The 121,896-nt window shown below is 41.7% G+C and overlaps 9 protein-coding genes across 9 annotated transcripts in view; 6 read left to right on the top strand and 3 right to left on the bottom strand.

Moving 5' to 3' along the window:
* The first annotated feature begins 7,337 nt into the window (after positions 1-7,337).
* LOC309506728 (uncharacterized protein) lies at positions 7,338-9,932 on the top strand. The gene is made up of 4 exons (XM_082180666.1): positions 7,338-7,576; positions 7,951-8,108; positions 8,194-8,241; positions 8,337-9,932. Exons 1-4 carry the CDS (start codon positions 7,427-7,429, stop codon positions 9,397-9,399), a joined length of 1,419 nt encoding a protein of 472 aa, XP_082036792.1. The 5' UTR covers positions 7,338-7,426; the 3' UTR covers positions 9,400-9,932.
* Positions 9,933-10,288: 356 nt separating this feature from the next.
* On the bottom strand, positions 10,289-16,249 carry LOC309506742 (uncharacterized protein). The gene is made up of 2 exons (XM_082180687.1): positions 16,038-16,249; positions 10,289-11,680 (listed from the first exon to the last, which is right to left on the bottom strand). Exon 2 carries the CDS (start codon positions 11,561-11,563, stop codon positions 10,436-10,438), a length of 1,128 nt encoding a protein of 375 aa, XP_082036813.1. The 5' UTR covers positions 11,564-11,680; positions 16,038-16,249; the 3' UTR covers positions 10,289-10,435.
* Positions 13,099-15,329, bottom strand: LOC309506569 (uncharacterized protein; the record flags this gene model as incomplete). Its single annotated transcript, XM_082180412.1, has 3 exons — positions 13,099-14,345; positions 14,489-14,771; positions 14,893-15,329. The coding sequence occupies 3 exons, from the start codon at positions 15,327-15,329 to the stop codon at positions 13,686-13,688; spliced, it is 1,380 nt and encodes a 459-aa protein (XP_082036538.1). The 3' UTR covers positions 13,099-13,685.
* Positions 16,250-21,014: 4,765 nt separating the features above from the next.
* Positions 21,015-22,785, bottom strand: LOC309506568 (uncharacterized protein; the record flags this gene model as incomplete). The annotated part of the gene is made up of 3 exons (XM_082180411.1): positions 22,350-22,785; positions 21,700-22,013; positions 21,015-21,131 (listed from the first exon to the last, which is right to left on the bottom strand). The coding sequence occupies exons 1-3, from the start codon at positions 22,675-22,677 to the stop codon at positions 21,015-21,017; spliced, it is 759 nt and encodes a 252-aa protein (XP_082036537.1). The 5' UTR covers positions 22,678-22,785.
* Positions 22,786-28,013: 5,228 nt separating this feature from the next.
* LOC309506567 (P2Y purinoceptor 14-like) lies at positions 28,014-62,746 on the top strand (the record flags this gene model as incomplete). Its single annotated transcript, XM_082180410.1, has 3 exons — positions 28,014-28,075; positions 28,583-28,624; positions 62,146-62,746. The coding sequence occupies 3 exons, from the start codon at positions 28,014-28,016 to the stop codon at positions 62,744-62,746; spliced, it is 705 nt and encodes a 234-aa protein (XP_082036536.1).
* Positions 62,747-76,866: 14,120 nt separating this feature from the next.
* LOC309506749 (P2Y purinoceptor 14-like) lies at positions 76,867-83,951 on the top strand. The gene is made up of 3 exons (XM_082180706.1): positions 76,867-77,009; positions 80,530-80,924; positions 82,981-83,951. Exons 2-3 carry the CDS (start codon positions 80,530-80,532, stop codon positions 83,579-83,581), a joined length of 996 nt encoding a protein of 331 aa, XP_082036832.1. The 5' UTR covers positions 76,867-77,009; the 3' UTR covers positions 83,582-83,951.
* A 7,914-nt stretch (positions 83,952-91,865) lies between these two features.
* On the top strand, positions 91,866-102,360 carry gpr206 (P2Y purinoceptor 14). The gene is made up of 3 exons (XM_082180680.1): positions 91,866-92,009; positions 99,413-99,843; positions 100,890-102,360. The coding sequence occupies exons 1-3, from the start codon at positions 91,947-91,949 to the stop codon at positions 101,584-101,586; spliced, it is 1,191 nt and encodes a 396-aa protein (XP_082036806.1). The 5' UTR covers positions 91,866-91,946; the 3' UTR covers positions 101,587-102,360.
* An 8,809-nt stretch (positions 102,361-111,169) lies between these two features.
* Positions 111,170-118,877, top strand: gpr171 (G protein-coupled receptor 171). Its single transcript, XM_082181080.1, has 2 exons — positions 111,170-111,368; positions 116,457-118,877. Exon 2 carries the CDS (start codon positions 116,753-116,755, stop codon positions 117,701-117,703), a length of 951 nt encoding a protein of 316 aa, XP_082037206.1. The 5' UTR covers positions 111,170-111,368; positions 116,457-116,752; the 3' UTR covers positions 117,704-118,877.
* A 912-nt stretch (positions 118,878-119,789) lies between these two features.
* clrn1 (clarin 1) overlaps positions 119,790-121,896 on the top strand; it is a 12,520-nt gene continuing 10,413 nt past the window's right edge. Inside the window, exon 1 of the mRNA XM_082180735.1 lies at positions 119,790-121,896. This exon is cut by the window's right edge and continues 817 nt beyond it. The gene's annotated coding sequence lies outside the window, so the exon portion shown is untranslated.

Below are 121,896 nucleotides of genomic sequence, written 5' to 3'. Positions count from 1 at the left end.
GTAAATGCAGGATGAGCGTGCAGCAATCTGTTAAAGTTGCTGGTACAATATTCAGAACATGCACTTTAAGGCAAACAGCAGCCCAGGCAAAACAGCAGCCAGTGGGTGAGCGCTATGCGACTGAAGACGATCTCCAGCTGAATCAGCCCGGTTCCTGTTTATAGAAAATTGCAGTTAACCCCAAATAATACAAAAATAAATCCTACACCATTTAGCCTACAAGCAGTCAAGCAGTGTTTGTGTCAACCCGAAGGAGGCAGCTCAAAGCGTGCAAACAGCACAGGTAACTATCGGTAAGATCCGCTTTTGAATGCGTCTACGAGCGTAGATCTACGAGCGTTCAATACATAGTAAACATAACGGCACCTGATAACAGTGGAATAAGTGCAGAGACAGTAAAGCCGCTACCTTACCTGTAGCACAGCAGAGCAACACACGGAGTGAGCGACCCGGAAGTATGGCGCACTTCCGTCACTGAGCAAGAGGGCAGTCAGAAGGACTACTACCAATATTTATAGGGGGGCCCTCAGCTGTGCCAGGCCAATGCGCCCCTCCTTTCCTGTCTGCCTGTACTGTCGCTTCAGGGTCTTCAACTCCTGTCTGATGTTATGGATTCTTACCTCACGTTGGTTCTTTGAGTGAGATTCTTTGGAGCCTCCTTCATTCATCTCTTCACCGAACCGTTCAGATGCGATGCTGATGATGATCGTTGTCATGGCATGCAGTTTCCTGTCGACATCTCCCCTGCTGGTGGTCTCCAGAATCTGGTTAACATCGATGTCAAACTGGTTCCACAGTGAGGTCATGTTAGCTACTGACATTGACATTTGACATTTATTCATTTAGCTGACGCTTTTATTCAAAGCGACTTACAATTGCTATATATGTCAGAGGTCGCACGCCTCTGGAGCAACTAGGGGTTAAGTGTCTTGCTCAGGGACACATTGGTGTCTCACAGTGGATTCGAACCCGGGTCTCTCACACCAAAGGCATGTGTCTTATCCATTGCGCCACTACCACCCCTAAGCTACTGGCCACTTGATCCACCTCCTCTCAGACTTAATGCTAGAGGGAGTCATTTGCAACACTTGGAGGTTCCGGGCACTGTGGGGTGACTCCGGGCCTGGCTCCTCCTGCGTCTCGCCAGATTGCACACCTGTGCGTTGTGTTGGTCCTGTCCCCACCAGACACTTCATCCTCCTTTGGTGGATCTTTAGGCCTCGCTTGTTCTTACAGATTTTGACACATGTACTGCTTGCTCGTAGTCGTTTGTCCTTTGCCTTGTTCTGATGCCGTAATATCCGTCCATTTGGGGTGCTCATCTTTCCCCCTTCTCGGGCACCCCTGGGGGTATTTTTCCATTAGGTTTATCGTAGCTTGTTGTGGGAGTCCCCCTCACAGAAGACAAAGATTGGGTTGCCAGCCCATTCTGCCCCGGGTGCCGTCTCTCCGAGCTGTCACCGACTCTCCCATAGTCACCATGCTTTTCGTGGTTGTCAATCAGTCTTTCCTGGTCGTCAATGATTAAATCAGGTTAAAGGCTGTCCAAATACATCTACTGATGCTACTGGACACATCTTCAGTGATGGAAACTCTTAAGGGCACAATGAGAGTCACAATAACAAAAACCAACACAATCTCTTGGCAATATGGAATTGGAATTCATACAAATCTCATTCATATGTATTTGTATGATCTGCTTACACCCCTGTGATGTCTTTTTTTTTTTTTTTTTTTTTTTGATTGCATACAAATTTTCATACATTTCACACCATACAAATTCGTATGAAACCGAATAAAAAAAGTTCCGTATTCCCTTGAGATCGGGTTGATATACAGCAAGTGCACATAGAACCACCAAAATGCAAATTATATTTTGAGTTAACAGAGAGAACAGGAGTTTCAGTGATCTGTGTACACTGAGAGAAAAATAAAAAAAGGTTGGTCACGCTAAATACAAAAATAGATTACCACATTTAAAAACAACCACAACGAAACCAAAACTGCATGATAAGACGGTCAAATGAATAAGTCAACATGCAGTACAGTTCATGTGAAACATAAGGGGACACAGTAGTACTCATGCACTAACTTATTTCCATACTGATTTTCATGAAACAAAAAATCAAACAAGGCTGTCAAACTTGTATACAAGCACTAACAAATACATTTAAATAGGATGTGAAATTGGTAGCAGGCAGTTTTATTGTAATTTTTATGGTCATATTGTCACGGAAATAACAAAAGGATCCAGAAGCAAATGCAATCAATGAGAGTTTATTAAAAGTACAAATATGAAGTCAGGAACATAGTTAGAGACGGTCAGATGTCTCAGGCTGCAGGTGGTAGCAGACAGGCTTTGGCAGGAAGAAACAGACTGCAGTGGGCTGGAGCAGTGCAGATATTAGAGATGGAACGGTTAATACCGGGGCTCCTTGATATTGGTGCTTCGTGACCCTTCAGCTGCAGCTCTGACATGTTGAACTGCACACTTATCAGAGTGCTGCACTCCCCCAACTTATCAGAGTGCTGCACTCCCCCAACGCTTGCTCTCTCGCTGGGTCGCTGTATGTTTCCTTCAGGTGGTGATCAATATCCTCCTGAGAGCAGACCAGCTGGCCGCAGTGGGCTGGAGCAGTGCAGACAGTGGCGGTTCTACATTGAATTACACCCTGGGCGAGACCCCCTTAGAGCGCCCCCCAACATAAGAGTTATACGCACCAATTAATATTGCCCCTTCATTCATGACATGGATACCGTAATCATACAGAGAAAACATAGTTGCATACCTTTATCTTTCGCTCGTTTCTAAATTGGGCACCTGATGGCGTTGACCTTTCTTGTCCATCTCTTATTTGGCACTCAACATCGACAATCAACAGATTTCCCCTGATCCCCCCCATACCAACTGTCACTCACGACGAGTCACGACCAGAAGTCAAGACTAAACCAATTCACCTTGGTGGTGGTGACCAAGTAATCGTTTTGTATTACCTATTTTTATTAGCCATGCAGACAATTCAGAAAAACAATTGAGAGATTATTCGCGGCGCAGATTTATTTATTTTATATTTTATTTTCTGCTCGTGCCGGCGGCGCCGCCCCCCCTAGAAATGCCGCCCCGGGCGATAGCCCGGTTCGCCCGTGCCAAAAACCGCTACTGAGTGCAGATATTAGAGATGGGACGGTTAATACCGTGGCTCCTTGATATTGGTGCTTCGTGACCCCACCTGATGCATAAAAGGGAAATGATTATCCCATCACTTCGAGGGCTATATGTAGGATTCTGTACAATAGTTTTGAGCCAGCTGTAATCTCAACGCCAGACAGGAACTGAACGCACATCACTTCTCTATTGCATTTAATCATGTGGGTTAAACAGCTCACTCAAAATATTTTTCTCAACTATACTTAAGTCAATTATTAATTATGATCACATACGTGTATATTTTATATTATTGATCAATATGTGAATCCGTTGATCAGGCTACACATGACATGAGTTGTGGTCTCATTGGCACAAATGAATTTAGATAAGATTAGATAAGATTAAATAGAACTGTATTGATCCCAGATTGATTCCACTCTTATGTCACAGACTTCTGAAGCTTTGTTTGGTCATGTGCCTTTTCAAACAGTATATCCTCTGCTCCGCGATGATTTGTTAGATACAGTGGAGAAAACAAGTGTGACCAACAGATGTTACTATTGGAGATGTTACAAGGAGCCATTGTGTTAAAAGCTTCAAGTTATGTGCGTACTCAACCCATGAAAGTTACTGGCTCCAGGAGGATGGATTCTGAGAGACTGGTTCTGATTGGGAAAGACCAACAAATTGGGGTCCCCTGTAAGAGACCATGTCCCAACCTCTGACACATCAACCTCCACCACAAACTGACAGGAGGGATCAGGGGCAACAAGAAATGGGTGCTGAAATGAAGCGGCTCTTGAGGTTGGACAATGCATTGGAAGACCACCTGAACACCGTTTTGGTTAGTGGTCGACCGATATATCTGCAAGGCCGATATTTAGCATTTTAAAAATATAGGTATCGGCCAATACGTTTTTGTTTTTTGGAACGGATTTCACCTCATTACACAGTGCCCGTTTCCCTTCGCCCTCAGGTTAAAGGCTATGCAAACACATCTACTGATGCTACTGGACAAATCTTCAGTGATGGAAACTCTTAAGGGCACAATAACAATCACAATAACAAATACCAACACAATCTCTTGGCAATATGGAATTAGAATTCATACAAATCTCATTCATACGTATTTGTATGATCTGCCTACACCCCATTGACAGTTATATTTAGGAGTGGACCTCCATGTTTTTTTTGTTTTTGTTTTTTGCATACAAATTTTCATACATTTCACACCATACATATTCGCACGAAACCGAATAAAAAAAGTTACGTTTTCCCAATTTCCCATGAGATCGGGTTGATATACATACAGCAAATGCAGTGCACATAGAACCACCCAAATGCAAATTATATTTTGAGTTAACAGAGAGAACAGGAGTTTCAGTGATCTGTGTACACTGAGAGAAGAAGAAAAAAAGGTTGGTAATGTTAAATACAAAAATAGATTACCACATTTAAAACCACCTGCAACAAAACCAAAACTGCATGAGAAGACGGTCAAATGAATAAGTCAACATGCAGAACAGTTCATGTGAAACATAAGGGGACACAGTAGTACTCATGCACCAACTTATTTCCATGCTGATTTTCATAAAACAAAAAGTCTAATAAGGCTGTCAAACTTGTATACAAGCACTAACAAATACATTTAAATAGGATGTGAAATTGGTAGCACGCAGTTTTATGGTAATTTTTATGGTCATATTGTCACGGAAATAACAACAGGATCCAGAAGCAAATGCAATCAATGAGAGTTTTATTAAAAGTACAAATATAAAGTCAGGAACATAGTTAGTGTCACATTCACCGTCTTCTTCCTCATCTGTGTGTGCACTACACTTCCCATCATCCTCCTTGGCACACCTGCACCTGCACTCTATCAGCCATCATCACCTGCACTCCCTCGTTAACAAGCCCTATATATTCAGCACTCTCCCTTCACTCCTGGTCTGGTCTCGTCGATACACATCTCTATCATTGACACACAGACTCACCTCTCGTCATCCGGATACTTACCTGCTTTCCCGATCTTCTTCAACCTGGTTCATCTGTCATCTGTCATCATCACCTGCAATAGAGACATTATTATCATTGAGTTAAGTTACCATTGTTTATCTGTTATCAGCATACTCACCATTCTCCACTGGATCCGTTCCATTCTGCAATAAAGCACTTAAAACGTACCTTCTTGTCTGCTTCCTGTACGAAACCTGACAGTTAGAGACGGTCAGATGTCTCAGGCTGCAGGTGGTAGCAGACAGGCTTTGGCAGGAAGAAACAGACTGCAGTGGGCTGGAGCAGTGCAGATATTAGAGATGGGATGGTTAATACTGGGGCTCCTTGATATTGGTGCTTCGTGACCCCACCTGCTGCATAAAAGGGAAATGATTATCCCATCACTTCGAGGGCTATATGTAGGATTCTGTACAATAGTTTTGAGTCAGCTGTAACCTCAACGCCAGACAGGAACTGAATGCACGTCACTTCTCTATTGCATTTAATCATGTGGGTTAAACAGCTCACTCAAAATATTTTTCTCAACTATACTTACGTCAATTATTAATTATGATCACATACGTGTATATTTTATTTTATTGATCAATATGTGAATCCGTTGATCAGGCTACACATGACATGAGTTGTGGTCTCATTGGCACAAATTAATTTAGATAAGATTGGATAAGATTAGATAGAACCGTATTGATCCCAGATTGATTCCACTCTTATGTCACAGACTTCTGAAGCTTTGTTTGGTCATGTGCCTTTTCAAACAGTAGATCCTCTGCTCCGCGATGATTTGTTAGATACAGTGGAGAAAACAAGTGTGACCAACAGATGTTACTAATGCGCATTGTGTTAAAAGCTTCAAGTTATGTGTGTACTCAACCCATGAAAGTTGCTGGCTCCAGGAGGACGGATTCTGAGAGACTGGTTCTGATTGGGAAAGACTAACAGTCGTCCCCAGTAACCGACAAAATTCCTTCCAAAATTTGGAAACAAATTGGGGTCCCCTGTAAGAGACTATGTCCCAACCTCTGACACATCAACCTCCACCACAAACTGACAGGAGGGATCAGGGGCAACAAGAATGGGAGCTGAAATGAAGCGGCTCTTGAGGTTGGACAATGCATTGGAAGACCACCTGAACACCGTTTTGGTTAGTGGTCGACCGATATATCGGCACGGCCGATATTTGGCATTTTAAAAAATATCGGTATCGGCCAATACGTTTTTCTTTTTTGAAACGGACTCCACCTCATTACACGGTGCCCGTTTCCCTTTGGCGCCCTCTAGGGGGAGACCCTCCGAGGAGGGCCGCAGTGCTGCCAGTTTGGTTGTTCCCTGCCGGTTCGCCGCTTCAGGGTGCCAAGGTGTCTGCATTCCCCAACGATCCTCAGAGGAGAGTCGTAGAACAGTCAGTTTGGTTGTTCCCTGCCGGTTCACTGTCTCAGGGCGCCGACGTTGCTGTTCGACCAATACCAGAGGCCAGTCTCGAGAGACTGGTCCCCTTAGCAGATTTTCTGGCAGCGTGGAAACTACTGCAAAATATATCTTGTTGGGTCCTGCTCACAATAGAAGAGGGTTACAGAATTCAGTTCGGTTCTCGTCCGCCTAGATTTCTAGGGGTCCTCCCTACGGTGGTGGACCCTGAGCAGGCTCTGGTTATGGAGCAAGAAGTACAGACTCTTCTGCGAAAGGAGGCTATAGAAAGGGTTCCTTCTCCCAGCAGGGAGTCAGGGGTTTACGTTGACTCCTACGGCGTCATGGCCGTTTTATGGTTCTGCGTCGGGTTGCGTTGCATCGCGGTGCATTTCACCGCCAGAACGCTAGGGGGGTGTGTGGTTTGCGAATCTCTTTGTTAGTTTGTTTTGGTTCTGTGCGCCGGTTCCGCTTTTTCATTTCCGACAATGGCGAGCGAAAGAGAGAGAGTGTTGTTGCAGCTGGAGCTAATTGACGTTGAACAACAAATTATTTTATTGCAAATGTTTAATCGCAGAAGAAAAAGAAGACGTCAGCGAAGCTGGTCTGTACGACCAGTGCACGAAGACAGGGAAAGGATTGGCGAATTTGTTACGGCTGTTCGACCGCTGAGGGACTTGGACGAAGAAATGTCGAAAGGTCGATTTGACGATCTTGCTCATCGTTTAAACCCGTTAATACAGCATCAGAGTACACACGGTATGCCTATTCGCCTTATTCACCTCGAACGTTCCATCGAGCCTGAGGGGTACACTTACCACTTCCGGTAGTTCTCACAACGCGATTTCTCTCAGTGCAATGGCGCCTCACTGCTGTGTTCCCCAATGCACTTCATCACATAGGAAAAAATCGAACAGAGGACAAACGTTTCACCGTTTCCCCAAAGATCAGGGACTACGTCGACAATGGATAATAAACATCAGAAGGGATCCTGGTCGTAATTTTAAGGTAAGTTTTATTATATGTCTGTCTGGTGCTGTGAGGCTGAGCCGTCTCCGTAACTAGCTTGTATCGCTAGCAGCTAGAACTATCACGTTTTAGAAGATAGATTAAATCAGAGAGCCAGGTTGTTGAAATATACAGCCTAGTCCAAAATTAGTAGTATGTTATTAAAATCTAACGTTACCACCACAGATTTACTAGTATAAGCATATTCTGAGTGACCTTGTTTGTATTAGCTTCTAGTCACAAGCTAACCTAGGGAACACATCACATCAGTTTTCCTAGCTAGGAGGAGGATGTACAGGAGTCAGATTGAGTCTGATCAATAAAATTATACATGTAAAAATGTTTATATGATTGCATTTTATTTGCTGATGCAGATGAACACATACACAAAAGTGTGCTCGGAGCATTTCCTCACAGACTGCCTTGTGAAAAGCAAGACTGGCATCACCAAGTTGAAACAGGGAGCTGTTCCAACTGTGTTTGCATGGAGTTCTGTCAGACCAGAGAGGAGGAGTGTTGTTAGAACTGCAAGGTAGTATTTAGATGAATTAAGTTACTAGTTTGTAATGCATTTATTAACTGTGTAGTGACAGTATTTCTCTGTTGATGATTTCCAGTAATGTTTCCACGGATCTCGACGATCGACATGGTGTGAATGTGTTGAGGTACGTAAAATATGTAATTGGTTACATGAATTGAGCATGAGTATCATTGTAAAACACCTAATGTGTCCATCAATATGTTTCTCTTATACTTCCAGTGAAGAGACACCCCCTCCGCACCCAGACCATGAATATGCTGCACTGCCTCCCTCACTTCAAGATCAACTTGAGGAAGCCCGCAAGACCATCGGTGATCAAGAACTTTTAATTTTAGAGCTTCAACAAAAACAGTTTTTGATTTCAAATTTTCAAGGTGACGATAAACAGATTTCATTTTATACAGGGTTCCCAGATTACGATACATTTAAAGCTGTGTTTATGGCCCTGCAACCTACTGCAGAAAATATGGTGGGATGGAGTCAGGCTCAGCGACTTAAACATACAAGTGGGGAGGTACTTCGTCAAGGCTTTAGCGCCTCTAAATTGTCCACTATGGACCAGTTTTTTCTTTTTCTTTGTAGGTTGAGGCAGGGACTTCCTGAGCAGGATCTTGCAACCCGTTTCCATGTATCACAGTCAACAGTAAGCAGGATCTGTGTGACCTGGGTCAATTTTTTGTATTTTATGTTGGGATCACTTCCAGTGTGGCCTTCAAGGAAAACTGTGGATGAACTTATGCCAGATTGTTTTAAATGCACGTTCCCGGCTACTAGAGTTATATTGGATTGCACAGAAATTCATGTACAAAAACCCAGCTCCAAGGTCCTTAACTCAGCGATTTATTCACACTACAAAGGAAACACCACATTTAAGGGCCTAATAGGCATTGCCCCCTCAGGTGAAGTGACTTTTGTCAGTGATTTATATACAGGTTCAATATCTGACAAAGAAATTACCAAAAAATCAGGTATCCTTTCTCTTCTCGAAGAAGGAGATATGGTAATGGCCGATAAAGGCTTTCTCATCAAGGACCTTCTCTCTGAAAGACAGGTCGCCCTTGTAATCCCTCCTTTTTTAGGTCCAAGTGGACACTTCACTGCAGACGAAGTACGAAAGACACAAGCGATAGCAAGACTACGAATTCATGTAGAGCGCGCTATTAGGCGGATTAAAGAGTACCATATTTTTGATAAAGTCTTACCCATGACACTGGTGGGCTCCGTTAACCAACTGTGGGCCGTCTGTGCTCTTTTAACTAATTTTCAAGGTCCTCTCTTTTAAAATTGTAATGTTAATGTAAATATCTACCAATGTTATGTAAATCTCTACAACTGAAATCTTAATATCCACAAATGTATTCAAACCTTGAATAGAAAGTGTTCATCTTTACGAATCTGTACAAAGCCTTAACCATCATTACTGTTCTTATTTATGAATCTATACAAATCCTTAACCATCATTACTGTTCTTATTTATGAATCTATACAAATCCTTAACCATCATTACTGTTCTTATTTATGAATCTATACAAATCCTTAACCATCATTACTGTTCTTATTTATGAATCTATACAAATCCTTAACCATCAGTACTGTTCTTATTTATGAATCTATACAAATCCTTAACCATCATTATTGTTGTTCTTTATGAATCTATACAAATCCTTAACCATCATTATTGTTGTTCTTTATGAATCTATACAAATCCTTAACCATCATTATTGTTGTTCTTTATGAATCTATACTTTGGGGATATTTAATTTAATTTTATCAATCAATAAATTCCTCTTGAAACAAACTTTGTTGTATTATTTTAAATTTAATACTGTGAAGCTGCTTTGATACAATCTGTATTGTGAAAAGCGCTATACAAATATACTTGACTTGACTATACAAATATGTGAACTTGTATTGTTACCATAGCACCTTATCATGGTCAGTGTATCACAGGATCAGTCCCTGTCAGACCTTATAATCACTTCTCATGCTCTTTACTTTTACATACCTGTGAGTGATTTGATTGTTTTACGTGTATGTGTATGTATCTAAAGAATAAAGTACAATTGTATTACACATGGATGATGTCCTTCATAACTTTATAATTTAATATACCGGAACCAGAACAGGTCGGAACATCAGAAAACATTAAAAAAACATTGATAAGCACAATGGTCTAGGTTTGTAAAGGTAACCATGTACATAGAAGTATGGAAAAGGAACCAGAACAGGTCAGAACATTAGAAATTACATTAGGAACAAACCATTTAAAAACATTAACAAAAGAGAACTATATACATAAACAGATTATAGGTGATGTATTACATGATTTTGTTACACAAAGAAGGCAGAAAGTGAGAGAAAAAGAATGTGTCCAATTTACATTTCATGTTCTCCCACTCCTTTGGTTGGAAGTGCACTCGCTCCAAGTGATGGTCATCACTGCACTTCACAAAAAAGTCACACCACTTCAACCCAGTGATGCCCATCTGCCCCATCACTTGAAAATAGTATTCGTGTGTGGTCTTCAGGCTAAGGCTACCATCAGCCTTGCAACGCAAGTACTTGCAATCCCTCACGCTCCCTTTGTTGGGGCACTTGATCTCCAGGAGGCCGTGCGTTGGTGAGGCACTGGGGTCAATCACTTTTCGGTCAGGTGAGGCACCTAGGTGTGGGGCGTGGTGGTTGATGACGAACCCACAGGGGAAGATCTCATAGCCAGTGAGCTCTTGATATTCGGCCGTAGCAACAGGCTCCAGTTCCAAACCTCTCTTCATCACCTTAGTCTGCACTATTTTCTTTTTCAAATTGGCAGCTAATATGTTGTAGTCTGCCACCCTTGAACAAATCCTCTTGAAGGAAGAGGAGGTAAGACGGTTGGCTCGAACTTTATGCCAGGTCTTGCTATGGCTCTGTTCCCTTGTCTCTATCTCCAGCTGTATTGCAACAGCCTGAGTGACCACCAGGCCACCATAGTAGCACGACTCAGTGTCATCCAGGACAGTGTAAAATGAGCATGGCTGTGATGGTAAGGGAAACAGGGGATCATCATTAGCCCTGGAAGACTGTGTTGCGTGGTAAGTAAGCACAGATCCCTTTGGAAGGTCTCCAAAGTCGGTAGAGACAAGAGCAGCAGGCTGTTTTCTGTTCTCCTCCAGCAGCTTGAACATCTGACTCTTGCTTTCTATTTGACTCAGGTTTCGGTGTAGGTTCTCGGCAAAGGCATTTGATGGAAGCGGGAGTGGCACAGGACAGTACAGGTTTGACATCACCCCTTCAGACGAGCGCTGCCTCTTTGGCGGAGGTGCATTGGTCACCGGTGGTTTTAGCTTTGAGACACTCACAGAGCTCACCGTTCTTGGACTGACACCCAGGGCTCTCGATGGAACGTGCCAGGCTTGAGGCAGTGACGTCTTGCTCGTTGTTGGGGGGACAGATGTGTAGCCCATCTTGGCAAAGTGAGCGAGAGTGTAGAGCAGCCCGATGAGATGGTTGCACTGTCCCAAGCCAGCTTTGCAGTTGCACTGCGTCTCCCTTATAAATGGCTGCTCAAGTGACAGCTCCACCTGAAAAGATAATCAAACTTTAGACACTTGACACATCAGAGTTGCTATTAACAAATTATATATATATATATATATATATATATATATATATGTATGTATGTATGTATGTATATATATATATATATATATATATATATATATGTATATATATATATATATATATATATACACACATACACACATATACATACACACACACACACTACCACTCACTCACTCACTCACTCACTCACACACTCACACACTACCACTCACTCACACACACACACAACCACTCTCTCTCACACACACACACACACACACACTACCACTCACACACACTACCACACACACACACACACACACACACACACACACACACACACACACTACCACTCTCTCTCTCACACACACACACACACACACACACACACACACACACACACACACACACACACACACACTACCACTCTCTCTCTCACACACACACACACACACACACACACACACACACAACCACTCTCTCTCTCTCTCACACACACACACACACACACACACACACACTCACACATACACTGAGTGTGCAGTGAATTAGGTACATCTGGCATTTAAATGATCTGCCTTGAAAATATTATAGCTACATGCTGGTAGTGGTAAGTTGTTTACAGCTGTGATACTTGCGAACACAACTTGAAAGATACCTAATATCTTGGACACTCATTGTACAAAAAAGTCAGGGTTGTGGAAAAGCTCATATGAACAGTGAACATTGAACAGTATGGATTCCATATTATGTCCATTTTAAACAGACAAGTGATTTGTAAGCTAATTACATTTTGAAGAACCTTCCTCAACCCTGGATACACTGCTCCAAGAACTGAGCAACTCTTATCTTAACATAAATGTTAATACTTACCTTACCTTATCACTTACCTGATAGTTATAACGTTACTGTCATTACACTATCATTGTAAACAAGCAATAGCAACATGCACCTAGCCCTGTCTGGCTTTGCTAATTTGAAACAAGATAATATTTGAGTAGATATCAATGAGGATTATGTGATATTACATCAACTACAGATAACATGTTAATGAGATAAAATCAACATGTTATTTTCAGTCAGACAGGGAAAGGTACATTGTTGATATAAACTCATAATGAACATTTGTGAACATAATGAACATTTGTGAACATAATGAACATTTGTGAACATAATGAACATTTAGCAAGCTGATTTAACTGTGGCACTGCTCTGCGAACTGAGCAGTTTGTCCACTTAGCACTAGCACCTGTATGTTGTAAGGTGCCTCATTTTTCCGCACCGAGGGAAAAGACCTAGCCCTCACAAATATATGTGATGGGCTCCTATTACAGTTTTTTACAATCGCTATGACAGATTTTTCAATACATTTAACAAGTTTCCTAAACTCTTAACGCACCAACACACCTAAAACACACAATTGGCAAAACGGTTAATTTCATGCTCAAAATCACACATTGTAAACTAAACTCCAAATCTAATTTTCAAAATACAATAATACACTAACACAATATACTATGTCTACCAAAACACTGCAAACATGTTTCAAAATCAAATAATTATTCAAAACACTAACACATGTTCTCTTCCAACAGGAACATTTAGTCAATCATAACACAATGACAAAAAGAACACTATCATCAGCTGAAATTACAGAAACTGCATTATTTTATGTGACAGGTCTGCCCTTATACAATGGACAGTACAGTTTATTGTATTGATCAGAGATTGTGTTTTGCACTGTAGTTTCTTTTGAAGCCTCTCTACATTTTTGTTTTGTTGGGTTTAGTAAATGCATGCATTTTGTCACAAAAAATGAATGACCATCTCAGAGTAGCTTTATAGAATGTACAGTTACAGTTCTAAAAAAAAGACAGAGACAGAATTGCTGCAGTAAAGACTTTATTTGCAAAAGGACATTACTGCAAGATATACAAACAGAAAAAGCACCGGAATAATAATAAAAAAAAACAAAGTAAACTTCTAATCTGCCCGGTCTTCTGCATTTGGCCACATGTTCTCATCCACATCACACCTGATATCTTCTCTGGCAAGGCATCGTGGGAAGAATCTTTTTGCATGCCTTATCCACCCCTGGCAGTGTTCAGCTGTGATGTCTTGGCATGCAGCATCCATTGCATCCAGGAGGGACATTTGGTCATGTGGGCGATGGTCAAAAACCTTCCATCTCCAGGATGAGAAAAACTCCTCAATGGGGTTGAGGAAAGGGGAGTAAGGAGCAAGGAAAAGGGACACCATCCTAGGATGGGCGTCAAACCATGCTGTGACTGCACGGGAATGGTGGAATGCCACATTGTCCCATGTGATCACGTATATTGGCAAGTGGTCTCCCACCTGTCCCCTTTCTACCTCTGGCACCAATCTTTCGTGCAGGTCTTCTAAAAATAGGAGAAGGCGGTCGGTGTTGTAGGGGCCAATCTCACATTTATGCAGGAGTGCACCATTGTTGGAGATTGCGGCACACATGGTGATGTTGGCTCCTCTCTGGCCCGGCACGGTAACTGTGGCCCTTTTGCCAATTATGTTTCTCCCACGGCGACGCCTTTTCGCCAAGTTGAAGCCAGCCTCGTCAACATAGATAATTTCATGTGGGACTTGATTGGCCTCCAACTCCATGACTCTCTGAAAGTAATTAGACACAGTGTATGTACATGCTGTGCTGTACTGTATATCTACTGTATGTCCTAATGTACTCCAGGTTTATAGAGTAGTTTACTGCAAAACACACTGTATAGTACAGTAATGACTGTATTGCATAACCTTACCTGGACGTATTGGTGACGGAGTTCTTTGATGCGCTCACTGTTCCTTTCAAAAGGAACTTTGTATAGTTGTTTCATTCGGACTCTGTGTTTAGCTAGAGTCCGAGAAATGGATGTTATGCTGATTGCTGCAATGTTCCCAAAGACAAGGTTGTCCTCTACAACTCTGGACTGAATGTCCTTCAGTTTTATTTCATTGTCAGCAATCACCATGTTGACAATAGCAAGTTCCTGTTCTTCATTCAGGAGCTTTCCTCTGCCCCCTGAGGGAGGTAGACGTTGAATCCTTAGAGGAACAAAATACAGTTACATATTAGAGACCGGAGGCATACAGTCACTCTAATACTGTAAATGGTAATATTACAGTATTTACAGTACACTTTGCTGTAGGAGAAGCAATATCCTACCTGTTGGTTTCTCTGAAAATACGGACAATGGATGCCACTGTGTCCCGGCTGAGATTTGGTTGTACTCGTTCACCAGCCTCTCTATATGATAGCCCATGGTTTATGACATGGTCAATGATAGTTGCTCTTATTTGATCAGTTACCCTAGCTCTGGTCCTTCTTTGAGCGCCACCACGTATTCTAACTCCTCTCCCTCTCCCTCGCCCCACTCCTCTGTCTCGTCCTTGTCCTCGCCCCACTCCTCTCCCTTGTCCTTGCCCCACTCCTCTCCCTGGTCCTTGTCCTTGCCCTTGCCCCACTCCTCTCCCTTGCCCTTGTCCTTGCCCCACTCCTCTCCCTTGCCCTTGTCCTTGCCCCACTCCTCTCCCTTGCCCTTGTCCTTGCCCCACTCCTCTCCCTTGTCCTGGTACTCGTCTTCCTCTCCCTCTTGCAGGCATTCTTTCTTTCTTTCTTTCTTTCTTTCTTTCTTTCTTTCTTTGTGTTGCTCTATATTGTTTCTTTTCCACACAAGATCAGCCCAAAGAGTCCTCTTTTAGAACATATGATCATGTGATTGAAAGAACCTCAACACCTGAGTGTGCTTCCTAGATGGGAATCAGCTGTGATTTATATATTTGCATAACTTCAATAAGCTGTTTCTCATTAGCAATGGAATAAAATACAGGGAATATATTTGTGTTTCAATTCACAATATGAACAGCTGTTTACCTTGACTTTAGCCTGTAAGGTTAGGTTTAGAACATGGTGTTATCTGTTCTGACATAGAGTGTTAAATCATTGGTAAATTTGGCAGTAAAAATCCATTGTTTTGGTCTTGTTTGAGCTTGTGTGTAAAAGAAGTTCAAGCATTTTAAATTTGTGTTAATTGTATGCATTTTGTGTTAAAGCAACAAGAAATGTGTTAATAGTATAGCTTACACAGGCGGATGTAGTGCTAACTGTGTTAAGAGTTTTGGAAAATTGTTAAAAGTATTGAAAAATCTGTCATAGCAATCGTAAAAAACTGTAACTGTCGATTAAAGACATGTTAAGTGTTAAATAAAATCTAACATAGTTCACAGAGTCAACAACTCCATATCACGGCTAAGCTAGCAGAAACTGAGGTAAATTAGTTTTAGTTAAGTTTTAGTTAAATTAGTACATACCTTCAATGTCGTGGATAAAACCTTCGATCCAGTTACTGTATCCCTTAATTAATACAGCCCGGGGGATGTTGCAGTCGGTATTGGCCCACTGCTCCACATTTTGTATAGTTAATTCGGGCAGACAGGAAAGATTGGTGGTCCACACTGGAGTTTCCATTGCTGGTGCGTATGCGTCGGAGTCAAACTTCCGGGTTTGTGTACCCCTCAACAGCGTTCGAGTTTTCAAAATGGCCGCCAAGTGAATAAGGCGAATTGACCTCGCTCAGAGACTGGCAGTGACTTTGAAGATTTTATCTTCAGGTGCAAACTAACAGATCACCGGGTTGGGCTACAAAATGGGTGCGACCACGGTGTCCCGCATAGTATCGAGGTCTGCAAAGTGCTGTGGACTGCGCTGCAGCCCGAATTTTTGCCCTGCCCTTCAACCAGCCAGTGGGAAGCTATTGCTTCAGATTTTTGGCGACTTTAGAACTTCCCAAACTGCGTTGGAAGCCTCGACGGGAAACATGTTAACGTCAAGGCACCACCAAACGCAGGGAGTGACTATTTTAATTACAAGGGGAATCACTCCATTGTTCTCATGGCAACCTGTGATGCCAGGTATCGGTTCACGATGGTGGACGTGGGAGGATATGGACGGGAAAGCGATGGTGGCGTTTTCAAAGCGAGTCGATTTGGGTCGATGCTGCTGGACCACCAGTTGAATCTGCCCCAACCAGCTGAACTGCCTGGGACCAGAGTCCAAATCCCCCACGTTATCGTTGCTGATGCTGCCTTCCCCCTACACTGCAATCTCATGTGTCCCTTTCCAGGTATGTAAATGAAATTAATTAAAATATAGTAGGCCTACATTGTGTCTTCATAACGTGTTTGTTATGCCTATGATTGTGGTACAGTGATTAATACTCTGTGTTTTCTGAAACAGGGCGGAACATGACCAGGGACAAGGAAATATACAATTACCGCCACTCCAGAGCAAGGCGGGTGATTGAAAATGCCTTTGGCATCATGGCTGCACGGTGGAAAATTCTGGGAAGACCAATTGAGTTCCATCCAGACAAAGCTGTGAGTGTCGTTAAAGCGTGTGTTGTCCTGCACAACTACCTCACCTACACAGACGAAGTGAACACCCCAGAGAGCCGATATGTACCACCACATTTTCCAGACTGTGACTCTGAAGGGACTGTGCAGCCTGGAGAGTGGCGAAGAATGGTGGCATACGACACAAACTTTGTCCCCATAGAACCAACACGGATGTCCAGGGCCCGTTCCACCCGAGCTGCCATAGCTGTTCGGAATGACTTGAAGGCTTTTTTTCAGTCTCCACATGGAACTGTGCCATGGCAGGATAATGTAGTGTCCTGTGGCAGACTTGGTTAATTACTGTACGTATATCCATGATGTAACCGTGAAAATTGTATTGTAAATAAACAACAAACTTTTTTTCAAAACAAACATTGATTTATTGATTGATTGATTGATTTGATTGAAGTTTATTTTGAGCAAAAAACCAAAAAGAAAAGAATATATAAATATATACATATATATTAACACAATAAAAAAACCAAAAAAAAACCAACAACACAGTATATCACCCATATACATACATATGCATATGCATATATTTGTGTGGGCTTTATACAATAATTGAGCAGTATAAAAATCAACTAGATCAAAAAGTTTTAAAATTTTAGATTGCAGAAATAATATGTTTGTGTGATCAAAATATCCCACCTTGTGTATAATTCTAACTGCTCGTTTCTGGAGTAAGAAGTTAACTTTTGTAGTGAACTTCTATAATTATTGCCCCAAATTTCTATACAATAAGTTAAATAGGGCAAAACCAGTGAACAATACAATATATATAGTGCATTATATTCCAAGACATTTAACTTTATTAATTATAGAAATACTTTTAGATACTTTACCTTGTATGTATCTGATGTGTGGTTTCCAGCTTAATTTACTATCAATAGTTATTCCCAAGAATTTAATTTCTGACACTATTTCTATTCTAATGCAACACCATCAATACTTAAAGCTGCCGTCGGCAACATTTTTTTGATCATATTCAGTGTAATCAACACTATAATCCGACAGAACAACATAAATAAGGTGGTTTTAGAAAAAAAACCCGAGCTTCTAACTCCACCTGGAGCGTGTTATTTGTTTAGCAAAAATCCAGCGCTCCCGCTTCATCAGGTCCAATCAGCGCAGGGGGGTGTGAGATCTGACTGTCAATCACAGGTCGTGCACACGCCACAGATCCCCCCTCACTCGCGCACGTTAATATCACATGCACACGCCACGCCTGAAGTTCGCCTGGAGATTGCATGAAGCGTGATGGCGGAGAGAAAATCTACTAACAAGCTTCCAATTCCTCGATTATTGCTATCTATGGATAGATTAGCCAGGGCAGCCTACCTCCGAGTCCATGGTGTTGATAGATGCTGAAGAAACGGACGCGTTCACAGAAAATCAGGTACACACGCACAGTGACGCACTGACGAGCATGACCTCGATGGGAGGGTGCTCGCTGGTAGTGGGGAGGGGCATGAGAGTTGTAAACATTCAAAATTTTGGCTAATCGACCCAATCTGCCAGACTTGCCGACGGCAGCTTTAATAATATTTCTGCGTTTTCTTTATAATTACCAAACATCATTACCTTCGTTTTATTTAAATTCAAAGATAATTTATTAATATCCATCCATATTTTTAGTTTTACTAATTCTTTATTTACTATCTTTATAAGTGTATTATAATTATCAGTACGAGGGTGCAAATGTTCAGTCTCATACAACATCTTGTGAACACTTGAAGGCTTTGAAGGTAACCGTGAACATTGTATTGTAAATAAACAACAAACTTTTTTTCAAAACAAACGTTGATTTATTAATGTGCAATGAGTAAAAAAGTGCCAAGAACAAAGGGCAAAGGTTTAAGTTCAATAAAAAATATAAGAGTAATAGGTACAAGAAACACACAATATAAAACACAATATAAGTTAACCGTAATATAAAACATTATATAAGAAAATTACCTATTTACAAATATTTACATATGACTAATTTTATTTCACGGTAACGATATATTTCACGATATAGTTATATATTTATATAGTTATTCTCGAAAAATCGACAAAAAGGGCTTTGTATAATAAATAAACCCAAATACTTTAGAAATGAAAAGTACTTCACTTTGTTTGAATTTTATTTTTATTTTCTTTGGTAAACTGTTTTTAATAGCTAAATATAGTAAACAAAACACTCATCAACTTTTAGATTAACTGCCCGAACTGATTGATATTAAATACAACTCAAACTTTAAATAAAGTGTTGCTGAATAATTTTTCAATCTCATGTTATTGCTTTAATTCATCAATCAGTTTATAATATCTGAATATTTTTTATTGAACTATTCTATTCATAATAAATTAGTTACTTCCTTTTAATTTGTTAGTATATTAGTAAATACTAGTTATGTTTAAATGTTTTCCCGGTACATTATTTGCAATGTCTGCTTATACTGCGTTTTAAAGGGCTTGTTTTGCTCTTTTTGTGATATCTGCCAACCTGTCACCTAAAGCTTTAATCAAGAGAGTTTTATAAGTGTTAAGTTCATCAAGTTCATAAGTGACTAGGAGAACAGCAGTATGAAAACCGAACAGCAGCTACTGTTAGTGTTGACTAAGTAGAGTAAATTATACACACCTTGTAACTGCGTCATTATTTTACCATAGCCCGGTGAACACCGACACACCGCGCTCCCTCACGCGCGCGTCTTTTGCATCAGTAAAATGCGATCGGTTTATTTGAGTCACTATCACGCATTGAATCAAAGGAAGATTTAATCAGCTGGTTCAGTGGCCAATTGTTTGGAGTTAGAAACATATAACTCGCGCTGCATATTTAGTAATTTTGCCTCAGATACAAGATTATACATTCGCTTTAACAAGCAGGTTGTTCATTACCACGGCAACCGCTCGCATGTCATGCTGAATGCGATTTTCGTGTTTAAAAAGTAACTATACATAAGAAACACTTAAGGCCAATTTATACTTCTGCGTCGGGTGCGCGTAGAAGGTACGGCGTAGCATACGCATTGACGTGTACCATACGTCGTACCCTTCGCCGTACCCTGACGCGCACCTCCTCAAAAATGTAACTACTCGTCGCGGCGACGCGGACCGCAAGATCTGTGATTGGTCGGCTGGATAGCATCGCGTTTCCTCCTACGCATTTCCGGAATGATCTTCTGCACTCTGCACCGCCCGCCCGCCATTTTTAAATTCCGAAGATCAGTGAAGAGCCATGGAAATAGACCAAGTGACAGAGAGATTGCTTGAAGAAGTGCGGAAATACAGCCATCTGTATGACTCCTTCAGTCACCATTGCTCGTAGAAACCTAAACTCAAAATAGCCGCGAGGAATGTAAACACAGTGGAACTGGAACATTAAAACCCACCCGCGCCAACTAGCGTTTCGGCGGTGTAACTGCAGAGCAACACAGACATTCGCAGAAGTATAAATGCTCACGACGGCGTCGCCTACGTGCGTAGCCTACGACGTACACTACGGCGTACACTCGACGCAGAAGTATAAATTGGCCTTTAGATTGATATATGAACTGTTGTTGTTAAGTAAGCTTCATGCTTTCCCTGTTGCGATCGTGCACTCCTCTGAACTGTAGCCTACGGGTGCCGCACTGCTCTAGTTGACTGCTGCGCCTTCCCGAAAATATCACGTTAACAACAACCCTTTAGAAAACGTAATTCCTTTGTAAATCTTGATCTGCTTTCTCCATGTTTCTTTGACAAATCTCAGTGTCTCCGTCGCACGCTGCACATGAGTTAACCACGCACACTTATTTACATGTCGCGGTATCACGTAATAAAAAAATCTGTTACGGTTGACATTTTCTACCGCGGTAACGATACCGTCATACCGCCCAGCCCTAAGTACGAGGATGCAAATGTTCAGTCTTGCTCTCTGCTCTCATACAACATCTTGTGAACATTAAACATAACATCATCCCTGCGGCCCTCTGGCACTCTTCGCAGCAGATCAGCCACTGTCTGGCCAAATCGGCTACACTAGAGTTCTCAACGGGCCTGAAAATTACAACCCGACCCAACCCGTCCCGTGGCTTTTAAAGCCTGGACCCGATGTAACCCGACACATCAACATGAATTATCTGGCCGAACTCGGCCCGCGGCCCGACGCCGCGTCGGAATTTTTTTTTTCTCATACACGTATTATCATGACCAGCAGACGCGAATTCAAATCAACCTTTAATGTTCACGCCTTTTAACAATACAAACAACTGAAACAATAAACTTTAAATATATAAATAGGCTGTAGTAGCGACGGTGAATTCACCTGCGGCAAGTTTACTTTTCACCAACTCCATCTTCTTCTCCAGGCTAAAGGCGTGCACGCAGCGGCGTCAGGTCTGCCCCCGCCCCTCTCCATGATGCACGTTGCACGCAGCAGCCGGACTTTCTTTACGGTGAACAGCAGCGATGATTAATAAATGTTTTTTTTTTTTTACCGAGCGGAAAAGATTAAGCTCGAGGTCCGACCCGACCCGAGTCATTTGCTTATATTTTCGACCCGAACCCGGCCCGAACCCGCGGGTCCCGTCGGGTTTGTCGGGCCGACCCGACCCATTGAGAACTCTAGGCTACACTCGTCGCTGGTGTCCTGCACCAGCTTTTCTTGAAGGTCCATGCGGCGTTCGTCCAGCTGCGTCATCTGCTTTATCAGCCAGTCATCCTGGTTCCTCTTCCGTTTAGACCCCACTCTGGACACAGGTGACTCGGCAAGGATTGAAGATGGTGGGCTACACATAGCAGGCACAGGTGGTGGTTGAGTAGACAAAGAGAATGGCCGTACAGGTGAGGTTGGTGGCTGGGGGGACACAGAGGATGACTCAGAAGATGAAGTGGATGGCATGAAGATGGTGAGGTCTGTTCCTGTTAAAGACAGAGCAGATTAGATTAGATTAGATTCAACTTTGTCATTGTGCAGAGTACAGGTACAAAGACAACGATGATTGGTTGGTTGGTCTTTGTCTGTGCAGGTAATTACAGTGTGGTCTATGCAGTCTGATTTACGACCAGAGGTCTGGTATAAGATATGGAATTAGCAGCGCCATGAAACCAGCCAAGCAAAACAACATTTTCAGCATGTTATGTTAAATTTTGTTTGCACAGATGTTACAGACTATTCATGACGACATGCATTCGGACAACCTGATAGCATTGTTAGCTAGCTAGCTTAGTAGCACACACAAAAAGTGGTACAACAACGAACTTTTACCTTAGGTTTGAAATTCGACTCGGTTTCCCGGTGCTTGACATGGGGTGCCAGCCAGGACAGAAAATGGTAAAATGCAGGCACCTTTTTGCTGCCTGGATCACCGCTTCTTGGCTGGCGCTTTTTGCGGAGACAAACAAATTTTTCCTGCAGGTTTTTCCACCGCTTCATGCAGTCGGTGACGTCCAAGCCAACATTTTGGGCAATCTCTTTCCATGAGTTGTTTGCCATCTGGCAGTCTTTGTAGTGCGCTGAAGAGGAATTGTACAGATGGTCGTACTTTCGTACTTCCTCGATCAAACGTTCCTCAACTTGATCCATCGTTGAAACAAACAGTGCAGTGGTCACTTTAAAAATGGCGGTATAGCGGGAGGGGGAAACCGGAAAAGCTACACTCCGGAAATGATGTATAATCTGACCAATCACAGCCCTTGCTCTACGTTGACTTTACTAGCTCCAGCTTCACCGTCACCACCTTTTTTAAAATAATTGTTTAGAAAATCTCCCAGGCCTCTATTTTCTTCTTCTCTTCTTCTCTTTTCCTTCCTTTTCTGAGCACCGGACTTGTGCTGACCGGATATTTTGAGCGTCCTGAACTTCAAATCAAATGACAACATCAAATTTTGATCAGTGGCCAAACCATTTTTGTGTTGGGGGTGGGGGGGTTCTTGGCCACTATTTCAAGGACACTTAGGAAGAATACAAATAAAAAGCTTTTATGTAACTCAAATATTACATATTTTTTCCACAAATAGGCCTATTTTTTATTTATTTTTATCCATAATTTAATGAGGGCCCAGTTCTGTACTTGGTAGCTGTGGATGCACATTCTAAGTGGCCTGAGGTGCATATCATGGACAGCACCACTGCAAGCATGACCATTCAAGTGCTCAGGGGCCTTTTTAGTCGCTATGGCATTCCACACATCCTTTTGAGTGACAACGGACCTCAATTCTGTGCTGAAGAATTCAGTGCATTCCTGAAGTCCAATTGAGTCACATCCGCTCAGCGCCATACCATCCTGCCACCAATGGCTTGGCCGAACGGTTTGTGCAGACGTTCAAACATGCCTTAAAACGGTCCAAAGGCACAGCACGTGTGCGTCAGAGACTTGATACGTTTCTACTGACATACCGAAACACCCCTCATGCAACAATGAAAGAAACGCCGGCTATGTTGTTCCTCGGACGCAGGCTGCGCTCTCGACTGGATTGCCTGAAACCCAGTGTTGCTGGAGCAGTACACAGGTCACAGGATGCCCAACAACAACGGCACCAACGTCACTCTATGGCCAGACAGTTTGATGTTGGGGAGCCAGTCCTTGTGTGTGATTATAGGAAAGGGGAGGAAAAGTGGGCACAAGGTGTTGTTATGGAAAAGACAGGACCGGTGTCATACAAGGTAAATGTGGGATCACCAGGGTGTGGGAAATGTGGGATCACCAAATGTGGGAAATGCCATGTGGACCAGATGCTGACACGCGCGGATCCAGAGCCTCAGCAGACTGCAGTGAACCTTCCTGTAAGCCCACAGGTGTTCTCAGAGTGATAGTTGCACCACACTGCACCTTAATACACCTCCACAAGAAAAGAATGATGATCAAGTTCCTGAGATCACCGAACCATCAAAAACACACCAGTCCACTGAACCACCATCTATGGGACATACTCAGGCAACAGAGACTGTGAAACGCTATCCTGTGAGGATCACAAAACCACCAGTACGTTACCGTGATGAGTGAACAGTGATTAGTTAACAGAAGGTTGTAGTACAGTTTGAGTTGTGGGACATATTGGACAGAAAGTAAGATAACTCCTCATTTTTATTTTGATGTAAAAAATAAAATAAAATAAAAACTGTACAAATGTATCTCTTATGTTGTGCACGGAAAAGTGTATCATTAAGGTTGTGTTAAAGAAAATATATTTTGTGTTAATGGACACCCTATCTTAGTGGGGAGGAAATTATATATATATGTAGCTAAATGTTGTGCTATATGAAGAGTGACCACTAGGGCGCATCAGTGTTCTGTAATTGGTGGAGTTCTCGGATGTAATAAACCAGTTCTAGAAGAAGTGAGTGAACCAGCTAAAATGCGTGTGAGTGTTGCTCTGTGTGCGAATATAGAATTGTTTATATAAAGACATTAGGAAGCAACATAACAGATAGAACTTCTCCTGAAGATTGAATGCTTCCATTTTCTTTGTTGTTGGCTCACATTTCTGGGGCAGAGGACTGATGGGAATCTTCCAAGTTTACTTTTTTTTTTTTTTTTTTCTTTTTTTTTTTATCCTGTTACCCTCTCCCAACTCTAGACTGGGAGAGCTTTTAACAGCATGCTAATCATGCTAATTCCGCTGCTATGTACAAGATAAGATGCAAGTAGTTTGTAAAAACATTTTAAGCAGGTAGTCTAGCAGTTTTCATCCATCAAGTAATATATGTATTTGTATAGCGCTTTTCACAGTACACACAGCTTTACAGAAAGACAGACAGCTATAGTAGCTGAATTGTACATATAAGCTAACTAAAAAAATACTAAGAATGAGAAATGTTTTATTTCACAGTCTATAGCTTCGGTTAGGCTACATAATGAAATGTTACTTAAGGCATTAATGGTCGTTATAATGTGGTTCAAACAACTTGTATAATAAAGTGATTTTGTCTGATTTGTAAACAGGCACTAAAGCGATTACCCATAAAACATGCTTTGAACCAATCGGATTGCTTAAGTCCTAAGGTGGGATCATCTCTATGGTAGGACTCATCTCTTCACCACAAGCGGCAATGAGATTGTCTGAGAATGGCAGTGCCTGATCACAGTGCTCACATTCTACGTCTTCATTAGTTTACGGTCTCAGTCATATCTAATACATTATTAGATAGAACTGTTAAAGGAACACTCCACCCATTTGCATTAAGCTTTGCATTGTTAGAAACCCAGTCATACTATTGAATGGTCGTGCAACACTCTCTCATTTTCCCTGAGATGGGAGAAATCCGTATTTACCTCTTAACACTTCCTCCCACAATGACGCAAAAATCGTCATTTTGCGTCATTGTCGGAGGAAGTGTAAGAGGGGGGGATTTCTGTTGAGACTACAAGCACTAGTTCCCACCCTTTCAAACCCGCCCATATGGGGTTGGACCTAAGGCGCTAACAGACCTATCACAGATCAGTGCCAGTGCGTTTGATTTCCAATGCCATCCTCTTTTTCCCGGACATGTCCAGCCGTCGAGATCGTCCAAAATGTCCGGGATTCGGCTTTTGTTTTCTGCGGTCGCCATTCATTGTTTACATGCACACCTTTTGTTTCAATCTAGCTGAATTCATTCCGATTGGTAAATCTGAATGTAGTGTTTACATGAACGCTAAACAAGTGATCGGTTGATGTGCGTTTTAACATTGCTAAGAAAATTTCCGCTCCTCTGTGAGAGATGCGAGACCGGTGCGTCTCAGTATGACGCCACCGGCCTCGCGCCGTTCTCCAGCTGCGTTCACACTACACGCGACAAAGCGACACGATACCATTCATTTCAATAGGGAGCGGGCGACTTCCGGCGACCGTTGGCGACTGGATGGGGCGTGTCTGGCGACACGACAAAGTTGAGAAATGTTTAACTTTATGCAAATGAAGAGCGACTTTCGCGAGCGACAACCAATAGGAGTGGAGCCTGGAGCGCGCGTCATTATCCTTCTCTGCTCAGCCCCTCGCCCCATCGACAGAAATCTAAAATACTACTGTTATTGTGTCATGAAATGTAGTTATAAGAGTTTTTCAGTCGAGAATGTAGTTGTTTAAAGCTCAAATATGTGGTTTGTTTATACAGATAGCGCCTATTTTCAATTTTGATCTGATATTTTCGGAGTTGTGAGACCCAGGTACTCGTTCATTTAACTTACATGCTTTACGAGTCTAAATATTTAATATTTTCCCTCCAGAATGTTTGTTTTTAGCGGCAAGAAAACTGATTCGCTGTCATTGGATGTTATTCATAAACATTACAAGGCAACCAGTAGTGGGAACGCCCACTAGCGACCTCATCGCCAGCCACCGGTGACATGCAGCGACAAAGTCGCTTGTAGTGTGAACGCAGCTTCCCGCGGCCCTCAGCCTCGTCCTGCTCGCCACAGTAAACATAATGAATGGCGACTGTAGAACGCAAAAGCCGAATCCCGGACATTTTGGGCGATCTCGAAATCCAGGGCAAACTCATCACGGAGACTCGCTAGTAGCTTAGCTTTGTTGTGGTCAACTGCCCTCTCTTACCGGTAGGCGTGGCTTGGGAGTGGCCTCCTAGGGCAGCGAAGCAAGTGCATTCTGGGAGTTGTTGTCTTTCATCCACATAAGCCAAAAATACATTTTCTGGCTTTTCTTAGTCTAGATTTGTACATTTCTTCTACATAAATTACCTATTTTAAATACACATTCACCTTTCCAGAGGTAAAGTGTCCCTTTAAAAGTAAATGGAATGCGAAAAAAGTATAGCATTTGCTTTTATATTATTAGTAAAAGAAAGGTGAACAATAGGCTATAATACTTTCTCATTTACCGTCAACATTCAGCAAATACGCATCTATATCATAAAAACAAATCTCTGATTATATCTCATAAACATTTAATTTCACAAACCTTGCAGATTTAATTGAATCCAGCTGTGAGATCTTGTGAAGTGTGCATTTGTATTGTTTATAGAATGTGTTTCTGTGGGTCAGTTTGTCCGAAGTGAATACGGACAGGAGAGTTCAGCTTCACTGGAGACGCACGATCGACAAACTATAAACCCTTGATTTCAAACTATGCTGTGCTATATTCAGTTGCCCACTATGCCATATTCATGCTATTTTCACTGGTTGCTGTATGTAAAGTTAGTGTTACCTTGTATGATTACCAGTGCGCACAAACTTACCAGATTATTGAGTGCCCTGCTGCAGTGTTTACTTCCTTTTTATTCATATATTTTTAAAGAATTTATTGTATCGTATTTGTGAAAAATACTGTAATAGGATTGCAGAATTAAGAAGTGACAATCTAAGGAATAAGCATGTTTATTTTCATATTTATTTTTAATTTATTAAATATGAATTCAAATAAATATAAATTATATATATATATATAAGGCGAAATATACTAATATATACTAATATACAGTATATATATATATATTAGTATATTTCGTATATTTCGTATATTTATATTATATTATATATTAGTATATTTCGCTTTTATATCGGCCATCGGCCACACTGTTGTCTAAGATATCGGCATTGGCCATCAAAAAAACAATATCGGTCGACCACTACTTTTGGTGGAGGTAAAGGTGGTCAGAGGAGCAGCTATGATTGTAATTACATAAAAAACGGCAATAGAAATTGGCAAAGCCCAGAAACCTCTGCAGGGTCTCGTGAGGATCTGGGGTTGGCCAATCTACCACAGCCTAAATTATGTTGGTATCCATGCGCACCCCCTCGGACAAGATGATGTAACCCACAAAGGGAACAGACTGTGCATGAAAAACGCATTTCTCCGCCTTGACAAAAAGCCAGTTCTCTAGAAGCCTCTGAAGCACTCGTCTGACTTGCTGAATGTGTTCCTGGAGAGACGGAGAAAAAAATCTATATATCATCCAGGTAGATGATTGAATAAATTAATTAAATGATTGACCATTACTTTCAACACGTCATTGACGAGTGCCTGGAAGACTGCGGGAGCGTTAGGTAAGACTGAGATCAAAACACCCTGCAATAAAACAAAATGCACCCCTGGAAAGAAGATCTCAAAGAGAGAGCATAGGACTCTGCCTAGCCCAAACTTCTCTCCTAGCTTATCTACGCATCCCCACTCTGCAGATTCCCTCCCCTTTCCCCCTGGGCCAAGAAAACACCTCAGACCCCAGAGGGTTAAATACGCAATTTAAAGACGCGATAGTATTTCATAAAGCTCGTCTACTCTTTTGCTACACACTCAAGTATGTACTTTTTCTTCACAAAAGAGAGAAAACACCTTCACATACTTTTAGGGCGTAGTATAAGTAGGCGAATGAGACGCAGCATGAGACAATGAAAACCACAGCAGAGAAATTCAACGGAACATAAGGCATTTTTAGAAACTGTTATACACTATTCAAATTTAGCCAGCCAATATTCAAATAATGTCCATGTCTTTCTGTTACCTGGAAACATCAAGAAGATGTATTTTCATTTACATTTTTCACTTTTATCAAGTTGGACTAACAGCTGGATCAGAGGCTTGCAATTGGATTTAAAGTAAGTTAAATATGATAAACCCGCTTATTGCTGCATAGCTAATTAATATTTACAATTATTTTAAAAAAGTGTAGTGTGTACTACTGATATGTGAATGAAAACTGTCTTTCCTTGAAGAGAAGTAAATTTGCAAAGATAAACTACATCTGAGGTATGAAGAATGAGTATAGCTATTGATTGTCAATAATAAATAACTTGTTAATAACTACATTTAAATATCTGGCTAATAATTAAATTATAGGCAAACTATAAATGCTGTCATTTTCTTTAAAAAATTGTTTATAGGGCCATTCCTTGTCAAATTAACCAAATTTCAGAAACTTCCCCACGGATCCCCAGCTAATTTATATTTTTATTTTGTTAATTTTAATTTTTTTTCTGAAAAAAGACAAACATCAATAATGATGAAAGCCGAAATATTAAAATCCATTGATGGGTATTTACTGAGTAATCCACTATTTTGTCTATAACTACAAAGTCAAGCGGTGGCCCTCGTCAGGCCACATTGGCTGCGTTTACTCTTGGCATTAACATGCGATCACCGTGATCCGATCAAGCAGATCGGATCATAAGCCAATCAGGACATAGAATGTTTACACTTGTCCTCATTAAGTTGCTTCTGTGGCCCTGTCCCAAATGGCACACTTCATGTGTACGTTCGGTCTTGTGGACTTACAATGGCTGTCGCGTGCGCGTGTCCGTTAAGTCCGTGAGACCGCAGTGTGTCCCATTTGTCATTTTTAGATCTCAGAAGGGTGCTCGCGAGCGCCCCCAAGTGGTCAATTTGCGCCCTTGATGCGCACTTTTAAAGAGCCCGCGCTGATGCGGGCTCCGCAGCAGACTTATTCCCGACAGTCAAAGCGGCATTACGTCACGAAATTGCGGACTCAGAGGAAGACCACGAGTGCTTAGGGTTCCATTTGGGACAGTGCCTGTATCTGGATAACAGATCGGATCTCGCATTCCCTCGCATTCCCTCTCAAAAAAAAAAAAAAAAAAAAAAGGATGGCTCCGGTGCAAAGTCGACCTGAAGTGGTGGGTTTTCTTTTAAAAACAGTTTTCGGCCAGTGTACATTTTACAAATCTCGCAAAATGAGGAGGATGAAGAGGCTGCAAGTGCTAATAATGTGGATCGATGTCGTTATGGAAATGGTACAGAGAAACGTATGGGTGCGAGAACGTTGCCAGCTGTGGTGGGAAAAATGCGCGTTCTTTACCGAACATGAATGGTTCTGCATCTTTTGGGTGTGAAGGCAAACATTTCAGTATATTTGCTATGTAGTGGAGAGTGGGGCACAACCTAATACGGGGCTATAGTTGTAACACCCTTGTTTTTAGATACTTCCACACATGCTAGAGTAGTACGCAATTGCTTCTTTTATTTAAGAGCAATAGCAAAACTGAAACCAATTCTCTCAGCCAGCGACCTGGAAAAAGTTGTCCATGCGTATATTTTTTCACGTCTAGATTATTGTAGTGCACTTTATGTTGGGACCTGTCAAACGCACATTGCCCGCTTGCAGCTAGTACAAAATTCTGCTGCAAGGCTGTTGATGAATGCTGGGAAAACAGACCATGCTACTCCCCTTCTATCTGTGTTAGGTTGGCTACCAATACAATTTAGGATACAGTATAAGATCCTGATATATGTTTTTAAAGCACTACACGGAATGGCGCCAGAATACTTGGCTGAGCTCATCAAGCCCTATAGCGCAGGTGTAAGACTAAGATCAGCAAATAAGTTTCTCTTAACCGATTCCCCGTGCGCGTCTTAAAATGAAAGGTGACCGTGCTTTCGCTGTTGCTGGTCCTAGATTGTGGAACAATCTACCACTGGACGTTAGATCCTCCTTGACTCTTAATGTTTTTAAGGGCCGCCCGCTTAAAACCTTATATGTATTCTTTGGCTTTTTAGCACTTTTGTACATGGATGTTGCATGTCTTGTTTTTCCTGTCCTATTGGTTTTATCGCAATGTACAGCACTTTGGAACTACGGTGGTAGTCTGTAAGGTGCTATATAAATAAATAAACGAACGAACGAACGATATATATATATATACAGTATATATATATATATTAGGGCTGGGGGAATTAACGCGTTAATCTTTGCGATTAATTTGAGATGCTTAACGCGTTAAAAAAATAATAATGCAATTAACGCAGCACTCTTTTTTTTTTTTGCCTCGTTTTAATGACTTCCTGTTGCGGCTGCTATTGAAAAGGCCGAAAATACGCCGATCAGGTTTCATTCTTGCGCAGCTTTCATGAGCGGGTCTTTTCCGCGCCGCTCTCTCAGTTCCGTGTGTGTGTGTGTGTGTCGGCGCGCTGCTGCGCCGCTCCGTGTTTGTGCTGCGCATTCTGCTCTGTCGTTAACGGCCCAAACGCTCCAATCATGTACCGATCACGCACTGGAATGCAATTAATTACAGCAAATTGTGCAATTAATTAGGTTTTTTTTTGTTTTTGTTTTATCGATTCCCAGCCCTAATGTATGAAAATATAGGAAATGTATATAGAAAAGTTACTAACCACAAATAATCTTCATTTTTATAAAAAAAAATGCAAACATGTACATAAATCATGCTTGCATATTATTGTAGCAGAGTTTGTACTGAAAACAGTATAATCAGACTTTAGCCATTAATATGTTATAAATAACAGAAATAAACACAAATGTAAGGCCAAGCCAAAACACCTCTAGGGCCAAGAAAACACTTCAGACCCCAGAGGGTTAAATACGCAATTTAAAGACGTGATAGTATTTCGTAAAGCTCGTCTACTCTTTTGCTACACACTCAAGAGAGTATGTACTTTTTCTTCACAAAAGAGAGAAAACATCTTCACATACTTTTAGGGCATAGTATAAGTAGGCGAATGAGACGCAGCATGAGACAATGAAAACCACAGAAGAGAAACTAAACAGAACATAAGGCATTTTTAGAAACTGTTATACACTATTCAAATTTAGCCAGCCAATATTCAAATAATGTCCATGTCTTTCTGTTACCTGGAAACATCAAGAAGATGTATTTTCATTTACATTTTTCACTTTTATCAAGTTGGACTATACAGCTGGATCAAAGGCTTGTAATTGGATTTAAAGTAAGTTAAATATGATAAACCCGCTAATTGCTGCATAGCTAATTAATATTTACAATTATTTAAAAAAAAGCGTAGTGTGTACTACTGATATGTGAATGAAAACTGTCTTTCCTTGAAGAGAAGTAAATTTGCAAAGATAAACTACATGTGATGTATGAAGAATGATTATAGCTATTGATTGTCAATAATAAATAGCTTGTTAATAACTACATTTAAATATCTGGCTAATAATTAAATTATAGGCAAACTATAAATACTGGGCATTTTCTTTTAAAAAAAAATGTTTATAGGGCATTCAGATTAACCAAATTTCAGAAACTTCCCCACGGATCCCCAGCTAATTTTTTTATTTTATTTTTTCTGAAAAAAGACAAACATCAATAGTGATGAAAGCCAAAATATTAAATTCCACTGATGAATATTTACTGAGTAATCCACTATTTTGTAGAGGAGGGTTAAAATTTTCACCCAAGATTTGGAGCCAATTTACAGGAGGGGGAAAACAACTTTAGAAAGATTTTATTTTTATTTTTACACAGAGATTGCAGGCCCATTAGTAAAATTCATTGACTTCAGCAATCCATGCTGCATTATAAGCCAATTCACTTTGTGTGTGTGTGTGTTTACCACAATGCCTTCACAATGACTTCTCTTAACTCAAGAAGTTGGAATCTGTCAACTAAGTTCTCTTACGAGAGGTCTCTCGTACTGCGTAAATATCTTACGCTAGGGGAAAATCCCTTTTCCGCGAGATATTGAAGCCAAAATATTATCCTTAATTTTGTATTATTGTAAAACGCGTTGCGGCAGCATACAGACATAGGCAAGACGGCTCGTGTGCCTATTGGCTTTTCTGCGGCAACTGCAGCAGCCTATCGAGCGAGGCCTAGCGTGACGTCAGACCCAATGAGGGTGCTTCGCGCCCACTGCGTCACGTCCCGCCGAAACGGGCATGGCTTAGGCCTATAAATCCAGCTCGCAGGCAGCTGATATCTGATTTTTCATCTCTTCAGCGAAGCACACGCATCGCTGGATCCGGAGAGAAGCCGTGCCGTCTGAGGAAGCACTTGTAGCGGGACGAGTCGTCACTGAAGTCGCTGGCCGCGCCGCCTTCAATCGCCTTCCTGCTGCGCTATCCGGCGCCTATATCCTTTACACTCTCTGCTGTGTGTGTGTTCGCCGCCGCGACACACACTGTCTAAAAGAGCTTGCGTCTTTTTAAAGATGCCTTCCTGCGGCTCGTGCAGAGCCACACTCAGCGACGGGGACCGCCACGTTATCTGCGTTTCCTGCCTGGGTGAGGATCATGCAGCTCTCGCGCTCGCTGACGGCGGCTGCCATCACTGCGAGCTACTGCCTATGGCGACTCTGAGGACTCGCCTGGCATATTTCACTGAGACTGCACCTCCGCCCGCTGTAGTGCCGCGCCGTAAAAAGCGCCGTGCTCAGCGGGTCCCGGAACCTTCCCCCACCGGTCAAAGCTCGCCGGTTCGCCCGCCAGCTTCACCGGCTTCGTCAGTGTCTCTTCCTGACGGACAGCGGCCGCCGTCTGCCGCCGCTTCCGTCGATGACGCTGATGAAAAAGCCGCGTTGGGGGAGGATGATTCCTGCTCTCTCCTGGCATCGGGCAGTGAGGATTGGGCGAGCTCTGTGGATCTCGCGCCCTCTGTCCGTGCATCGTCAGGCAAAAGAGCTAGCATCGAGTCAGAGCTGATGCGCGTACTCGCAAAGGCCGCGGCGAGCCTCGGCCTCGAGTGGTCTATGCCTGAACAGCCTGCTCACAACCGGCTGGATGGATATTTTCTTCCTGCGGAGCGCGCTTCGCCTGCGTCCAGACCAGCGCCCTTTCTTCCTGAGTTACACGAAGAAGTCGCTAAGTCTTGGAACGCCCCCTTCTCAGCTAGAATGCGCTCTTCTGTTTTGCTAGCATTCTCCGCTGTTGACGATGCTAAAAACAGAGGTTACCATTCGCTGCCGCCGGTCGAAGAAGCGATAGCAGCCCACCTATGCCCGCCCTCCGCTGGACAGCGCGCTAAGCTGGCTCTGCCTTCAAAAGCTTGCCGCATGACGTCAACCCTGCTCGGTCGCGCTTTCTCCGCCGCTGGGCAGGCTGCGTCAGCGCTGCATACTATGGCCACACTGCAAATTTTCCAGGCCGATCTCCTCTGAAAGCTGGACGAGAAAGGACCAGATGCAATTTGCGTGCCAGACTTGAGAAGTGCTACGGACCTCGCTCTCCACGCTACTAAGTCTGCTGCACAGGCCATAGGACGGAGCATGGCCTCTCTCACTGTGACTGAGAGACACCTATGGCTAACGTTCTCTGAGATGTCTGAGTCTGAGCGCACCGCGTTCCTCGACGCTCTGTTTTCTCCCGCTGGCCTCTTCGGAACTTCCGTCAAAGATTTCGCGGAAAGATTCGCCTAGGTACAGAAAGCGTCACAGGCTATGAAGCACTTCCTGCCGAAGCGCTCCAGTTCTGCAGCAGGCCGTGCGAAACCGTCTGCTCAGAGCTCACAGCCTCAGCCACCGCCCACCGCCGCCACTTCGCAGCGCCGACAGGCCCGAAGCGCGAGACCGCGCTCTCGCTCATCTGGCCGCCTCCCCGCCCCGCGTGGGCCGCGGCCCAGGATTGCGGTAAAGCCCGAGGCCCCGAAGTCGTCCTAGCACGCCTAGGGAAACGACGGTGTCCAAGTCCCGTTGCGGCCGGACTTCCAACAAAACTCATCGCTCGTTCAGTTCCAAGAAATGTGACTGTTCCAGTGTTTTTTGCAGTCAACAAGCCGGTTCCACTGCCCGCTTGCCTGCACACAAATGCCGTTTTCATGGCTACCCAGATAAATCCCACAAAGAGTGTATTTTCTGGTGTCCCGGCCACGGCCGATGGTGTTATGAGTGTAGACAAAATGCCCACTGCCCAGTGCCCATTCCTACACACAAGCACAGCCTGTAACACAGGGCTCGCGCACATAAAATCAACCCAGTTCAATTGCGCATTAAACGTAGCAGATGTGCCCACTGCCCAGTGCCCACAATCACTACGTCCTGCATGTCTCGAGGTTTCTGTGAAAACGAAACCAACGTGCATTCGCTCTGCTCAGGCGGACAATGCTCTCGGTGTGGTAAATGTGCCCGCTATCCCGCACCCACATCCACACATAGACATGACAAGTCCTACGGGACTCGCCCAGCCCTCCCCCTCTCGGTTAACCACCGCAGAGGAGTCGAGCGCGGGCAATCTGCCCGCTGTTATCAGCGCGCCCTCTGCCTCGAATGTCATAAGCGCGACGCTTGTGTTACAGCACACCGAAGCCCCTCTGTCGCTGAGCGACCAGAGCGCGCTTCGCATTCAACCCCTAGCCATTCATGCAGATGCATGGGCGAGGCTACCCGGGGTTTCGAAGTGGGTGCTAGACATTATAAAAAGAGGCTATTCGCTACAGTTTCGCCGACGCCCTCGCCGCTATGCGACGCGCGTCGAGACCACGGTAAAAACAGAAGTAGCACACCTACTTCAAGCCGGAATTTTGAAACTATTGAGCAAAGGGGCCATAGAGCCGTTATCTCAAGCTCAGAGTGAAGGAGGGCTATACAGCAGATACTTCCTGGTACCGAAAAAAGACGGGGGTCTCAGACCCATACTAGATCTAAGGCAACTGAACAGAGTGCTTGCAAAGCGACAGTTCAGAATGCTCACGACCAGAAAAATCCTCGCGCAGATTCGCAGAGGAGATTGGTTTGTGTCAATAGATCTGAAAGAAGCGTATTTTCAAATACAGATAGCGTCACGTCACAGGCGATATTTGAGATTTGCCTTCGAGGGCCAGGCATATCAGTACACAGTCCTACCGTTCGGCTTGTCCCTAGCACCCCGTACATTTACGATGTGCATGGACGCAGCGATCGCACCCCTCAGGCTACAGGGCATGCGAGTATTGAACTACTTGGACGATTGGCTGATTCTATCTCAATCTCACTCGGTGCTCATAGAGCACAGGACCATTTTACTCGATCACCTCGAGAATCTGGGTCTCAGAGTCAATTGGGCGAAGAGTTCTCTGTCCCCCAGACAGATAATATCTTTTCTGGGCACAAAACTGGACTCGCTGTCTATGATAGCGCGACTGTCACCACAGCGCGTACTAGACATTCAGCGCGCAGCGAGCTCTTTCCGCTGCGGCGCATCTGTCCCGCTCAAGAAATTTCAGAGGATGCTAGGTCTCATGGCCTCAGCATCATCAGTACTTCAGCTGGGCTTGCTTCGCATGCGCCCGCTACAGTTCTGGCTGAAAGCGCGAGTGCCGCGCCGAGCGTGGGCTTCCGGTCTGCTTCGTCTCAAGGTCAATCAGAAATGCATCGCAGCTCTGAAACCTTGGAAAGCAAACGACTGGTACCAATCAGGTGTAAGCCTGGGGACTTCCTCGAGTGTGAAGGTAGTGTCTACGGATGCATCCACCTCGGGATGGGGAGCGCTGCTCGAGGGCAGACCGTTCTTCGGCCAATGGTCAGAACGGGAGAAGCTTCTACACATAAACTGCCTCGAAATGCTGGCAGTAGACAACGCGCTGACGCGTTTTTGTCCCCAAATACGAGGACACCACGTCCTGGTCCGCTCGGACAACATGTCAGTGGTGTCCTACATAAATCGCCAGGGTGGCCTCAGGTCCCGAAACCTGCACAGGCTGACAGAACGCCTCCTGGTGTGGGCTCAGCGCAACCTGCTCTCGCTGAGAGCAGCGCATGTGCCAGGACTCCTAAACGTAGGACCGGACAGACTGTCCAGGAACAATTTTCCGACAGGCGAGTGGTCTCTACACCCACAGACAGTCCAGCTGCTGTGGAAGAAATTCGGCAGAGCGGAAGTAGACCTGTTCGCGTCTCAAGAAAACGCTCACTGTCTGGAATTTTTCTCCAAGAGCAGGGACGCGCTGGCTCATGTATGGCCCCGCCGCCCGCTCTATGCCTTTCCTCCCGTCTCTCTCCTGCCTCAGGTGATAGAACGGATCAGGGAAGAAGGATGCTCAGTGCTACTCGTAGCGCCGTTCTGGAAAAACCAACCCTGGTTCCCAGTTCTGATGCAGCTACCGAGCACTGCCCCATGGCCAGTGCCAGTGAGGAGGGACCTCCTCTCTCAGGCCAAGGGCTCGATTTGGCATCCGCGCCCAGAGCTGTGGTCCCTTCATGTTTGGGCCATCAACGGGTACCCGCTGACCTCCCAAGCGGAGTGTTAAACACGATCACGCAGGCTAGAGCTCCATCTACGCGACGTCTCTACTCCTCGAAATGGTCAGTGTTCTCCAGCTGGTGCACAGCTCGTGGCATGTCGCCCCCAGACTGTGGGGTGACGGAGGTTCTCTCCTTCCTACAAGAGCTGTTGGACAAGGGCAGGTCCCCTTCCATGCTCAAAGTTTATGTGGCGGCCATAGCAGCGTTCTCAAAAACAACGCTCGGCCAGTCAATAGGAAGGAACGATTTAGTCATCCGCTTCCTTAGAGGAGCTAAGAGACTGAATCCTCCCAGACCTCCCTCAGTCCCCGTATGGGACCTTTCTACGGTACTGGAGGCCATGAAAGGTGACCCATTCGAGCCTTTACAGACGATTGATCTTAAACACCTGTCTTTCAAGACAGTGTTTCTTCTGGCTCTCGCTTCAGTGAAGCGCATAGGGGACTTACACGCGCTCTCAGTGAGCGCGACGTGCATGGAGTTTGGGCCTAATGACTCAAGAGTTATACTCAAACTTAAGCACGGTTATGTTCCAAAATCCCTCAAAACACAGTTTTGCGCAGGTCATTTCCCTGTCAGCCCTACCGGTCTCTGACGAGGAAGGAGACGCGAGCTTCCTTTGTCCAGTCAGGGCATTAAGAGCCTATGTGTCTCGCTCATCTGTCTTCAGACAGACGGAGCAGCTCTTCGTTTCGTTCAGCGGACGTTCCAAGGAACTAGCCGCGTCGAAACAGAGCCTATCCAGATGGATAGATGACGCCATTGCGCTGGCGTACACTTCCAAGGGTATGCAGTGCCCGTTGGGTGTCAGAGCGCACTCCACGAGAAGCATGGCTTCATCGTGGGCCTGGTCAAGTGGGATTGCCTTGCAAGCTGGGCCTCCCCGTCTACATTTATAAGGTTTTATAACCTAGAGGTTCCCGCCTTACAGGCCAGGCTGTTGTCGGTCTAAATATACCAGTACTGTCTGTTCTGATGCTATCGGTTCAGAATACTGTGTCTGCTGAGCACTGCTCGATGAGCACTGCTCGCTGATCGACCGCAAAATGCTTATGGGCAAATGAATAAGACCCACAATTTTCCATCAGGTCAGGCCGTACTCCGCCCTGTCTGTATGATGTAATTTGCGGGACGCTGCTATATGTGGAAGAGCGCGGCTCCGCCCCTCCCTCTTCCCGGACTCCCTGTGAGTTCCCCTGGTGATTATGCACTATATGAACCCCGGGCTTTCGCCCTTGGGTCTTTGGTGTCAGATCCCAGCACGCACGGCGTTTTACATTGGGTCCCCTAGCGTAAGATACTTACGCAGTACGAGAGACCTCTCGTAAGAGAACGTACTCGGTTACTAACGTAACCTCGGTTCTCTCTAGAAGAGGGAACGAGTACTGCGTATCTTGCCGTGCATGCACGCGCTCTGGTTAGCTTCGGCGATGAAAAACCAGATATCAGCTGCCTGCGAGCTGGATTTATAGGCCTAAGCCACGCCCGTTTCGGCGGGACATGACGCAGTGGGCGCGAAGCACCCTCATTGGGTCTGACGTCACGCTAGGCCTCGCTCGATAGGCTGCTGCAGTTGCCGCAGAACAGCCAATAGGCACACGAGCCGTCTTGCCTATGTCTGTATGCTGCCGCAACGCGTTTTACAATAATACAAAATTAAGGATAATTTTTTGGCTTCAATATCTCGCGGAAAAGGGATTTTCCCCTAGCGTAAGATACTTACGCAGTACTCATTCCCTCTTCTAGAGAGAACCGAGGTTACGTTAGTAACCGAGTACGGTTTAATCCAGAGTTTGTGGTTAACTCTGAAGCACGCGTGCACCTGAAAGTGTGACACGTGCAGCAAACAACCAATCACACAGAACATGAAGAGCGTCAGTTTGATTCAGGTTTATTCACTTCTTGCAAGAGATTCACTTCTCTGTTGAAGATTGAGAAATCATTATTGTATATATTATACAATAACTACAATAACTACAAAGTCAAGCATTGGCCCTCATCAGGCCACATTGGCTGCGTTTACTCTTGGCATTAACATGCGATCACCGGGATCCGATCAAGCAGATCGGATCATAAGCCAATCAGGACATGGTGCGTTTACACTTGTCCTCATCAAGTGGCTTCTGTATCTGGATAACAGATCGGATCTCGCATTCCCTCTCACAAAAAATAAAGGATGGCTCCGGTGCAAAGTCGACCTGAAGTGGTGGGTTTTCTTTTAAAAACAGTTTTCGGCCAGGGTACATTTTACAAATCTCGCAAAATGAGGAGGATGAAGAGGCTGCAAGTGCTAATAATGTGGATCGATGTCGTAATGGAAATGGTACAGAGAAACGTATGGGTGCGAGAACGTTGCCAGCTGTGGTGGGAAATGCGCGTTCTTTACAGAAAATGAATGGTTCTGCATCTTTTGGGTGTGAAGGCAAACATTTCAGTATATTTGCTATGTAGTGGAGAGTGGGGCACAACCTAATACGGGGCTATAGTTGTAACACCCTTGTTTTTAGATACTTCCACACATGCTAGCATGACGAAACTTAGTGCATTTTCTAGTTGCCATATCAACACTATATAGAGAAAAAATTGCGCCAAAATTCAGAAATCTTTGGAAGATATCACTGAACATTTATTTGACCAGAGCAAAAGTAAATTTCTTATTTTCATTTTTCATCTCTATTTTATGGTGTTTATTTTAAATTAGACAAATCTGATATTATTTTAATGTCCAATATGTAATTTAACAGTTGATATGGTTCTTTAATTATTCACTAGGTTTAAATCCCAGTTGTGCAGGCGGGGCATGTTGTCACACTGCGTTGCAATGAGCCTCTATTAGAACTATGCTATTCTAATCTATACTTGTATGAATTCTATTGAGAAAACATTAGAAAAAGGTGAATAAAGACTGAGGAAGAATTATTCATAATTATTATGTTTTGAACTATGTTGCATAGCTGTGTTTTCCGGTGTGTTAGTTGTCAAACTCAAAAATTATTTTATTTTTAATGATTAAAAATGGTCATGTTACAATGTACCCCACCTATGGGGCATGTTGTCACATTTCTCTTCCATTCTTTCGGGGTATATCAAGAAAAAGGTATACACTGTATTAATAAAACAAAACCACATACAGTACATGTACTAGACATGTGGGAAATTAATGTGGGAAAAAATAAATACTCTGAACCCCAAGTAGGTTTACAGAAACGGAGAAAGTCAAAGCGTTAGGTTGTGCCCCGCTCATATATTAATGACAGTGGGCGGGGTTTTGTGTGACGTCTACCTGTGAATGCAGACACGATGGCTGGATTGTGTTTACATTACACTGAGATCCGATCACAATGCGTCCTCGACTTCCTCCGAACCTGGAAACGCTGATCGGATAACATTCCGATCAGAAGCGCGTTTACACTTGTCTTTTTAATGCGTTAAATACAACATCCGGATACAGGTCGCATGTTAATGCCAAGTGTAAACGCAGCCATTAGCCGCATTTCCACTGTCGGGCCAGGGCCGGGCCAGGGCTTTAAACGGGCCGTGCCGGGCTGATAGCCTCGGGCTAATAGCACCGGGCCTGCGTTTCCACTGTCGGGCCAGAAGCTCCACAGCGCTTCACTAAAACACGCCCGTAACACGCCTCTCTGGAACAACGTCACACTAACCCATTCACCAACAAATGGAAGTTTTATCAGAAAACTAATCAGAAATCACTGGAAACAGCGTTGAAAACAAACATGATAAAAGCGGCCGTTTGCTGGCATTTTTGTTGTTTACTTGAATATTTAAAACCCAAGCATCGATGTTTTACCACAGGTTTACAATAAAAAGTGATACATTGATCATAATGAATTAATTTATGTCAAAATTGCACATTAGTCACTCAGAAATAAATTACCGTTAGGTCTATTTCACAAAAGAAAGAGGACACACTTACTTCTTCAGTCGCGTCTGTTACTGTTTATCTGGTAGTTACAGGACATATTTACATCACATTTAGAAAGAATGATAATTTCTACAAATATATGCCACCAAAAATACGACCTGAGGAGCTTTAGCAGCGCTCTCTCGACTCCCATACAGATATTTTACGTCAGAGAAACAGAGGAAGCTCCCGAAAAAAAAGTTGCTTTATTTTATGATAGTCCGGTATAAAGAGACGAGACGTAGGCTACTGACAGATAAAATAAAAACATGATTGTGATAGCCTTTATGATTGGTCTGATTTCTTCAAGCGTTCACTATGTTTTTTTACTATGCGTATCTTCAAGCGTTTACTATGTTTACTATGGTAATGGTTAGCACGCATAGTCTTTTGCATCACAAACACAAGGCATTCAAACATGAACGCGAGTTAAATTATTTTAAAAGTCTTTAATGCTGACAGAATCATCCGGCGCTGCCGTCTCCCGACTCAGGTAAACTCCGCCTCTGTTCGTAACCACTCCTCTAGCCCGAGCTGGCCCGCTCTGGCCCAAGGTATTCGACGGGCCAGAAATCCTGGCCGTTGGCCCCGAGTAAGCCCCGATCAAGCCCCGGAAGTGACAGTGGAAACGCGACTGGCCCTGGCACGCACTAGCACGGCTTCTTTTTTTTTCTAGTACTGGCCTCCTCTTACTACAAGAGTTGTTATCACCCTTCACCACCCAGGCTCAGGTAGAGACAGATTAGTTTCTCCCTCCCATTTGGGATGGTTGAGTATGCTCCCTTAGAGCCAAAGCACTGACGGCCTTACAGTAGGCCTCCTCGATAGTCCGGTAGCGTTAGATTGTACTCCCCTTGCTTAATAGGGTCGATAGCAATTCTGCTGAGTACACTGCCTGTTGGCAATGTTAAATAGGTAAACCCTAGAGGTAGAGGCGCTCCCCTTAATAGGGTCCCTTTTAGAGTATCCAGCCTCCACAGGGCTTTGAAGCACTGTGTAGATGCAGGATCGAGTAGTTCTACTCTCCAGGATGCCCGTCTCTATGATCCGGTCTGTGAGTGATTACTGCAGTCCTCCCTATCGGATGCCTCCACAAGTGAGGCAAATAAGGTTAGAGACTCTGTTTAGAAAACAGACAGGTTGTTGGCAAGACTAGGTCAGTAAAATAGACCAGGTCAACCTCGCTGGTGGCATGTGGGGTTGACTTTATGTCCCCATCAGAGAGTGACTGGACGGGAATCCTTTCGGACACCTTGACCACATTCCCTTAAAGGAACCTCTTCCACAGAAGCTCTTCGTTCCAAGCCTTGCTAGGCCTTCAATATATCGGAGGCCACTTTGAGGCTTATAGCTTGGGCAGTGACCGTAGGGAATACGAAGGGGGAGTGTTTGGCATTTCAGTGGAACTGCCATTTCTGACGTTTTTGTCACAGCCACTATTTGACATGCACTCCCCTCAGCATGGTGCCATTGGTATATCATTCCCCAAAGTGTCATCCTAACCTGAGACATTCCTTTTACCTTTCTATTCATCAAAGAAAATTTTTTTTTACACGGTTTCCACAAAAATATTAAGCATGTAAAGATGGTTTTCAACATTAATACAAATTAAAACCATTATTTATGATTAAGCCCCAATAATAATTGATACTCATTGAGAATAAAATCAACATTTTACAATGATTTCTGAAGGACCATGTGACACTGAAGACTGGAGAAATAATGCTGAAAATTCAGCTTTGACATCACAGAAATAATTTATATTTTAAATTATATTACAACAAAACAGCTATTTTAAAGTGTAATAATATTTCACAATATTACTGTTTCTGTTGTATTTTTTTAATCAAATAACTTGGTGAGCTTAAGAGACTTCTTTCAAAAGCATATAAAAATCTTAATCTTCCAAACGTAATCTTAATTATTGTTATTATTATTATTAATTCAAAGTTTAATATTAATTGTAAATTAATATAATAATTATATGAATATATTATGTGATTTATGCATAATTGCAATTCATATAATATAAGTATAATGGATAATTAGCAGCAAAAGATGGGTAATTTTGTCTAAAATTATTTCACTCTAAACTGCTTTAATTGGAGCAGATAGAAAGATCTGTAGCAACAATGGGTTGTACATTAATATTAATATTAGCTCAAATGATCTATAGGGAATTGTAATAATTAATCATGAATATGATTCATATTTTGCATATTACAGTTACGTTAATTTATTCGAAGTTGAAAATAGATCGATTTGTATATATGAATAATCAATCACAACGAATTCTAATTCATCACTCATATATCAATAATCCTATTTCAGATCGATTATGAGATAACCCTTAATGGAAAATTAATGTAATTACCGAACAGTCGTTTGTCCCGCAAACGACCATAAGATTAACTCACCAACTTTCTCATAAAAGTTACCACTTCTTATAATTCCAGAAAGATCAGTTTTCTGGCCATGAAAACTATTCTCCTGTCCTTATAAATTTAGGTTACTAAACCATAATCAAATTGTAAAGCCTGTAGCTAGATCAAACATTTCAGGGACTCGTAATGTGAGAATTATAGACAGGATCAATCAAGTATATAGGTTTTAATACAATTGAACTAATGAATACATAACTACGATTCACACAGAGTAAATATGTATGTATATACAGAACACGTAAACAAATACAAGACTAAACGGATAACAGATGAGAGAGGGAGAGGATGAAAGGGAGAAAGTGAAACTAAAGTTCAGGATGAGAGATCACCGAGATGATCTCAGCATGGAAAAATCACAGGCACTGTAACCTTGAGAGACAACAAGAAATCAGATTACATTAAAAGTTCAATAACTTATCTTGCAAAATGGTTCTCTTTGTTGCTGAAGAACGCCGAGTCGTGTTCGGGCGTGTGTCCTAAGAGCAGCGTGCGTGTTTCTTTAAGAAAGCAGGGCTTGCTTCTGTGAGCGCGGCCGTGGGATGTTCAAGTCTCTTTAAAGTTGAGGTTGCCGGCTACATTCATTTCACTGAACGTAGGTAGAGTCCGAAGACGAAAATAAAGAAAAGACTTAAAGAAAAGAAAAGAGAAAACGGAGAATGCTCCCTAAAAGGGAGCCATATGGATCTTCTCGCTGACGAAGAGGGTTCGTAAAAGTGATCTCTCACAAAATCTCTCTTAAGATTTCATGAGTCGGTCTTTTATGGAGAAGATGGGTTCACACCTACTCTGCGTACGCGGACCAATCACCTTAGAGCATCTTGGGCGGGAAGATTTTTCTTTGTCTTGTCAGACACGCCCACTTGAATGAGTCATGAGGAGATGAAAGTAAGCTGTTCAGCTCCAGAAATATGAAAAGTGTAAACAGAGCCGATCCTGACCTCCCTGGGGCCCTAAGCAAAATTCTGTTTAGGGGCCCTCATACCTGACCCGTGAGCCATGAACTATTTGCCATTGCCACACAGTCACACCTGACACCCCAGTGTTCCCACTACAATCCCTCCTTTAACTAGTTCTAGTGAAAATGTAATTCCTGATATCAGAAGACATTGTTACTAGTAAAAAGTTAATTCTTAATATCAAGAATTCACATTTTAAATAGTACAAATTGAATTATTGATATCAAAAATGCATATCCTGTGAATGAATAAAAGCTAAAATGGCGCGATAGCATGTCACTGTGTTTTTAAATAATAAAAGTAATTCTTGATACTCTTGATTCTTGATGGTTATTATTTACTGAGGGATGTGCATCCATATTGACCAGAATCTCCAGCCAATCAACATTTTAAATTCAATGGAGCCTATCAATAGTCAATGTCATACATTGCTTTCCATATTGCATTAGTGCAGAGTTGTAACTAAACCTTGACTTAGCGACTAGATAATCATCGTCTTGTTTTAAAACTATAATGAGGAGTGCCATCACGCCCATATTGTACTGGTCCCAACTCACAACAGATGTTTCTGCTGGAAAGTGCGCGTTTCATTTCATGCACGTTCATATGATCGCATGTTAACGCGCGACGCGGTTATCTTTTCCGAGCTGCAGTTTATAAACAAACACCGTTGTCCTTTGTCGTTTATTAAACATAATAAATCAACGCACATCAACTTAACTTTAGCCTACTGTTCTTTGCTGACATCAAACTTTGAGAGGAGAGCACACAAGTCTACCTGATAACTGTTGCCGCAATTAACTCTCATGGTGTTTTTTTCTCTCTCTTTTCGTGACCAGAAAGATAGTTCCGCTTCATTTTCTCATCGATATTGTAAACATTGATTGACGCGCTTTGACACGAGGGGAGGCGGGGCCTTGAGTAATTTGCGGGGCCCTACGCACCTTGCGTAGTGTGCGTATAGGGCTGATCGGCTCTGAGTGTAAAACAATGTACATTATTGCATTCTGCTATCGAAATCCGACTCTGTTAGATTGCGAGGTTTACAGAGATATGAAACTTGTCATATGAAGATTGTAGGAACACCAAGTTACAATCACATGCACGAATAGAAGCATTTACCAGTTCGTTCCTTCAAATAAATGTCATACACGAAGTGAATATAACCTAGGAAAACACTCAGGAGTATATGAAAAATTAAATGCTTATATTCTAAGTTTAATGTCCAAAGTTCGTGTATGTGTATGCGTTAATGTGTGTGTTGGAATGTCTGTCACGTTGCGCTTCCCGTTATCTCTTGCAGAGAAGTCTTTGGCTGCAGCTTCGTGCAGGGTCGTAAAGTGTTATCCTCTAGAAAGAGGAGTCGGGTTACGGAATGCGATTCCACTGGAAAGACATTCTTCAACAATACATTTCAGAGCTAGACACTAGAAAATCATATTATATGATCAAACAAACTAATAAAACATGCATAATGTACTTGTACTTATATTAAAGGATATTCTATCCTAATTCTAAACACAAAGGGATGTTTGTGTGTGTGTGGGGGTGTGATGTCACGTAGCAGGAGTAAGTTTCGTTATCTTCTTGGTACAGAGAGGAATGTTAGTTTCAGGTTCTGGAGTGTCTCTGAGGTGCAATTTAGTGTCGTAAAAGTCTATTTGCTCCAGTATCTCTGGAGCCGACGTATGATATACATTTGGGAGTCAGGAGGTTACAAGCTTTAGTAAGCTTAGCAAAGAACGTTTTGGGAAGGAATGTGCTTAGAAAACACGGAGAGTCCGAATTTGTTAATTCAGGACAAACGAACGAATGATTCAAATAGCCCAGTCGCTACAGATCTCACAGTTGATTGGTCCAGTTTAGGTCTGTGATCTCTAACCCTGAAAAAGAAAAACCTAGCCATGTCACATAAATTATCATAGTGAAGAAACCTGCAAAAAAACAAGCCACCTTCTTGAACCTGAAAAACCAGAGTTTGCTCAAACTAATCTCAAACTTATCTGGGTAGCAAATGACACCAGCTTCATGCAACAGGCCACTGGTTGACTTGACATGGAATAACCCTATGTATATATATATATATATATATATATATATATATATATATATTTTTTTTTTTTAGGTATTAGATAGTTGGGTTAGACTATTAGGTACTGTGGAATTCTTACAAAGTCAGACTGGGTGAGACCTGTATGTTTTCTTGCTTACATAGATGGAGTCTCCAGTGCCTGCAGCTATCTTCACAACTTTCAAAAATCACGCCATGGAACCGAACATGACAAATACAACACAACCTCTCTGTGAATTTACAGCTAATTATTTTTTCATATTTGCATACTCACTACTTTTTCTCATAAGTCTGGTGTTGAACTGCATCACAATGCGTGTGTATTTCTGCACTAATCAGCGTGTCCAGTCCAGCATTACGGTTTACATGAAGAACCTGGCCGCAGCTGACTTCTTTATTTGCCTTAGTTTACTTTTGCGCATTGTTTCCTATGCCAATAATTCAGAGATAATGTTCAATATTTACTGCAGCTTTGCAGGAGCAACCTTGTATGCAAGCATTCTCTTCATGGACGCTATTGCTGTAAACAGGTATACGCCTAATGCTTGTTGTCATTACTTAATTTCATAGCTGTACAAAAATGTGAATTTTTTTTATAGGACGAACATTTGTAATGATATCATGTTCCTGCTGCAAAAGTTTCAGTTTCAGTGTGCTTTCAGTGTCAGTGTGCGCTTCGGCTTGATGAAAAGATATTCCACTGTTCATCTACGGCAGGCCAGATCTGTGGGGATGTTTGTTGCCGCAACGCTGTGTTACGTTCCCCTCCCAGTCTAGGGGGGAAGAGGAGGGGAGGTAACAACCCACATAGCAACATTATGACGTCCCAGATCCGGTCCACATCTGGCACGCTGAATGATGATCTGGCCCACATGCAGCGTGGAATGACGGCCCTTGGGTGGCTCACTCCTGTTTGCCAGATCTGGGCCACAAGCAGGCCATAGCAATGCCACATGTCAGCCAAGAGCAAAGAAATAAACCAGAACTCGACCTTATCTGAGCCACAGTGTATATTAAATATGGAGTCATCTGAGCCGTAATAAGCATGTTAACAAGCAGAATCACAGAAGAAAAGAAGAGAACAGAAAAAGAGACTAAGAACTACAACTGACATCCAGCCAAAGCCTTAGATTAAATCAACTGAAGATACAAGAAGACAATAAATCTCTGAAGATCTAAACAACTCCACAAACAGCATTACCAGCTTCATTTATGATTAACCAAATTGACTTTATTTCTGTCAGACATCTAAAAAGGTTTTAATTGAGAATTAACAGGGGTTCAACTCTAATGTGTTTCATTTGAAGTCACCATAACAGTGATTAGTTTTTCCATTAGTTGGGCTCTTAACTCTTATTATGTCTTTCTTATTTTATTTTATTTTTATTTTTTTTGGGCTGCTGTGACTGTGTTTGATAAATACATCTGCAGCAGCAAAGAAAGCTAAAGTGAAACGAGATTAGGTGATGATGGTTACCTGTTTATGGCTTTATAATCATCATGAAATAGACTGATTCACTGATGTCATTTGAATCTAACAAATGTATTGTACCATTTATATATTCACATCACAAACCCTGTGTTACTACAGCAAGTTAGACTACTGCAGTTAGACGCTGGGCGACCTGGACCGGGATGAAGCTGCTCTTGCAGAATTTAACAAAATTTTTCCATCTCTGGCGGCTCAGCCAGTGGTACCCACACCTTCAATAAAGAGTTTCTGAAATCTCTGGGTGCCACAAGGGTGGGCCTGACAGCGTGCACTGCCATGCCTCGCCACTCTCGTTCCTCTCTCTCCAAGAGGACCAGAATGGCAGCTTGCGACGCTATGCCTCGCAGCTCTCGTTCCCCTCTTGGCAAGAGGGTGAGAATGACAGTGCACGACACTATGCCTCGTCACTCTCATTCCCCTCTTCACAAGAAGGCGAGGTCGACAGTGTGCACCGTTATGATACCTCGCCACTCTCATCCCCTTCTGCAATCGCTAGAACGCAGTCAAGCCTTCCCACACATCCTCTGTCCACCCGTGGAGCCAGGTGAGTGTTGCACTGCACATCCAGACCCTACTCCGAGCCACCCCAGTGCCTCTCTGGTCGGGTCCCTGTCCTCCACCTCGCTGCCCCTCCTCGGTACGTCTGTGGTTACGTTGGTCCTGCTGGTACGGTCTCTCGGAGCCTGGCTAGCACTCCCCAGACCATCCCGCTGGCTCATCTGCACCATCAGACGTGGCTATGCGATTCAGTTTGCCCGGCGCCTTCCCAAGTTCAGGGGCATTCGGTTCAACACAGTGATGACTACTGGTGCTCCTGTCTTACTGGCAGAGATCGAAGTCCTACTTGCGAAGGACGCAATCAAGCCGGTCCCTCCAGCCAATATGAAGTCAAGGTTCTACAGCCCCATCTTCATTGTGCCCAAGAAAGACCAATCTTGGACCTGCAAGTTTTGAATCGGGCCCTGCACAAGCTCCCTTTCAAAATGCTCTCACAGAAACGCATTCTTGAATCCCCATCCCCAAAATTGGGTTGCAGCGATCGACCTGAAGGACGCGTACTTTCACGTCTCAATTCTTCCTCGACACAGGCCCTTCCTGCGCTTTGCTTTTGAGGGTCAGGTGTATCAGTACAAAGTCCTACCCTTCGGGCACCTCAGCCTGTTGGGGCTTCGGGTCAACTGGGACAAGAGCAAACTCTCCTGCACAGAGGATCTCTTATCTCAGTATAGAGCTAGACTCGGTCAACCAGACAGCGCGCCTGACGGAGTGGTTGGACCCTTCGTTTCTACGGGCAGGTGTTCCCCTAGAACAAGTGTCCAGGCATGCTGTGGTCTTCACGGATGCATCTGCCACCGGCTGGGGGGCCACGTACAATGAGCATGCAGCTTCGGGTCTGTGGATGGGGCCTCAGCTGCATTGGCATATCAATTTTCCTTGAGTTGCTAGCAGTACATCTTGCTCTCAGCCGCTTCAAGGTTCTGCTTCGAGACAAGCATGTACTGGTCCATATGGACAACACTGCGACCATTGCGTACATCAACCGACAAGGTGGTTTGCGCTCTTGTCACATGTGGAAACTTTCCCGCCATCTCCTCCTATGGAATCAGAAGCATCTGAGGTCACTTTGTGCCATTCGCATCCCTGGCGAGCTCAATCGTGCAGCCGACGAGCTCTCACGACAGCTTACACTTCCGGGAGAGTGGCGACTCCATCCCCAGGTAGTCCAGCTGATTTGGATGTGTTTCTGCTTTCTCAGAGATGGGGAACCCTATGGCACCCGCGTCCAGACCCCCTCTACGTGGCGCCTCTATGCATTGAAGTGAAACCTGTTCTTTGAGTGGTGTTCTTCCCGATGGGAAGACCCCCGAAGATGCCTGGTTAGAGTTGTGCTTTCCTTCCTGCAAGATGGGTTGGAGTGAAGGCTGTCTCCCTCCACCTTCAAAGTGTATTTTGCCGCTATTGCCTCGCATCACAATGAAGTTGAAGGTAAGTCATTGAGAAAGCATGACCTGATCGTCAGGTTCCTGAGCTGGGCAAGGAGACTAAATCCGCCTTGTATCCCTTCTATACCCTCTTGGGACATGTCTCTGGTGCTCAGAGCACTGCAGAGACCACCCTTCGAACCACTGCAGTCAGCAGAGTTAAAGATCCTGTCACTAAAGACAGTGCTCCTGATGGCACTGGCTTCTATCAAGAGGGTAGGGGACCTGCAAGCATTTTTGGTCAACGGATCGTCCCTAGAATTCGGACCGGCTGACTCTCACGTTGTCCTGAGACCCCGGCCCAGATATGTGCCCAAGGTTCCCACCATGCCCTTTAGAGACCAGGTAGTGAACCTGCAAGCACTGCCCTCGGAGGAGGCAGACCCAGCCCTGGCTTTTCTCTGTCCCGTCCACTCTTTGCGGTTATGCGTGGACAGAACGCAAAGCTTTAGGACCTCTGACCAGCTCTTCGTCTGTTACGGAGGCAAGCAGAAGGGAAAGGCTGTCTCCAAGCAGAGGTTAGCCCACTGGATAGTGGATGCAATTGTCTTAGCATATCAATCCCAAGACGTGCCTTGCCCATTCAGGTTGCAAGCGTACTCAACTAGAAGTGTTGCTTCCTCTAGGGCGTTGGCTCAAGGCACCTCACTGTCAGATATATGGCGAGCTGCGGGCTGGACGACACCCAACACATTCGCTAGACTCTATAGCCTTCGTGTAGAGCTGGTATCCTCCTGTATACTCGCCCCAAGTGGCCAGTAGCGCAGGGAACCCGCTCAAGTGTTGGCTTGCTACGCCATTCTCACCTGGTCAGCCAGATAAGTGCGTCCATTTGCTCCAGTGTGACTCCTACGGCAGTCTTTTGACAGCGTATCCGCACTTAATTCTGACCACCTGTACACCTAGCTCTGAGGAGCTGTTTGGTACTGAAACCATTGTCAGTCAACAACATTCTTTTTTTGCAAGGATGTTTGAAATAGTTCGGCAGAAAATAGCCTACTTCATTTGTCAGTAGGGCAATATGATTTTCGTTTATGTTGCTTAGAAATTTGAGTGATAGGCTTTGTCCTATTTAATTTATGTTAGGCTATTTATATTTCATATTTTTTTTCTGTGGCATTTTTTTTCTCTGCTGACAGTACAATGTTAAAATAGCCTAATATTTATATTGACACGAACACAATTTTTGTATAGCATTTATTATAGGCTACTTAATCTCATTCTTGCCGTTAGAGACATTTGAATGTGAGATTATGGAAACGAGATCTAAATTTTGCGGAACCGTCAGGTCGGGAAATAAAGCGGGTGAACACCGAGTGTATTTTAAGCGGTTGCTGAATAGAACCTTGTGGGAGCGGGACAGAAAAAAAACAGTCCCGCGCAGAACTCCTTAAACCTTAGGTGTGTATGTGTGTGTCCCGAATAAATAATAATACAAAAAAAAGGAATAAAGTTCAAAAGTCGGACTGTAAGCGAATGAGTATGATTGCTATTCACACCTTTATTAAAATGGCTGTAATCTGTTACCACAATAGTAGCCTACTTGATCTGTTTAAAATGATTTCCTTGATATATGCCTAAGGTGTTAAATTAAAAATCAAAATTAAAATTTGTCCAATCCAGTAATTATTTTTTTCTATTTTTGATCTGAGCACAATCAGAAAATCAGAAAACCCATTGTTATTCGTTTTTTCATTTTAGTTCAGGAAATAAATAATGGAAAAACAATTCGTTTTTCATCTTTTTATTTTTGGTTTTAATTTGAAAAAAACGATTGAACGAATGATCCACGGACGGTGACGGACCCATCATATTCCGCGATTATAGGCCTATATAAAAGTATTTAATTTGTATCCATATGCCTACTCTGTGTAGCTGGCCCGCCATCTACTGGCAAAAAAAAATATTGGCCCGCGGCCAAAGTTACTTGCCGACCCCTGGTTTATGTAATCGTATATAATAGGCTACATAATATTTTAAATTGGTATTGCACACCTAATTGCTGTCAGAATGTGTGCACATTACAACACGAAGCTCAACACTTATCATACGGTGGTGCTCCACAGTGGCCAAAATGAATTTAAACAGTGAATTATGAAGTGATCTTTTCTTGTAAACTCAGAGATGTGGGTTCGGACGGCAATTAAATCACCACACAACCTTGGTGTTTGTCAAAAAACAGTAAGTAATTCGGCCTGGGATTTTAATGCGGGTGGTGGGAGAAAAACACTTACATTCTGGATTCGGACGGCAATAAAATCTCAGACTAACCCCTGTAAATAGTGAAAATACCTTACGACCCCCTGAGAAACAATTACCGTCCGAATAGGGCTTAAGGCTGGGGAGAAGTGTTCCTCAGTGCAGGCCTTTCTGAGTGTGCCCATTATACAAAAAGTTGCAGCTTATGGTAATTAACCTGAGTAAGAGAGAGGGAGAGAAACAGAGCACAACACAGGGGGTGCTTCTCAATTTCCCTCCTCGTCTCCTCGCTCCTCCATTCTCCATCCTATGACCCGGAAACCGATCGAGCTCAGCCATCTTGAAGGACATCTCAATTCTCTAAATGCACCGCGAGGAGTCGAGGATCGAGGAGTTAGGAGGCTTCCTGAGGAGTCATGAGCGAGGATACACAGGTGTATCCTATGTAGAAGAGTTTTATCGACTTAAACGTGACGCACGTCTAAATTCTCCTCCCCCTTCACATCGGTCACAATCATTTTAATTTATACTTTACCTTTGCAGTTTATATAAACCACACATCTCACATATTTCAACAGGGTATCTTGCTTTATTATTATTTATTATGAATTTCTTAAATAAACAAACTTCAACAACATATGGGCAGATCCTTTGAGCGCTGCTGATGACGCGATGAAGTGACGCTCGAGTGATCAAGTATTCCAATGTATAAAAAAAAGTTACATTCGATTCCTCCGTCCTCGCATCTTTTCCTTGCAGCCTTCCCTCGCATCCTGTAGGGGGTGGAGCTGAGACACGGGGAAAGGAAGCGAGGAAAGGAAACGAGGATGTACAAATAAGAAATGAGAAGCACCCAGGGCACACAGAATTTTCTCACAACAAATGATATTAGAGAACCCTGGGACGTAACACCCCCACCACTAAGATTACAGACCAAGGTTTGATAATGTTTCTGTATCACCATCCCAACATGCACGTCACCTAAGTTGTCATCTCAACAGATCTGGACTGAGCATCAGCTGTGCTGTATCTGGAGATTGAAATCTTGAAGCTTGAGAGCCCAGCGCAGTAAACGCTGGTTAGAAGACATGTTGGACAGAAAAGTTAAAGGATTATGGTCTGTATACACAATTACAGGTAGAGCCCTTCTGCCAATGTAAACCTCAAAATGTTGTAAAGCCCACAATAAAACCAAAGCTTCATTTTCAATTGTGCTATAGGATAGCTGACACGTTGAGAACTTGCGAGAGAAATAAGACACAGGGTGTTCTATGCCTTGAGCATCTTCTTGAATAAGGACAGCTCTAGCACCAAAGTGGCTTGCATCCACCTGCAGTTTTAATGCCAGTTTGAAGTTAGGGACAGCTAACATAGCTAACATAACATACCCTTTTCCCTAGCTAGGTTACTGTAGCCTTCCCTATCTCACACTTAGACAGGTTTAAGGTTAGCAAAGCACGTTTGAACCTTTCAAAGACCACACTCAATCCATCAATAATAAATCCATACTGATTGAAGAACACATCAGGGAAAAAGGACTTGACTTCATGTGTCTGACGGAAACCTGGCATCAGCCAGAGGTTTACTCTGCCCTAGATGAAGCCTGTCCCCCCGGCTACAGTTACTTGGAGGCAGCTCGCAGTACTGGTCGAGGTGGTGGCCTAGCTGTCATTCACCGACAGGACCTGGAGCTGTCCCCCATTGCGCTGCCTGCAACATCTTCCTGCGAGTGTCTTGCATTTATATGTAAGCCCCCCTTTCCAATGACTGTTCTCCTTATCTACCCACCCCCTAAATCAAATTCTGCATTCATCACGGAAATGTCTGATCTCCTAACAACACTCTGTACTACCTCTGCTAATACGATAATCCTGGGAGATATAAATATTCATGTCGACACCCCGTCATGTTATCCCGCTGCTGATTTTCTTCAGCTGCTAGACTCTCTTAACTTACAACAACATGTTGATGTCCCCACACATTCCAGGGGACACACACTCGATTTGGTTATATCTAACTACGCTCCGATCAGCAACCTACATGTTTATGATCTTGGTGTTTCAGATCACAGGGTCGTGTCAATGGAGTTGCCCTTTCCTTCCTCCCATACCAAACCAAAGCGACAGATCCACTATAGAAAGCTGAAAAACATCAATGCGGGTGCCCTGGCCCAGGATCTTCAACATCTCACCTTTGGCTTTACTGACTCCCTTTCTGTTGCTGACTCAGTGGATTTCTACAATCAGTCCCTGAGCAGTCTTCTGGACCTTCACGCACCCTTAATATCCAGGTCAGTCTCATTCACGCGCTCAGCCCCTTGGTACACCTGCGAGCTGCGAAAGATGAAGACGGCTGGGCGTGTCCTTGAGCGGCGGATGAAGGCCTTTGGACTGACTGTTCACAAACAGGCATACAGGTAACAAAATAAGGCATATGCAGAAGCTCTGAGGGATGCAAGTTCCAGGTTTTATTCCATTATCATCAATAACAGTCCCGGTAACTCCAAACAACTTTTTTCAACAATAAACCACCTTCTCAAACCCCCCATATTGTCCCACTCTGAGACTACAGAGGAGAGGTGCAACATGCACATCACTTTTTTCAAGCAAAAAGTTATTAATATCCGCTCTCACCTCTCCGCCACTGCTGTCCTTACCCTCCCAACGGTCAACCCACCGCTTGAGATTGTTCAGCCCCTCTGCTCTTTCTCTGATGCCACACAGGAAGTAGTGGAGGACGTCATCAAAAAAATTAAGTCGTCCACCTGTGCCTTGGACCCTTTCCCTTCAGCACTGCTGAAGGCAAACATTTCTGCTATCTCTCCATTCATCACTAAGATCATAAACCACTCCCTCATGGTTGGCCATATCCCATCAACGTTAAAAACTGCTGTCATCAGACCTCTACTGAAAAAACCCACTCTGGATCCAGAAGTTCTCTCTAACTACAGGCCCATTTCCAATCTTCCATTCCTATCAAAGGTTCTGGAAAAAATAGTAGCAGCACAACTTCATGTTCACCTCAAACACAATAACTTGTTTGAAAAATTTCAGTCTGGTTTCCACCCTGGCCAAAGCACAGAAACAGGCTTGGCCAGGATCACCAATGACCTCTTGATGGCAGCAGATACTGGTTCCCCATCTCTACTCATCCTCCTAGACCTAACAGCTGCTTTTGATACAGTAGACCATAACATCCTCCTCCACCGGCTGCACTACACCACTGGACTCTCAGAAAATGCTCTCAACTGGTTTATTTCATACTTGACTGGCAAAACGGAGCACGTCGCCCTGGGCAAGCAAAATCACACACTCACAACGTCACCTGTGGTGTCCCTCAGGGCTCTGTGCTGGGCCCTACACTCTTCTCCATTTATATGCTCCCGCTTGGAAAAGTCATTAGCAGACATGGTATATCTTTCCATTGTTATGCTGATGAGACACATCTTTATCTCAGGACAACCCCCACTACTTCTGCTCCCTTGCCATCATCCACATTGACCACATGCCTGGAGGAGATAGAGGCGTGGATGAAGCTCAATTTCCTTCAGCTAAACAGTTCCAAAACGGAAGCCATCTTAATTGGCACACCACATCAACTCTGCTTGTCCACCATCAACAGTATTACTTTCTCTGGCCAAAACATCGCCCTTTCTTCATCTGTCACCAATTTGGGTGTTAAAATAGACTCTCAACTCACTTTTGACACCCACATCAAACACCTCTGTAAGACATCATTCTACCACCTAAAGAACATAGCCAAGCTCCGTCCAATACTCAACCTGGCAGATGCAGAGAAGCTCGTCCACGCCTTTGTCTCCTCCAGGCTGGACTACTGTAATGCGCTCCTTATTGGGATCTCTAGTAAAAGCATTCAGCGACTCCAATATATCCAGAATAGCGCTACCAGGATCCTGATGAGGGTGCGCAAGCATGATCACATCACCCCCATCCTGAAATCTCTTCACTGGCTCCCTGTCCCATTCAGAATTTAATATAAGGTTTCCCTTCTCACACATCAGTGCATTCACGGGCATGCCCCCCTTTACCTAGAGGAATTCCTCACTCACCAGACCTCCTCACGCACTCTCCGCTCTGCAAACACAAACACCCTCTACACCCCCAGAACCAAGCTCTGCAGCATGGGTGATAGGGCCTTTTCATCGGCTGCCCCGAGGTTGTGGAATGCCCTCCCTGATCAGCTGAGGGCCCCACAGACTACAGATGTTTCTAAACGAATCCTAAAAACGCATCTTTTAAAAAAAAAGCTTTTCACTAAATGTATTTTCTTTAGGTTTAACTATTTTTAAATCTTGATTTTTTTTATTAGATTACTATATGCTCTGTAGCACTTTGAGATTGCTAAAATGTAAAGTGCAATACAAATAAAATGTATTATTATTATTATTTCCAAGGTTTTAATATGGTCTTCCCATAATTCAGTATAGACTACAATGTCATCAAGGTGTGCATCACAATTTGGTTCATTCTGAACACATTTCTCATTCTGAAGGTAAGGACAGCGTATTCCAGGAAATAATTTGGAGTAACAAACGCAGAGATTTTTGCAGCACGGGTACTTAGTGGCACTTGCCAGTAACCCTTCAGCAAGTCAGGTTTTGTAACAAATTTTGTCACTGCGATTACCTTGCGAAAGTCCAGCCCGATCTCATCCCAAGTCGTCATATACTGACGCTTTCGACATTTCGTCTACATCGAACGCACATGGCACCCTTTAGCGTCAATATGAGACGCAGATAGATATGGGCCAGAAGGCGCCTCCTAGCGGTCTAACCCTAACCCTACCCCAGACCTAAACCTACCCATAACCGAACAAAGCTCTGTGCATCTCATATTGACGCTAAAGGGTGCCATGTGCGTTTGATGTAGACGAAATGTCAAAAGCGTCAGTATATGACGACTTGGGATGAGAATGCATTGGAAAGTCAGTATAAAACCGGTATGTGCCATCTGCCTTTGGAACTAGTAAACACGGTGAGTTCCACGGGCTCCGACTATGCTGAGCCAGACCGCGCTGTAACATGTACTCGACTTCGGTTTTCATTATGTGACGCTTAGTTGGGTTAACTCTGTAGGAGTGCTGTTTAATCGGTTAGCTGAACCTACATTAATGTCGTGTTCAAGAACTGTGGTTCTCCCTGGCACATCAGAAATCAGAGGTGAATACCGATGCATTAATTGCATAATCTGATTGACCTCCTCAGGTTCTAGATGAGAAAGAAAGGAAGGTAGATCTTTCATCACAGCAGAGTTTAGTAGTCTTTTACCATCTTGTTCAGCAACTAGTACTGCTACAGCAACCGTTAAGGGCGTAGTCACAAGGTTAAGCTAGGTTTATACTCGATGCATCCACCAAAAATGATGTCATTGCGGTGTAGGCGGTCGTGCGCGTTGGGTGCACAATACCCCATTTCGCTTGGCGGTGTGCACGGCTTTTTTTGTAACAGCGCGCGCGGCTCCACATCCGAAGATGCACGACTTCGACCCGAATCTGGCCGAGCACGAACTTCTCATCACACCGGCACCCAGTTTGCATGTCTAAATTAGTTGCTTACATTTAAAAAATGAGCATACAATAGCATACAAAGTATTTTTAATGAACATAAAGGTTGTTTAATAAAAATGTTCACGAAACTTGATGAAATGTTTAGTGAAATTGGAAAATATTTAAGAGATCGTTAATTTAGTTATATGGTATACTTGTTCTCATATACATATATTTAGTTTTAATGTCACAAGTAATAATCTCAGGGTTTACTGGGTTTTACACAATTCTTTTTGTAGTGTGGTATTGGTGGTGGTGTACAAAAATAAACATTGTCACATGTGTAGCTTTCTTCTTCTCACTGCTGATTCCTGATGGTTTAGAGGACAATTACTTGAGTCGCCCCCTGTCGTTTCAAAGAATAGTACAATGGCGAGCACGTCAAGTATAAACGCCTCATCCGTTTGGGAGGTGCGCACGCAGTCAGCGGAGACTCGCGGCTGCAGAGCCAGGCGAAAGTATAAACAAGGCTTTTCATGGGGGACCTGGGTTAGAGTCACGAACAAATCTCTTTAACACGCTAATGTGGCATATCCTGGTTTTGCGCCGCCTATCAGGAGTGCTGACAAAGTTTTTCTTTCACAGAATATGAACCTGTGAACTTAGCATGGAGGGATGTACCAGGCTCAGGTAGAAGTATAGGAACTTCGTCGTTTGGTTGAAAACTACGAGAAACACTTTTTTTGGCGTAGTGGTCTTTCATTTTAGATTGGGTTGTGGTCAAGTGTTCTACAGCCAGTTTAAAAGCTCTGTGTTACCGTTCTCTAAATGAGCTTACATAATCAAGGACTATGACAAGCATTGCATCTTTAGCCAATAACTGCTTGCTTAACACTTTAAGAGGGCCCTGCACCATGTGACCAAAGACAAGATCGGCAGGACTGAATAAAAAAAATGATTCCTGCTCTGCTTCTCGATTAGCAAACATCAAGAATGGTAAACTTTCTGCCCAATCTTTACAACTAGAAAGACAGTAATCATCTTAAGCGTTTGGTGGAACCTTTCCACAGCACCTTGAGATTGAGGGTGGTATGCAATTGACAGTCCATCCCTAATTCCAAACTGAGTTAGAGTCTGTGTAAACAGTTTTGAGGTGAAATTTCTACCCTGATCAGTTTGTATGACCTTTGGCAATCCAAAGACAGTGCAAAACTTGATCAGCTTATAAACAATGATGTGGGCTTTCGTAGAGCGCAAGGGGATCGCTTTGGGGAAACGTGTAGAAGTACTCATTATAGACAGAATGTACTCTTGACCGGATTTTGACTTAGGCAGAGCCCACACAGTCCAATGACAGGCGTACAAAAGGTTCTTGCATCACAGGGATAGGTCGCAAATGAGCAACTGGAAGTGTTTGGTTCAGTTTACCAGCTATTTGACAGTTTTTGTGTGTGTTTGTGTGTGTGTGTGTGTGTGTGTGTGTGTTTTTTATATATAGCGCTTTTTACAATACAGATTGTATTAAAGCAGCTTCACAGTGATAACAGGAAAATAATACAACAAAGTTTGTTACTAGAAGAAAATTGCATCATTGTCCACCTTAAGTTAGGCAGATCAATAATATTGTTGAATATTAAATGTTTCCAAATAAGCAAGCCAAAAGCCAAGGCAACAGTGGCAAGGAACCAAAACTCCATCAGGTGACAGAATGGAGGAAAAAACCTTGGGAGAAACCAGGCTCAGTCGGGGGCCAGTTCTCCTCTGGCCAACGAGCGAACAGTGTATGATTATGAGCATTACAGGTCGAAGTCAGATTGGATCAGAACATTCAGAATAACAGTTGTGAAACAGCTAGTTGACAGTTGACAGGCAGCACACGAGTGGCAGAAATTAGACACAGCTGATTTTCAGCCCTGGCCAGAAAAAAGTAGCGTGACACGCGTTTGAACGTCTTGGTAACTCCTAAGTGTCCTGAGAGTACATGCTCATGAGCGATTTTCAGTACAGGCTCTCTACACTGTTGAGGCAGAATGATTTGATGAACTTGAAGTACAAGCAATGGATTTATATCTCCACATTAAAACTTCCCCTTCCCAAAAGTACTTTACCTTATCGTCAGGGCCGGAGTGGGGCCACTTTTCAGCCCGGGAGTTTCAGGCCCAAGACCGGCCCTCTTTTTCCATGGTGGAATTCCAAATTAGCACTTTTCCCAAATTGGATAAATGAAGCAACAGTTCAGCTCTTACTATTGTGTAGTTTTTATTAATAACATGGTTCAACAAATAATGTAAAGGTTAAATAATAATTCACTTAAGCTGAGAAAGTTAACAAAAAATGTTCCACTATTCCACAAGGATAGGATGATTAGCAGAAAAGAAAGAAAGAAAGAAAGAAAGAAAGAAAGAAAGAAAGAAAGAAAGAAAGAAAGAAAGAAAGAAAGAAAGAAAGAAAGAAAGAAAGCATTTGAAATGTATCCCACTCTTCCACAAAGAGGCATATTGAACTAATGTTTACAGATTTATTTGTATTCAAAAATAATCAAAAATAATGCTTTTTTTAATAAAAAAAGTGATACCTAATGACATTTGAGGTTATTAAAACAGTAAGTCCCGCCCATCGACTGCCAAAAATAAAAGTGTTTGAGCGAGCAAAAGCAGGAGATCAAGCGCGAGAGCGTGGGGAATGATCATGCGATCATGTGTGCGCGATCATGTGAGGGCTTGTATTGCGTGCAGAGGAGATGTCATGCGCGCGCGCAGGGTTTGAATGAGCTCGCGAGTTCCCGTTTCCTCGCGTGTAGATCTGTTATCCTCTCGCGAATGTCATTTACTGCGCGCGCCAGCATCAGTTGTGCGCTCCGTTAATTTTGTCATTGATTTTCCGCCATAGGGCCGGCCCAGCTATCGGTAGGCGCCGGCGGTGCCACGGTAGCCTACCTGAGAAAACGTTTTGGAAAAGACGGGCTATGGACCCAACCAACTCTATGGGACGGGAGGGGAGAACTCCCTCTCATGGTACACCCATGCAGAGGCTGCGCGCTGCGGTGTCAGAATGCGGAACATGTGTAGCCTAATGTAACTAACATGACAAATGTAAAATAAAATAAAATAAAATAAAATCCTCGACCGCCCCAAAAGTGAAGCCGCCCACCGGGAATTCTCCCGATTCTCCCGATTACCCACCCCAGGCCTGCTTATCGTGATGTTTTCTTTTGAGATTCACAACAGACTCAATACAGCTGAGCTTGCTAAAGAAGGGTCTGTTCTTTGAGCAGTAGCCAATTGTTCCCTGCCGACTCCCAAAACAGTCTTCTGTTCAGGGACATAATCTACCTTGCAGGTTTTTTCTAAGGGTATGATTCTCATTTGGGGTGCGAGAGGTCCCAGGTTCAAATCCCGGACGAGCCTCCAATCATTACGTTCCCCTCCTAGTCTAGGGGTCAGGAGGGGAGGTAATAAAGGAAAAGAAAATATGATAATAAAAAAGGAAACGCAACGTCTGCCATCTCGTTTCACTTTAGCTTCCTTTTCTGCAGCAAATGTGTTTGAAAAACACACTGTAACAGCAGCCAAAAAAGTCAAAATATATAATAAGAGTTAAGAGCCCAACTAATTGAAACACTTATCACTGTTATGGTGACTTCAAATTAAACACAGAGTTAAACCCCTGTTAATTCTCAATAAAAACTTTTGTAAAAATGTTCCAATTTATATCATTGTTTATTATGAAATGCTCTTAATATGCTGATTAAGAATGCAAAATGTATGGGGAAAAAAGTGCCTTAATGTCGAAGTGCTGCCACATGGCTGTGATTCTGACAAAGGTCTAAGCTTAGGATACTAAGGGGTGATTCTCTTCTATGTCTCATTTAGGTATCAGCTTTGTCTTCAGATGTCTTCGATTTTATTTGGGAGAAACATGATACATTTAAATTCTTTACTAATATTGTAGCCTAAATACTGAAACAACAATTTAAAAAAACATTGTACATTTCAGAATATCAAGGGTTACTAGTTACATTTTATCTCCAATGCCCAACATTGTATTTGCAGCACATTACACACTAGAAAGGGATTCGATTTGTGTAAGATAGGGGTAGACAATACGGCCAAATTCTTATTTCACGATATGAGATCAATATATACAATATATACCATGATATAGTTATTTTGATATTTTATCTAATTTCTGTCATTAAAAAACTAAGTAAAACAATGGGATACATACAATATAATAAAAATATAAATTAAACAAGTTAAGTTTGTCTGGTACAATAGGTTTATTTTACATGCAGTTAGAATTAGTTCAGAAATGTAACAATCAAATGTAAAAATAAAATATCCCAAAAAGGCATAATAGTGGCACTTTAAATATCAAAAGAGCTGATACTGGAAAGATTGCTGGCTCAGTCCCAACAGGATGTGATCCATGAAAGCATTGTGATCACATGTTGCTCCATGTTACTTTAATAAGTCTACTGTAGTATTTGGATAGACACATCAGACAATTGACAAATTGAATGAATGTTAATGATTTTATGCAATATTTGTACATGATTACATGTAAATAAATGCAATTGAATGTAAAGTGCTATTGATAGTGCTCTTTACACTCTTTTCAGGTACCTGAGGATTGTCCGGCCATTGGAGACTAATAGACTACAGACAGTTCGTATCGCCCGCCACATTTCTGCAGCTATTTGGCTCTTCTTGTTAGCCATATCTTCCATCTACTTAATTCTCATTCTTCAGAACTACGAGGGTCACGATCAAAAGCATGAATTGACCTGCGGATCCCAACACAGTCTCCAGATCAGTTTGGCCTACAAAATCATCAGCTGTGTGGCCTTTTTGATCTTCATTTTTGTCCTGGTGTCTTTGATTCTTCTATACTGGAAGACTCTTCAAAAACTAAGACAAGTTCAATTCTCTACACAGACCTCATTCAATAGCCAAACATTCAGAAATTCTAAGCGCAACATGCTAGTGCTAATAGTTATTTTCTGCTTGTGCTTTGTGCCCTATCATCTGGTCATACTGCCTAACTTATTCCTAAAACCCCTGCTGCATAACTGTTCAGTAGTCCATGTGTTCTACATCCTGAAGGAGCTGGCCGTCCTGTTAGCAGCACAAAATGCCTCCTTGGATCCACTTATTTACTTCTTGTTTTCCAGGGCCTTCAGAGCCCAGTTTAATTTTAGCAGTTGCCAAAACTGTCCATGAATGAGGGCTAACTTGTTTGTGCTTTTGTGATGTTATTCCCTATTTTGTTGCTATTGCCAGAGAATGAGGATCTTTGTTGAAAGATTATGGGTTCAAAAAGAGTGAAATTGCAGTGGAAAAGGTCTTGTGCTCATGAACGGGGTATAACTAAAACACTGATAATAACCTAAACGATTATTTCCATAATGAAAAGACTTAATTGTAGAAACTGGACTTTAGAATATGGTACAATCTTTCACAGGCCATATTGATGTACATGTACACCATTTATAATGTAAAGGTCAATTTAATTGATTCCATATGCACATTTCCAACCTTCAGTACTGTTTGTTTATTTATTTATTTATTCATTTATCTATGTATTTATTTATTCATTTATTTTTAGTCTGAGTAGATTCCATCTCATAGAATTTTTTTTTATTGCACAGTGGTTGCTTTTCCTAAGCTCATAGTGTCACAGTTCATAGATCCAATGTCTCTCTCTCGTCCCGTGCTTTGTTTGTTTACATGTGTGTGTGAGCGCGTGAGTGGGTGTGTCCGGCTTGTTATCACTGATCAGCAATCCAGCTGCAATCACTCATCATCAGCTGCAGCCCATCTCATCAACAATATATAAACTCACCACTTTCTCATCTCCCCTGTCAGATCGTTGTATGAAGTCCTCGTGTTGTTCCTGTTCCTGTTCCTGTTCCTGTTCTTCGTTTCCTATCTGAGTTCCTGTGTTCCAGTCACCGTCTTGTGGATATCGTTTCATGTCAGGATTTTGTCGGCACTTCAGAGCACCCTGCACTTCTGTCTACACACCGTGTCTGGCCATCGAAGTCCCTGCGCCACAGCCTGCATCATCTCGGACTTTCATCATCATCATCATCATCATCATCATCACTTTATCCAAATAAAGAGTTTTTACTTGCATACTGTTTCCTCGGTTCTGTGGTGACAGAACGATCTGACCTAACATGGAAACAGCGAGTAATGCAGCACCATCGATGGAGGATTACATCAGCAACAGCATGGCGCGTATGGACATTCAAGAAAAGAACCTCAACGATACTGGTCGCGCTGTTCAGGCTTTAGTGGCGCAGGTGTCCGAACTCACCCGGCAGATTCAACAAATGCGAGCTCCGACTGCGCCGCCCACACCAGCCGTTCCCCCCACACCATCGGAAGGCCCGTCCCAGTCAGAGCCCCGCCTACCAGTTCCAGAACCCTACTCAGGTGAACCCAATTTTTGCAGAGCTTTTTTAACCCGGTGTTCCATGCATTTCTCCCTCCAGCCCAAAACCTTCAATAATGAACGTTCCAAGGTCGCCTTTGTCCTCACCCTCCTGACTGGGAAAGCGGCATTATGGGGAACGGCGGTGTGGGAGAATCAAGACCCGTGTTGTTCCTCGTTCCAGGAGCTCTCCGACGAAATGAAGAGAGTGTTCGACCGCGCTGTCGCCGGGAGAGAAGCCGCAAGGATGCTGGCCGATTTACGTCAAGGAGAAAGATCTGTATCGGATTTTTCGATCGAGTTTCGAACCTTCGCGACGGAGAGCCAGTGGAACGAGGAAGTGCAGTGGGACATGTTCCTGCATGGGCTGGCTGACCGCGTCCAAAAGGAGATTTACGCCTTGGACTTACCTCAATCACTCAACGACCTCATCGCTCTGGCGCTACGAGTTGACGCACGGCTATCAAGAGTCGGAAGTCGTGCAACGAGCAGTCGCCCTCTGGCAGGAGCTGAGGGTCCACGTTTTGGAGGCGGGGACGCGGCCAGCCCCGTCTACGATCACGAGCCCATGCAGGTGGGTCGAGCTCGGCTTTCCCGGGAGGAGAGGGAAAGGCGGAGGTCCCAGGGCCTTTGTCTGTACTGTGGAGGATCCGGGCACTACGCTTACAACTGCCTTGTAAAAGGCCAAGCCCGATAGTAAGTATGAGGCTACTATCGGGTGGGATCTCCGCCGAGAAGACCTCATCAACATCTACCCTCCTTCCGGTAAGACTGAGATGGTCAACACGTATTCATAATTGTCGAGCACTCTTGGACTCCGGGGCGGAAGGTAATTTTATGGACCACTCATTTGCACGTCAGTTTCAGATTCCCCTCAAACCCCTCACACATCAGATCGCTGTACACGCACTTAACGGACAAGAACTTCCTACCATCACTTTCGCTACTGAAGACATCACCCTCATCACATCAGGCAATCACACCGAAACCATCTCATTCTACATCCTGGACACTCCCCTTGCACCCATTGTACTTGGTCACCCCTGGCTCACCCGTCATAACCCTAAAGTGGACTGGCAGCTCAAGTCTGTGTCAGCGTGGAGCAGTCAATGTCATGAGTCTTGTCTAGTGTCTGCTTGTCCGTCTGTTTCTGTTCCTGTGTTTCAGGAGGAGGCAATGGATCTGTCTAACGTGCCCGCGGAGTACCTGGACCTGAAGGAGGTGTTCAGTAAGTCTCGGGCTGCTTCTCTTCCTCCACATCGTCCCTATGACTGTGCCATAGACTTATTACCAGGTACGGCTCCGCCTAAAGGCAAGTTATATTCACTCTTGACACCAGAGAGGGAGGCTATGGAGAAATATATTTCTGATTCTCTAGCAACGGGGTTCATCCGTCCTTCCTCTTCACCAGCGGGGGCGGGGTTCTTTTTTGTGGGGAAGGACGGATCCCTGCGACCTTGTATTGACTACCGGGGGTTGAACAACATCACGGTAAAGAATACCTATCCTTTGCCGTTGATGTCTTCAGCCTTCGAGAGGTTGCAGGGAGCGTCCATCTTCACAAAATTGGATTTACGTAATGCTTATCATTTGGTCTGCATCAGGGAGGGGGATGAGTGGAAGACCGCTTTTAACACCCCCAGAGGGCACTTTGAATACTTGGTTATGCCTTTCGGGCTTTCCAACAGCCCAGCGGTCTTCCAGGCACTCGTCAATGACGTGCTGCGAGATATGATAGATCAGTTCATATATGTCTACCTGGACGACATATTGATTTTTTTTTCTTCTCTCCAGGAATACGTGCAGCACGTCTGACGAGTGCTTCAGAGGTTGCTAGAGAATGGGCTTTTTGTCAAGGCGGAGAAATGCGATTTTCATGCACAGTCTGTTCCATTTCTAGGGTACATCGTGTCGGTTGAGGGAATGCGCATGGATCCTGAGAAGATCAAGGCTGTGGTGGATTGGCCAAGCCCAGAGTCTCGTAAGGCCCTACTGAGATTTCTGGGGTTCGCCAATTTCTACCGGCGTTTTATTCGCAACTTCAGCCAACTAGCCGCGCCTCTAACCGCTTTGACCTCCCCCAAAACGACGTTCAGGTGGTCAGACGCAGCCGAGGCTGCGTTTGCCAAACTGAAGGGTTGCTTCGTTTCAGCCCCCATTCTGACAACCCCTGATCCATCACGTCAGTTCGTGGTGGAGGTCGACGCGTCAGAGGTGGGGGTAGGTGCAGTGTTATCCCAGCATTCTCTCTCAGACGACAAGATGCATCCTTGCGCGTTTTTATCTCATCGTCTATCTCCTGCCGAACGCAATTATGACATTGGGAACAGAGAGTTGTTCGCAGTCAAGTTAGCATTGGAGGAATGGCGGCACTGGTTAGAAGGGTCGGGGGTACCTTTTATCGTCTGGACCGATCACAAGAACTTGGAATACATCTGGACTGCTAAAAGATTGAACTCCAGGCAGGCTCGGTGGACACTTTTTTTCGGTCGTTTTGATTTTACTCTCTCGTACCGCCCGGGTTCTAAAAACATCAAACCCGATTCTTTATCGCGCATTTTTGATCGTTCCGAACGCCCGTCTACTCCCGAGTGCATTTTACCGGAGACTCTATTCATCTCCACACTCGTATGGGAGGTCGAATCGAAGGTCATGAAGGCCTTAGAAGGGGTAACGCCCCCGGTCGGTTGCCCACCGAATCGTTTATTTGTGCCTGAGAGTTTACGGTCCAGCGTTATTCAGTGGGGGCATTCTTCCAATGTGGCTTGTCATCCAGGAGTCAGTCGTACTAAATTTTTAGTCAAGCAACGATTCTGGTGGCCTCTCATGGCTCGTGACATTCACAATTTTGTTTTGGCTTGCTCAGTTTGTGCCACTGGTAAGACTTCCAATCGACCCCCAGATGGGTTACTCCAACCGCTGCCGGTCCCTTCGAGACCCTTGTCCCATATCGCTCTAGATTTTGTTACCGCCCTCCCACCCTCTCAGGGTCACACGGTAGTTTTGACCGTGGTGGACCGGTTCTCGAAGGTGGCCCATTTCATTCCCTTGCCCAAATTACCCTCAGCCAAGGAGACAGCGGTGATTGTCGTTGACCACGTCTTTCGGTTACATGGCCTGGTACGTGGTTTCTGACAGAGGACCCCAGTTTGTGTCCAAATTTTGGCGAGAGTTTTGTAAATTACTGGGTGCGACTGTCAGTCTGTCCTCTGGGTTTCACCCCCAGAGCAATGGCCAAACTGAGAGAGCCAACCAGGATTTGGAGAGAACGTTACGATGTTTGGTCTCCAAGAATCCTTCCTCATGGAGTCACCAACTCTCTATGGTGGAGTACGCCCACAACACGTTGCCAGTGTCATCCACGGGCCTGTCTCCGTTTGAGTGTAGTGTAGGTTACCAGCCACCAATCTTTCCTAGTCTGGAATCCGAAGTCGCGGTCCCCTCCGCTCACGCCTTCGTCCAGAGGTGTCACCGCACATGGACTAGAGCCCGCAAGACTCTACTGCAGGTGGGGTTGCGCACCAAGGCCAAAGCTGATCGCCACCGGTCTAGGCCTCCCGTATACGTCGCTGGTCAAAAAGTGTGGCTTTCTACCAAGAACATTCCTCTCCGTTCCGTATCCAATAAGCTTGCTCCCAAATTCATTGGCCCGTTTACTGTCACCAAGATCATTAGTCCGGTGGCAGTCCGCCTCAACCTTCCTCCGGCGTACAGGAGGATTCACCCCGTCTTCCATGTGTCCAAAATTAAGCCCGTATATCATTCTCGTATTAATCCGCCAGCCCCGGTTCCTCCCTCGCCGCGACTCGTAGATGGGGAACCCACTTATTCGGTCAATCGTGTGCTGGACTCAAGGCAGAGGGGACACGGATTTCAGTACTTGGTGGACTGGGAAGGTTACGGTCCAGAGGAGAGAAGTTGGGTACCTGCCAGGGACATTCTGGATCACTCCCTTATCGATGATAACAATCGGCAGGTAAGGGGGCCTGGGAACACCAGGAGGTGTTCCTAGGGAGGGGGGTACTGTCACGGTTCATAGATCCAATGTCTCTCTCTCGTCCCGTGCTTTGTTTGTTTACGTGTGTGTGAGCGCATGAGTGGGTGTGTCCGGCTTGTTATCACTGATCAGCGATCCAGCTGCAATCACTCATCATCAGCTGCAGCCCATCTCAACAATATATAAACTCACCACTTTCTCATCTCCCCTGTCAGATCGTTGTATGAAGTCCTCGTGTTGTGTCTGATCCTGATCCTGTTCCTGTTCTTCGTCTCCTATCTGAGTTCCTGTGTTCCGGTCACCGTCTTGTGGATATCGTTTCATGTCAGGATTTTGTCGGCACTTCAGAGCACCCTGCACTTCTGTCTACACACCGTGTCTGGCCATCGAAGTCCCTGCGCCACAGCCTGCATCATCTCGGACTTTCATCATCATCATCATCACTTTATCCAAATAAAGAGTTTTTACTTGCATACGGTTTCCTCGGTTCTGTGGTGACACATAGACCTCTCATTTTACTATCAACAATGTTTCAGATGTTTCTCTTAAAATTCCTTGAGTTTGACTCAAAGACAAACGCAAGTAGCCCAGATACTCTAACATAACTGGTGCATTGATATAACATTTAATAACCCTTCCTAAGAAACAATAGAAGGGTTATAGAAGGTATAAATGATTGGTGGTTCGTTGGGATTTCATCATCTCACTCTTAAAACTCATTCTTTCCTCACCTTCTTTCTTTCTTGTATGAATGTGTGTGTGCGTGTGTTTGTATTAGATATTAGTCTTATGTGTTAGAATAATGAATAAAGTCTTGTTTGTATTTTAAAGAGAAGTGTTATGTGCTTACAAATGTAATGTCTTAAACTGCTGATCTATGTTATCGTGCTAATAAATAGTGTTTTCACTATAGTTTGGATATTAATATCTGCTGCAGAGCTGATAGTTTTGGCCCGTTCAAGTGAACGCTGGACAAGTCATTTGTTCAGCCGTAAATAAGTGATTCTTTCAAAATTCCCAATAAATTAATTATTAATTCCCTTTGAGCTAAATTGACCTGTTTCCATAACAACACAGGTGCCATCTTGATCTGAATGAAAGCATGCTTTTTTTTTTTTTAAAGATCTCTTTTGATTCCCTTTTTGAAAAGTTGTACTGTTGTAATTACATTATATTCATTTATAACACAAAAACCATGGACATCTCTGAATGCATGTGTCTTAACAGTAATAATACCATAGTCAATGACTATGTTTACATGTGCACAAATAATGTGATTATTTCCAATAATCAGAGTAAGGACTTAACTGTAATAAGATGTTTGCATGACACAAGCAAACTATTTCACTCCAGTTTGCATACTATTTTCATTATTCTGATCATTTATGGAGTCAGATGAAGTAACAAGAGAATACATATTCAAATGTATTGCATTTAATCAAAAAAATACTTTGCCTCGAGAAAAGGACAGTAACACGTTAAGACCTTCCGCGCTGGTCGGATGCCGGACTTTGGGCTTCTAGCCATCTTCTCATTGGTGTTGTTTGTTGGTAAAGGTATAGTGATGGAGAAAGAGAAGCAGTTCAGACAGTGTGCGTCCCCTTGCCCACGCTATTTGAGCGAGGGTGACACACACGTGCTCTGTGTTGTTTGTCTTGGAGTGGAGCATGCACGGGCAGCGCTCGAGGGCACTATCTGTGCAAACTGTGATCAAATGCCCCTGAGAACGCTCCGCTCCCGCCTCGGTCTGTTCGATGAATCAGGCCAGGCACGCGCTCCCCATGGATCAGGTCCCGCGTCTGTCGAGGCAGCGCTGCGCTTGCATTCATGGGGATCGCAAAGGGATTTGGCTGATAATGTTGAGACCGCCTCGGCCCTTTCCCAACATTCATCGGCCAGTTCCCGCGGTCCCGCTCGCGAGGTGGAAGCCCGCCCAGCGGCTTCTTCCGCCCGCGAAGAGGATCCGATGTTCGAAATGTCTGGCTCTGAGGGGTCAGATAGTTTGAACATCGAGGCAGGAGAATGTGAAGCTCCATCAACACATTCCCCTGCCTTTGAGGAGCTGCTGGAGGTTGTGACCCGGGCTGTGGGTAAATTAAATATCGAATGGCCCCCAGATAAGCAGGAAGCGACGAAAAAGAGTATGCTTGATGAGCGCTTCCTGCAAGCCCGGCCACAACCTTCGCACCGGAATCTTCCGGTTTTTTCCGATCTCCACACCGAGTTGTCGAGATCGTGGAATAAGCCCTTCTCTTCTCGGCTCTCCAGCCCCAATGTGCATATATATTCTAGCATAATGGGGTCGAAAGAGAAGGGCTATGGGACGATGCCTCGGGTTGAAGAGAATTTTGCATCTCATCTCTCGCCGATGCTGCATCGTCCCTGAGAGCTCCGGCGCTTCCCTCCAAGCCCTGCCGTACCACTTCGGCGCTTGTTGGGAAAGCATATATGGCGGCAGGTCGGGCTGGTGCATGCCTGCACACTATGGGGCTTCTGCAGGCGTACCAGGCCGACCTCCTCAAAGAGGTGGACGACAGCGGGGAGGTCGCGTTCGACGACATTCGGGAAATGCGTCGAGCGGTCGACCTGTCTGTCCGTGCTACCAAAGAGACAGCCCACGCCATTGGCCGCTCTATGGCAGCACTGGTAGCCACGGAGAGACACCTGTGGCTGAATCTGTCGGGCATCGGGGAGAAGGACAGGGCTTTCCTCCTTGATGCCCCGATTTTGTCTTCTGGCCTCTTCGGCAACGCAGTCAACACTGTCGTCGAGAGGTTTCAGGAGACGAAACGACAGTCAGCCGCACTAAAACATCTTATCCCCCGCCGTCGTTCCAAGTCTCATGGGTCTGCTGCCAGGGGGCAGTCCCATGAGGCAGCCGCCAGCTCCTCACACCTGCAGCAGCAGAAGGAGAGTGTTGCTTCTCGTGCCCCCCCGAAAAAGGCCTGGGGCCGAGGGCAACACTCTCAACCGAAGTCGTCTGGACCTAGGACAGATCTGAGGACTGTCATTCAGGCGAGGAAGGCTTCGGCTAAGGGGCCCTGACGCGTTGCGCAGGCCTCTGAGGGTGGTCCCCCCCGTGATCGAGCAACAACATCAAGCTCCTTCACGGAGCCCTCAGGAAATCGATGTGTGCTTCCCGCCGCTACGTGCGCTTCGGGACACATCGGTTTTCAACGAACACAAATCGCAGTGTCCGCCCGAAAACGTTGCAGCCCTGTCGATTGCGTTCCCTCTCACGAGGCCTGCAATAAAATTACGTCGGTTAGTTCTTGCCAATCAAATGCTCACACCCGAGGTCAGTCTCGAGAGACTGATCCCCCTAGTAGATTATCTAGACACCTGGAAGGGTCTTCGAAATATATCTCAGTGGGTCCTGTGCACAGTGGAAAAGGGGTACAGAATTCAGTTCGAGTATCGTCCACCAAGATTCAGTGGGGTGGTTCACACACTGGTCAGTCCAGAGCAGGGTCAGGTTATGGAGCAAGAGGTTCAGTCCCTCTTAGCAAAGGAGGCCATAGAGCAAGTTCCTCCTCAGGAAAGGGAAGCCGGGTTCTACAGTCGGTATTTCATAGTTCCCAAAAAGGATGGGGGGTTACGACCTATAATAGATCTAAGGGTATTGAACCGGTCTCTGAGGAGATACAGGTTCAAAATGTTGACTATACCTCTTATCGTGAGTCAGATCAGGTCCGAGGACTGGTTTGTCACAATAGATTGGAAAGATGCTTACTTCCATATTTCCATCCTTCCCCAACACAGGAAGTTCCTAAGATTCGCTTTCGGGGGAAAGGCGTATCAGTACAGAGTTCTTCCATTCGGCCTAGCACTGTCTCCTCGCACCTTCACGAAATGCATGGATGCGGCCCTTGCTCCTCTGAGACTTCAAGGCATTCGCATCCTCAAGTATATCGACGACTGGCTCATTTTGGCACAGTCGGTAGAGATGGCGGTTCAAATTCGAGATGTTGTTCTGAACCATCTAAGGTGCTTAGGTTTAAGACTAAATGTCAAGAAGAGTTCCTTAATTCCTCTACAGAGAACCACTTTCCTGGGGGTAGTGTGGGATTCTATCACGATGCGGGCACAGTTGTCTCCTGCTCGGGTAGATACCATCTTGAACACAGTAACGAGTCTCAAGCTAGGCCAGGCCATCACTGTCAAACACTTTCAGAGGGTGCTGGGCCTTATGGCAGCAGCGTCCAACGTGATTCCTTTTGGCCTGCTGTACATGAGGGCCCTGCAGTGGTGGCTCAGGACCATAGGGTTTTCCCCGAGGGGCAACCCTTTTCGCACGATCAAAGTAACGCGCAGATGCCTTCGTTCTTTGGTCATGTGGAAGAAACCAGGGTTCCTGTCCCTAGGCCCTGTGTTGGGGGCACCGTGTCAGAGAAAGATTCTAACCACGGATGCTTCCCTCACAGGCTGGGGTGCGGTTATGGAAGGGCGCTACACCAGGGGTACTTGGAAGGACCATCATCTTTCTTGGCACATCAATTGCTTGGAGATGATGGCAGTGTGTCTGGCCCTCAGACATTTCCTTCCGGACCTCAGAGGCCATCATGTTCTAGTGCGAACAGACAATACGTCGGTGGTTTCGTATATAAATCGACAGGGGGGCCTGAGATTGCGCCCTCTGTGCAGACTGGCGCATCAGGTTCTCCTATGGTCCCAGGGAAAACTTCTTTCACTCAGAGCAATGTTTATCCCTGGGGACAGCAATGTGGGGGCAGACATCCTGTCAAGGCAGGGGCTGAGGCCCGGGGAATGGAGACTCCACCCCGAGGTGGTGGGGTTGATATGGAGGGAGTTTGGTCAGGCGGAAGTGGACCTGTTTGCCTCTCAAGAGAACACCCACTGTCCGCTCTGGTACTCCCTCACGCTTCCAGCTCCTCTGGGACTGGATGCCATGGTGCAGACGTGGCCGAGGCTACGTCTGTACGCAATCTCCCCCGATCGCTCTGCTCCCAGGGGTTCTAGAGAGAGTCCGGCGGTACGGGATCAGCCTACTCCTAGTAGCCCCGTACTGGCCGGCCCGAGTGTGGTTTTCGGACATTATGGTTCTCCTAGCAGGTCCTCCGTGGCAAATTCCGATCAGGAGGGACCTTCTGTCTCAGGCCGAGGGCACAATATTCCACCCTCGAACAGAGCTATGGAAGCTGTGGGTCTGGCCCCTGAGGGGGACCAACTCTTAAATGTCGGTCTCTCAACTGAGGTTGTCGAGACCATTTTAAACTCCAGAGCCCCCTCCACGAGGAAACTGTGTGCGTTAAAATGGAATGTATTCACTTTATGGTGCAGAGAACATCAAGTGGACCCAGTTAACTGCCCGGTGGCTTCAGTGCTGGAGTTCCTCCAGAGTCGCGTCTCTGACGGGCTCTCCCCGTCCACGCTTAAGGTCTATGTGGCGGCCTTAGCTGCCTTCCACACGCCTTTAGGGGTGGGCACTTTGGGGAGACACCCACTTATAGTACGTTTCCTTCGTGGAGTTAGGAGGATGAGGCCTGTCATCCAGTCCAGGGTCCCCACGTGGGACCCGGCAGTGGTTCTTGAGGGGTTATCCCTGGCACCCTTCAAACCTTTGGATGAGGTGACTGAGAAATGTATGTCTGTTAAAGTAGTGTTCCTGCTCGCCATCACATCCCTAAAAAGAGTCGGGGACCTGCAGGCTCTATCTGTCGCTCCTTCCTGCCTCGAGTTCGCTCCCGGCAGAGTAAGGGCCATTCTCCACCCTAGACCTGGCTATGTGCCTAAGGTGCCGTCAAATGTGGCACGGTCTATAATTCTCCAGGCCTTTCATCCTCCACCGCATGTGTCGGATGAGCAAGCTAAATTACATCTACTATGCCCGATCCGAGCCCTGGAAATCTATGTGCAAAGAACTTCGGGCTGGAGGAAATCGGATCAACTACTTGTGTGCTTTGGGTCCCCAAAGAAAGGGTCACCTGCTTCAAAACAAACTATTAGCAGATGGATAGTGGAAACAATTTCTTCAGCTTACGAGGTGCGCGGTTTGCCTTCACCTCTAGTGTTAAAAGCCCACTCCACTAGAGGAGTGGCTTCCTCTAAGGCTCTGCTAGCAGGAGTTTCCCTCCAAGAGGTCTGTGATGCTGCAGGCGGGGCTTCCCCTCACACTTTTATAAAACACTACAGTTTGGATCTGCCCTCTACACCGGGTTCACGGGTTCTCTCGTCTTGAGTATGCCAGATTGCTTCATACCAGGGCGTATTCTCTCAGTGTGGCGCAGTGGGCATTTCGTTCCCCAATGTGTCGATTCTCGACGCAGCGCGAGTTCCCTCGAAAGGGAACGTCTCGGGTTACGACTGTAACCCGAGACGTTCACTCTTACATCAATAAAACAGAGTAAAGATTATGCGTATTTGGCGTGCTGTTGGTTGTATCCCAATCTCTTATATTGTCATATGACAATGGATATTGCTTGACATACACTGGCGATGTGGTTTTCCAGTTAGTTTGATATGGCTCAATGTCTACAAAACCTGTTTCATCCTTGAATTTTGACCAAAGATTTGGATTGATAATTTTAACTGCAACAATATCAGTTGTGTCTGTGTGGTCAGGATGTGGTGCGTCACTTGTTACATGTTGTTCTTTAACCAATTCAATAGCATCCTCTGCGTTTGGCAGAGGCTCAACAGAAACCTGCACACTCGAGGTATCCACAGAGCACTCCACTCCATTAATAAGGAGTGCCAAATGTGGTAATTGTACAGGGCTATTTGAGAAAGATAAACTAATAATTGAGAAACTGGAACTGGCATCACTTTGTAGGCATATTGTTTATTGTGCCACGTAGTTTGGTATTGTGGCTGCTGTTGTTGGGCCTTTGTGGGGCAATTATTTCTAGACCCTTGGTGCTGTTTGTATCTATTGTATTTATCTATTCTATTAGATTCAGATCTAAATCTGCAATCTCTCTGCATGTGACCTTGCTTACCACAGTTATAGCAGATTGAGCCCTAATATTGCTGTTGTTTCCTTTCTGCTTGTGGTCTGACAACAGCCATCATAGCAGTTTCCTGTTTCACATCTGTCACAAAACCACTGGCATCACTCACTCTTTTGCAAAGCTGATCCACAGTTTTTTTTCGAACAGATCATTTGTCGTGATTCTAATCACTTGTGCCTGTTGCTGGTTCATATTATTCAGGCATGTGTTTATGAATAGGGCTTTCATGGAGGCAGGCAGCCTCGAATCCTGCTCCAATGCTTCTCTAAACCTTATGACAAAAGAAGATGGTGACTCCTCCTTTCCCTGTTTGCTATTGGCAGCATGTGATGAATCATTTCTGCTGCATACTCTGCTTTCTAAGAAAGACTTAATTGTTCAAAAAATTGCTTACATTATTAGAATTAGTCCAAAAATGTGTGTTTGGACTGCGTGATATTCCTTCACCCTCTACTTTATCATTGTAAAGAGACCAACCAAGCAGTTTCCTTATTCACACACAGAAGGACAAAAAATCACGGAAATGTCCTGCTTCCCACTTCTGAAGTCATGATTACGAGCTGATCGCATTCAAATTTGACTTGAGAGGCCGTTCATGTACAATCTTTTAACTAGGGAACTAGCATTTAATATAATTCCGATAGCACGTGAAGACAGCATAAGTCCTAAGTGGCTATTCAGACAATGTTTTAGCATTTAAAAACAGATGCAGGCAATGGAATGGGAAATAAAGCAAGGTTTTGAGACGCAATTTGAACTTCTTACACCTTGAGTGCTGCGTTTTTAGAATGCAATTTCAAGCTCGAGAAGCGGGTGCAACAGCCAAACACATCCGTCAAGTGCATGTTTACAAATAAAAACAATTGAAAAGCAGCGCAATGTAAAAACCTGTAAAGAACTACTACTTTATGTTTGAAATTTAATGTTTGCATGATGGGGACAGGCTGTAAAGTGCTGTTATTGTCTGTTAAAAATTATTCATATTATCATCCATGTGGAGAAAAGTCCACATTTACACTTCATTATTTAATCTTATTGGCTTCACAGAAGGTTTGGTTTGCTGTAGATGACTTAAACTGTTTCTGGATTTACCAATGGTCACACTGGCCAGCATGGGCCTCCAGACCAGCGATGTTGCCCTGGGTCTCCACCTCCACCGGCTCTGTCTCAGTCAGCCATCTCCCTCGTTCCGTCTGGCCTCTCCACCATGGCTTTTCCCTCCATCGGCTCCACCATTGCCCTTCATCATAGTTCTGCTCTGGGTCATCATCTGGTTCCTCCTGTCTCTGCTCTTGCTCCTCTCACCATCCTCTCCTCCCTGGTACCTTTCACCATCAACCTTCTAGTCATCTTCTCATTGGTGTTTCCCTCTGCCTGCTCCTTGTCCTCCTCCAAAGCCTCTTCCGTCCCTCCTCAGTTTGGACTCATGTTTGCAGTGTTATTGTTGTCTGTGTTTATTAAATGTGATTATTTTGATCATTCTGTGTCACACATCTTGTCAGTTGGATTTACTGCAGATACCTGTGACATTAATGCCTCACACACCAAAACTTAATCTCCTTCCCTCCAACTGGCCTTTGCACTTGTTTTGTTTTTTTTTTTGCTCCAAAACTGTGGATAAAGTTTATTCTTATTATTCTTATTATTCTTATTATTATGACATTTATATTATTTCTTTATGGACATTTACAACAAATTTGCCCTGTATATAGAAAGGAATGATACATAACAAAAATACATTTCATTTAATAAGTGTAATAAAAGTGTCTGTAAATCAATAATTCAATGTTACAACAAAAAGGTATCAAAACCTACAAATAACCTTTATTATCATGCTTTACCACATGAATATGAATTCGGCATATCATTTTGTCTTTAGGTATTAATATAACCAGCACGCATCTGTCTTTTTTCTTTCACCACAAAATACCAGCCTCTCACACACATCACCAACAACCTTCTTTTGCAGCTCCTTCATATTTCACACTTTTATTGCATGAACCGACAGAAGGAAATTGAAGTGACTGAAGGACAAACTACTGCACCAAAGTGGACAGCTTTGTTGCAATTGGATTTCAAGTAAGTTTGATTGATACATCAAATTATGATTTATAATAAGTAAAATTATAGGAGCCTATTGTTAAAAGGGGAATTATACAATATATTGTTATATCCTCTTCAATGATTTATGCTGTTAATCGTTAATATTTGTACTCTGATCAATTATGTTAGCAGTATTTGTTTAATGTGAATTTACTGTTGGCAAATAGGTTATTTTACTTCAAGTTCATGTAGGTGAAAATATGTTGGACTGTCTAATATATAACCTCACATGCAAAATAAATAAATTGCAATACCTTTTTGAAGTTATTTATGAGCATTTGATTTCGTTTCATTAGGATTATCACTGCCCTGCAAATTAACAGTAACAACTGGCAGGGGTTTCCAGTAGTTTACTGTTAATTTACAGTTCTACTACAGTAATCTAATTTACAATATGTTACCATAATAAATTCCATGGAAGTTAATTTCATTTGGGGATATCGATTGCCTTGAACCATTTAAGTTTAAAAACTAATATTTATACAATGTAAGTACAGTAAACATTTCTTTTGAGTCAACTTAACAGAATATTTCTTGATATACAATTAAACTACAAACACTGCTCAAACACTTCATGCGTAATAGTGGAAAACACTTCATGTGTAATTAAAACTAAAAACATTACTGTAACATCACAATATATCACACATGAATGAGCTAATATAACAAGCAAATAGACACTGCTTCAGCAACTACGTAGTCACTGCCTTCTAAATAAAGCAACACATAGCATGTTTTTTTGACATATCCTCGACTAAACCAGAGGCACATTGGTAAACCACACAAGTCAGAACAGAAACCCTTTTAAATTCTAACATAGCAATACATCAAGCACTATTGGTGTCATGGTTCTGTCAATTCATTCTGTTAATTCTTGGGTTTATAACCGGGACTTTGGAGGGCGCAGGGACTTGCGTGCCATTATGTAGTTTGGAACGCACTTGGTGAAGGGAGAAATGAAAGACAATGTAATTTCCTCATCATCTTCACCTGGGATGTTCCCATGACAACGCAACACAATGTCCATCAGCTGAGTAGCTTTTCTTATGACAGAAATGTATTATTATTGCTGATAAATATAAATTTGACATAAAAATGTTTTTAAAATATGTGGTATATATGTGTGTGTGAGAGTGTATTTCGCTGCTCTTGGAAGAGGCAGACCCAACCCTTGCATTGCTGTGTCCTGTTCAGGCATTGCGTTTGTCAGTGGACCGCACGCAGAGCTTCAGAACCTCACGACAACTCTTTGTCTAATATGGAGGCAAGCAGAAGGGAAAGGCTGTCTCCAAACAGAGATTGGCCCACTTGATAGTGGACGCCATCGTCTTAGCGTTCCAATGCCAAATGAGCCGTGCCCCCTGGGAGTGTGAGCTCACTCAACACGGAGTGTTGCTTCCTCCTGGGCGTTGGCGCAGGGAGCCTATTTGGCAGACATATGCAGAACTGCAGGCTGGGAGACACCTAAAACATTCGCAAAATTCTACAATATCTGAGTGGAGCCGGTGTCTTCCCATCTGTGTATTCTTCCACATTACTGATTACCTGTTGATGTGCCTGTATCTTTCCCTCAGCAAAGTCCACTCAGTCATCTCTGTAACGGTATTGACTCCACCACTGAACAAGGATGGATCTACTACAGAGATCTTCCATATGTAGCACTGCCCTAGCGGTCAGTCCATATTTGTAACTCCATATGTTTTCCTCCCTAAGGGCAGGATAGTAGTCTCCGTAGCATTCCTTTCCAGATGGAATAGGCACACTTTCTCAGTGTATTCCAATAATCTCACAGTACAGGGTAATAGAAACTTAATTGAAGGACATTCTCTGTGCACAGCCCTGTCCCTTCTTCCACCCCAGAAGGTGCGGGGGGACCAGTTGGAGGTGGCAGCAGTTTTGATCCCTTCCATAGGGATCCCAATTCTTCAGTCACTGACGTTATTAATGTTGAACATGACTGACAGATAGGGAACGTTTATGTTACTAATGTAATCCCTGTTCCCTGAAAGACGTTAACGCCCATTGCCACACCTCCTGTACCTCCGCTGGCACGACCGGGACCCCGTCTCGGCTCCTCAGCTGAAAACTTAATCTGAGTATTCGCACGCTGCCTTATATACCCGGACGCGGGGGTGCGGCTTGCAATGCCTGTGTTTGTAAGGTGCATTTGCAATGGCAAGGAAAATAAAGAGAAAATAAGATCAGGTGACGTTGGCTGCATACAATTGATGATATAGTGGCCTGATTCAGGAATATCATTCAAAGTCTAATCACTGATTGTAAGGGCCCTATTTCAAAGATCTAAGTGCATGGTCTAAAGTGCATGGCCCAAGTGTACTTAGGGCGTGTCCGATTCCACTTTTGCTAAAATGGTCGGCGCGCCCAGCGCATCGTCTAAAAGGGTTGTCCCTATTCTTAATGAGTAATAGGTGTGTTTTTGGGTGTAACGTGCAATAAACCAGTCAGAGTCTCATCTCCTATTCCTTTTAAAAGGCGGTTTCGCCATTTACATGGCGGAATTTGCATGCAGAAAGACTGAACACTTCTCCAGAGAGGAAACGGATCTGCTCGTGCGCGAGGTTAAAGCTCGACCAAGCAGACCATCTACGGGACAAGCTGGATTCCACCATATCTTTATGTACACAATAATAATCTTTTACATTGCAATCCTTTATTTGTTATATTTGGCATGTTTGTGTGCTGCTGCGTGTCCCTTTGTGTGTAATAAGCACAATGTACCTATAGGCTCATATTACTAATGCGCCCTTTTAATAAATAAAAATATACTGCGCCATTGACTTTAGACTAGGTTTTTGTTGGTTAATGGCGCAGTCTATTTCAGTTGTTTCAACATAGCAACAAGGCAACAATGTGCCTGAACACACCTCGCTTTCAGACCATAATGTCCATGGGTGCACAAATAGGCACAAATGCATTTGCTATTTAAACACTGTGGCGCAGGTCATGAAAATGATAACTGGGCCAGGCTGAAAATAGCAAAAAACACTTGGGTCACGCCTGTTGCCACATTGCTCTGGGTGTATGATTGGGCCCTAAGAGTGAAATGATGAACTTCACATTATGAATTACAGTAACTCTGAGAAACTACATCATGAGATCACTTAAGTGGTATAATAATCATATTCTGAAAGATCATATTCAGAATATTGTGTTGATTATTTGAACAACTGAATGATTTATACACAGGCATCAAAAGAGTATAACGGGCAATTTCGGGCACAGTTTCTGAGTGTGGACTCTACATATATACATGTTCACAGTAAATTGCAATAGGCTGCTTTATAGTAAATTGCAAATATTGTCCAGAATGCATCGCTTCCTATAGTATGTTACTGTTCCAGTGTAAAACATTGTTACTGTCATAATTTGGCTGTTTTTACAGCAAGTTTTTTGCCACAGTAGATTGCAAAGTTTGTATATGACATTGAAAATTAGAATGTTTTCTCATTGGTATCTGTCTCTCTTGTGTATCTAGATGGAGTCTGCAGCGACTGCTACCATCTTCAACTCTTCCCCAGTACCAAACATAACCAACAGAACAGAAGTTTCCTGTAAATTTAAAGAGGTCTCAGCCCACCTGGTTTTCATATTTAGCTACTCATTAGTGTTTATTGTCAGTCTGGTGCTGAATTGCATCACGATGCGTGTGTATTTCTGCACTAATCAGCGTGTCCGGTCCAGCGTCACGGTCTACATGAAGAACCTGGCCGCAGCTGACTTCTTCCTTTGTCTTTGTTTACCTTTGCGCATTGCTAACAATGCTAACTATTCCGTGAAGATACACAATATTTACTGCAGCTTTGGAGCAACAGCCTTCTATATAAACATGTATGCAAGTATTCTCTTCATGGACTTTATTGCTGCAAACAGGTATGCAACTCACTTATTTAATCTGGTTAATGATAAAACTGAGTAAAAAAAACCTAAGTACTTACATTTAAGAGTGGACCTTAGCCTTTAAAGGGATAGTTGACCCAACAATTTAAATCATGTCATCATTTACTTGCCCTCATGTCATTCCAAACCCCTCAGACTTTTTTCATCTTCAAAACAAAAATGAAGATATTTTGAATGAAAACTTAGAGACCACTTTGTACAGAGTACCCCAAGTCTCTAAAATGCATCTGATCACACTTAATCACACAAAAGTGTTAACTAAAATGTCCATTATGTACCATATTTTAAAAACATTGAGGGAAAAATGCAAATACATTCTCTTAGTAAAGAATGCTGATTTGGCTAGTAAGTTTGAACCAGTAACCTAGCAACCACCCAAAACACCAAGGCAACCACATTGCAATGTGCAAAAAACACCCAGAACACCTTTTGCAACCACACAGTAATGACTTGTGGCAGTAAGTTTGACATTCAAGGACTTATAAAAACAATTGCAGAGCTGCCAACTCTCACCCTGAATGCGTAAACACACGCAATTGACACTTTTCACACGCTCTCACGCCACACATCCATTTTCTCACGCACAGAAAATTCGAGAAGCAAAGAGGACACGGAGACAGACTAGACAGAGCAGGTTACTTATGATATAAAAAAGCTCTCAGATTCTGTCACTTTTATTACGAAATTCAAACAATAAATACCGTTTTGGCGCTTGTAAATGTGACGTGACAGATCCCTAGCGGCACGTGACCCGATCATCTCTAGCTAATTGTAAATAAACACGAATGAACACTGTTGAAAGATACAGTACAACTTACTGAAATGTATATTCCTCATACATAATATTGACCAATCAATCAAACAAAGGGGTCAATAAAACAGCTGGAGAACAATTATGTCACATAACATTTACCTCAGGAAAGCCATTTGATGACCATAATATAGGCTATAGCACGTTAGTTGGCAAGAAAAAAAGAGCTATAGAGAGTATTTTGCTAAATATGTGTACTATATATATATATTTTTTTTTTCATTTTCGTTTTTATATCATTTAATAAAGTTGTTATTATAATAAAAAAAAAGCATTATATTTAATATATAATAATATTTAATAATATAAATTAGTTATTTTTAACCTTAAATAATACTGCCAGCTGATAGGGATCTGTGTATGTTTACAGCATTAGGTGAGTTTTTTGTTTTTTTTTCTTGAGAAAAATTAATGCCTATCTTGTGTAGCCTACCTAATATTTATCCAAATGAGTCAATATTAAATCAAATCACAATAATTGAATTGAATTGAAATAATAAAAAAAATTTAGCTTACCAGAAATTGTACCATGTAAACATTGTAACATGTTGCCACTAAACCTAATAAAATTCAGTTTAGTTACTAAAATTTTTTGATAATCACAATACAGTTATTGTGATGCAAATTATTTTTTTTGTGCTGTTACTTGCACGATTTTATGTTATGACCTCAAAACACTTAACATTTTGGATAATTTGTAAACTAAATAACCAGCTTTGTGCATATGGCTTTTCAGATGCTGTGAACTTGCTTGGTAACTCACCTGGTACAGCATTCAGATGTGGAGAGCTTGAATCCTGTGATAAACAAGTCACTCTAAATAGTCTCAAAGACTTGTTGAAGCAAGTTAAAATAAAAATGACATGGTTGCTTCAGCAAATGCATTTTTATCTCACATTTGCTTTTGTTAAAACTATCTGTAAGGTGTAGGGTCAGGTTGATTGTAGATAGTACATTAGAGCATTAACCTTTTAGTGCCACTCACCGAACATTTCATTGTTCTATTCTATTCTATTCTATTCTAGACGCGCTTAGAGCCACTCAATGTCGTGAAAAGTGCAAGAAGCAACGTAATATCATTATGCATAAACATCACCACAGGCATGTTTTTCCAAGCCTGGATTGATATATGTGTATGTTATGCACTGTGAATTAATCTCATAGTGGAACGCAAATTGATATTAACAGCATTCTGATTATTTCACTCTGTCATCTCAGGTATCTGAAGATTGTCCGGCCACTGGAGACTCATTCTCTGCAGACGGTTCGTACCGCCCGCCACGTTTCCGCAGCTACTTGGCTCTCGCTGTTAGCCATGTCTTCCATCTATTTGATTCTCTTTCTTCAGACAGCCCGAGGTCAAAAGCTTGGTGAATTTACTTGCGAATCCCAGCACAGTCTCGAGCTCAGTGTGGCCTACAAAATCATCCACTGTGCTTCCATTGTAGTCTTCATGTTTGTGCTAATGTCTCTGGTTTTTCTATATTGGAAGACTCTGCAAAAGATCCGACAAGCCAAGTTGTCCACACAGACCACATCTAGCAGGCATAAGTTTGACAAGTCTAAACGCAACATGCTAGTTCTAGTGGTAGTTTTCTGCGTGTGCTTTGTGCCCTATCATCTGGTGAGACTGCCTTACGTGTTCAGCAGTGACTGTACAACAGCTCAAGCAATAAACATCCTGAAGGAGCTGACTATCTTGATTTCAGTGCTAAATGTCTGTTTCGATCCTCTTATATACTTCATGTTCTGCAAGGACTTTAGAGCCCACCTCAGAAAGAAGAAAGATTTTCAAAGATCCAGTGAAGATCAAACTTGAAACATCTCCTGAAATATTTGTCATTTATACATTCTACTTTATAAATTGTTTTGTGAGAATGTCAACAGATCAACAATTTTGTCTTAAGATGAACATGAGAGGAAGACTACTCATGATAGTTTTCTATAATAAGTGTTTTAATTATGTATGGTATGGGTCACCCCTCTCAGTGTATTTCAGCATGTTGACCTGCGGAGAATCCTCATTGGCTGCCGCCTTTGTATATATAATTGTAGCTAGTGGTGTGCAGTGGTGTTCTGTATGAGGCCTCACTGTTTTATGCTTTGTTTGGTTTTTGTGAATTCATGTTCCATTTACACTTAATGTTGACAGTTTTTATATTAAATAAACATTACGCTATCAAGCAAACACCTCCAAAACAATTCTATTTTGTATTTTTACATTAATAATGCAATTATTGTACTACTTATTAATACTGTCACAGGGCAGGTTGTATAAACATACACGATGATGAAGATGAAGGCAATATGGTAAAATTTAATAAATCCAACGGGTAATCCAAACGAACAACATACAACACATCCACAAAAGACAAGACACTGAACTGAAGCAGAACATATATACAGGTGATAATGATAGTGATCGATGAGTGCACAGCTGAATATAATTTCAAAGTCCATAATTTTTCAATAAGTCCAAACTAACGTGATTGTGAGAGAACGCCCCCTCCTGGTGGGCACGACCTGACGCAGTGGAGAAGAGGAGACGTAGAGGATGAGGGGATGGCGAAGAGGGCTGGCGAAGGAATGGCACAGACAGGCAGGAGGAGGTTCTGGAGGTGGACGGACGACCGGGAGGAGGACGTAGAAAGTCCAGGGTATTGATGATGATGGAGATAGCCAAGGAATGCTGTGAACAGGGACGTGCAGATGGAGACCCAGGCCACAGCTAGGAATACGCTCCATGGCGGCGGCGCAGGAGCCATGGTGTATGGAAGTGTGACGTCACCTTGGGGACGGCTGGAGGCGACGACGTTGAAAGAGGTGAAGCCCACCGGGCAAAAGGAGAGCTGATAGGGTGGAGAGAGACCGAAGACTATAATAGGCGGCCGCGTTTCACAAAAACCTAGAGTATGGCATTCCCTCTGGGCATAGGCCTACATAGAACAACGACATTACCGAACGATATACCTCACATTATACCAAACAAAATGCACGATGCACTATTAACTCTATTACACTATTAATTAAAACTCACAGTGAACAGCATTAAATATAAAAACACATGCCTTGCCTTTTTGTCGAAGTTAAATTGTAACATTTTGCTGACAGCACTACAGTCCTATTTTTTTTATTATTTTTTTTTTTTATTCTCCTGATTGCTATTATTTAATTTCTTCGTTAAAAATACATCCAGGGAAGATTGAATAGGCCTGTTTCTTTTCATTTTTACTCAGTATCTGACAGCTAATCAAAAAGACTTGCGATAAAGTGATGCAATAAACTGTGGCTGCGCACCCTTACTCCACACAATTATTTTTATAAAAATACTTTTGCAATAATGTATGTGTTCATTTAAAATCTGCCATTGTGTTATCGGACGTTGTTAAAATAATAATAAAAACACGTTTTTTTCTGAAGTGGGATCCAATCAGAGAAGTTGGTGTTAAGATCAAGGGCAGCGCTCATCGTGAATGGTCACTTATCGCGTGTTTTGCCTTTGGATTTATTATCAAATTTATATTATAATAAAAAAAATTTAAGTATGAAGTATAGCAAGAGAAGAAAAAGTCACAAAGTCTCATGCCGTTTGGATGAAATAAATAAATAAATAAAGAAGCCCAGATTTTACAGTGGGAAACCGTGTTGAATTGCTACAGCATCGTATTATGTAAACGCATTTATGACAAACAAATAACTACACAGATGCATGTATGTAGCCATATCATAACGATCTATCAATAAATGCACACACGTTGTCCTCTGCTTTTGTTCTGACGCTGCGGAGATAATACGGGGAGGAGCCGGGTTCATATGACTTTTAATGACATATGAGGCGATCACGAATTAGTGTACAGTTAATAGCAAATTTTTAGGGGGGCTGGGTGGAAATTTAGGGGGGTTAAAGCCCTACTAAAATCTTTAACGAGCATTAGCTGATGTTTTATCAAAACTCTGACTGCTAGGGTATGGCCGCAAACGCCGCCCCTGGATGGAGCCGCAGCTCTGACCCCCCAAGGTGGAAGTGGGGATCCGGAGGGCAGAGGTGGAGCAATTGAGGGAGGGCGGAGCTTGCCGGAGCAATGACGAATCATAATGAGTCCAAACTAATGTGATCGTGACAAAAACAAAGTGTATTTCTCATCAAGATTTCTCATCATTTTTACATTTATTCCAAAATAATAAACATGAGAACGCAGTAACAAATTTCATATTTCATTTACTGTATATGAAATATATGTTCCTTCTAAGTGGCCACTGGAGGCCGCTAGAGGTAATGCATTCACAGTCAGGTCATTCATGTGACTGGGTTTGAGGCTGTGAGCCCAGGAACCTGTATCCATCAACAGTTTGCTCTCATCTGATTTCTCTCATCTCAGAAGCTCAGGGACATATGTAAGTTAACTGAGGTTGTGGAATCCTGGTGCTGTTCACTCTACAATATTAACTAGTTATGTGATTCCGTTTTCATTATATTTTTGTGCTTTGTCTTATGTCCACATTTGTGTGCTATTTTAGTTCAGAGACCTTCAAGCTAGCGGCTAATTCAGGAAAGCAGCAAGTCTAAAGTTTGCACCCTTGGTGAGCGGAGCGAGGTGTGTATTATTTGGCTCCATGTATAAGAGACGGAAAGACTTTAAGTATGTAAAATGTCTATATTGACTGTTACTGGAAATTGTATTGTTGTGTATTTTGTACCAGGAAAGCTGCATGTGTTAAGTGAGCAAATTATTGTTTATGTGTTGTTATTTTTAATGTGCATTGCACATACATACAAATACATGATGCACTGTAAAAGTTTAAAAATGTATTTGTGTCATGCTAAAGGTTCATTAAAGGGGTGGTTGAGTGTGATTTCACTTTTCTAACTTTAGTTAGTGTGTAATGTTGCTGTTTGAGCATAAACAACATCTGCAAAGTTACAACGCTCAAAGTTCAAAGCAAAGGGAGAGATTTGCTTTTAAAGAAAAGGACTACAACAAACGGCTGGTTGGGACTACACGACATTCCTCTTGGGTTAGTGACATCACTAACCCTAGAATTTACATAAACCCCGCCCCCAGGAACACGCAGTCCATGTTGAGAAGAGGAAAAGTTGTTGTATAAGAGTACATTTGTGAGTCAGCTCAAACTTTAGCATCCATCTTTTCACATGCAATAGAAAGTCGCTCTGTGTGCATCTCACAACAGTTCATATATGAGCAATTTATAGATTTATCATGACAGAATATCCTAATTGAAGATAGTTAACTCCACATCAGCAACATAAATTCATCAACTAACCATTCAGAGACGTCCTGTTGCATTCTACATGTTGTCACTTCTTCTTGAGTCTCTCCATCCTTATCTGACTCCGTTTAACATTAAAGGCAGAACAGTTTCTGTCATTTTAGTGTGTCTGCGTGAGGTAACAGCAGCTGCTAACACACACGAGCTCTTGAAACCCCGCCCTCTGCAGCAGCTCATTTGCATTTAAAGGGCCAGGCACAAAACGGTGCGTTTTTGCAAACCCTCAAAAAGTGACAACTTTAACTTGCTATATAAAAATATCTGTGGGGTATTTTGCGCTAAAACTTCACACACACACTCTGGGGACATCATAGATATATTTTACATCTTGTGAAAAGGGCATTATACCACCCCTTTAACAAGCTATTTGTGTGTTTACTTCTAATTTTCACGGTGCTCATGCTGAATCTAGAAGAATAAAAACAATTGCACCCGTTAGAGACTCTCTGCCATTATTAAGGAGCCAAGCGCTGCTACATTCCTAATTTCACCAAACAGATTGATTGCTCAATATATATCCTCACAGATCATATTAATGATTAAGTAATTTCAAGTTTGAATGTGACATGACAAAGCGGAGGTATCAAGTGGGTGTCACGGTTTTGTTTTGGGGTTTTTTGTTTTTTTGGGGGGGTTTTGTTGGGCATCGGGAGCCGCCCTTAGAGGGGGGGATCTGTCACGGTTTTGTTTTTGGGTTTGTTCATGTCATGTTTCCTTGTCTGTCATGTGATCCCTTGTAGTCATGTGATCCTGCCATGTGTTCACTTGTCTGATGTGTCATGTTGTCATTGGTTCATTGTTTCATTGTTCACAGGTGTCCCTTAGTCATTAGTCTTGTGTGTATTTAAGCCCTCTTGTTTGCCATGTGTCTTTGTCAAGTATTGTTTCCTGGAGTTCTGCTGTTGATAAGTTCACGCCACGGTTTTTGTTTCCATGCCACGTCATGTTTTTGTTTCATGTTATGTTTTAGTTATAATAAACTGCACTTGGGGTCTCATTTACACGTGCCTCCAGTGGATACCTTTTTACAGTGGGTGAGATGTTACCTACTTTTTAATCAGTCTTCCCATTACACAATTATTTATTCATACAGACTTATTTGCAAATGCGGAACGCGCAAAAAAACGAGAGGTGGGATTTCCTGTGTGAATAGACTGTAGGTAGGTAACACCTCACCCACTTGATACCTCCGCTTTGCCATGTCACATTCAAACACATTCAAACCAATCAGATGGTCCGTTCCAAGACATGTCAAGACCGACCAAGGGCGGCCTCCCAACATAATGTCCTTCTAAAGCAGGGGTCTTCAACGTTTTTCAGGGCAAGGACCCTTTAAGTGATAGAGACGTGGAGCAGGGACCCCCGATACAAAATGTGTCAAAAGCCCTATTCGCACTGGATTAGTATTATCTGGGGACCTCATGTGATTTAGAAATTACCCACCCATATCTGAATTTCGTATGGCGCATTCGCACGGGATAAACGAAGCCTGTGATTTTACTCGAAATTACTGAAATATCTCCCAGATATGATGTCAACTGGCTATTGCTTGGAAATATCTTGTCGTTATTATAGGTCTAGCTGTAACATAAACAGAAGAATGTTCCTTACCGCATGCTGCTATACATGTCTGTAAGGAACATGGAACAATGTGCCGCTGCTCACCGCTCACAGCCAACATTCACTGGCAATCCTATAGCTATACGATCCGCTTATTTGGGACTATTTCGGCTACAAAAAGAGGTACTTTAACTGCAGTGTTATAAAGTTGTGGATGGTTGTCTTTTTTAAAAAGTATTTTGTCTTTTATTTTTCGTGTTCGCATTTATGAGGAAAACGTGACCGTTCTTCATAACGGTCGCGACCGCTCTGAACGCAGCACTAAAAGACTGCTTTAAAACATTCACAGATACCTAAAACAGAAAGCACAAAGCCTTTCTTTAAAACGAATTTCGTTTTGTATTAATTGTATCTTAATTTTAATCAGTGTTTTATTATCCAATTTCCTGGATTTAATAAGTAAGAAGTAAATATAGATATTCAAGACACGGAGGGCGCCAGCGCCTCAACTGAACAGCGCTATCATCCATGAACCGAAACTCAGTGTATATGGTAGCCTACTCTCCTCACACACGTAAAAAAATAAATAAAAATAAAAATATATATATATATATATATATATATATATATATATATATTATCTACAGAAATCTCTACTTTTAAACAAAACCATTCAAAACAAAATAAAATTAAATGTGCATTTCTCTCCAGCGCGTTCACTAGGATACTGAAGATCGTGAGTCAGTAGCCTATCGTCATCTTTGCAGCCGACACAGAAAACACTTGTTTATTAATAAACAATTAAAATGTTTCATTGCAATAGTTTACATATTCAGAATCATTACTTTTGCTGGTTCTTAGTGACAGCTTTTAGGTGCCGTTTACATGAACGCGTCACTGCATCAGCACCAGAGAGAGAGAGAGAGAGAGAGAGTTTTTTTTAACTTATTATTAGGAATTATAGCCTAATGAACAAACAAATATCTATTAAGGGCGCCGCCAAGTTGTATTGCGTAGAACGTTCACCAAATTCTTACAGAAAAATGTTCTAAATATTGCAATGTTTTTTTTTTCCAATATCGTGCAGCCCTAGTGTAGGCTATAGCCATGACCCCGCACCCAAATACAATCAAAACACTCCAACGCAATCTCCATTCTTCGCGAAAGATGGATAAAAAAGCGCACAAAAAAAAAAAAAACATTGACAAATTATAAACGACCCGCCAAATCACAGAGATGCCGATTCACACGGGACTAATATTATCACAGGACCTCGGAGTTCGGCGAAATATGGTAGGTCATTTGCGGGGGAATTTTTACTTTACAAATGACAGACATGGCCGATTCGCACGGGATTAAGATCACAGACAACCTCCGCAATTATTACAAATGACTAGAGGTCGCCAGGTAATACTTATCCCGTGCGAATATAGGGCTAAAGAGAGCTTCCTATTAAGCATATAGCCTTTGATATTAATAGAAATGAACCATATTATGATTAAGAGTGAGTTTTATTATGTTTAGACAGTAGATCAGAACTATGCACATCTATTGTTGTTGGACATACATCACTGTCTGCATTTTACTTTTCATTGTTAAAATGAGATGTAGGCATCATAATAAACATGTTCTGATAAAAATCACAATTCATTAGATGTTTGTAGTTGTTGTAAATTATTTTAATGGATTTGCAGTCATACAATTTTATTTTATTAATTACATGGACAATTAAATGTTTACCTGAACCTCAACTTTATTAAAAAATACACATTTTTATTTCACTAATCAGATGGACAATTAAACATTTACTCGACCTTAAGCTTAAGTTTACTAAAACTAAATATTTACATTTTACTGTGTGATGGACAATTAAGAATCAAATCAGTAAGTATGTGAAATTAGTGCGATAATAATGTGTAAGCAACAGCTCCACCATGACAAGAATAGCAATGTACAGTGAGACATTTAAGATTTTACAAGTCATCACTTTTACAAATAAAAAATATATTGATACTAATATTTTTCTAATAATCTATTAATCTGTGTATCTATTTTGACATGATGCCATATTTTTGTCATGTGCTCAGTTGCAATTTCGAGAGTGAATCCTGCATTTACAGATAGATGTCACTTCCAAAACTTTGCAGCGTGTAATTGGCCATCCAACCCGATCTCATGAAATATGTCTCTATAGCATGCATTGTATTTATCGTTGAATGAGTTTTTACGTGCATATGATACGCACTTTAAACTCCTTGGGTAGGATTAGTTGTGGGGGGAACATCCCTTGTTCTGGCAAAAATATGATGTCTAAATAGGCAACCTTTAGATCCATTACCACAAACCAATGTTCCCAATGTTGATCAAGTTTTTTTTTTGTTTTTTTTTTACAGATGACTGGCAGGGAAACGACCGAACTGACCTACAGTAGAAGAAGAGTCGATAATGTGCGAAGATGGACTCCTCAACCTCCCGAATCACCTGTAGTGGTGGGATTAGTTGTCGGGAGTTGGGCACAAGATGGCATATTTGGCACAGACACGCTCAAGGACCAGGGCCGAAAGGCACCAGGTTTTCTTTTTGGCTGCCCTCGAGGAGCTCACCTCACATCCTGCTCCCCTATCTTTACGTTGGGGGCTCGATTGGCCACACTTACTATTTGTTCCTCCCTCCTTGAGCTTGGCCCTGGCCACTTCAGGAGGTAATACATACATCTCTTGGCTTGCAATAAAAGCTACCTTTCATGCTGGGTTATTTTTATGTTACATTAATGCACTGTTGCTCCAGCTTGTTGAATGGATGTAATTTCAAAGAGACTCCACTAGATGGAAAAGTCAGCACAGCAATATGTATACAACAGAAGTTACAGGACCCCTAAACAATGTCACTGACACTAGTCTCACAAGTGAGCAGTCTCGAAGGTTTAAAAACGGATTGGAACTGACCGATTTTAGCCAGTTCTCATCATTTTAGTGAACATTATTCGGTGCAAGGTTCTTTGTTTGGCTGAGACCGATATTGACAGTAGCTTATTATTCAGGATGCCCCACAGCTACAGCAAATCATTTGCATATTGAGAACTAAATAAGGACCAAACAAAAACAAACTTTGACTTGCAAATTACAAAAAATAAAAAATGTTACACAGTTTAGCCCTGCAACCAACCATGTATCTTCAATGTCTTGCAAAAACCGCCCAAACACGTCACAACCCAACCATCTGGCTTTGCTCTTTTTTTTTTCTTTTTTTTTTTGTTCTCATGGTTTCAGACTCATTAACTCACACACACGCATTCAAACCCCAATTTCCTCTTAACATGATACAAAAGGAAGTGAATGAAAAGGATGAAACATCTAGATCAAAGCACACTGGACAGCCTGGGTACAAGTGGATTTCAAGTAAGTTAAATATAAATATGATTAGCTAATTTGTTAATTGCAATTTAGGTTCTACCATAAACATGCTGTTGGTTGTTGGTCATTTCTTAATGCACAAATAAATTGCATCTTTTTCATATCATGCATTCATTGTTAAGACAAAACATTTTGATGTCTCTATTTTACAGTATTACTTCTCAGTGTACTCAATAATTATGATGGAAACTTCTTAAAATGTTAAATATATTCAACATGTAGTATGTGTAATTACCATGACACAACTTATAAATAGTGTGCAGTATGTATGAATGTGTATAGTATGGATGTAATCCCAATATACTACATTTACCATTTTGGTTTATGTGGTTAAATAAACCGTGTGAAACAAAAGATCAAGAAAAGTAATTTAGCGTGAAGTAAACTAGAGTAGATTACAATGCTTATTTGTCCTTCCTCCAACGACATCTTGTCCCATTTTGTGTAATAGATTACTTTGTCTGATATGTACTTGATAATACATTGTGCTGCTAATGAAACATTTTGTTGAATGCTTTGGATTACACACAACAGTTTCAGTGTCAGCATGAACATTTGTGGCGCAGAAAAGCACACCTTAAAGTGGCCCCTGTGAACAGAACTGAACTTTGTTAAAGAGACTGTTTTTACCAGTCATTGACCTTGATAAATGTCTCATTATGCAGCTCTCAGCACTGGAAGACAACAACAGATTAAATCAGATTTTTCAACAAATCTGTTGACTGTTGATATAATTATTTTTGCATTTTCATGAATACTTTCAGCTCAGTCACTGGCCTACAGACAGTGTTGCCAATTTGGGAATTTTGCCACCAAATTGAGCAACTTTCAAAATTTTGCTGCAACTTTTATTATTATATTATATATTTTTTTTTGCAACAAGGAGCTTGTCACCATTATGTTCTGTTAGTTTCATTATCATGGACATGGACTCATATTTAGTTTGTTTTCATTCTCATCATTGTTCCTTCTCGCTCCTCATTTGTGTTCCTTGTTACAGCTGTGTTCTATTAACAATCCTCGTTTGTGTTTGCTATATAACTTGATCCTTCACATTCATTCTCCGTTTGGTCTACTTTCACATTTAGTGTTTGTTGCTCTGCCTGTTTGCATGCTTGATCTTTATTTAACTTCGTGTTGGAACTAATCTTCTTCGTGTGCCTTTCTGCGACTGCCCGTGACAGAACTATTTTGGATACATGTTGTGTTGAGAAGCATACAATACTTGATGTTCAATTCATAGTAATTGCTAACTATAACGCATTAATGTGGATCTGCACCACTAGGGGCTCTAGTGAGGAATTGTGTTGAGTAATGTGATGAAGAAAAATAAAGTTTGATGTGTGAGTTGTACACCGCATGGAGTGTGCTCTGTTGAAAGGTGAAAACACCACAAATTGGCAACGAGGATGAGTGCTTCAGTGCCGAGCCCGCCTCCGTTTCTTCATGTTAGGTTTGGAGCCACCGATTCCATTTGAAACGTGGCAGAAAATCTTTCATAATTACATGATAATCATCCAGGCAACCGGAGATGCAAGGCCGGAGAGACGCAGACGAGCGGTCTTGCTGCTTTGCTTGGGGACGGAAGGCCAGTGCCTGTTTTATACTCGCCAGACCAAGGTACTGCTTTTGATGAAGCAATGGCTGCACTTAACGCAAGTTAACGTAGTTGCATGCTGACACACGTTCAGACAACGTGTGCAAAGAGCAACCTGCTTTAAAGGTGATGATACACCGGGCAACCTTTTGAGCAATATTGCTGGGCAATGTTGCCTCAACTGGCAACCAGGTGAGACACAGGGCCCATGACCGATCTAAATGATCCAGATAGAAATGTATTGCCCATTTTCAATGGGAAAGTGCCCAAGCAACAATTGCTCGGCAAGATTGCCCAGCAACATTGCTCAAAAAGTTGCCCTGTGTATCATCACCTTAAGAGCGTTAGCAGGCCCATGTGCGTTCGGGGCAAATGGAGAGTGAAATGCTCTGTGATCGGTTGATCGCAAATGCGTCGTTGATTGCAGTAAAGGACAAATTACTGTTGGAGTAATTTGAAAACAAACAACGACCGGTCAGCAACGTCGACAATGTGGATCGGACAAACATCTGGCAAATGATAAAAACTGCCCTGCTGCTAAAGTGACATGCAGACACTGTGGGAAAAAAGGACACTTTGCTAGAGTGTGTAAAGCAACAGTGAGTGAAGTAAGAGAGGTGGTAGTTCCAGCTGTGCTCTGTGTGGATAACGTAAAACAATCTGGTACACCCAATGATAAGATCACCTGAAGTGAATATTGAAGCACCAGGAGGTCATAAACATAAGTTACAACTGGTTGTAGATACGGGCGCATCAGTTTCCATACTTCCAGAAGATTTGTATAAGAAAATTAAACTTGTCACTTGTGCAAAAGAGAACCTACCAGTTATTGGCTGCTTATCAGCATTTGTGGGTGTATCAGCAAATTACAATGTGGTTCCAGCTACTTTTTATGTAGTGACTGCAGGATCTCCCTTGCTAGGGTTAGATTTAATAAGACTGCTGAACCTGGACATTGTAAGCGGAAAAGTAAAGCACATAGACAATGAATGTGGACTCTCACCTGCACCTCTTCATATGACTCAGCATTCCACAAGTCCTGTGTACACAGTATCACCTGTATCTGCTACTCACCTTGGATGTGTGAAAGGATTTATCCACAAAGTGCAAGTTAATTCAACAGTGACACCAGTACGTCAAAAATTGAGACGCTTACCTCTCAGCATCCACAAGGAGGTGTCCGCTGAGCTTAATCGTCTCCTTACAGTGGGCATAATTGATGCTTCAGAATGGGTTAGTCCGTTGGTGGTGGTACGTCAGCGTGATGGACACATTAGACTTTGTGTAGACCTCCGTGAACCCAATAAGAGTGTGATTATGGATTGCTACCCATTACCTCACATGGATGATTTGTTTACAGAGCTTGCAGGTGCTTCACATTACAGTCAAACTGATCTGAGCTCTGCTTACCACCAGCTGCCTCTCCATCCTGACAGTCGTAACCTGACTGCGTTCATAACGCACAAAGGCCTTTTCCGTTTCACTCGGGTTCCGTTTGGACTAGCTTCATCGCTGTCAGCCTTCCAAAAAATAATGCAAATGGTCCTAAAGGAGCTGGAAGGGGTAAATAATTAATTAGACGACATTATAGTGTATGGTAATTCTCAGGAGGCCCATGATAAGCACCTCAAAGATGTTCGTCAAAAGCTAGACGAGGTTGGCTTGCAGTCTGAGAGGAAATATTCTACTGTGGAGAAGGAGGTGCTTGCGTGTGTTTGGGCGGTAGAAAAGTGGAGAGCGTGTGTGTGGGGACATCGTTTCACTCTATAAGAACTGATCATCAGGCCCTTAATACTCTTCTCTCCACAAAGGGCATGAATAGAGCGGGCATGAGGGTAGCTCGTTGGTCTGCTAGGCTCCTGTGCTTCCAGTATGATGTACAGTACCGTCCAGGTAGAAAAAGGTGTGTGGCTGATTGTCTCTCCCGTATGCCATTGAGCCACACAGACACCACTGTATCCATTGAACAGGATTTGATTTCTGAAATCGCAGAAATTCAGCCCTTTCTGACTGCGTTGCAGCTAGTGGACTTTTTTTTAATTTATTTTTTATTGGTATTTAACAAGACAACACATAATGATACATTTAATTAAAAGTAAGAAATTACAGACTGTCTCAATTTAAACCCTTCCAGAACCCTCCCAACCAAAAAAAAAAAAAAAAAAAAAAAAAAAGGACAAATAAGTAATCATAACCAAATAATTGCAAATAAATTGATTAGAATAACGGTTCCTCTCTCTAGTATTGGTCTTTCCTCTTTCCAGTAACAGTCAATTATTGTGTAATAGCATTAGTGTCAGGAGAACACAGTAAACCTTTTATGTAGTCTAGGACAGGTTCCCAGGTCTTCTGAAAAGTTTTAAGGGATCCTGAAAGAAAAAAAAATCTTAACTTCTCAAGGTTTATACAGCTAAAAACTTCTTAGATCCACCTGTCGTGCGATGGGGGAGTCACATGTTTCCATTTGAGAAGAATGGCTCGTCTAGCTAAAACAGAAGTAAAGGCAATAACCTGGCGAGATGAGATAGTCAAGTCAGGTCTCGAAGGAATGCCAAAAAGAGCAGTCAGGGGGTTGGGGTCCAACTCTATGTTAAGAGCATTATTAAGCGTATCAAAAACATTGGACCAAAAGTCTGTCATCCGAGGACAGCTCCAGAACATATGAAGATGATTAGCAGGAGACTGCTTGCAACGATGACAAGCATCACTCATATCTGGGAAATTTTTTGCCAATCTGGCATTAGTTAGATGTGCTCGGTGGAGCACCTTACATTGCAATAGGCCATGTCTGGCACATATGGAAGAGCAATGAACTAATCTTAGAATTTCATCCCATTGATCATCGGTAATAGAAACACCCAGGTCATTCTCCCACACAGCTAGTGGACTTTAAAGCTGAATGCGAGGGCTGTCCAGAACTGTCTCAGTTACGTCAGACAATTCAGACAGGTTGGCCTAAACTGCAAAAGTCTGTCTCCAGTGACTTACGTCCATACTTACTGGTTAGACATGAACTGGCTGTTGGAATCTCCATTGATTTGCAGAGGGAATCGTTTGATTGTTCCTATTGCACTGCGGGAACGCCTCATCCACCTGGCGCATGAGGGACATCAGGGGCTGGTGCAAACCAAACAGCGTCTGAGAGAGCTCTATTGATGGCCACGAATGGACTATCTTGTTCACACAATCCCATCCGCATGTGTGACCTGTCAGGCCAGTGATAAATCGGCCGAAACATTTACAGCTCCAATGCAGCCAGTGGGCAAGTGGTTCTGTTAAAGGGTGAAAACACCACACATATACATATATTTGGCGATTTTTAACAATTAACAAACAGATCACAAGTTATCCGCATGGTAACTGACGGGCAGATAAGGCTCAGATTAGACCAGTCATCCCAGACTGAAAAGGGAATATCCTCCTTGTGGTTTGTTACTCAGAGGATGTGTGCTGTGAGAAAAAACAAACAAAAGACAAAGAAAGACATTCTGTCACTTCTAACTTTCTCTCTGAGTGATTATTCTACATGAAAATATAGCGTGTTAGTGTTATAATAATACAATATGTGTGCACAGAGAGTAGGAGGGAAGCAAACACATGCAAACGAGGCACAATGACGTAATGAATATGCTAATCAAAGTGTGATATCAAGTCTGTACAAAGACTTAGGCGTTGTTTGCACAGGATGCATCTATCGCATTATTTTCAAAAGCAGCAGCCTTGCAGCTATTTGCAATTGATGCTATTTAAACTCAGTGTAAATAGCAACAAAACCCAACTGCAAATAGAATTACTTATATGCTATTTATTAACACTGTAAAGTTAATTATGTCTTAAGCTGTTGTGTTGCATATTTCTCAGTGGTGAGATTTTTATCAGGATAAAAGCATGTGATGTGTTCTGTTACATCCGATACGCTTTATATTTAGCTCTGTCTTTAAGTGCAAGAACATATCCTGTGTAAATACAGCTCAGTTAAAGTGTTACTGCACAACTTCAAAAATAATAGGCTCATGTGTAAATTTAGAATTCTGTATTTCATGTGGATGACACTAGTGGATGACACTACACACTGCAGTTAACTTCGGTTGTCATTTCACCTTTTAGAACTGAATCCCGTTTAGTACACACACACACAGTACAGAAATTTTAGGGAGTGACAACTGTATTTTACAACCGAATTAACTCCTGAAAAATTCAGGTATTGACAACTGCATTTAGGCTACATTGTATGCGCAGTGCAAGAAATCACAGGGAAAGAGGTACGGAAATCTTTAGATAACCTTGACAGAATGTTCTCTAAATGTTATTTGTAGGTTTTATTTTTATAACAATAAACTAACATTCCCAGAACACTACAGTGTTTAAAAAAAAAAATAAAAAAAAATGTATATACAGTATATTTTTGAGTGTGTATAGAACATTCCATAATGTATTTTGTTTTTGCTATCTTTTTTACCATAAACTTACCTTCCCAGAATTATGCACAGGCGTTTTCTGTGACAGCATAATAAGAACTTACACAGAACATTTTCATGGTTAAAGTCCCCATGAAATCAAAATGTAATTTTTTTTTGTTTCTTTTAGTACAGTATGAATACGCAGCCTGATCTCACGGCAATTCGTACGAATTCTACGAGGTGGCTAATTCGTACAAATTAGTAAGATTTTTGCTAAATCGTACATATTTTACGAATTGCCCAATTCGTATAAATTCATACGAATGACCTACCCCTGACCCCGCCCCTAAACCTACCCATCACGTGGGTTTAGACAAAATAATCGTACAAATTCGTACGAATTAGCCACCTTTTTATCACTCGTACGCATTGGTCGTGAGATAGCGTTGGGAATATGTTAGCCTTAAGGTTATTTATAAGCGAATATGCGAATATTTAGAAGATATAACTTCCAGTCTTTCACTTCAGCCAATATGGATGAATGATTTTGATGATATCACTCTGCACTTCAGCTTCTCATCAGATTTTCTGTCCAATCAAATGCTCTCTAGAATCTGAAGCGTCCCGCCCCCTACATTATACATAGACGCCGAAGCTGCGGCTAAAATCGGTCACTTGTTCACAAATTTACTATTTTCCACACGTGAATGGCACACAGTGCACTGTATAGGGGATAGGGAACGAGTCAGACAGTTTAAATAGGCTTTCCTTTGTGGCGACTGAAGTCTGGTTTCTCGTTAGGGTACCGCGAACCGCCGCAGGACGCACGCACACACACGCACGCACACACTCTGCTCTGGTCCACATGACACCATACAGAGCGGATCATATGCGAGATATTCTGCACAGTATGTTATATTTTGAAGCGATATGGAGGAGATTAGGAGGAGAAACGGTTAGAGATAAGGAGGAAACTGTGGCTTTGGCGAGATGTGACATGTAAACGAAACGCTATTGTATACTTTAAAAAGGGGAGGAGCCGTTCGATATGTCCAGCTCTGTCTTTCTGTTTTAGTGGAAATGACGCCAACACACTGAATATGCTACGTGTTTCAAGGCATTTCATTTGGCCTTTAAATATGTTTAATGGTTTAGCATCATTTTTGTCTCACCAAAAAGCTATATATTTAATAATAAATCTTAATGCTTTATAGACATAATCTTACACTTGTGAAGATTTCGCATTCCATGAATTATGTGTTACAACATATTTCACTTTGAAGCTGCACTTTGCACAAATAAAAAAATTAATCCATGCAATGAATGTAAATGTCTTTAAATTTGCTAAACTGGTACATTTGGTGACTAAACTGTCTCTCTTGTGCTTCTAGATGGAGTCAGCCGTTTCACAAATTCTTAGAACTGCAGTTCCACTAACCAGCTTCACCAATGCCCTGGATGACACCACAGCAAACACCACTCGCACTGAAGAAAATACGACCTGTGAATTTTCAGGGATCAAAGCTCATCCTGTATTCATAGTTGCATACTCATTAGTGTTTCTGGTCAGTCTGGTGTTGAACTGCATCACGATGCGTGTGTATTTCTGCACTAATCAGCGTGTTCAGTCCAGCGTCACGGTCTACATGAAGAACCTGGCCGCAGCTGACTTCTTCCTTTGTCTTTGTTTACCTTTGCGCATTGCTAACTATGCCAACAGTTCAGATATTATGCGCAATATTTACTGCAGCTTTGGAGCAACAGCCTTCTATATAAACATGTATGCAAGCATTCTCTTCATGGATTTTATTGCTGCAAACAGGTATGCAACACATACCAACACCTACTTGTGTTGACCTCCAAGTTTGGAATAATTAAGATATTATAATATATTTTTTAAAATAAATCTCTTGTGCTCAGCAAGAATTCATTTGATTAAAAATACAGTAAAAACAGTAATATTGTGAAATTGCCACGATCTGTTGCCGTATGCAGCACACAACGAAAGTGATAGAGAACAAAGACAGTCTTTAATAAAACGACAAGGAACACTCAGGAGATCGCAGGAGAGTACATAACACAACCACTTTTAACATAGACCCCACTGAACAGAAAGAACTCAAGGCTTAAACACACAGGGAATGTACAGGAGAAAAGAAACAAGTGTGTGGAAACTAATAAACAGCCAGGAGGAAACAACATTAACAGACAATTTAACTGCATTTAAAAAAGTAACCGTTTTAAATTGTTATGTATTTTTAAAAATGAGTAGGTGCTCAGTTATGATCAATAATTACAAAAATGCTCATTATTATCAGTATTGAAAACAGGTGTTGCATGCCTAATATTTTTGTCTAGACATTTCAAAAGAACAGTATTTGTTATGTTTAATTTGATGTGCCCTGGATGAATATTATTATTATTATTATTATTACTTAGCCCAATTTTTAATGATAAACACAACTATTTTCAACACTGATAATAATAATTAATGCTTATTATTAAACATTCATTATTACATCCAGCAAATCAGCAAAGTATAGTAATTTGTGACACTGAAGACTTGAGTAATGATGGTGAAAATCCAGCTTTGATCACAGGAATAAAATAAATTTTAATATAAATTCTAATAGAAAAAAGTTCATTTCAATGAAATAATATTTCACAATATCACTCTTTTTAATGTATTTTAAATGTGCCTTGGTGAGTATAAGTAACTTCTTTCAAAACCATTGAACCGTGTACTTGACAAGAAATGTGTGAGCAATTTGTTTCCAAGCCATGATATCACAGCTTTCTTCAGAAATAAACATAATAGAATTACAAGCATGAACACATTTTAGCTTTTTTTTTTTTTTTTTACCTCAGGTACCTGAAGATTGTCCGGCCACTGGAGACTCATTCTCTGCAGACGGTTCGTACCGCCCGCCACGTTTCCGCAGCTACATGGCTCTCGCTGTTAGCCATGTCTTCCATCTACTTGATCTTCTTTCTCCTGACCTCCTGGGGTCACATTCATAAGCCTGAGAAAATCGGCTGTGAGGCTTTCCACAGTCCTCAGCTCAGCTTGGTCTACAAAATCACTCACAGTGTGTCTATGGTGATCTTCATTTTTGTGCTGGTGTCTCTGATTGCTCTTTACTGGGGGACTCTGCAAAAGGTCAGAAAAGCTCAGTTGTCCACACAGACCACATCCAGCAGCCATAAGTTCAGGAAGTCTAAACGCAACATGCTAGTTCTAGTGCTTGTTTTTTGTGTGTGCTTTGTGCCCTATCATCTGGTGCGACTGCCTTACGCATTTATCAAACCTCAGACGAAACTCTGCACAGCCTATGCATTCTACGTCCTGAAGGAGCTGACTGTCCTACTATCAGTGCTAAATGCTTGCTTGGATCCACTTATATACTTCATCTTCTGCAAGGCCTTCAGAAACCAGCTGAGCCTCAGGAAGAAAACAGATGTGACGAGAGACAGTGACGACAGAGGACAGCAAAGACGAATGAGCAACATGTTGACCTACATCGAGACAAAGATATCCACACTCAGACGTGAAAGTGTCATTTAACTCAAAAGATTCTCAGGAAGGATGACAGTTTACTTAGTAAACCACAACAAAAGGAGTGCAATGTGGATGAAGGATCATTAGATTGCACACAAAGCAGTTCATCTTAAAATCATGCACATCTTAGGTTTTGTCCTTTTATCTTGCACACCATTTCATTTTTCAGTTTCACTGTGACTAGATTGCAGCTTGAAAATGATCTAATAGTGAATTTGTTGGTAGAAACTAACGTTGAAGATTCATCACGAACTGATTCTGTCATTAAAGATATTTATTGTATAATATTACAAAAACTAAAAGAATCTTCTACTTCAAATGCTCTTCGTTTGAACTTTCAGTTCATCAAGGAATCCTACAAAACTGTATCACGGTTTCTGACCAAACTGTTTTCAGCACTGATAACTGATAAACCCAGGATGAAGGATCATGTGACACTGAACCCTGGAGTAATGATGCTGAAAATTCAGCTTTGCATCACTGGAATAAATTACAGTTTAAAATATATTCAAAAAGAAAAAAGTTTTTTAAAATTATGACTAAACTTCACAAAATATTAGTGTTTTACTGTATTTTGATCAAATAAATGCAACCTTGGTGCGCACTTATTTCAAATACATAAAAAAACCCAAAAACAAATCTTACCAAACCTTTTGAATAATAGTGTATTTAATATTGGTATTTGAGATGATATGATCTGTGGACATGTGGCTTGCTTGCTATGGAAAAATACAGCATTTAAAATTAATTTTTGAATAATAATAAAATATTAAAGCTGTACTTTTATCTTAAAAGGTCATTTTTTTTTATTGTTTTATTGTTACTTGTTGTTTACTTTAAATTCCTTATTGCGTTTTTATTTGTGTCAAACTGGTGTCAAACTGGTGAATTATAGCGGGAAAACACTTTGGAATTACTTCTCCTTTTAATGGAAGTATTGTATTTTGAGAACATGAAGTGAACTGATTTGAAACAGTTTCCTTAATGGTAGAATCACATTTGATAATATATCTGGTGGAAGGCCAAATGATTTGCCCAGGTAATAATAAAAAAAAAAAAAAATATCCACCTGTTTGGTGGATATACATTTGTATTGTTTTTTATGATTTATACTACTGGGCTTGAAGTATTGTATTTTGAGAACATGAAGTGAACTGATTTGAAACAGTTTCCTTAATGGTAGAATCACATTTGATAATATATCTGGTGGAAGGCCAAATGATTTGCCCAGGTAATAATAAAAAAAAAAAAAAATATCCACCTGTTTGGTGGATATACATTTGTATTGTTTTTTATGATTTATACTACTGGGCTATGGACATGACGTGTGCCAGTGTACACATTGCCTGCCACTGCTAGACATAAGGGGGTCTGCACCAACAATGCACATTTTGCACATCTCCTTTGTTTGACATCCATTTCAGGTCTTGGGCTGTGTTGGAAATTGCCCCCTATTGCCTACCCTCATTTACTATTCCCTACATTACCCCACTAATATAGTGCACTTGAAGTAGTGAATGAAAGCGAGTGAGTGAATTCGGACACTGGGTGCGGCGGGAGGGCTGTCGCTTTTGCATAGTTTATGCTTGATGTTTAACAATCATTTGAAACTTAGCAAACTGGCAGCTCCAGTAGTATTTATTATTATTATAATTTTTTTAACTCTGTCATGGAAACTAGCATGTATGAACCTTAATTCATACAGTATCACTTTGGCGAGTTACTTGAGTTTATTAAACACAATTATCTTTGGCGGTATGATTCCTTATGGGGGTTCTTGCTTCATGATTAATGGCATACAGAGCTTAAGCATTAACCCCCCATTGAACCATCAGCTTGAGTGATAAACAGATGATTAAGACACTTTAGTAATGTCTTTAAAGCAAAACCGTGTTAACGTGTAGACGTGGCAGTAAATCCCGGGACATCTATACTGTAGCTTGGCTATGAGGATGAGTGTCTCTCAGCAATGATGTCCGTGACAGCTAGGACTTGAAAGCCTTGGTAATCTGAAACAAAAGAAGACGGCAGCCAGGAGGTGCACAATAATATGCTTGATACTTTTGTGGTGAGGGCGGGAGGGTTGCGAGCAGTTTGAGCATGCTTACTGAGTAATGACACGTGTGTATACTGTATATCCTCACGGTCTAATAAGAGAATGGTAGTGGTTGGAGAGATTTGACCGCTGACCGCGTCAGCTGATAGCAGCCTATGCATTATTAATAACAGTAACATACTGTAAAGATTACAGTAAAGAAAAACAAACTGGGCCAACCTGGACCACAAAACATAACAAACTGTTCCAGCCAATAACCGACAAGAAGGATTTGGGGGTGGGGTTTTGGGGGGTTAGTGCGGCGTGGATGAGGAGGAGGGAGGGTCGAGCAAGCCTCCGTTTTGTTTGACAATACTTTGAACGTCAACAAGAAGTGACGTCACCCAACATCACTTAGAGCACCTTTAAGTGATATTGTTCACAAGCTGTTTGATTGACATCTTTCCACGGTTGAAACACAGATTGAGTGATTACATGAAACATGATACGGATTTCGGTAAGTTGTACTGTATCTTTCAACTTACCTTGTGATATTAATGCATGTTTTTCTAGATATAATTTGTATTAAAGTGGAAGAAAAGACTTGCGCTCGCTCCTGCTTGAACTGATGCGCTACAACGATCTGTCTCGTCACATTTAAAGGGATACTCCACCGTTTTTTCATATTAAACTATGTTATTCCCTTAACTAAGACGAGTTGATACATACCTCTCTCATCTCAGTGTGTGCACTTAATCGCTCTGGCGCACGGTGACACTTTGATAGCACTTAGCTTAGCCCAGTATATTCAATGGTATCTAACAGCAATGAATTTAGAAGTGACCAAACACATCAATGTTTTCCCTATTTAAAAACAGTTACACGAGTAGTTATACGACCAAGTAGGGTGACACAAAATAAAACGTGGTGCTTTTCTAAGCGGGTTAAAAAGGATAACTATAATGTATGGCGGAATAGCACTTTTGGGAGTAAATAGCACCGGTTCTGGAATCGAACCAGCAACCTTTGGGTTGCCAGTTCAACTCCCTAACCACCAGGCAATGACTGCCCCAAAGAACACGTCTTCTATAGGAGGGTGGAAGGATAGTAGATGTGTAATGTGTAATGTGATAGGAGGGTAGATGTGTAATGTGTTGGGTGTTTTGTAATGCCGTAAGTGTTAGGTATAGTGTATTATTAGAATTGTGTTGTGTGTTGTGTGTTGTATGGAGGAAGTGTAACTGTATGGTGGATTGTTGTGTGTTGAACCTTCTTGAACCTTGTTGTGTGTTGAAATTCTCTCGATTGCCCAAGACAAAATGTATCCTAAGGGAGAAAATAAAGGATAAAGGATAAACTAACTAACTTGGGGGGCGCTATTGAGTACCGCATGGAGTAGACGTGTTCTGCTGAGCTCCTCTCCATATTTCAAATTATTGTTTTAATTTCTCGTGGGTTTTTTCCCACCGGCATTACTTTATAATTGTCTTTGATACACATGATACACATACACATTTTTCCCTATCTTCCAGCTGAAATAATGAAGCAGCGACAGGCATTCAATGATGTCAGGAAGCATCTTCGAGAAGCGGCTTCATTTATCCGGCAAGGCTGCGCGTCACTCATGGTACCACTGACAAGGTGTTTTCCTCGCCCGAGGAGACTGAGGCCTTCATTGAGACAATGTCTTGAAAAGCATTTATTGCCTACATGCTGGCGTAACATGCTCTGGTATGTGACTTTTATTCAACAGCTACCATTAACGTTACTCAGACTGGGACATTTATATGACCGTTTCCTTTGTTCATAGCTTGTTCAAGTGATTGGAGAGGGAGCTAGGGCTTTCTAGCTATAGTTTCGCTGTTCCGATGGTCCGGCAACCCCTCAGTGAGTTTTTGGGATGCGTGTTCTCACTTTGTTTGGGAAAGTGGGACGGAGGTTGGGGGGTAATGTTCTTTTTCCGCGAGTTGTTTTTATTTGATTTTTTTTACCATTAATTGTTTTGAAAGGGCGCCAGGCTTGTACATTGTTTATTCTCAACTTTTGTATGGGAATCTTTTAAGGCAGTGATTAGGGGTCATATTATCTCTTTTGAGTCTTCGGCCAGACGAGCCAAACGTAGGCGCCTTGCAGAAATAGAAGAGGAATTATCTCAATTGGAACCCTCCTATAGAATTTCATCTAGCCCCTCTACTTTACAGAATATTCTTCAATTAAAGTATGAATACAATACTATTATATCAGGGCAGGTATGGTATCAATTGTTGAGGATAAGACAAAAATATTTTGAGTTAGGGGATAAGCCCCATAAATTGCTGGCGCGACAGCTGAGGGGTTTACAAGCAAATAAAGCCATACACAAAATTAAATCAAAAGCAGGGGACATGCTTGTGGATCCTAAAGGTATAAATGATCGCTTTAGAGAATATTATGAACAATTATATACATCAAGAGCAAAAGGGGACATTTCTAATTGGCTAGGACATTTGAATCTTCCTAAATTGAGTGATGCTGCCTGTGAGGCTTTAAACTCTGAAATTACTATTCCAGAGATTGTTGATTCTATAAAATCTTTTCCTAATGGCAAGGTGGCGGGGCCTATGGAAGCTTGTTTCCGCCACAGAAAAAAAAATAAAAAAAATAAATTGCGACTTTTTATCTCACAATTCTGACTTTTTTTTCTCAGAATTGCGAGATATGAAGTCAGAATTGTGAGATATAAAGTCGCAATTCTGAGAAATAAAGTCGCAATTGCAAGATATAAAGTCAGAATTCTGAGAAAAAAAGTCAGAATTGCGTGATATAAAGTCAGAATTGCGAGATATAAAGTCAGAATTCTGACTTTTTTTCTCGCAATTGTGACTTTATATCACGCAATTCTGACTTTATAAAACATAATTGCGAGATATAAAGTCAAAATTGCGTGTTATAAAGTCAGAATTGCGAGATATAAAGTCAGAATTGTGTGTTATAAAGTCAGAATTGCGTGAAATAAAGTCGCAATTGCGTGTTATAAAGTCAGAATTGCGAGATATAAAGTCAGAATTCTGACTTTTTTACTCGCAAGTGCGACTTTATATCACGCAATTCTGACTTTATATCTCGCAATTGGGAGATATAAAGTCAGAATTGCGTGTTATAAAGTCAGAATTGTGAGATATAAACTATTCTGAGGTAAAAAAAAAAAAAAACTCCGTCTTTTTTCCCCCTTAGAATTGGACTTTATAATCTCACAATTCTGACTTTATATCTCCCAATTGCGACTTTATATCATGCAATTCTGACTTTATATCTCCCAATTGCGAGATATAAAGTCAGAATTGCGTGATATAAAGTCGCAATTGCGAGTAAAAAAGTCAGAATTCTGACTTTATATCTCGCAATTCTGACTTTATAACACCCAATTGCGACTTTATATCTCACAATTCTGACTTTATATCACGCAATTCTGACTTTTTTTCTCCGAATTCTGACTTTATATCTCGCAATTGCGACTTTATTTCTCAGAATTGCGACTTTATATCTCACAATTCTGACTTAATATCTCGCAATTCTGAGAAAAAAAGTCAGAATTGTGAGATAAAAAGTCGCAATTTTTTTTTTTTTCAGTGGCGGAAACAAGCTTCCATAGGGGCCAGATGGTTTTGGCATTGAATTATATAAAAAATATTCTGGAAAGCTGGCTCCCCTTTTACTGAGGATGTTCACTCATTCTCTTGAAATTCAAAAATTCCCTGACACATTATAGATGCTAATATCTCACTAATATTAAAAGAGGGTAGGGATGAGACCGAGCCTTCATCTTATCGGCCTATTGCATTACTTAACTCTGACATTATTTTTTTTTTACAAAATTATTAGCTAATAGGTTAAATAAATATATTTCATCCATTATACATGAATCAAACTGGTTTTGTTCCTAATAGAGTGCTGGAAGATAACTATTTTTAACGCTATTTTTTTTTCAATAGCAACCCAGGGGAGAGTGTCAATAGAAATTTCTGTTTTATAATCCCCCTGCCAATAAACAAGTGCCCTTGCATTCGCTGCCCAATAGTAATGCAAGAAGCAAGGTAACCCTAGCCCATTGTTGTATTACAAATTTATTAAATGTTTAATTTAGGTTGCAACAGTAAAAGTTGAGTACATTGAAGTTAGCATTTTAAGATTCAGTTACAGTATGATGATTATATCAAGAGATCCCTGCCAGTCCTGTTCTCTAATTGCTGAGACGACTCTCACCCTCACCCTTTGTCTTTATGCATTTCCTGACCATTAAGCTCAATGTACAGCTGTGCTTTTGTCTCTATGATAATGTTAATGTATGGGCAATCTAGTCAGGCTGATTGGATTAGCATATATGCGTTTGAATAGCTGATTGGATTGAGACTGGTAACACGCTGGAGTCTAGGACGGTTCCTTAACCTGTATCCTTAATTTACATGCTTTGTTCAACTTCAATGTAAATCCCTCCCCCTAAATGTATATAAAAATGCAAGGCAACTTTCTTTAGATTAGACTTGATGATGATGAACTACAGACTTGATGAACTACAGACATGGAAGAATAAATCTCTTCTGCTTATAAAATCCATCTCAAGTCTCATTGGTTTCTGCTTCGATGAAGGAATAAAAGTTTCCAACACCATGCACCCTTCTCCCTTGGTTTCTGTAAATGTATCTTTGATATTCTGTGAGCTTTAAAACCCCAGATAAAAGGCAGGATAATTGAATCTAATGTTTTGAAAAAAGACTTTGTCAAAAAAATTGGAATGTTTTGAAAGAGATACAAGAATCTAGGCAGAGAGACCATTTTAACAGCGTTTATACGGCCTATCATGGAAAGAGGGAGAGTTCTCCATTTGCCAATGTCTATCTTTAAATCCTCCAATTTCTGAAGAAAATTCAACTTAAAAATTAATTTAGGGTTTTTGGGCAAAACAACTCCAAGATACTTAAGTCTGTCTGTAATTTTGAAAGGGAGATTGTGTAAGAATTCAGTATCAAGATCAGCACTTAAAGACATAAATTCACTCTTCTGCCAATTAATTGTATATCCAGAGACTGTACCAAAAGATTCTATAAGATCTAACAGTAAAGGGACCGACTGCTCAGGATTCGACAAAAAGAGAACAACATCATCTGCGTATAAGGAGATGTGATGATCTACATTTCCCAGTCTCACAGGCTCAATACATGGATTGTTTCTAATACTGATTGCCAGGAGTTCGATCGCAATTGCAAAAAGCAAATGGCTGAGGGGACATCCTTGACGTGTCCCTCGATGTAATAAAAAGGACTTTGACTTTTATTGATTTGTGAGTACGGAAGAGGTTGGGTGAGCATATAATGTTGTAATCCATGACACAAAACGACTACCAAACCCACACTCCTCCATAACTCTCACCATAAGGCCATTCCACCTGATCAAAAGCCTTTTCTGTGTCTAAGCACAAAGCAGCCACTTTAGAGCCCTTTTTCATATTTATGGTACATTATGTTCATTAATCTTCTAACACACTCCTCTTTTCAACTCCTGTATTGCATACATCTGTTAAGGTGGATAATTGTATTGTTTCAAACCGTTTGAAAATATGGCACCAAATTAAGAAGGTATGCAGATTACCTGACACTGCTATTTTCGCCCCAGTATATCGAAATCACGCATTTCCAACGCTATCTCACGACCAATTCGTACGAATTCGTACGAATGATAAAAAGTTGGCTAATTCGTACTAATTCGTACGACCTCACTCGTACGAATTTGTACGATTTGTCTAAACCCACGTGATGGGTAGGTTTAGGGGCGGGGTCAGGGGTAGGTCATTCGTATGAATTTATACGAATTGGCCAATTCGTAAAATATGTACGATTTTGCAAAAATCGTAATAATTCGTACGAGTCAGGTCGTATGAATTCGTACGAATAAGCCACTTTGTAGAATTTGTACGTTTTCCCGTGAGATCGGGCTGGCATTTCCCCCTTCTCTCTCAGATGCAACATTCAACATGTGGAGGCTGAATGGTATTGTTACCTTGGACGATTTATATATATACAAACATTTTTCTTCTTTTTCTCAATTAAAAGAAAAGTTTTCTCTACCCACAACACACGTTTTCCGACATTTACAGATTAGAAATGATGTACGCCATGCAGTTCCCAATTTTGAATCTCTACCAGAGGAAAGGAGGATTTATAGACTATTGTTGGGCTCCCCTGATTCCAAACATTTGATTTCAGATTTTGTTACTGTGTTTTCTGAAGAAATAAGTTATTCTACACATTCTTTAAAAAATGCTTGGGAGGAGGAATTGGGTATACAGATTGGATCTGAAGTGTGGGAGGAGAGCCTTAGCAGGGTTCGTTCTTGTTCTATTAACTCTAGGCATCAGTTCATTCAATTTAAGGTGATGCATAGATTGCACTATTCAAAATTTAAATTACATAGAATTTTCTCCACCGTTTCTCCTACATGTGACCGGTGTAAATCTGCAGAGGGCTCTCTTACCCATCTCTTTTGGACATGCCCTAAACTTCACGAGTTTTGGCGTAACATATTTAGGTGGTTCTCTGACATGTATTTTGTGCTTAACCCTGATCCAGAGATTGCATTATTTGGATATTCTGTTTATCTGTCAGACCATAATGTCTCTGTACAAAGCACTATTATTTATGGAATGATTATTGCTAAGAGCATCATTTTAAGACTCTGGAAATCAGATATTGTTCCTCAGTTCAAGACCTGGTTGACTTGCCTCACTGGAATACTCCACATGGAGAGAGTGCGGTATGGAATTATTGAGAACTTTTACCGTATATGGCAACCATTTCTGGATCATCTTACCCAGTTCAACACTGACTCTGACCAGTAATGTAGAGCATTGTATGCTGTCTGCTCTGCCCTCTACTGAATGTTTGCTTGTGCTTTATTACTGAAACTGCATACGCCCTGATTGTTCTTAAGTTTTTAATTTATCCTTCTTTTTTTTTTCTCTTTTCCTTTTTAGATTATCATTATTAATGGTGGATGATATTAATAATTATTTATATTCTTACTTCTGTTGATATTATCATTCATTGAGTTGTATACATTTTCTAAATGTATTTTGTTTTCTTTTGCTTTTTTGTAATGTAAAATTTCTAATAAAAAAAAAAAAAAAAAAAAAAAAAAAAACGAACTAACTTGACTTTACACCAACAAACATATTTTTATGAATTAGATTAAGACCATTGGTGACGAAGAATGGTTACTAAACAGGAACGTGGTTGGGAACCCCCCTGCTCCCTTTTTTTTTTTTTTTTTTTTTTTTTTTTTTTTTTGTTCTGCTGACCAGCATCTCACGTTTTTAACAGCAAAACTGCATTCTGTGTGAACCGGCCCAGTGCAACTTTATTGTCTAACACGTTGAACATGTTTAAACCAGGAACTGACAGAGAGCGCATGCAAATAAGAGTGAACAGTCTTTTTAGACTAGTGGTTTGTGGTCATCTACAGACAGCGAATCTGGAAAGTTCAGGTTTCCGGTGCGTCATTGCACTACGTGCTTTCCACCATTGGCTGATACAATTAAAACCGAACACCTAAGAAAAGAGGAAGCTGGATTTGCATTGTACTGTTGTTGAACCAACGCAGAAACTCTTCAAACAAGTATCTCAATAGCTGTTAAGGGGTTCAACAAGACCAATGTAGAGCTAGAGAGCAGAATCGCATTATTCCACCGTCTGATCTGAAGTCTCTTGGAGAGTATGATGAGGTAAGTTCTCAAATTCTAATTCTGATATGAAGCGCCATGTGTCTGTTTCTTCTCGTCTGACATTTTATGGATCTGATTAGTTGGAGGTTTCTAAAAATGTTAATTTGAGGACTGACCTTCAATATGTATTCAAAGCAAAGAGTAAAATATGTTCACCTTGGAGAGACAGGTGGGGGTAATGGCATAAAAATGTCCTTTAATGAATGCAGGAATAAAGAATATGTAGGCTATGTGTAATTGGAATTATTCAAACGTATAAAAGAACAGTTTGAATTCAAACAAATAGCAAATAATATTTAATGTTTAATAATAGATATACAGTCATTCCAAGTTTCACTGTATTTTATTGTCCATAAATGTAGATAAGTTTCCTTTTTTCAGCACATTAACTGACCACAATCTGACTCACTTCCCTAAAGAAAAATAAATGTATGCAGACAATTCAGGGTTTTTCACTCTTTATCACCATTTGCAGAATATGCAAAAAAAAAAAAAAAAAAAGAGTCCTGGTTTGTCAAAACTATATAAAATTGTCTGCCCATCATAATCCAGTATCTATTTGTAGTTTCAAATGATGATTGTTGAGAAAAAGACATCATTTATTTGTTCTGGTCTGGTTGAAATCAACTGGCACACAAGATCCAAACAAGATTGTATTGCAGTAGTGGATTAGTTTGAGAAAGATGCAGTTTTTTTACGTTGTATTTTGTTTTCCTGAAATGATAATGCTCAGGAAGCATTATAGTGAAATGCTCAGTTAGTGCTAAGACTTGAAGAAGACCGAATAAGCCCTCTGACTATCAGAAATATGGGCTTTAGGCATTTAACACTAGAACTACCGGAATTCTAACTCCTATAATGGCCATAGTCATTCTGACCGCTCATACATTATTTGCATATAATTTCAATAAGCTATATCAAATCTAAGAATAAATGGATCTGTAATGTTAGGATAGGTAATAATAAACATCAGAACACTACATTTTAATTCTAATGTATATGTGAAAATCTATTTACATCGACAACCACAGAACAGCTATTGTAATTACAGATACAAAGTCGAAAGTTATCAATTTTCTATTATTTTCTTTGTAAAATGAAAACAAATGTATTCATCCTTGGATATTAGAATACAATAACTTACAAAAACATCGTCAATATGCATTTCAATGCATGGGTAAAACTTTTATGGGCACATATGAAACGCATATGCCCCAAACTGGCCAAAACAGTCATTCTGACCGTCACGGGAAAATAATATGAAAATATAATAAACTGCGAGAAAATGAACTGATTTAGCAACCAATATTTGTTTTAGTGAGCAAAAATATCATGCTGTAAAATTACATTGAAAATTGTATGCATACGGTCATACGGTTATGTTATGAGACTGTTATGGCCATTCAAGGTAGAAATACTCAAAACTCTTTTGTGTCTTGTAATTTTAATAAAATAACAATGATAGAATAAAATATAGACACATTTAGGAAAAGTCAGGGTCCTATAGTTACATGGGTTTTCTTTCAACAAAGTTATTTTATTGCAAAATTTTAAAACAGTCAAAATGACTGCCTTGGTAGTTCTAGTGTTAAGGTAGCCTGTTGGGTGTTTAAATTGTGATCTCTTGAGTGCAACAGGTGTTGAAAAATGTAAAATTAAATAAATTAGTTGATATTTATGTCATATTTATAGCAAGTAAAAATGTACAATAAAGGCTTTATTACCACAAAACCCTTCTCAACTATTAAAAATTATATACTTTAAGAACTCCCAATTATTGTATTATTAATGCGCAAGTAGATGTGACATGAGCATAATTTCATTTGCTACTCTTTTTTAAGTGATACTGATATTAATTAATTTGAACTCAAAGCAGCAGCTTCACTTGAATTAGCAGTGTTACCTAAACATACCTGCTTGTTGTACACTCAAAAAAATTATCTGTTGAACGAACTTAATTAAATTAAGGAAAGGTTTTCCACGAAATTGAATTACATTTTTCCAACAAAATGGAATTAGTTTGAAATAATTTGTTGTAATCTTGTTGTATGAATTAAAATTAATTTAGTCATTCCTGCTAGATAAAGTTTTGTCAGGTTAACTACATTTAATTTTGTCCTGCCTTAAATCACCAACATTATAATTTTAGTTAATTTGACTCTACGATCACTTCTAATGATAGACACTACTAGTGTTCAATTGAATTAAAACCATTTTTTACATAGTAATATAAAATTACTTGTGCAGGGTTGCAAGTGAGGTTTACACATAGTGAACACTGAGCCCACAGCCTAAACACAGTCGCCACTCTTCTGCATAATGGTAACCACAAAATTCAAAAACATTACAGAAAGTCCTCTAAGTTTCTAACATAACTGAACATTAAACACTAACATTAACTAACAACATCTTTCCATTTACTGAAAAACAAATAAAATAACACCTTTTCCCTAAATTGACCCCCTTAATGCAATCCCTTGCAAAGCATGCTGGGAACTACAGATCCACTGCCCAGTTAGATGTCAACAACAATGATTCATGTAGTTTTCACACAAATGAATTAGGTTGATTGAACACAATTAAATTAAGTTGTGACAATATTAAACAATCGTGTTACTTTTGCTTATTTTAATTAATTAAGAGGCCAAAATTCATTTTTTGAGTGACATCCGGTTAAGACGAATGAAAAATATTCATGTTGACTCAATTAAATGTGGTAAACCAAATGTTTTAAAAATTACATTGATTACATTTAATGAAATTAAGCTGGAATCATTTCTATGAAGGGTTGTGTCGTATATGCTCATTTTAATTAATGAAATTGAACAAAGAGCTAAAATAATTTTTTTGAGTGTATATAACTTTGAACATTTTTAGTATTAATTATGTTTCTTATGCAAATAAGTGCATTCAAAGTTGTAATTTTATTTATTCTTTTTAATTAAATGAAACAGAATGATGCCCCCAAAGTTTCTTCATATGAGGTGTCCATTAACTTTTATGGGACCTTCTTATAAGAGCCCTCAATAACTGCTTTTATGGACGTTGAGGACAAGAATGTTTACTAGACAACAAGTTGACTGGCAGGTGGTCTAAACTTACTGGTAACTCTTCACATAAAGTGCCCCTATTGTGCAATTTTAAAGTTTCCTAATATTGTTTTGGAGTCTCCTACAACAGGTTTATATGCATCAAAGGTCAAAAAAACTGTTTCACTTTCTTATAATTTACATTTGCACATCACCACATTTTTCAATGATTCTCAAACGACTCGTCAGATGAATCAATCTCTCTAAATCCCTCCTTTCCACGAGCTGCACTGCTCTGATTGGCCAGACAGCTCAGTCTATTTTGATTGGTCTACCATGTATAGTGCGCGTGTCGAAAACAAAAACGGCCATTGACATAACAACGTCAGCTCTGCGTGTCCTCCTGAGGCTTCCTACAACATAAACTAAACACAGTAACGAACGATGACGTCGATTTTACCATATCAATCGATGAAACATTGAAAGAAATGCGGAAAGAAACTGTCTTTACCTTCACATTGTAGAGCACAGCATCTTCTCGACATGATGCTGTCCAGTATCCACAGGAATCAGCTGCAGTGTTTGAGGGGGTTCAAGTTTTCCCTGGTGTCTGCGCGCGCAATAAATGGGCGGGCAATATGCTAATGTTTCGTCTTGACGTCACAACTAAACAGCTTATGACCGGTTTGAAAAACGATTAATTTCATTGACTCAGAGTCGACTCTTACTTTGAAAGACACATTTTTTCACATCTTCATGGACACAACAATGATTTCCCTCGTGTGTTAATATGAATGAATGAATGAATGAAATCTTTATTTTGAACAATTAAAAAATAAATTAAACCAAAGACAGCAACACATGAAATATCCAACAATAAAAATAAAACAAAAACAAGAAAAAACAATTTTTTTTGCATAATAATCACACTGTTCGAAAAGGGATAGGTAGAAGCTCTAGGCTTATCAAGACCTACAATACCTAATATTTTTCCTTGTAATAATGTATGATTTGCAAAAAATGAAAACTGCTGCTTCTGTGTAGATGAGATAAGCAAAGTGCATGCGCGTTGTGCACACGCTACATTATGGCCAAGCATGCGCCCTTAAAATAGCATATGAATAACATGCGCAACGCGCCACTGACTTTAGACTAGGTTTTTCCTGGTCAGTGGCGGAATTGTTTTCTAAACCTGCAAAATAGCACCAGGGAACGTTTGCGCCGGAACACGCCTCCTCTTTGCACTGAAACCGCCCCCGGGAGCACAAGTGTATTTCCTAGTTTACCGACGTGCGTCTGTGGAGGGAAAAGTCCGCTGTGTGCGGGTGCAAAATAGGAATGATACATGCGTCGGTGTACAAAGTCAATTGCGCTGGGTGCAAGATAAGGCCCAATAACTTGATATATACGGTGCACTTTCAGATTTAAAACATTGCAGGATGTTTTCATTTACTTAGAGCTATATTATACACTTCATGAAAGGTTATTTTCAAAAATCCATAATAGGGGCACTTTAAGGTCCCATTAGTTAATGTTAGTTAATGCAATGACTAACAATAAGCAATACATTTGTTACAGTATTTATTCATTGTTAACGTTATACAACTGTTCACTGTTAGTTCATGTTAGCACAGGTCCATTAAATAATATGCGAACAGACACATCTTTCATTTTAATCATGTATTAGTACATTTTGAAATTAACATTAACTAAGATTAAAAAAATGCTTTAAAAGGATTAATGTTATTAGTTCTAATGTAATCTAATGTAGTTAACTAATGTTATCAAATGAAACCTTATTGCAAGGAGTTACCTTTTTACAACATAACACACTGTCTGGTATTCCTATCTTGATTTAATATGCTAGAATTGATGATTCGATTGCAGTTGCCTTGATACAAGTTGTTATCAAGCAAACTAGAAGTTTAAATCTAGACCAGCTTAAGCAAGTTCATACTGTATATCCATATAAACAGTTCATATATAATTGTGAAACATCATTAAAACAAGAACCATGGATAAATAAATACTTATATTTGTTCTTTTTGTCTCTTTCCAGGCTTTCGACATGCCATTTACTATCTGATGCTGATAGGTGACATCATATCTCTGTGCGTGCTAAACAGGAAAATGCTTTTGCATGCTTAAACAGGGGATTTACCACTTCCTCCTCCAATACCTCTTACTTTCTAGTGAAGTGAAAGGTAGAACTGTAATCAAATGGGATTGTTATTCTCGGTGGTCTGACAAGAGTTAAAAAGTAGACACGTGAAGAAAACTAAAAAGTATTTATTCGATAGTCTTGATTTATTTACATAGGCCTTGTTTAGAGCTTACACAGTCCAGATCCAAAAAATGGGGACTCCAAATACCAGCAACTGCGTGGTCAACGACAACATGGTGCCCTTCGCCTCCTTCTACATCCTCATCTTCATGATTGGAATGGCTGCCAGCATGGTGGCACTGTGGGCCTTCATAACCAGCCGAAGTGTTAAAAAGTGCATTAATGTTTACTTTATTAATCTTCTGATATCCGACTTCCTCCTCATGCTGGCGTTACCTGTCAAGATTGCCAAAGATCTGGGCAATGATTCAAAGAGTTTGACCATATTTCACTGCCAAGTGAGTGCGCCGCTCATCTACATCAACATGTACGCGTCCATCGTCTTTCTAGCTTTTGTTAGCGTTCAGCGCTACCTCCAGATCACTCGCAGCTCCAAACTGCTGCGATTGCAGGAGGTGGGCTTTGCGGTTCTAATGTCATCGGTGGTCTGGTTCCTCGTACTCTTCATCAATGTTCCTAACATGGCCATTCCTATCAAAGAAAACATCGAAGACAAAGTTGGGCTAACATGTTCTGACTTAAAAGATGATTTCGGCAAGCACTGGCACACATTGTCTGTATTTCTGGGCATGGCTATCTTCTTCAACGCTTCAGTAGCGGTGCTGTTGTCCAACGGCCTGGTCTTGAAGCAGCTTTGGGGTCGCCGTGAGTCCGACCCTGAGCAACAGGCTAGTGCCCGACATGCCTTCATAAACATTGCATTGGTGACCTTGGCTTACGTGGTGAGCTTCGTGCCGTACCACGCTGTGCGTATGCCGTACACTTTTACGCAGATAGAGGTCATCACCGAATGCACCCTGAGGAAGAATCTCTTCCTGGCCAAAGAATCTACTCTACTTCTCGCCATCCTGCACCTGTGCTTTGATCCTGTGCTGTACTTTGTCATCTGCCGTGCATTTAGGCGTCAGATCACGAAGGCCTTCTCAATCAAACGTGCCGTTCCAGATGCAGATCCAGAGTGAAACTTCCATTGGATGAGAGTTACACACCAATTATAAGAATCCATTGTTGAATCTGAATATAGGGTGAAGAAAGTTTCTTGTTGAACTGCAGATTGGTAATGTAGGAAAAGCAAGAAAGCAGAATAAGTCTGGGGGAAAGGAGAATGCACAAAGACCTTTGGCCAAAAATTGCACAAAATTTCAGTTGAAAAAGTCACTGCAATACAAGTTCATGAAAATGTTTGAGCAAAATATGTATATATTTAAACATTAAGCCTTCTAATATGACTAAAGCTACAGAAGATGGACTGTGCAATAATGCTCAGAGGTTGATTATACAATGATGTTTGTACTGTATTTATTTTGGCTACAGCTTGTAAATCATCAAAGTGATGTTTTTTGAAAATGTAAAAATGCAGAAAGTTTTCTGTGATGGTGGGTTTAGGGTTAGGGTGATTTGTACAGTATAAAAATAATTGACTATGGAAAGTCCCATGTTTTGTCTTTATATTGGGACAACTGATAAGAAGCAAAGTGGGAGAAAAGATTTGTGATGGGACAGGGAAAGGACCAAGAGACTTGCACATTTTTTTTTAAAGTTTTATTTATGTAAGCATTGATCATTCAGAGTAAATTGTATTCCAGATCCAAAATTCCTAATAAAAATCTACAAATCAAGTATAATTTAAATTGTAAGGGTGGATTATAAAGAGATGTTTTTTTAAAGACTCTTTTAACTCTTAAAGTCCTCCTGTAGTCAATAATTGTATCCCTTAAAGCTCATATTTGATTACCAAAATAACACATTTAAATGTTTTTTTTTTTTTAGCTTGAATGTAACTCTACACCCTTGCCTCATTTAGTATATGCGGTTCTATGAATTTGCAAATTATCCACGCCTCCACTCACTCACACCAGCTCAGAGATCCACTTGTTGATGATCACTCGTTGACCTTGATCACTCATTGACGTCAGAAACACCAGCGATTTCAAACCGCATTTTTGAGACTGTCTTTGGTTCACTGCAGTGTTAAGGCGAAAATACTCAGCAATGCTGTCGACTTAAGAATTTGCACATGGTTTGTCTTAAAGCATATTACAAACACCACATAGACATATGAACAACATTAAAAGCTTGATTTTCACCACAGGGGGACTTTTAAGATTTTTAATAAATCAATACCACTATTAATAATGTCTCTGTCTTGTCTCTTATTTCATTAATGACCTTTTTGGTTGTATTTTCAGTTACCTCATTATTCCCAGAAATGAGTGAAAGAGACAGAATTGATGTCAGTTCTGTGAGTCATGTCTCTGATGATATGACTGTGTCAGACAATCTTAGCGTAGGCTGAGTTAGAAGGTTATGTCAAAACATGGACATGAAAGAATGTTTTTGTATATATACACAAATGTCACAATGTGTAGGAGCATACAATCAGATTTCAGACGAGACCACTTTGGCAAGTTACTTGAGTTTACTGAACACAATTATCTTTGGCGGTATCGTTCCTTATGGGGGTTCTTGCTTTATAATTAATGACATACAGTATATAGCTTTAGCATTATCCAAAGGAAGAGCATTCCACAGTTTAGGAGCAATCACCTCAAAGGCATAGTCACCTTTAATCTTTAATCTGGAGCGAGGGACAACAAGACCAGTTTGGAGGATCTTAGATTCCTACTGGAGTTATAAGGTTGCAACAACTCTTTTATATAAACAGGAGCTTGGCCCTGCAGTTATGGGGAGCCGTTTGTAAAGCGGCTCACGCTGAAAATAACAGCAACATTTTGTCACATTAGCTTCAAACAATGTTTAAAAAACTGGTATGAATTTTTGACGGTCACTTTTTAGCACATTTACAACAATATTTGTCAACTTAGAGATATTTTAAATAGTTAAATCTAAATATCAAATGTTACACCTAAATCTAAATGTTAAATCTAAATCTAAATGTTAAATCTAAATCTAAATGTTAAATCTAAATGTTAAATCTAAATCTAAATGTTAAATCAAAATCTAAATGTTAAATCTAAATATTAAATCTAAATCTAAATGTTGAAACTAAATGTTAAATCTAAATCTAAATGTTAAATCTAAATGTTAAATCTAAATCTAAATGTTGAATCTTAATGTTTTGGGTGAAACTAAATATTTAACTAATATGCAAATTTAGATTTGATAAATGATAAACATTTAGATTTAACATTTAGATTTAACATTTAGATTTAGATTTAGATTTAACATTTAGATTTAACATTTAACATTTAGGTGTAACATTTAATATTTAGATTTAACTATTTAAAATATCTCTAAGTTGACAAATATTGTTGTAAATGTGCTAAAAAGTGACCGTCAAAAATTCATACCAGTTTTTTAAACATTGTTTGAAGCTAAATGTGACAAAATGTTGCTGTTATTTTCAGCGTGAGCCGCTTTACACACGGAGCCCCATGCAATGCTCTAAACACAATCACAAGGATTTTAAATTGAATTCTAAATCTGACATGGGAGCCATTGTAATGACATTTTAATTGGTGTTACATGTGATCTCTTTGATGACTTAAATCATAGTTAAAAGCGCGGCGGCAGCATTCTGAACCACTTGTAATCGTTTCAAAGATGAATTAAGACAAGTAAAAAGAGAATTACTATAATCAAGGCAGGAGGAAATGAAAGCATGCATGATCATCTCCATCTCCACTGTAGACACAACTGGCCTCAGTTTTGCAATGTTTCTCAACTGATAAAAACAAGTACGAACCAGAGAGTTAACTTTATGATCAAGACTCAAGGCCTGTCAACACATAAATTATGAAGGGGAAGTTTAAAAGTGCTCTAAGCGATGTCACACGTTTTTTAGGCTGACACATTTTTTGTCACATCCAGCAAACATCTCCTCACTATCCGCTAGCTGCCTGACCCCTGATCACACTGTAAAAAACACGATCTCTGTAGACAGCCCAGGCTCCACAAATGGCAAGAAAAACAAACTGGCTCAGCCTGGACCACGAAACATAACAAACAGTGTTCCAGCCAATAACCGACAAGAATGATTTGGGGGTGGGGGTTGGGGGGTTAGTGTGCGTGCACATGAAAGGGGGGTGTGGGGAGTGGAGGAGAGAGAAGCATGAAGAGGGAAGTTAGCTAGAGGAGAGATGTCCTAAACAACGACTAACGTTAAAAATGTATATTCGTGAGAATTTTGATATGGCCGACACACGACCAAAGAGACGACGTTCCGATGAACGCGTGCATGACTGTTTCAGGAAGCACAGAAGGGAGGGGGAGGGGACGGGATGAGGAGGAGGGAGGGTCGAGCTAGCCTCCGTTTTGTTTGACAATACTTTGAACGTCAACAAGAAGTGACGTCACCCAACATCGCTTAGAGCACCTTTAACAGAGAGAGATAAAGGGCCACAACTTTCCCTCACCTTAGGGACAACACCAGCAGGAGCCGAAGTAAATGCTTCTGTTTTTTTCCCAGTATTTAATTTTTGCCATTCAAACTTTTATAGAGTTTATACAATATAAAAGAACAGACAATTTCATAATTTCATGAGGCAACAAGTATAATGCAAAATGCAAAGGGGCCAAAACAGGACCCTGGGGAACACCACAGGACAAAGATGCTGTCGATGAGGCATAATTCTGAACTCTAACTGAAAAAGACCTGATATTTGATAAATCTGATAAATATGAAGATAACCACTTCAAGGGTGTTCCAGAGAAACACACTGCCTCTCAACTATGCAGTGATGAACAGTACCAAAAGCAGTGGTAAGAACAGAACAGTTACCTGCATCACCTTGCATTAACAGAACATTAAAAACCCTAAGAAGAGCCGACACATTATAATCATTTTAAACAGCTGTAAGTTGATGAACACACTTTTCCAGGACCTTCGCCATAAAAGGTAACTAAGAAATGGGTCTATAAATTTTAGGCAAGGATGGATCAAGATTGTTTTTAGGTGGTTGAACAACAGCTCGTTTAAAATAATTTGGAGCCTGAGCAGATGTTGGTGAATTAATAATTATAGAAAGCACACATGGGCCAATAGCGTCAATAACATTTTTATAAAAAGCAGTGGGTACCACATCCAGAGGACCAGAGGAGGTTTTCATAGAGCTAATTAGTTTAGTGAGATCTTCTAATGTTATCGGAGAAATCTTATCCAGGGTTATTGGCCTGGAGATAAAAGGTATTCGAG

Source organism: Leuciscus leuciscus, assembly GCF_965113295.1.
Source record: "Leuciscus leuciscus genome assembly, chromosome: 9".
NCBI lineage: Eukaryota > Metazoa > Chordata > Actinopteri > Cypriniformes > Leuciscidae > Leuciscus > Leuciscus leuciscus.
Note: the sequence above shows the minus strand (reverse complement) of the source record. Positions and strands in the feature narration are given on the sequence as shown.

Excerpts from the sequence above, each read along its gene's own strand:
- gpr206 (XM_082180680.1), top strand. The coding sequence starts at position 91,947 with ATGAAAAGGATGAAACATCTAGATCAAAGCACACTGGACAGCCTGGGT. Across the intron at positions 92,010-99,412 it reads TGGGTACAAGTGGATTTCAA|ATGGAGTCAGCCGTTTCACA; the intron begins GTAAGTTAAATA and ends TTGTGCTTCTAG. Across the intron at positions 99,844-100,889 it reads GATTTTATTGCTGCAAACAG|GTACCTGAAGATTGTCCGGC; the intron begins GTATGCAACACA and ends TTTTTACCTCAG.
- LOC309506742 (XM_082180687.1), bottom strand. The coding sequence starts at position 11,563 with ATGGGCTACACATCTGTCCCCCCAACAACGAGCAAGACGTCACTGCCT.
- LOC309506728 (XM_082180666.1), top strand. The coding sequence starts at position 7,427 with ATGGCGCCTCACTGCTGTGTTCCCCAATGCACTTCATCACATAGGAAA. Across the intron at positions 8,109-8,193 it reads AGTGTTGTTAGAACTGCAAG|TAATGTTTCCACGGATCTCG; the intron begins GTAGTATTTAGA and ends GATGATTTCCAG. Across the intron at positions 8,242-8,336 it reads CATGGTGTGAATGTGTTGAG|TGAAGAGACACCCCCTCCGC; the intron begins GTACGTAAAATA and ends TTATACTTCCAG.
- LOC309506749 (XM_082180706.1), top strand. The coding sequence starts at position 80,530 with ATGGAGTCTGCAGCGACTGCTACCATCTTCAACTCTTCCCCAGTACCA. Across the intron at positions 80,925-82,980 it reads GACTTTATTGCTGCAAACAG|GTATCTGAAGATTGTCCGGC; the intron begins GTATGCAACTCA and ends CTGTCATCTCAG.
- gpr171 (XM_082181080.1), top strand. The coding sequence starts at position 116,753 with ATGGGGACTCCAAATACCAGCAACTGCGTGGTCAACGACAACATGGTG.